Consider the following 137,681-nt stretch of genomic DNA (forward strand, 5'->3'; position numbering starts at 1 on the left):
CAAGAACCCATAGTGAAAACATTCTACAAACTGATCTTCTAGACCACTGTTTCCAATTTGATTGTCCCAGTCTATATGCAGATTAAAGTCCCCCACAATTAATAGATTAACTTTTTTTTTTACATGTGCCAATAATTTCCTGTTTAATGTTCTGTCCAATCATATAACCACTGTTAGGGAGCCTGTAGACTACTCTTACCAGTGTTTTCTGAATTCTGCTATTCCTAATTTCCACCCAAACTGATTCTACTTCATGATCTTCTGAGGCCAGATCCCTTATTAATGTCCTATGTCATCCTTTATTATTAGGACTACCCCCTCCTCATTTGCCATTATGTGTCTCTCCGAAATATTGTACATCCTGGAATATTAATTTCCCAACCTTGATCTCCTTGTAACCATGTCTCGGTAATGGCAATTAGATCTAGATCATTTACCTCTATTCGTGCCAGTAGTTCATCTATCTTATTAGAGATGCTTTGTGCATTCAGGTAAAGGAACTTTAATTTCATCTGTTTACCTCTATTCCCTGCAATGACCTTATTTGCCAATGCACAATTTTTGTTAAACTCTGTCCCTTCCTGTCCCATTCTGTTGGCATTTACCCACATCACTATCCTGCTCTTGTGCCCTGACCTCTCTTGGGATTTCTAAATTTCCCTTTACCCAAACCCTCCCCACTTAGTTTAAAGCCCTGTACACAACCCTAGTTATGCATTTGGTCAGGACACTGGTTCAAGTGAAGCCCATCCCAACGGAATATCTCCCTCTTCCCCAAGTACTGATGCCAGTGCCCCAAGAATTGAAACCCCTTCTTCCCACACCACTGAGCCACATGTTTAGTTCTCTAATCTGCTTGACCCTGTGCCAATTTGCACGTGGCTCAGGTAACAATCTGGAGATGATTACCTTTGATGTTCTGCATTCTGGTTTGGACCCTAACTCCTCAAAGTCTCTAAGCAGATCATTCCTGGTTCTACCTATGCTATTGGTTCCCACATGGACCACAACAACTGGATCCTCCCCCTCCAGATCCCTCTCCAGCCATGAGGAGATGTCCTTAACCCTGGCACCGGGCAGGCAACACAGCCAGAGTTCCTGGTCGCAGCTGCAGAGAGTAGTATCTATCCCCCTGACTCTACTCTATTGTTAGAGAAACTTCCAAGCCTGTTCGTGAAGACACTGAGACTAGGATGCTTTGGTGGAAATTGTTTATTGCTTGCCACAGAGCTTACTTCTGCTCCCTAAACACACACAAAGCCAGTGCTAACTGGCTCTTCTTTATATATACACACACTTGAATACAATTAATTAATTGACACCCAACACCTGTTCACCCTATTATCTTGAACTACCAGGTAATTATCATCCTTTAACAGAACTTCAGACCCAAACAGATTCCCCTTTTTTTCTTTAAATTATTTTATTTTTCTTATGTATTTAATGATAAATAAGATACAGAAAAAGTATCAACTTCAACAGCACTAGATATCAACAAGCTGTATATTCACTTTAAAAAATGCTTAGAGATAAAGCGATCTTATAAAAAATTTCCACATTTTCCTCACTTATCATAACACAAAACAGCCCTCTTAAAGGACATCCAACATGTTTTTTCGAAGAAGCACCTCTCTTCATAAAACAATCCGACAATTGATGACTTGCCACATTTTATTTTGGAAATTTTTCTTTCCAAGATTTCTTTTATACTTGAGATCAATCCTCAACCTCTTTTCCGTGAGAGTTTGTCAAACGGACATTGTCCCAGAGAGAATGGTTATCTATGTAGCATTTATTATTAGGAAAACCTTTCTCCAATTGCCCCTTATATAAAAGTTCCATTAAAATACTCGAAAAATACATTCCCATATTATTCGCTTCTATCAGTGCGAGTGTCTCAGCAGCAAAGGTGCTTTTAACTATCCTCTATTTTCTTCGATTCCCAGGCTAACGGCCAACATTTATGATTTCTTCCCACCAAAAATATAATGAACCCTGCTGCGCTCAAATAACCATCGGGAAGATTTAGAGTGAGGCGTCACTAAAAATGACTAATTTCATTTCTTCTGGCTCACCCAATGCTGGAAACTTGAGTACATTTGTCAAAACTCAATCTCAATGTCTTATTTGCTTTCAGCAACAGTAGCATGTTTCAGCATGATGCTCAATTCTAACACATCATAGCAAACATCTGGCCTAGTTTGTGTGCATAACCAGTTCAACTGCCTGATTAAGCTCCTTAACCGGTCTACTACTTCCTTGATTCCTTTTGTGAGGATCTAGCCCGATTTATTGGGATCCTACAAACATTCTCTGTTGATTTAGGGTCACTCCCAACTTAGTCTGCTCAATATTCAACCCTATATATTTAAAAGCTTCCTGCAGAACTTTATCTACCACAAATTTCTCAAATGCCTCAGATCCTCCGCGCAGAAAATTGTCCAAATGCATCAAGAAAATGCCCGCTAGTTTTCTTCACAGTACCAATAAAACATTGCCAGATATACTTTTAGTTGACTACAACCAGCTTATAAGCAGGACGGACCTCAGTGAAAAATACCACAGCCTGGATGCATCATTTAGCCCATAAACACACTTGTTTAGCTTCCATAATTTCCTTCCTTTCCATCTCTAGCTTCTTTTGGTCGCTCTAAAAATACTTCCCTTTGAAATTTCTCCCCTTGCAAAAATGCTGCTTTGATATCAATGGACTTACATTCCCATGAATGTGTCACTAAAAGGGCAAGGAAAATCCTCAAACTTGCTTTCCCTGCTGTTGGGAGCCCACTCTAACTTCCTGGTCGCCTGCTCATTTCTCAAATCCCTGAGCTACAAGTCTGGCCTTCGCTTTATACGTACCATCGGGAAGTATTTGCTCTGTACAGATCCATCTTTGGGAAAATGCTGGTTGTCTCTATCTAGCACCTCCATGCATATACAAAACTCTCTCCAACTGTCAATCTCTTTTTGCTTGGCATCCTTTATCAATTTCCCATCCAACTTGGTAGTTGCCACGAGAGCTTCTCTATCGTAATGGCTCCTACTTCTTGTGGCACCAGGTAATTACAGACCAGTGAGTCTAACATCAGTGGTAGGGAAAATGTTGGGAAAAAAACTGAGGGACAGGATTAATCTAGGATAGTCAGCATGGCTGTCCGGGGGTGGAGGGGGGGGGGGGGGGGGGGAAAAAGAGATCATTTGATTGAATTTTGCGAGGAAGTGACTAGGTATGAAGATGAGGGTAAAGCAGTTGAGGTAGTCTACATGGACTTCAGTGAGGCTTTTGATAAGGTCGCACATGGGAGATTGGTCAAGAAGGTAAGAGTCCATGGGATCCAGGGCAATGTGGCAAATTGGATCCAAAATTGGCTCAGTGGCAGGAGGCAGAGGGTAATGGTCGAGGGTTGTTTTTGTGATTGGAAACCTGTGACCAGTAGTGTACCACAGGGATCAGAGCTGGGACCCTTGCTGTTTGCCGTGTACATTAATGATTTAGACGAGAATATAGGAAGTATGATCAGTAAGTTCACAGATGACATGAAAATTGGTGGTGTCATAAATCGAGGAGGAGGAAAGCCTTAGATTACAGGACAATATAGATAGGCTGGTAAGATGGGCAGAGCAATGGCAAATGGAATTTAATCCTGAAAAGTGTGAGGTGATGCATTTTGGGAGGACTAACAAGGCAAGGGAATATACAATGGATGGTAGGACCAGAGGAAATACAGAGGGTCAAAGGGACCTTAGTATACTTGCCCATAGATCACTGAAGGCAGCAGCACAAGTAGATAAAGTGGTTAGGAAGGCATATGGGATACTTACCTTTATTAGCAGAGGCACAGAATATAAGAGCAGGGAGGTTATGATGGAGCTGTATAAAACGCTAGTTAGGCCCCAGCTGGAGTACTGTGTACAGTTCTGGTCGCCACCCTATAGGAAGGATGTGATTGCGCTGGAGAGGGTGCACAGGAGATTCACCAGGATGTTGCCTGGGCTGGAGCATTTCAGCTATGAAGAGAGACTGGATAGGTTAGGGTTGTTTACCTTAGAGCAGAGAAGGCTGAGGGGGGGACCTGATTGAGGTATACAAAATTATGAGGGGCATAGATAGGGGAAAAAGTTTCCCCTATCTACCCTTAGTAGAGGTGTCAATAACCAGGCAGCATAGATTTAAGGTAAGGGGCAGGAGGTTTAGAGGGGATTTGAGGAAAAAGTTTTTAACCCAGAGGGTGGTTGGAATCTGGAACACACTGCTTGAAGGGGTGGTAGAGGCAGAAACCCTCAAAACATTTAAGTAGTATTTAGGTGAACACTTGAAACGCCATAGTATACAAGGCTATGGGCCAAGTGCTGGAAAATGGGATTAGAATAGATAGGCTTGATGGCTGGCACAGACACAGTGGGCCAAAGGGCCTGTTTCTATGCTGTATAACTACGACTCACCTGCTCTTGTGAAACCACATTCCCTACTAGAGTTCCTCTCCCTTTTTGGACTACTACTACTTGACCTGTCCCTTCATCAACCAGACTTTTCACAAGTTTGTGACCTTTTCCTTGGACTATGATCATCTTCAGGCTCACTGTCTGAACTTACACTATGTTTTCTGGCCTTCCACATTTTCACTTCCTTCTGCCAATCTACAGGTCTGATATCCTGTCCCTTATCTTGCACATTCAGCCAATGTTTGTATTTCCCAGTGGCCTTTCCTACCCTTCTTATAAAGGTGGCTTCCCTCCATTCAATAGTCCCTTCTGGCATATCTGTCACTCTAGTCCCAACTTTTGTTAGTAGACCTTTGGGATAAATGGCCTTATGTGGATCTTCACTATCATTTAGTCCACTCTCAGTCAGCTCTTTGAATCTAACTCCAGTCAATACCAAGAACCTATCCATGTTCGATATCCTTGCACAATTTAAAGGCAAGTACTGACCTAGGAATTTCCAAGCAAAATTGCTGCAACCTTGCATATAGTCAGCTAAACTCCACAATATATTCTTCAATGGAAGAACCATCCATTTGTCTAACCACACCTCATAGGCACTCAATAAGTCATCTTTCATATAAATTTTATCCATAAGTTTCAAGAGATTGTCCAAACCTTCCTCATCATCCAAATGATGACCCGCTAGCTCTAAGAACACTTTGTCCCTGATCCTGCTTCTGGCAGGAAGCGAAAGTGCAAGGGCTATTCCTTGCTTCCTTTTAGGCAAAGATGCAACACACGTCCATAGATCAACTTCATTCTTCCATTGATCGTAAGGTTCGGCTTCACAAAACAGCAGTGGAAAATCATAACCCAACATCTTACACTTGATTTCAGTCATCTTTTTTCAAAAAAGAAACTCCAATCACAGTCTTCTTAAAGAAAAAAAATTTAACTCCAATTTTGATCACCTGTCTGAAAACAAATCCTAGTCTCCAATCTTCACTTTCAGGCAACCATCCTCTGCTACCAAGGTTAGAGAAACTGCCAAGCCTGTATGTGAAGAAGACATTGCAACTAGGTTGCTTTATTTATTGCTTACTTCTACTCTCCAAACAACAGTACTGCCTGGCTCTTCTTTATATATACACTTGAATACAATTAATTAATTGACACCCAACACCTGTTCACCCTATTACCTTGAACTACCAGGTATTTATCATCCATTAACAGAACTTCAGATCTTAACACCTATCACTACCGCATTCCTCTTCACACCCCCCACTGAAATAGCATCTTTCACCATGGTGCTATGGTCAGTCTGCTTATCCACCTTGCAGTCCTTCTCTTCATCCACACAGGTAGCAAGGACCTCATACCTGTTGGACAAGGTCAGGGGCCGAGAATCCTCCATCTGGGCGGCACAGTGGCGCAGTGGTTAGCACCGCAGCCTCACAGCTCCAGTGACCCGGGTTTGGTTCTGGGTACTGCCTGTGTGGAGTTTGCAAGTTCTCCCTGTGACTGCATGGGTTTCCACCGGGTGCTCCGGTTTCCTCCCACAGCCAAAGACCTGCAAGGTGATAGGTAAATTGGCTATTGTAAATTGCCCCTAGTGTAGGTAGGTGGTAGGGAATATGGGATTAATGTAGGATTAGTATAAATGGGTGGTTGATGGTCGGCACAGACTCGGTGGGCCAAAGGGCCTGTTTCAGTGCTGTATCTCTCTATGACACTACATGCCGATTCCCCCTACCTGCCTCACTTGCAGTCACACCCTCCTGTCCCTGACCATTGGCCATCTCTAGTGGTCTCCCTACTCTAAGGGGTGTGACTGCCTTCTGGAACAAAGTGTCCAGGTAACTCTCCTCCTCCCTGATGCTCCATAACGTCTGCAACTCAATCTCCAGCTTAGCATTTCTGAGCTGAAGTTACTCAAGCTGCAGACACTTACTGTTCCTCAGGGAAGTTTCCTAGACCCAACCATTTTCAATTGCTTTATCATTGATCTTCCCTCCATCATATGATCATAAATGGAATGATTGCAGCATTGAGTACCATTCACAACTCATATTTTTAAAGCAGTCCATGCCCACATGCGGCAAGTTCTGGACAACATTCAGGCTTAAGTAATAAGAAGCAAGTAACATTTGTACCACAAAAGTTGAGAAACAAAACTGAGATTGATAGATTTTTGGACGCTAAGGGAATCAAGGGATATGGAGATCAGGCGGGAAAGTGGAGTTGAGGTAGAAGATCAGCCTTGATCTTATTGAATGGAGGAGCAGACTAAGGGGTTGGATGGCCTACTCCTGTTCTTACTTGCTTAATCTGAGTTTGGCAATCCTGTGTTTATCCTGCTTGTTCAGCATAATGTCATAGACCTTCTGGCCCATCGAGTTAATAGAATGATTCCAATAAAAGGGTTCAATTAGGACAAGTTACATAGACTAGGCTTGTAGTCCCTTCAGTATAGGAAATATAGTGGTGACCTAATTAAGGTACTTAAGATGATTTAAAAACTCATTAAAGTAGATAAACTATTTCCTTTGGTGGGATGAATTCAGAACAAAGTTGCATATGCTCAAAATTAAAGCTAGACCATTCAGGGGTAATGTCAAGAGCATTTCTGCACACAAAGGGTAGTGGAAAGCTGGAACTATCCACCCTCCGCACCCCAAAAAAGCTGTTGTGGCTTTCAGTCGATTCAAGATTTCAAAACGGAGTTTGATAACATTTTGTTGGGCAAGGGTATTATGGGTTATGGAACCAAAGTGAGTAGATGGAGCTAAGGTACCGATCAGCCATGAACTAACTGAATGATGGGAAAGATTCGAGGAGCTGACTGGATTCCTCCTGTTCCTATACAATTTCAAAGAAACGTTTGAAGAGGTTAGGGAGGGCAGAATGATGGAATGCATCATGACAACTTGCAACATATCTATCATTGACATGTTGCATGTTGATGCACCCAGTCCCTACATTCAGGGAGCAGAAACCTTTCCTGCTATGGAGGTTGTCTATCGGAGGTCACAGAGCAACATAGGTAACATCAACCATGCAACATGGGCCTTGAGAAAGCCAACAATGAATAACACTGAACATCCTACTGCTGCTTTCCAGTGATTTTGATGAATTCCCCAATCTCCTGAAAAGCCCTTCAGACTGAATGCATTCCCATACTGCACCCTGGCTGGTATTAGAGTTTGCCTGTATCCAATTTGTACCAAATCCCGTTCATCTATCACCTGTGCCCTCACTGACCTACATTGGTTCCCATTCCAGCAAAGCTTCGATTATAAAATTCTCCTTATGGAGCTCAGTGACAATTTGCTTTGACTGACGACGCTCTTGAGAAGCGCCTGGAGTAGTTTTACGAAGTCAAAGACTCTATATACATGCTGACTGTTGCTGTTATTGAGTTCCAGTGGATCACAGTGATGGCTGGGTACATTCCCAACATCGTGCTGTTCCAAACAGTAATTCCCAATTATCCTATTTACTCCCCTGCTGCCCTCCAGAACTTTAGGCTTCAGGCTGAGCCTAGGGCCTACCAATAAAAACACCCACAGCAGGAAGGCACACACTGTATTCTCACCTGCTCCCATTCACTACAAGGCACAGCCCAATGAACCAGTTCTTCATCCTAAAGAGAAAAGTGTTAAGAATATTAATTATTAGGCAATTTGGCTTTTGGCCTTAAAACAAGCTCCAAGTTCATCCTGTCACTGCCTTCAAATGCAAGTTGTTGTTGTAGGAAGGAAGCATTTTCATTGGAAAAAATACATCTAGTCAAACTCAAAGTGAAGGTTTGGTGATTAATGGTGTCCTAGTGTTCATGTGATATCCCATAACTCCAATCGGGACAGGATGGGGACTCAGAATTCTGCACCACACTTCCCACTCCAACAGTGGAATTTGTTGCTCAATTTAGATTATTAGGGCATTCAAGGTTTTTAAAAAAGGATTCCTACAGCAAAGGTACTTCAGAGACTTGGGCCCATGATCCAGGCCGACAGTCCCAGTGACAGCACTGAGGGAGTTGGAGATGCCATCTTTCAGATGAAACATTAAACCTAGGCTGTGCCTGACCTTTCACGTAGATACAAAAGAGCCCACAGCCACTATTTCAAGAACAGCAAAGAAGCTCTCTCCATTTCTAACATCACAACGGTGATTATACTTCAAAAGTACCTTCAATGGTTGTAAAGCGCTTTGAGACATCCAGTGGTCATGAGCAGCACTATTTAAATGCAAGTCTTTCTTTCCAGTGTCCAGGGGTCAATATTTATCTGTCCTCCAACATCAGTTAACATCGTCTGGTCATTGTCACAATGCTGTTTGTGGGAGCTTGCTGTGCGCGAATTGGTTGCCGTGACTACATTTGAAAAGTACTTATTGGCTGTGAAGTGCTTTGGGATGACCTGAGGTCATGAAAGGCGCTACAGAAATGCAAGTCTTTTTCATTCTCCAGAGGGCAACCAGGGAAGGGCAATAAATACCAACCTTCCCAGCAACTGCTGTGCATATTAGCGGCAGCATTTCTTACAACAGTAGCTACACTTCAAAAGTACTTAATTGGCTGTGAAGTATTTTAGGGCATCCTCTGCTGGCATTATATAAATGCAGCTTTCCTTTCGTGATTCCAGGTGGCCTGCCACAACTTGTCCTATACAAGCTTAGTTTATGTGATCTTGCCTCATAATCTAACTTTTGGAGCCCTGCTAATATTCTGGTGAATTTGCACTGCACTCCGTCCAAGGTAAATATATCCTAAGGTGTGGTGTCCTGAACTGTAGCAAAACTTTCTCCCTTTCTCCCGGCCCTCATACTATAAACATTAACAATCCATTTGCCATTTTGATTTTTTTTGTAACTGAATACTACATTTTAGTGATTTGTATAGACGAACCCCTAAATCTCCTAGGATTTCCATTGTTCCTAGCTTTTTACCATTTAAATAATACTCAGATTTATCCTTTTTTGGTCCAAAATGGATGACCTCAGACATACCTGCATTTAAATCTTGCTCCACATCTTTGCCCACTCGCTAAACATATCAATGTCTCTGTAATTTTATTCTCCTTTCTATCCTGTTTACTATCCCAGCAATCTTTTCGAGTCAAAGGCAAACTTGGATATATGGCTCTCTATTTTGTTATCTAAGTCATTAATATAGTGAATAGTGGGGCCCAGCTCAGATGCAAGTCCTTCTTTCTTTAATGTGGGAATGATTTTTAAGTGATGGGAGAAACCAAAGTGGAATTTATCTTTGAGTTATATTAGAACATTGGATGGTTAACTCTCCTTGTTGCTATGATTTGGGACATGTTTGACCATCACTGGGCCTCAAGACACACTACTTTTGATTACACCCCTGCTTCAGAACAAACTAGACCTTCATCGTTGTGATTGAGTTTAATTCAGTACTGAGCACACATTGAACACTGGTTGTGGTTGGGTTTGTTTCAGTATCCAAGCCACAGTGAACCTCCTCATGGCTGTGGCTAGGCTGGCTTGGGTGCTTCTTGGGGTTTAGTGTTTTAACCAGACACTCTTTGTTATGTCAGCATTCACGATCCCCACCTGTTACTCCATGTGGTGAAGGTACTCTTGTGGTGCTGTTAGGGAGGGAGTCCTGGGATTTTGAACCAGCGATGATGAAAGAACGGATAATATATCTCCAAGTCGGGACAGTGGGAGTGATTCGGAACCTGGGAGCTTGGAAGTGATGGTGAACCCATGCTCCTGCTGCCCTTGTCCATCTAGGGAGGCTGGAGTTTGTGGGTTCGGAAGGTTTTGTTGAAGAACATGGTGTGGTGGATCCATGTGTGCAGACTGCTATCTGAACAGTGATCTGTTGAATGTACTGCTAGGTGCACTGACTTTGGATTCAAAGCTTGTAATTTTTCTGAGACCGTCCTTTACTGGAAAAGGAAACTGAAAGCTTCAGAAGTCAGACTGGATGGAACCAGGTAAAACAAACAGTCATATGATCAGAGGAGTGACTAGAGACATGTAAACTGAAACCTAAGTTCCAGTTGCAAGATTACAGACTGCAGTGTTGAAGCAAACAGCAAGCTGTTGTTTTTTAAAAAAAAGACAAGCTGCTGTAATTGGAAACTGTTTTCTGGGAGCTGGCCCTTGGCAAATACAAGTTCCTACAGCTGTTTTCAGTGCCTAAAGAGTTACTTGTGGAACCACGCCATCAAGACTGTCGTGAGCAGGACCAAGGACATTCAAGAGGCAACAAGACCAAAATGGTGCAAGGAAGACTGCAACACTCGCGATCTTTTTTAAAAAATTATTTCATGGGATGTGGGCATCGCTGGCATGGCCAGCATTTCTTGCCCATCCCTAATTGCCCTTGATGTGGTGGTGAGCTGCCTTCTTGAACTGCTGCAGTCCATCTCGTGCGGGTACTCCCACAGTGTTGTTAGGGAACTCCAGGATTTTGATCCAGCAACTGTGAAGCAACAGCGATATATTTCCAAGTCACAATGGTGTACGGCTTGAAGGGGAACTTGCAGGTGGTGATATTCCCATGCATTAGCTGCCCTTGTCCTTCTAGGCGGTAGAGGTCATGGATTTGGAAGGTGCTGTCCAAAGATGAGTTGCTGCAGTGCGTCTTGTATATGCTGCCACTGTGCATCGGTAGTGGAGAGAGTGAATGTTGAAGGTGGTGGATGGGGTCCTGGATGGTGTCAAGCTTCTTGTTGGAGCTGCGCTCATCCAGGCAAGTGGAGAGTATTCCATCGCACTCCTGACTTGTGCCTTGTAGATGGTGGACAGGCTTTGGGGAGTCAGGAGGGATGGCATCACCTCTGTGTCTGCATCTTGGAAGACGGGATCTGGAGGACTGTAACTGGTGCCATCTTTGCTGAGAGGTCTGCCCAGAAGAGTTGTGAGATCTATCGTTGTTGCATCTGATACTTAACGAGTAATCTTTAAGCTATATATAAGTAAAGAAGTACTGTTGCAATAAAGATACTGATTTCACTGAAAATATTTTGCGCGTCTCTGTTAGTGCAACAGTAATGCTGAGAGAATAAACATAACAACATAGTATAAGAAATAGGAGCAGAAGCAGGTCATGCTGCCCTTCGAGCCTGATCCGCCATTCAATAAGATGGTCCACCTCAACTCCACTTTCCCATCCTAGCTCCATATCCCTAGATTCCCTTAGTCCCCTAAAACCTATCGATCTCAGTCTTGAATATACACAAAGACTGAGCATTCACAACCTTCTGGGGCAGAGAATTCCAAAGATTCACAACCCTGAGTGAAGAAATTTCTCATCTCAGTCCGTAAATAGGCGATCTATTATCCTGAGACCGTGATCACTAGTTGTAGGCTCTCCAACCAGGAAAAACAGTATCTCAGCATCTACCCTGTCAAGCTCTCTCAGAATCCTTCTAAACCAGTGTTGTCTAATACACTTAACACTTGCCACATATAGCGAATCGGCCACAGACATTTGGTGAATTGATGCTCTTCATTTTTAGAGTCACACAATACTGAGCTGTGTTAAAGTTGCATCGGTGGGAGGTTTGCTAGTGCTGTTGGTGGGGGGGCAAACTAATTTGGCAGAGGGGGTGGGATACAGTGTGGAGGTACAGTAGGGGGTGATGCACAGTCAAATATAGAAGAGAAACTGAGTCAGTCTGGAAGGCACAAGCGAATAATACAAGGCTGGATTGCATCTATTTTAATGCAAGGAGTCTTCCTAGTAAGGCAGATGAATTGAGGGTGTTGATTGAGACGTGGGAATATGATATTATTACTATCACAGTGACATGGTTGAGGGAAGGGCAGGACTGGCAGCTCAATATTCCACGCTCTAGAATATTCAGGCGAGACAGGGGAGGGCGTAAAAGAGGAGGTGGCATTGTACTGTTGATCAAGGAGTCAATTACTGCAGTAAGGAGGGATGACATCTTAGAAGGTTCTTCAAATGAGGCCTTATAGGTAGAACTTAAAAACAAAAAGGGGGCAATCACTTGGCTGGGAGTGTACTACAGGCCTCCAAACAGTCAGGGAGAGATAGAGGAGCAGATATGTAGGCAAATCTCAGAGAGGTGTAAAAATAGTAGGGGATTTCAAATTCCCCAATATCAACTGGAATAGTCTTTGTGCATACAGCAGTGAAAGCTGAGCTGGGACCTGATTGAGGTATACAAAATTATGAGGGGCATTGATAGGATAGATGGGAAGAAACTTTTTCCCTTAGCAGAGGGGTCAATAACCAGGGGGCATAGATTTAAGGTAAGGGGCAGGAGGTTTAGAGGGTATTTGAGGGAAAATGTTTTCACCCAGAGGGTGGTTAGAATCTGGAACACGCTGCCTGAAGGGCTGGTAGAGGCAGGAACCCTCACAACATTTAATAAGTATTTAAATGAGCACTTGAAACGCCACAGCATACAAGGCTACGAACCAAGTGCTGGAAAATGGGATTAGAATGGACAGGTGCTTGATGGCCGGCACAATAATCAGAGACAAAGACAGAGTAAAAAAAGACACAATACAAATAAAGACATTCACAAATTGGATGAAGGTACATGTGGTAGTGAGAGAATTATGGTACAGATGAATATTCCTATATATGTTGAAGTTGTATGGTGATTCGTGCCCCACCAAAATCACGGCTGTAACATGCATCACAGACCATGAAAGCTCAGGTCATTTTGTGAAGTTCGTGTATTTTATTCATTGACACATGGCTCACCTTGCTGATGGCTGGGCATGTTGCAAACTTCGCACATTTAAGTGATTGACACAAGGCTCACTTTGCTGATTGGTAGATGAGGGAGGGTTTCCAGTGCAGTTTTGAGAGAGGCAGTCTCAAGCATTAGCAGACAAGTGAGAATGCCAGAATGAGCAAATTAAAAAACAGCCACAATCATTACTGCAACACAACGAGTGAAAGAATTTGGAAGTCAAATTCTGCATGCCGATGGTGGAATACTGGTTAGTACAAGCTGCAATCTTTTATTGGATCACACACGGCAAGCAAGGGATTAGCGCCACTTAGAGGCCGAAAGGCGTCGCAGCGGAAAGAGAGCATCCGACACTGCGCTGCTGGAAAACAAACACGCCAAAAAAAAAGCAACGATTTCATCTCTTTTTAAGAGGTTGACAGAGAGCTCAGGAAATTGTCAGGTGGTTACAACGGAATTTGTGGATGCTTTTGCAAACACCAACATACCATTGGAAAAACTTGGATCATTCTAAGCTGCGGGTACTCATTCAACGTAAAATGTGCAAAATGGTGGTTGCCTGCCAAGTACAAATAAACAACAGGACTACCTACCAAAGGTTCTTTCTACATATTGTGAGGCGATGAAGTCTCAGATTAATGCATGCAAATCTTTTGCAATTATCTGTGATGAGTCCACCAATGAGCAAGACAACCATGTGCTGCATGTTTTGTTTGATTTTGTCTGGTAAGGCCAAAGATACACAGTCAGGAATGCTAACAACAGTGCTTGCAAACTGCGTCCACTTAATTACACCAGTTTCCCAAGCAATAATCAAAACAATTTCAAAATACAGTGCAGATTTCAACAAAGTGTCTACTTCCATTTGTGACAATGCAACTTACATGACAAAATCTTTCAAATCTGTGCTCCAAGATGTTTTGGCTAATGCTGTCCATATTACATGTAATGCGCATATAATTTACCTTGTCAGTGATCTGTGGAAGAGCGAGTTTAGTAAAGTCAACAAACTGGTCAGCTACATTAAAAAGATCTTCAAACACTGCCCTAACCGCAAGCTTCGATACAGGCAACACACTGAAAATGTGACTGAGATCGCTGACATTGGGGAACAAAAGATCACCAATTCCTCCAGAGTCAGTAATTACACATTGGAGTTCTCGGTTTTGGGCAATACAGTATCATGCCGCTCACCTGAAATAGTACTCATACTTCATCTCAGAAGAGTGCACACTGACATTAAAAACACAGGTTTTAACAAACATAGTAATGCTTCCAAATGATGCTCAGCTCAATGAGGAGGTTCCGTTTGTTGCCAAGAATGCTACATGATTGATAGATTTAATCACTTTGTTTGAATCTCGACACATCACAATCCACAAAGTTTACAATAAAGTAACAGATGTACTGTTCTGGGCTGAAGACAGTCAAACAATCAACACTCTGATGACGCTGAATTAAATGCCTGGCCTGTGCTCAGATATTTTCTTGCATGGCAAAGAAGCTCAAACAATATTATTGCTACAGCAAAGAGTCAAACAGCGAAGATAAAGCGACTCAGAGGTTTCAACAACCTTCTGCGGCATTCCTGAAAGCTGTGCATATCTTTGACCCTGCACAAATGCACCTGTTGATGGTGATGGTTTAAACTCATTTGATGCAATTCCTGGCTTTGACAAGAACTATAGGCTGGAGGTTCCTGCTTATAAAAGCATTGCAAAAGCAGATTGTACTTTACCTGTGCTGCTGTTTTGGAACTCTGTGGAATGCAGAATCCCCCCACCTTACAAGGCGAGCACGGCACTGTCTGACAATTCCAACAAACTGTGGATGCGGAGAGAGTTGTGTCTACAGCTGTTCATGGTGCAGAGACGGCGAATGAAGAGACAGTTGCAGGTTGCTCCATGCTCACTTTCAACCACTGACTTCAGTGAGTAAAGAATGCTCTGTTTAGAGTCAGCTTTTTACAATAGTTTTTGAGTATACAATAAATTCCATCTGAAATCAGAAACCGCCTTTGTCTTTTTTTAAAAAAATAGACCATTTTCATGGTTTGTTGCAACACCGTGAAATTTACAATTTGAATACATGAAATTGTGATATTCACGATTTTTAAAATGCTGTGACTGTGAAATTTGTAAAACTTGACCGTGAATTTGGTAGGGCCCTAATGATGATCTAAGTTTTCACAAAGAGGCAATAGTAGTTTCAATAGAGATAGAGGGTTGGGTTGTTATCATGGAAGTTGATACAGGGTCCAGCGTAACAATGGGACCTTTGGCCTTCTATGCAGCCAGCTTAGCTCATTTACCTATGTTGGAGGCAGAAAAGTAATTTTCAGCTTCACAGAGGAAAGTATCAAGCCCACTGGAAAGGTGAAGGTTAGATATGCTAACTTCAAAGATGAGCTGAGTTTGTATGCTGTAGTGTGTACAAACAATACTACTGAGCTGCCAGCCCTCTGATTGGCCTTCGGAAGGCTGCAGGCATATACCCTACAGTGTGAGTGGAGCCGGCTACTGGCACTGTTTAAATATCTATATAGGTCCAGCGATGTATGGAAAAGATATGTCGCTAACATATTCTGTGTTGCCTCTTACATTGAGTTGTTGCTGAAAATGGGTCACTTTCAGAGGGACCCTATGGTTTTGGCCCTTGTCTCAGCTCATCTGCTGCTGAAATCCGGAACTGACAATTCCACACACTCCTGGCTGACCTCCCACATTCCACTCTTAAACTTAAATTAGTTTGCTTCTGTCTTCACTATAGAGGATACATCAAACATTCCAGTTATAGCTGTAAATAAGGAGGTGGAAGGAAGAGAGGAACTTGCTGAAATTACAATCACCAGCGAAGCGGTACTGAGCAAACTGATGGAGCTACAGGCTGACAAGTCCCCAGGTCCTGATGGTCTTCATCCTAGGGTCTTAAAAGAGGTGGCCAATGAGGTAGTAGATGCGTTGGTGTTAATTTTTCAAAATTCCCTAGATTCTGGAAAGGTTCCATCAGACTGGAAAGTAGCAAATATAACTCCTCTGTTCAAGGAGGGAGAAAACGGGTAACTATAGGCCAGTGAGCTTGACGTCTGTTCTGGGGAAGGTGTTAGAATCGATCATTAGGGAGGCTATAGCTGGGCACTTAGAAAAACTCAAGGTAATCAGGAATAGTCAGCATGGTTTTGTGAAAGGGAAATTATGTTTAACCAATTTATTGGAGTTCTTTGAAGGCGTAACATGTGCTGTGGTTAAAGGGGAGCCCGTTGACATACTGTACTTGGATTTCCAGAAGGCATTTGACAAGGTGCCACATAAAAGGTAATTGCGCAAAGTAGGAGCTCATGGTGTAGGAGTAACATATTAGCATGGATAGAATGGGCGGCGCAATGGCTGGCACCGCAGCCTCACAGCTCCAGCGACCCGGGTTTGGTACAGGTATTTTGAGTGAGTGAGCAAAAATCTGGCACATGGAAAATGTGAAGTTGTTCACTTTGGCAGGAAGAATAAAAAAGCAGAATATTACTTAAACGGAGAACGACTGCAGAATTCCGAGGTGCAGAGGGATCTAGGTGTTCTAGTGCATGAGTCACAAAACGTTACTGTGCAGGTACAGCAATTAATAAAGAAGGCGAATGGAATGCTATCCTTTATTAAGAGAGGAATTGAAAATAAAAGTAAGGATGTTATGCTTCAGTTATACAGGGCATTGGTGAGACGACATCTTGAATACTGTTTTGGTCTCCTTATTTAAGGAAGGATGTAAATGTGTTGGTTCAGAAGAGGTTTACTAGATTGATACCTGGAATGAGCGGGTTGTCTTATGAGGAAAGGTTGGACAGACTGGGCTTGTTTTCACTGGAGTTTAGAAGAGTGAGGGGAGACTTGATTGAAGTTTATAAGATCCTGAACGGTCTTGACAAGGTGGGTGTGGAAAGGATGTTTCCTCTTGTGGGTGAGTCCAGAACTAGGGGGCACTGTTCTAAAATTAGGGGTCACCCTTTTAGGACTAAGATGAGGAAATTTTTTTTCTCTGAGGGTTGTGCAACTTTGGAATTCTCTGCCTCAGAAGGTGGTGGAGACGGGGTTAATGAATATTTTTAAGGCGGAGGTAGATAAATTCTTGTTAGGCAAGGGAATCAAAGGTTATCAGGGGTAGATGGGAGTGTGAAATTCAGGACACAAACAGATCAGCCATGATCTTATTGAATGGCAGAGCAGACTAGAGGGGCCAAATGGCCTACTTCTGCTCCTAATTCGTACGTTCATATGTAAGTTTCAGTAAGCATAGCGGGAGCTTTACTTGGTAGCTAACCTGTGCTGTACCTGTCATGTTGAAGTGCAGTAGAGGGAGATTTATCCTCTATCTCATCCGTGGTGTATCTGACCTCAGTGTTTGATAGGAGAGTGCAGAAGGAGCTTTACTGTGTCTCTAACCTGTACATTAGCTGCCCTTTGACCTGAAACCTTAAATATGTTTACTTCTCCAGATTCTGCCTGACCAGCTGAGTATCTCCAGGATTCTCTGTATTTATTTCACATTTCCAGCTTCCGCAGTAGTTGGGCCTTGTAGAGGGAGTTTTACTTTGTATCTGACCTGCGCTGTGCCTGCCCTGGGATTCTGACCACATCAATCTCCCATTCACCACACCCATTTCTCTCCCATTTACTAGCCCCATCCAAAACCCCCATCCATCACCTCATCTCTCTCCCATTCACCACCCCATCTCTGTCCCATTCACCACCCTCAATCACCACCAGCATCTCTCACTCCTTTGCCATCCCATCCATCACCTCATCTCTCTCCCATTCACCACCCCATTTCTCTCCCATTCCACCCTCATTCACCGCCCCCATTTCTCCCTCATTCACTACTCCTCTTTCACCATCCTCCTCTCCCCCATTCACCACCCCGATCTACCCATTCACCACACCCATCTCTCCTCTATTTACCACCTCCATTTCTCCCCCTTTCACCACCCTCATTCACCACCACCATCTCTCTCCCATTCACCACCCCAAACACCACCCTTATCGCTCTCTCCCATTCACAACCCCCATCTCTCTCCCGTTCACCATCCCCATCTCTGTTCCCCCATTCAACACCCCATCTTTCTCCCGTTCTTCAGCCCCATCTCTCTCCCATTCACCATCCCCATCTCTCTTCCTCCATTCACCACCCCATCTTTCTCCCGTTCATCAGCCCCATCTCTCTGCCATTCACCACTGACCTGATATAATTTACTCTTCTGCCAGTAAGGATTCATTTCCCCACCCCATTTCAGCTGTGCTCTCCAAAGAGCAATTAATCCTGGCTGACTCTTCAGTGCACTACTGAGGGAGTGCTTCACTGTCAGAGTGTTGTCTTTCAGATGAGACATTAAAGTGAGGCCCTGTCTGCTCTCTCGTGTGGATGTAAATGATGCCATAGCTCTATTCGAAGAAGAGCACCAGTCTCTCTGGTGTCGTAGCCAATATTTATCCCTCAATCCACATCACTGAAATAAATTATATTTTTCATTACCTCATTGTGAATTGTGAGACCGTGTTGTATGCCAATTTGATGCTGTGTTTCCTACATTACAACAGGGTGATTACACTTCAGAAAGTTACTTCATCGCCTGTAAACCACTTTAAGATGTCTTGAGGTTGTGAGAGGCACTATAGAAATCTAAGTCTTTCTTTCAATCGACCTTACAACCACCAATGAAACTAACACTCAAAACAAACATGAATTTCTCAATATGTGTATTCCATGATTGTTCATCAAAATAGTTCATACAAATTACATTCAACAATTTATACCCATAAGCTAAGAATATTCTACACATCCCTCTTGTTATCAAAGAGCACTTGTAGTTTTTCGTTAGTCATTAAACAATTCTAATTAACATAATTTTTTATTTTGAATCATCATGGAATCTTATGGCACAGAAAGATGCCATTCAGCTCATTGTGCCTGTGCCGGCTGTTTGGAAGAACTATCCAATTAGTTCCACTCCCCTGTTCTTTACCCATAGCCCTGAAAATTTTCCTTTTCAAATATTTATCCAATTCCCTTTTGAAAGTAACTATTAAATCTGCTTCCACTATCCTTTCATGCAGTGCATTCCAGATCATAACAACTTGCAGTGTATAAAAATGTCTCTGTAATGATGAGATAACACATTTGTAATAGTTAACTTTCAATGCCAGAGAGGTTGGCTGGCAGTAATTAACAACTATCACGTTATTAAAAGGTAACCGAGACTGGAATGAACAAGACAACTTTCTGTGGCTAGTTTAGTTTGTATCTACTGCGCAAACACAGCAACTTCACGTCACGCAATGCATTTTGATGGTGATCCAGAGAGAAAGATGCCATTTTCATAAAGCTAAAGGCGGAGTGGCACAATTCAGACAGCAGCTTTTGGATACCTGCATTTAACCACGCATCTACCCCTCGCCAGAAGTTACTATATCATTTACGCATCAATATTAACAAGTGCCATTAGCCTTATTGATACTTTGACAAGAAATTCAGAGCCAATGCTTCCACCTGTGGAGGAGTCCAAAACCAGGTGTAAAAATAAGATAGTCATTAATCAAGCCAATAAGGAATTCAGGAGAAACTTCTTTACCCAGAGAGTGGTTGGAATGTGGAACTTGCTCCAACATGGAGTAGTTGAGGCATGTAGCATAGGTGTATTTAAGGGGAAGCTAGATAAGACACAAAGGAAAAGGAGGATATGTTGATAGGCTGCAATGAAGTAGGATGGGAGGAGGCTTGTGCAAAACATAAACACCAGCATAGACCATTTGGGCTAAATAGACTGTGTCTGTGCTGTAAAATTCTATATAACTTTGAAGACCCTCCATCAGGTTACTCATGCCCTATTGGATTTATAATTCTTCAAATACAATAAATCTTTTAATGAGTTACTAAGACTGTTGCTCCTCCCTGACTCGAGTGATGTGCATTAACTGGACAGTAGATTTTTCTGTCTCTCTCTCTCCATGGCCAGCACCTCTCCAGCTCTCGGGCCCTTCAGAGTCAATTTGTACAGATTGATATCGGCACCCCAGTTTCTGTGGACGATGTGGGAGTTAAAATATTGCGGCACCAGCTCCTCGTGGAACTTATGGGTTGCACAGCACCCCCTCATTTCTGTTGCTATGTAGATGGTTGTTCTCTGGTTGCTGAGATGTCGCAGTGTCTGCAGGAGTAAGGGGTAATCCAATGGGTAGTACACAATATCTGAACCCAGGATTATGTCATAGTCGTTGGGGAAGTGCATGTGGTCAAAACCCCAAGAAAGGGCTTTGATTGTTGGGGAGTGTCCACAGGAAGCAGGGATGTTGTCGGAAACGTTGCGTTCGATTTGCTTCAAAACATGGGACTGGTCAGTCAGGGTTACCTGTCCACCTGAATGAGAAGAAATAACATGAGTGATCTCACTGCTAGTTATCCCATCACAGCAACCCATTCCCAATTACAGTAACAGGAGATGGGGTAGAACAGAAAAGGACAAAAGAATTTATATGTAGCCTTTCACGACCTCAGGACATCCCAAAGTGCTTTACAGGAAATTAAGTACTTTTCTTTGGAGTGTGTTACTGTTGTAATGTAGGAAACAGGACAGCCAATTTGCAAACTACAAACTTCTATAAACAAAAATGAAAGAAATTTCCAGATAATCTGTTTTATTGATGTTGGTTGAAAAATAAATATTAACCAGGACACAGGGAGAAAATCCTCTACTCTTGTTCGAATAATGCCATAGGATCTTTTGCATCCAACTAAAAGAGCAGATAGGGCTTGGTTTACTGTCTCATCTGAAAGACAGCATATCCGACAGTGTAGCACTCCCTCAGTACTTCATTAAATCCCCAGGCCTATCAGCCAGCAAACCTGCTCCATATAACCTAAGTGCAATGGAAGTTTACAGTGGAACTGAGGGAAAGGAAACAACAAATTGCATTTATATAGCACCTTCAACATAGTAAACATCGCAAGGTGCTTCACAAGTGCATAATCGAACAAAATTTGCCACATAAGGAGATATTAGGACAGGTGACCAAAAGCTTGGTCAAAGAGATAGGTCTAACGAGAGTTTTAGGGGTCACAGAGATGGGCGGAAAGAGCGAAGCCATGGAGGACTTGAACACAAAGATGAGAATTTTAAAATCAGGACATTAACAGACCGGGAGCCAATGTAGGTCAGCAAGCACAGGGGTGATAGGTGAACAGGATTTGGTGCAAGTTAGGCAGCAGAGTTTTAGATGAGCTGAAGCTTACTGTAGATGGGAGGCCAGCCAAGGGAGGATGGGAATAGTCATATTACATTAAGGATATTGCTGAGACACATTGTTAATCTAAGAAACTAGACTCTAACATCCTGTGGCTCTTTCCCAATCCTCAATTATTTCACCTTTTGTATCTTCGATCCGAACTCCATTGCGGGGGGGGGGGGGGGGTGGGGGGGGAGCGATTTTGCCCACTGGAACCAGATTTGCCCGCTGGTCTCCTGTTCCCTTTCAATTTCTGCCATTTGTCTAATGTTACATGCTCTTAAGCAGAAGACGAGGTCACCTGCCGGAAACTAGCAAGTCAAAAAGTTCTCGGTTCAAATCCCACTCCGGGAGCTCAAGCACAAATTGAGGCTGATATTTCAGTGCAGTACTGAGAGAGTGCTGCACTGTTACAGGTGCCATCTTTCAGATGAGATATTAAACCAAGGCTCCGTCTGCCTTCTCAGGTCGATGTAAAAGATCGAATGGTGCTATTTCGAAGAAGAGCAGGGGAGTTATCCCCTGTATCCTTGCCAATATTTATCCCTCAATCAACATCACTAAAACAGATTATCTGGTCATTATCACATTGCTGTTTGTGGGAGCTTGCTGTATGCAAATTGGCTGCCGCAATTCCAACATTAGAACAGCAACAACACTTCAAAAGTACTTCATTGGCTGTCGTGGGACTGTGAGGGCAGGGCGGTTGGAGGAAGTAGGTCATGTGACAAAATTTACAGGATTACATTTAGTCAGAGTTGGCAACACTAGCTCCCAGCCATATCAGGCAGGCAACTGACTGGGCGACATGGAGATGAGGCCAGGGAATTAAAATCACCCAGGCCTCACTCTGCTAAGGTTAGCAGGAGTTTAGTTCTTGCCACAAAACTTCCTGGTCCCAGGTTCCCTGGATTCTGCCAACAGGAGCCTGATCATCCAGAGGAAGATTTCACTGTTGCAATTCCTAAAACATGGAGAGCAGGGTCTTTGATCACACCAGTCAGCAGTGGTTGCCTTCCTGTAATGCGTGGGCCTTTTCCCATTATTGGCCAGTTCCCTTTTCCACATCAACAAAACGATTGCATTAGGTTGACATTGACCCTTTAACTCACCCAGCAATGCTACCAGAATCCCCACGATCCCAGTGCCTGATCCTAGCTCAATCACCTTCATCCGAGAGAAATTCATCCTCTCCCGCTGAAAGAACTGGCAGAGCGTGATTCCCTGAGGAAACAAAAACATGCTAAGCATTCGAGTCAGAATTAGTTCAGGCACTTGGTTGTCACAAAGCACCAGAGCAACTATAGGTGACGGTAGTGAGGTGCGAAGACCAAGGGACCCCCACAGCGCACAGCAGAGAAGGACAGGTCTCCAGCCGCTCTCACCCACCTCCCCATGGAGACCCAGCAAACACATCACCTATTTACCTTCTTGCAGGTGCAGCATAAAACAGGGAAAATTAAAATAGAACCTTACAGCACAGAAGGGGCCATTCAGCCTATAGTGCCTATGTCAGCTCTCTAATCATCTGCACCCCCCTCACTCTATCCCAGAGTTCAGGTATGGTTGTGGGTTTTGTAGTTAAGGCATTGAGGTGAATAGCATAGATGCATTTTAGGAGAAGCTAGATAAGCACATGAGGGAGCAAGGGATAGAAAGTCATGCTGATAGAATTAGATAAGGAGAGCTGGGAGGAGAGCATAAACATCATGTAGAGCATAAACATTGGCACAGACAATTTGGGCCAGAAGGCCTGTTTCTGTGATGTACATTCTGTGTAAAGACTAAGCAGCCTAATATGTCATGGCTTATCCCTTCCCCCAGTCTTACATAAGGATACACCCTACAGGTTTTTTGGCTCATTCCCCATGTCCAAAGATTCCCACCAAAACTCCAGCTACAGTGTACCCTGTCTCCTTAACAACTTCCTTCAATATTCGCGGATGGATAACACCTGGGGTTGCCAACTCTGGTTGGACATATTCCTGCCTTATTCATCACATGTTCTCCCGCCTCCAATCACCTTGCCCAGTCAAACTGCCTCTTTTCTCACAACTGATATTTTCGGAACTAAAAACAAAATTCTGTAGTTATTTTTCTCCCAGGTAACTGGCAGCTGTGTCTGGGAGATTAAGTTTTTAATTCCTGGAGACAAGGACAATCTTAGAGGGGTAGTTTGCTGGTGCTGATGGGGAGGGTTTAAACTAACTTATTGTTGGGGGTGGGGGGGGGGGTTGTGGTATGAGAACCAGGATGCAGCATTAATGTTCAAGGTGAAGATGACCATGTCCATCATCTGGGGTGTTCGGTAGAGTTCTGGTGGTTATGTAGCTGACTGCTAAGACCGATCTGCGCCCGGATGGCTCTGCTACAAATAGGGCAAGTTACCACAGACGACTGAGTTTTGGATGAGCTGCTGGCTCAGGATTTCCTCTCCTTGCATTTTCTCTCTGCCTCCGATGTGTGCTTGCTTTCGAAGGAGGCCCGTACCCTTTTTTATTTGGTTGTACCAGGTACAGGGATCCTTGGCAAGCTTCTCCCAGGACCCAGGGTCGATATCATAACTCCTAAGCGAAGCCTTCAGAGTGTCCTTGTAGTGATTCCTTTGACCACCTTGAAAGCGCACCTCAGTCTTAAGCTTTCCATAGGAGATTCGCTTTGGTGAGCCAGTGTCAGGAATTCTGGGTACACGACCATCCCAACTCAGTTGTGACTGTCTCAATATGGTGTGGATGCTTGGCATACCAGCTCGGGTGAGCACCTCAGTGTCTGGTATTTTGTCCTGCCATCTGATCTTTAGCAGCTTCCAAAGGCAACTCAAGTGAAAGAGGTTGAGCTTCTTGGCATGATGCTGGTACACAGTCCCAAGTCTTCCATGTGTATAGCAGAGTTGGCAGGACTATTGCTCTATAGACTTTCAGTTTGGTAGGCAGACTTACTCCTCTTTGTTCCCGGGCTAATGTTTGAATTCTGCCAAAGGCTACATTTGCCTTGACAATTCTTGCTTGTGCCTCATCATCGATATAGACAGCCCGAGAGAGTGTGCTGCCAAGATATGTGAACTTATTCAGTGCTGACAGTTTCTGGTCATGGACTGAAACCTTGGGCTTGAGATGGGGCTTTCCTGGAGCAGGCTGGTACATTACTTCAGATTTCATGGTGGTGATTATGAGGCCGAAGTTGTCACATGCATTGCATGTCCAGCTCTGAACCGGCAACTAGTGCACAGTCATTGGCAAACAGGAAATCACGAAGTATGTCCTTGGAGACCTTGGATTTTGCCCGGAGTCATCTCAGATTGAGTAGCTTCCCATCCATACGATATACGATTTTGATGCCAGGATCACCATCATGAAAGGCATCGGAGTGCATGGCAGAGAAAAACATGCTGAAGAGGGTTGGTGCTAGCATGCAGCCCTGCTAAGCTCTATTAATGACTGGGAATGGGTCAGGAGACTCACCATCATGCAGGACACATGCGAGCATACCGTCATGGAACTGTGTCAAACCATTGAGGTGAATTTCTCAGGGAAGCTGTATTTTTCCATTACCTTCCAAAGGCCCTCACAACTGACTGTGTTGAAGGTCTTGGTCAGATCAACAAATGCGGTATAAAGGTCCATGTTCTGTTTTTGGCATTTCTCCTGGAGCTGTCTAACTACAAACACCATATCAGTGGTTCCTCAGCCTGTTCTGAATCTGACTCTCTGGAAGCAGATCCTGGTTGAGATGTTGCACTAAGCAGTTCAGGAGGATTCTGGTGAAGATTTTGCCGGTGATGAAAAGGAGTGAGATCCCTCTGTGATTGTCACAAGATTGGTGAGCTCCTTTCCGCTGGTACAGGTGAACAATGGGGGCATCTTTGTTTTCTTGCAGGATGGTTCCTTGCTCCCACATAGACTGAAGGAGTTCAGTGAGCTTCTTGACCAGGCATTGACCTCCAGCCTTGTAGACCTCACCTGGGATAGGATCAGATCCTGGAGCTTTGCCAATAGACAGGAGTTTCATAGCTTTTATTGTTTCTAACAGTGTGGGAGGGTGATCAAGAGAACAGTTGATGGCAACCTGTGGCAGCCTGTTGATTGCTTCTTCATCGATGGATGAAGGCCGACCGAGGATTAGGGCTTTTTCTGTGAGTAGTGTTGACCCATTGGCGATGAGGATTGGTGATGAACCAGTAGACAGATTTCAGAGCATCGTAGAATCTCTTCCAGCCTTTGTGATCGGGATATGACGTGAGCTCGTCTGCTTTCTGATTCAGCCAAGTGTCTTGCATCTCTCTGAGCTTACATTGGACAGTACTGCAGATGTAACAGTGGACATAGTACTTGGATAGTGATGATTTGAGGTAAGCCTTGCTAAGGTGATGTTTCTCCTCCATTAGTTTCTGTATCACCTCATTATTTTCATTAAACCAATCTTGATGCTTACCAAAGATAGGGCCATGGACCTCTAGAGCAGTGGAGTACATTATATCCCTAAAGGTCGCCCAGTCATTCTTGCTGCAGTGTGTCTATTTTTGCTGTACACAGGCAACTCTCGAGTTTCCTTCACAACTGCCTGTTTAAGCCTTGAGACATTGAGACGCTTCTGGTCCTTCATGCCCTGGAAGCATCTAGGGTCATGGATCTTGATGTTTAGCTTTGAGATGATAAGACGGTGGTCAGTCCAGCCGTCAGCGCCGCACATGGCTTTCATTACACGCACATCCTGCTGATCCCTCTGCCTGGTAATGACATAGTTCATTCGATGCCAATGCATGGAACGGGGGTGTATCCAAGACATCTTGTTGCAGTTAGGGAGGCAGAAAACTGTGTTTGTGATTAAGAGCTCATGCTTAGCACACATCTTCAGCAAGATGAGACCATTGCTGTTACAACTGCCAACCCCATTTTTTCCGATGATCCCTTCCCACACCTGGTGATCTACACCAGCTCTTGTTTTGAAGTCATCAAAAATGATTAAGTTGTCTGATTTTGGCACAGCAGCAATCATGGAGTGGAGGTCGCCATAAAAAGGATGTAGCAGTAGAAAGGATGAACAAGGTGCACAAAGGATTGGGAGAGACAGATAGCACTAGTGTAAGAAATAGTAAGATATTAGATGGGGTCAGAGTAGGAGGGAGTATAATAAGGTGTAAATTAAGTTTACAGTGCATGTATGTAAGTGCACAAAGCATGGTAAATAAGATTGGTGAGCTGCAGGCGCAGAAAACCACATGGGAAAGAAAGGAGGAAGGGTAGGAGTATTGATTAAGGATAACATTACACTGTTTGAGAAAAAGAATATCCTAGAGGAGTCGAGGACAGAATCTACTTATTTAGAGTTAAGAAACAATAGAAGTACCATTACACTACTTGGTGTATTCCATAAGCCACCAATTAGTGGGAAAGATATAGAGGAGCAAATTTGCAGGAAAATTACAGAGAGAAGCAAAAACTATACAGTAATGATAATGGGTGACTTTAATTATCTTAATATAGACTGGAATAGTAATAGTGTAAAGAGCAGAGAGGGGAAGAGTTTCTGAGTGTATGAGAGAATTTTCTTGATCGGTATGTTTCCAGTCCAAGGAGGCATTGCTGGATCTGGTTCTAGGGAATGAGTTGGATCAAGTGTCAGTAGGGGAACATTTAGGGATCAGTGATCATAGTACCATAAGGTTTAGATTAGCTATACAAAAAGGTAAGGAGCAATCAAGAGTAAAAATACTCAATTGGAGGAGGGCCAATTTCAGTGGGGTGAGAATGGATGTGGTCCAGGTAAATTGGAATCAGAGACTGGCTGGCAAAACCATAATGGAACAGTGGGTTTCCTTTAAAGATGTGATAGTTCGGGTACAGTCAAGGTACATTCCCACGACGAGGAAAGGTAGAGCAAACAAAGCCAGAGATCCCTGGATGATGAAAGAGATAGAGAGTAAGATGAAGTGTTATGAAGATACTTCTATATTTTTTGTTAAGTATTAAGTATTTTTGAGGACTCATATTTAAATTGTGGAGATTGATTTACTGGAAGGCTGAAGATTTCATAAATGCTGGACTTTGCTTTGTTGTTGACAGATCACTGAAAGGACACTGATCTTGTTTGAAAACAAACTTTGCTGGAAATCATGTGCTTTGGGCTCAGTAAACAACAGAAACCTTCATGACCTGGGGAGGATGTTTACAGAGAAGCCACATGTCAAGGTTTATGGAGGTCAAGACCTTCTGTTTGTGGTTTGGATATTGTTTTCAGTTCAGTTGGGGTGTGAACTGTTTTGAAGACAATTGGTGTTTTGCCTGTTAAGGAAAAAGAAACCACCCAACTCACGTTTTTCTCTACCTCTTTGAAGAAACCCTGCAAAGATCCAGTGTAGGAGAGCTAAAATCCCTGGTGCTGCATCTCTTCTGGGAAGCTAGAAAAACCTGCCGGATTAATTCTCAGTACCATCTGAAAAGAACTGCTTTAGAGCAGATTCCAGTGACCCGTCCCCGTATACCTGGATGCCAGACCAAAAGGGACAACTGACTTCCTTCCATATATTCTCTTTTTTTCTTTAACAATTAGCAAGTATTTGGCCAAAGTATTCTTTCTTTGCCTTTTTTTTTGTAACAGACTTCTGCAATGAGAATTTATGTATTTTTTTTGCAGTGTGTGTGAGTGTATGTGTGGGGAATTTAAAAAGGGAACTTTCATATTTCAATCTGTGTCTTAATGCTTTGCTTTGTTACTGGATCAGTCTTGTTTGATAACAAACTGATAATTTTATTGTTTATTAATGAAACCTGGTTGGTGTATTTTATTCTGGGATAAAGAGTAGAATATACGATTGACCGCATCGGTAAATGGGTAAACATTTAAATGTATGTTGTGACCCGTGCAGAAGTGGAACTAGAAATAACAGTGTACTCCTCCCACCCCGGTCATAACAGAAGCAATAATAGGGTGTGTCTGTTAGATGTCAGGTTGATGATACAAGTGAGAACCAGGCTGAATATAGGAAGTTCAGAGGGTAAGCGAAAAAGTAAATGAGAGGCATAGAGAAAAAGTATGAGAAGAGATTGCCAACTAACCTAAAAGGGAATCCAATGTCTTCTCTAGGCATAGAAATAGTAAAACAAAGTAGCAAGATGAGGTGTTGAGCTGATTAAGGACCAAAAAGAGGATCAACAAGTGGAAGCTGAGGGAATGGCTAAGGTGCTAAGTGAGTACTTTGCATCTGTTTTACCAAGGATGAAGATGCAGCCAAAGTCATAGTGAAAGAGAAAGTAGTTGAGATACTGGATGGGTTTAACAATTGATAAAGAGGAGGTATTAGAAAGATTGGCTGTACTTAAAGGTGGTAAGTCACCAGGACTAGATGGGATGTATCCGAGGATACTGAGGGAAATAAGGGAGGAAATTGCACAGGCACTGGCCATAATCTTCCAATCCTCCTTAGATACAGGGATGGTGCCAGAGGACTGGAGAATTGCAAATGTTACAATCCTTGATCAAGAAAGGGTGTAAGGATAAACCCAGCAACTACAGCCAGACAGTTTAATCTCAGTGGTGGGAAAACTTTTAGAAATGCCAGCATGGATTTGTTAAAGGCAAATCGTGTTTAACTAACTTGATTCAGCTTTTTGATGAGGTAACAGAGAGGGTTGATGAGTCTGATGAGGTTGATGTGGTGTACATGGACTTCCAAAAGGCATTTGATAAAGTACGACATAGTAGGCTTGCCAGCAAAGTTGAAGCCCATAGAATAAAAGGGACAGTGGCAGCGTGGATACGAAGTTGGCTGAGTGACAGGAAACAGAGAGTAGTGGTGAACAATTGTTTTTCGGGCCGGTGGAAGGGAGACAGTGGGGTTTCCCAGAGGTTGGTATTAGGACCACTACTTTTCTTGATATATATTAATGACCTAGATATGGTGTACAGGGCACAATTTTAAAATTTGCAGATGACAAAAGCTTGGACGTATTGTGAACTGTGAGGAGGATAGCGCTAGACTTCAAGAGGACATAGACAGGCTGGTGGAATGGGCGGACACATGGCAGATGAAATTTAATGCAGAGAAGTTGAAGTGATACATTTTGGTACGAAAAATGAGGAGAGGCAATATAAATGAAAGGTACAGGAACAAAGAGACCTGAGGTTATATATGCACAAATTATTGAAGGTGGCAAGGCAAGTTGAGAAAGTGGTTACAAAGGCATATGAGATCCTGCAATAAAAACAGAAAGTGCTGGAAATACTCAGCAGGTCTGGCAGCATCTGTGGAGAGAGAAGCAGAGTTAACGTTTCAGGTCAGTGACCCTTCTTCAGAACTGGCAGATATAAGAAATGTAAAAGATTTTAAGCAAGTAAAGCAGGGGTGGGGCAAGAGATAACAAAAGAGAGAGTGTTGATAGGACAAGGTCACAGAATAGCTGACCAGAAGGTCATGGAGCAAAGGCAAACAATATGTTAATGGTGTGCTGAAAGACAAAGCATTAGTACAGATAGGGTGTTAATGGACTGAAAACTGAACAGCCACAAGCACAAACATGAAAAAAACAGTGGGTAGGCACAGTAGAAACAAACTGAACAAACTAAAATAAAATGAACAGGAAAAAAAAAACTAAAGATAAAAGTAAAATTGGGGGCCTGTCATGCTCTGAAATTATTGAACTCAATGTTCAGTCCAGCAGGCTGTAGCATGCCTAATGGGTAAATAAGATGCTGTTCCTCGAGTTTGAGTTGATGTTCACTGGAACACTGCAGCAATCCCAAGACAGAGATGTGAGCATGAGAGGAGGGGGGAGTGTTGAAATGGCCAGCAACCGGAAGCTCGGGGTCATGCTTTCAGACGGCAAAGTGGTCACCCAGTCTCCGTTTGGTCTCCCCAATGTAGAAGAGACCACATTGTGAGCAGCGAATACAGTATACTAAATTGAAAGAAGTACAAGTAAATCGCTGCTTCACCTGAAAGGAGTGTTTGGGGCCTTGGATAGTGAGGAGAGAGGAGGTAAATGGGCAAGTATTACCCCTCCTGCACTTGCAGGGGAAGGTGCCTTGGGAAGGGGATGAGGTGGTGGGGGTAATGGAGAAGTGGAACAGGTTGTCGCAGAGGGAACAATCCCTTTGGAATGCTGTCAGGGGAAGGAAGGGGAAGATGCCTTTGGTAGAGGCATCACGCTGGAGGTGGCAGAAATAGCGGAGGATGATCCTTTGGATATGGAGGCTGATGGGGTGGAACGTGAGGACAAGGGGAACCCTGTTGTGGTTCTGGGAGGGAGGGGAAGGGGTGAGGGTAGAGGTGCAGGAAATGGGCCGGACACGGTTGAGGGCCCTGTCAACCACAGTGGGGGGGAATCCTCGGTTGAGGAAAAAGGAAGACATATCAGAAGCGCTGTCATGGAAGGTAGCATCATCAGAGCAGATGCGTCGGAGATGGAGAAACTGGGAGAATGGAATGGAGTCCTTACAGGAGGCAGGGTGTGAAGAAGTGTAGTCGTGGTAGCTGTGGGAGTCAGTGGGCTTATAATTAATATTAGTAGACAGCCTATCCCCAGAGATGGAGACAGAGAAGTCGAGGAAGGGAAGGGAAGTGTCGGAGATGGACCATGTGAAGGTGAGAGAAGGGTGGAAATTAGAAGCAAAGCTGATAATGTTTTCCAGTTCGGGATGGGAGCAGGAAACGGCACTGATACAGTCATCAATGTACCAGAAAAAGAGTTGGGGGAGGGGGCCTGATTAGGACTGGAACAAAGAATGTTCTGCATATCCCACAAAAAGACAGGCATAACTAGGACCCATGCGGGTACCCATAGCAACAGCTTTTACTTGAAGGAAGTGAGTGGAGTTGAAGGAGAAGTTGTTCAATGTGAGAACAAGTTCAGCCAGGCAGAGAAGGGTGGCAGTGGATAGGGACTGGTTGGGCCTCTACTCAAGGAAGAAACAGAGAGCCCTCAGACTGTCCTGTGCTTTATAGAGGCATAGAGTAAAGAGCAAGGACGTTATGATATAAAACACTGGTTTGGTCTCAACTGGAATATTGTGTCCAATTCTGTGCAAGGAAGTAAAGGCTTTAGAGAAGGTGGTTCTGGGGATGAGGGGCTTCAGTTATGAGGATAGATTGGAGAAGCTGTGGTTGTTCTCTTTAGAGAAGATTGAGAGGAGATTTGATAGAAGTGTTCAAAATTATGAGGGGTCTAGACAGAGTAGATATAGCATTGGCAGAAGGGTCAAGAACCAGAGGACATCTATTTAAGGTGAATGGCCAAAGAACCAACAACAACGTGAGGAAAAACTTTTTTACGCAACAAGTACTTAGGATCTGGAATGCACTGAGGTGGTGGAGACAGATTCAATCGTGGCTTTCAAAAGGGAATTGGATAATTATCTGAAAAAGATTGCAGGGCTACGGGAAAAGGCTGGGGGAGTGGGACTAGCTGAGTTGCTCTTTCAGGGAGCCAGCAAAGACTCAGCAGGCCAAATGGCCTCCTCTGTGTCGTAACTGTTCTATGATTCTAATTCTAAAGGTATCTGGGCCTGGACAATTTTCTACATTTAGTTGCATTCATCAGTAGCTTCTGTGTATGTGGGCGAGGGGGTTCTTCTCATCTCCAACTGGAATTCCCCTCCGGATCACAGATTATCTTGACTTAGACATATATAGCCATTCCTTTATTGTCACTGGATCAAGATCCTGGAACCTCCTACCTAACAACGCTTTGGGGGTACCTACACCACAAGGACTGCAGTGGTTCAAGAAGGCGGCTTACCACCACTTTCTCATGGCAAATAGGGATGGGCAATAAATGCTTAACTTGCCAGTGACGCCCACATCCTGAGAAAGAATAAACTTTTAAAAATGAAAGAAAATAAAAATTATGACAGTTGATCAGGGCCAAGTTCTATCCCATTAACTTTGGTGTCAATGTACCTGAGACTAGACATTGTAGCTCTGGAAACACCCTTGTTGGAGCTGGAAGCATAGGCTTTGTGATTGCTGGCTGAGCTGCCAGTTACAAGCCGGCGAGGATTTGTTTCTCATTGAAACAACACCGCCAACTCACATTTATATAGCACCTTTAATGTAGTAAAACATCCCAAGGCAATTCACAGGAGCATTATCAAACAAAATTTGACACCAAACCACTTAAGCCATATTAGGGAAGGTGACCAAAGAGATAGGCTTTAAGGAACATCTTAAAAGAGGTAAGAGAGACAAAGAGATTTAAGGAGGGAATTCCAGAGCTAAGGGCCAGGAAAGCCAAATGCATGGCTGCTAAAGGTGTAGTTATTAAAATTGGGAATGTGCAAGAGGCCAGAATTGGAGGACCACAGAGATCTCTGAGGATTGGAGGGCTGGAGGAGATTGCAGAGTTAGGGACCACAGATGGATTTGGAAACAACGGTGACAAATTTAAAATCGAGGTGTTGCGGATTGAGATAAATCAATTGAGCCTCTGCAAACACAGCAAGAGGCTTCTTCCTTGAATGGAGGTTCAACCAGTCCGCATCCACCATCACTCTGCTCCACCTGGCTGAACTTGTTCCCACATCATTCAACTCCACTCACTTCCTCAAAATTAAAGGTGTTGCTAAGGGAACCTGTATGGATCCTAGCTAAGCCTGCCTTTTTGTGGGGTATGTGGAACATTTTTTGTTCCACTCCTACTCAGGCCCCTACCCCCACATCTTGTTTGGAACATTGATGACTATATTGATGCAGTTTCCTGCTCACGCTCCAAACTGAAAAATTTAATAAACTTTGCGTCCAATTTCCTCCCTTCTCTGACCTTCCATGTGATCAATCTCTGACTCTTCCTTCCCTTCCTCTACTTCTCTGTCTCCATTTCTGGGGATAGGCTATTACCAATATCGACTATATCGCCTCCCATAGCTACCTTGACAACCTTTCCTTCCATCCCACTTCCTTTAAGGACTCCATTCCATTCTCCCATTTTCTCCATCATATCTGTCTTAACAATGCCATCTCCCATACCAGTATTTCCAGTATGTCATCATTTTCCCTCAACTGATTTCCTTCCACCATGGTTGACAGGGTACTTGACAGTGTCCATCCCATTTCTCACATTTCCGTTGGAATTCCCAGAACCTTGTCCTCACCTTCCACCCCACCAGCCTCCACATTCAACAGATCATCCTCTGTCATTTCCGTGATGCCCCCACCTCCCATTTCTACATTCCAAAGGGTCCGTTCCCTCTGCAATACCACTCCTCAATTACCCCCAACAAACCCTCCCCACAGCACCATCCCACGGAAAAGCAGGAGATGCAACACCCATTTACTTCCTCCCTTCCCACCATCCAGGGCCCCAAACACTCCTTCCAGGTGAAACAGCAATTTACCTAAACTTCCTTCAATTTAGTATACTGTACTCGCTGCTCACCATGTGGTCTCCTCTACACTGAGGAAATCCAATTGCAGATTGGGTAACCACTTTGCAGAACACCCATTTTTAGTCTGCAAGCATGACCCAGAGCTTCCGGTCACCAGTCATTTTAATTCTCCACCTCAGTCCCACTCGGCTTCCTACACTATTCCAATGAAATTCAATGGAATTGAATGGTTTACACCCCACAAGACTCATCCCTTGTTTCTTTACATGTCCCATTACCATCTCCTTTTGCCTTGCACCATCATCCCTTTTATCATTTAAACTCTCCTGTCTTCTACCCTATCGCACATCTTCCCTTTTGTTCTTTCCTCCCCTCCTGCCTTTCCCTGTCTCTGTACTTATGTAACACTTGCTACAGCTCTAACTTTTTCAAGTTCTGATGAAATGTAAACTTTGATGCTTTCTCCACAGATGCTGCCTGACCTGCTGAGTATTTCCAATATTTTCTGCTTTTATTACAGAAAGAGGGCGCATAAATGAGATGAGTAAATACTTGAAGTTTCGACCAGTTGCCCTGAGCTATGTTAACACAAGAGTTCTTTAGACTTACACAATCCCAGACAAAAGCTGAGACACCCAGATTTTCACACATGTACCGATTGATCTGTAAGTCATAGCCACAAAACTGAAAGTGCTTCACCAGAATGAAAGGGGAATAATCCTTAGGATCTTCCTTGGACAGAACATCACAGGATTTCTCCTTATGCTGGGCTGTCATCCTGCTCCCAGAGCTTCCTCTGGAAGTCTGAATATCCAATAGATTCTCTGCAACTTCGAATAGTTCCTGTTCTGACATTGATCACGTTTGACCAGCTCACGTGTCCAGTCCTTCTGTCACCTTTAACACAAAGAGTAAAACAGTTCAAATCTACATCTGGGAAGGCGATAAACTATTGATTTAACTTATCTTAACAAAGTCTGTACAAACTCTGGGTCAAGACTGTCAACATAACAGGTTAGAGCTTCCTTCTTGTTAGTGTTTGTTACATGGGTTCATAGACAAATCTTCTATTTTACAAAAGATTCGCAACATCTTAAAGTTGCAGTGAGGACAAAGAAACCTTTATATGAGGAATAAAGGGGTTCACTCTTTAGGGTCATTGACTTGGTTGCCAGCAGTAATGGATCCATCAACACCAAAATATAGTTGAGGGGTCAAGGAGAGGCCACAGATACAAGATTCAATGTAAGACATTTAGAACCAAGAGTAGGAGAAACCTCTTTACAGAGTTGAGAGGGCACTTCCAGGTCTAGTGATTAAGGCAAAAATTAGGTCAAGATTCAAGATTAGATTGGATAGGTGGATGAAAGGATATGGGAAAGGATGGATAGATGTGATCAGAAAGATTTTCATGAAGCATTTGATCAGATGCCAAATAAGGTCAGCAATTTCATGGGAATACCATCAGCCCCAAGTCACACACCATCCTGACTTGGACATGTCACACCGTTCCTTCATCATCGCTGTTCACTTATCACCCCTGTGCTAGCTGACCTACATTGGCTCCTGGTACGAGAAGGCGTCGATTTTAAAATTCTCATCATTGTTTTAAATCCCTCCATGGTCTCACCCCTCCCTATCTCTTTAGCTGCTACCCGCCTCTGACATCTCTGTGCTCCTCCAGTTCCAGACTTTTACACATCTCCGATGTTAATTGTCCACCACTGGTGGTCATGCTTTCAACTGCCTGGGCCCTAAGCTCTGACATTTCCTCTGTAAACCTCTCCACTTCTCACCCTCTCTCTCTTCTTTGAGACAGTCCTTTAAAATCTACCTCTTTGATCGAGCTTTTGGTCATCTGTTGTAATATCTTCTCATGGGGCTCAGTGTCAAATTTTGTTGGGACATTTTACTAGGTTAAAGGTGCTATATAAATGCAAGTTGTTGTTATCACTGGGTCAAACTCCTGGAGCTCCCTACCTAACAGCACTGTGGAGGAGCTTGCACCAGATGAACCTCAGGGGTTCAATAAGGCAGTTCAAGAAGAAGGTTCACTGTTACTTTCTCAAGTGGTAACTTGGGATGGACAATAAATGCTAGCCTGGCCAGCAAAGCCCACAAACAGAGAAACTGAGAAGCCTTGACAAGATTTTAGTTAACACCCAGTTGTGCCAGGGTATAAAAGCAATGGGTTGAAAGGTTCCAATTATGACGAGACACTTGAAGTTGGGATAATTTGGAATAGAACTGGAAAGACGAACCTGCGACCAGATAGATGTCTTCAAGATCATAAAGGGTTTTGTTAAGGTAAATTCAACTGGTCAGCGAGACAGTAACAAGAGGCACAGATTGAAGAGAAAGTCAAAAAATTAATGGCGAGATTAGAAAAATGTTTACACTGAAGCTTGTTAGAATGTGTCAGTCTGTCACAAACCGCTGGTGAAGCAAAGTTTATCAAAGCTTTTTACAAAGAGCTTTCGATAGTTGCTCGCGAAAGACAATATTAAACAGTATGACTGCCATTCACAGAGCAAATGCAAAGATACTTATGATGGAAAACTCACTTAAAAGTCCCGCAGTGATCTTTAACTCCTTTCAGTACAGTCTAGCTCATGACACACTCACAAGATCTCACCAATGCTGCAAAGTAAATCTCCAGTTTTAAATGGTCATAACCTGGCAAGGTGCCAACCAATCACTGGAGACTGATTGGGCAGAACCAGCAATGACAAACTACAGCAGTATTTTTTTAATTTGTTCATGACATGTGGGTGTCACTGGCGAGGCCAGCATTTGTTGCCCATCCCTAATTGCCCTTGAGAAGGTGATGGTGAGCTGCCTTGTTGAACTGCTGCAGTCCATGTGGTGTAGGTACACCCACAGTGCTGTTAAGGGGGGAGTTCCAGGATTTTGGGCATTTACTTCTCCGTAAATGTCAACTTTCAAAACAGGTTCAATTCTTCGCAGCCTTTTGCTGTATCAGGCTTCCGACAGCAGGTGTTCCCTCCCTCTCTCTCTCTCTCTCTCTCTCTCGAGACTGGTTGTCTTCCTTTCTTACAGCCTGCCCTGAGGCTCCCACCACTGGTCACCTGTACAGCCTGTCTGCCTTCAGAAAATCTGTTAAATTTATCTGGAATCAAATGTCACTAGCTTGCTTCCTTTTGCACTATGCAAAGTCCAGAAGTCTGGTCTCAGCCGAACCGCCTCGGCCTTCCATTGTGCTCGGATGTTAACAGCTGCTGGGTACATTTGCGGCCTCAGAATTACTGACTCCTTGGGGGGAATTTTATGCTCTCCCATGTGGCGGGTTTGGAGACAGGGAGAGCATAAATTCAGGTGGGATGGTGGTTGGGGCGACCCCGCCACCTTCCCGCCTCCGCCAAAATTAAGTCCAGGATGGGAAGGCCTGTGTATGTCGCAATTAATGCCCAATTAAGGGCCTCATCCCACTACCACAATTAGCCATGTGGCAAGCAGCCCTGACACCGCATGGGAAGCATGGCATGAATAACCGTGCGGTTTGCTTCCCGACTCCGGGGGTGGTGGGGGCAGGGTGGCTCTTGTTAAAAGGCACTTTACTGCCTGAACGAGAGACCCAGCATCGGGAAGGGGAGGCCTGATGAGAGACACCCCCCCTCCCCATGCTAATGACCCTCCTCCCCCGTGACCCCCATACTACAAGACCCCTCCCTCCCTGACTTGCCTGTGGTCTTGGTCCAGCAATGTTCCTGGGCCTCTGGTAGTTGCTCCACCAGCAGAAGCCACCGCCTAATTGGCACTAGATTCGGCGGGCCTTCTACAGAATAGGCAACGCAGGGTTCTCAACGTCGAGACCCCCGTCACCATAATAAAATCCCGGCCCTTGTTTACGATTCGAGGGTGAAACTCATTGTTCTTCAGGTGTTACCCCTGCAGTCTCTGTTTTTTTGAACAAAGTCTATGATCCGTGTTCTCTGTTGTCTTGGCAACCAAGATTTTCTGTCTTGTCCATAAGCGGAGTGAATGTGAGGTCACCTGACTTCTCCAATTCCATCTTAAACGCTTAAAAATCTCAGTTTTTAAAACATAATCACATTACAAAGTCCAGCGTTCATAACATGAAGGCATCGTCAATAGTGCTATCAAGTGGCACTTGCTTAGCAACAACCTGCTCAGTGATGCTCAGTTTAGGTTCTGCCAGAGCCACAGCTCCAGACCTCATTACAGCCTTTGTTCAAACATGGACAAAAGAGCTGAACTCAAGAGGTGAGGTGAGAGTGACTGCCCTTGACATCAAGGCAGCATTTGACCAAGTATGGCATCAAGGAGCCCTGGCAAAACTGAAGTCAATGGGAATAAGGGGCAAAACTCTCCATTGGCTGGAGTCATAGTTAGCACAAAGGAAGATGGTTGTGGTTAATAAAAGCATAACACTGCGGATGCTGGAAATCTGAAATAAAAACAAGAAATGCTGTAACCACTCAGCAGGTCTGGCAGCATCTGTGGAAAGAGAAGCAGAGTTAACGTTTCGGGTCAGTGACCCTTCTTCGGAACTCTTCGGAAGATGGTTGTGGTTGTTGGAGGTCAATCATCTGAGCTCCAGGACATCACTGCAGGAGTTCCTCAGGGTAGTGTCCTAGGCCCAACCATCTTCAGCTGCTTCATCAATGACCTTCCTTCAATCATAAGGTCAGAAGTGGGGATGTTCGCTAATGATTGCACAATGTTCAGCACCATTCATGACTCCTCAGATACCGAAGCAGTCCATGTAAAAATGCAGCAAGACCTGGACAATATCCAGGCTTGGGCTGATAAGTGGCAAGTAACATTCGCGCCACACAAGTACCAGGCAATAACCATCTCCAACAAGAGAGAATCTAACCATCTCCCCTTGACATTCAACGGCATTACAATCGCTGAATCCCCCACTATCAACATCCTGGGGGCTACCATTGAGCAGAAACTGAACTGGAGTAGCAAAATAAATACCGTGGCTACAAGAGCAGGTCAGAGGCTGGGAATCCTGAGGCGAGTAACTCACCTCCTGACTCCCCAAAGCCTGTCCATCATCTACAAGGCACAAGTCAGGAGTGTGATGGAATACTCTCCACTTGCCTGGATGGGTGCAGCTCCAACAACACTCAAGAAGTTCAATACCATCCAGGACAAAGCAGCCCACTTGATTGACACCCCATCCACAAACATTCACTCCCTCCACCACCGACACACAGTGGGAGCAGTGTGTACCATCTACAAGATGCATTGCAGCAACTCACCAAGGCTCCATAGACAACACCTTCCAAACCCGCAACCTCTATCACCCAGAAGGACAAGGGCAGTAGATGCATGGGAACATCACCACCTGCAAGTTCCCCTCCAAGCCACACACCATCCCGACTTGGAACTATATCGCCATTCCTTCACTGTCACTGGGTCAAAATTCTGGAACTCCCTTCCTAACAGCATGGTAGGTGTACCTACCCCACATGGACTGCAGCATGGTGAGTCCAGAACCAAGGGTCACAGTCTCAGGATGTGGGGTATGCCATTTAGAACTGAGATGAGGAGAAATCTCTTCACTCAGAGGGTGGTGAACCTGTGGAATTCTCTACTGCAGAAGGCAGGGGAGGCCAAATCATTAAATATATTCAAGAAGGAGATAGATATATTTCTTAATGCCAAAGGGATCAAGGGATATAGGGAAAAAGCAGGAACAGGGTACTGAATTAGACGATCAGCCATGATTTTTTTTGAATGGCAGAGCAGGCCCGAAGGGCCGGATGGTCCATTCCTGCTCATATTTTCTATGTTTCTATGTTCAAGGAGGCAGCTCACCACTACCTTCTCAAGGGCAATTAGGGATGGGCAACAAATCCTGGCCTAGCCAGTGACGTCCACATCCCAGGAACAAATACAAAAAAGTTGGTAATGCTGTTGAATGTCAAGGGAAGATGGTTAGATTCTCTCTTGTTGGAAAAGGTCATTGCCTGGTACTTGTGTGGCACAAATGTACTTGCAACTTATCAGCCCAAGCCTAAATGTTGTCCAGGTCTTGCTGCATGTGGGCACAGACTGTTTCAGTAGCTGAGGAGTGACAAATGGGACTGACCATTGCAATCACCAGTGAATATTCCCACTTCTGACCTTATGATGGAGGCTAGTTTATTGATGAAGGAGCTGAAGATAGTTGGACCTAGGACATTACCCCGAGGAAGTCTTGCAGTGATGTCCAGGGGCTGAGATGATTGGTTTCCAACAACCACAATAATCTTTCTTTGTGCTCGGTATGACTCCAACCAATGGAGGGTTTTCCACCTGATGCCCATTGATTCCAGTTTTGCTAGGGCTCCTTGATGCCATACTCAGTCGAATGCTGCCTTGATGTCAAGGGCAGTCACTCTCACTTCACCTCTGGAATTCAGCTCTTTTATCCATGTTTGGACCAAGGCTGTAATGAGGTCAGGAGCCGAGTGGCCCTGGCGGAACTCAAACTGAGCGTCACTGAGCAGGTTATCATGGACTAAATGCCGCTTGATAGCATCGTTAACGATACCTTCCGTCACTCTGCTGGTGATTGAGAGGAAACTGATAGGGTGATAATTTGCCAAATTGGATTTGTCCTGCTTTTTGTGGACAGGACATAACTGGCCTGTTTTCCACATTGTTGGGTAGGTGCCAGCGTTGTAGCTGAACTGGAACAGTTTGGCTAGGGGCACGGTTAGTTTTGGAGCACAAATCTTCAGTGCTACAGCTGGGATGCTGTCAGGCCCATAGCCTTTTCTGTATTCAGTGCTTTCAGCCATTTCTCAATTTCACATGGAGTGAAATGAATTGCCTGAAGACTGCCAACTGTGATGCTGGGAACCTCAGGAAGAGGCCGAGATGGATCTTATACTCGGTACTTCTGGCTGAAGATGGTTGCAAATGCTTCAGCCTTGACTTTTGCACTGATGTGCTGGGCTCCCCCATCACTGAGGAAAGGAATGTTTGCAGAACCGCCTCCTCCTGTTTGTTGTTTAATTATCCACCACCATTCATGACAGGATGTTGCAGAACTACACAGCTTTTATCTGATCTCTTGGTTGTGGGATTGCTTAGCTCTGTCTATAGAATGCTGTTACAGTTCTGAGGCTGATTCACTCCTCTCAATAGGATCACTTCAAAAAAATATTATTATTAAGCAGGAGACCCTTTAGGGCCACAGGGAATTGATGATGATTGGCTCTTGTCTGGGTTTACTCAGTAGATAATGACCTCAGAATGGGGATGGTATCCTTCCAGCCACTTTAACACCAGCAATTCACCCACCACCATTTTAAAAGAACCTCCCTCGGGTGTCCAAATCACCTGACCTTTTGAGGCGATGGCCCCTTTAATACAGGAATCAGGGTCCAAGGATGGAATTAGGACCCAATTGCCATTTGAGGTTGGAACAGGACAGAGCCTGAATCGTGTTCACTCCGACCACTCTCGTGGGAATGGGAGAGTCGAGGCCCAGCAAATGGGAGCACCATTGTGCTGGTTTCTAAATCCTAACAGTGCTCCCTGTCCCAGCAGTGTGCTGGTGTGTGGTGCTGACAGCCCTCCCTGTCCCAGCAGTGTGCTGATGTCTGGTGCTGACAGCTCTCCCAGTCCCAGCAGTGTGCTGGTGTGTGGTGCTGACAGCTCTCCCTGTCCCAGCAGTGTGCTGGTGTGTGGTGCTGACAGCTCTCCCTGTCCCAGCAGTGTGCTGGTGTCTGGTGCTGACAGCTCTCCCTGTCCCAGCAGTGTGCTGGTGTCTGGTGCTGACAGCTCTCCCTGTCCCAGCAGTGTGCTGGTGTGTGGTGCTGACAGCTCTCCCTGTCCCAGCAGTGTGCTGGTGTGTGGTGCTGACAGCTCTCCCTGTCCCAGCAGTGTGCTGGTGTCTGGTGCTGACAGCTCTCCCTGTCCCAGCAGTGTGCTGGTGTGTGGTGCTGACAGCTCTCCCTGTCCTAGCTGGTCCTTGCCTTTGGGTGCCAATGATTTTCATTGACCTGTCTCTGTCTTCTGATAATGGGAATGGACTGCTTGCTATTCTTTCGATGTCATTACCCATCCTGCTCTGATTGTTTTATCTGTAACCTTGTTCTGAAAATATTCAGAGACGTCCTGGCCCCAATGTAACCCCTTTCCTTTCTAGTTATTCAGTTTTATCACTGGCAATGAATAGGAATGACCTCACTGAGCACACAATGAAACTGCTCCCTGTACGCTTGATTTGGAGAGGGCTGACATCAGGATAGAAAGCCCTTGTAACTATGTTGCAGCTCAGCACGCCCTCAGAATGAGTGCGTGCAATGGATCAATGCTCAAGTGCAGTAACAGCTGTTACATTGGGAACTCACAGAATGATCCTCAAAGAAAAAGGTTATTTTATTGTGGGTGATAGTTTAAAATGGGCAATATCAAATTGAAGCATAGAGAACAGAAAATTTATGGCACAGAAGGCCTGTGCTGGCCAAAGAAAAGCTGACAAGCCAAATCCCACTTTCCAGCTCTTGGTCCATAGCCCTATAGTTTACGTCACTTCAAGTGCATATCCAAGTATTTCTTAAATGCAATGAGGGTTTCTGCCTCTACCACCCTTTCAGGCAGTGAATTCCAGACCCACAACCACCCTCTGGCTGAAAATATTTCTCCTCAACTTCCCTCTAATCCTCCTGCCAATTTATTTTAAATCTATCACTCCTGGTTATTGACTTCTCTGGTAAAAGAAATAAGCCCTTCCTATCCATTATATCAAGGCCCCTCATAATTTTATACACCTCAATCTCCCCCTAAATCACCTCTGCTCCAGAGAAAACACCCCCAGCCTATACAACTTTCCTCAAAGCTAAAATCTCCATTCCTGACAAAATCCTCGTAAATCTGCTTTGTACCTTCCTCTCTAGTGCGATCATGTCCTTCCTGTAATGTGGTGACCAGAACTGTACACAGTTTTGATCTAATTACTGTTTTATACAGTTCTAGCATAAACTCCCTGCTCCTATAATCTATGCCTTGTCAATAAAGGAAAGTATCCCATGTGCATTCTCAACCACCTTATCTACCTATCTTGCTACCTTCAGAAATCTGTGGACATGCACTCCTAGGTCCCTCTCTTCCTCTACACTTCTCAGTATCCTACCATTTACTGTGTATTCCTTTGCCTTGTTAGCCTTCCCCAAATGCATCACCTCACACTTCTCCGGACTGAATTCCATTTGCCACTTTTCTGCCCACCTGACCAGTCCATTGCTATCTCCCTGCAGTCTACAGCTTTCTTCCTCACTATCAACCACACTGCAAACTTCTTAAACATGCCCTCTACATTTAAGTCTAAAACAGTAATATATACCACAAAAAACAAGGAATCTTGTACGGAGCCCTACGAAACCCTACTAGAAACAGCCTGCCTGTCACAAAAACAACCGTCAACCATTACACTTTGCTTCCTACCACTGAGTCAATTTTGGATCCAACTTGCCACTTTCCCTTGGATCCCATGGGCTTTTACATTTCTGATCAGTCTGCCATGTGGGACCTTGTCAAAAGCCTTGCTAAAATTCATGCCACTACATCAAATGCATCGTCTTCATCGACCCTTCTTGTTGCCTTCTCGAAAAATTCAATCAAGTTAGTCAGACATGACTTTCCTTTAATAAATCCATTTAATTAATTAATTGATTGGTTGATTGATTAAGTCTAAATGACGATTTAAACAGTCAGAATTTTTTTCAATAAAAGTGCCTACCACCAAGGTTAGGCTAACTGGCCTGTAATTACTTGGTCTATCCCTCCCGCCCTTTTTAAAAAATGTTACAATGATAAAATGTTAGCAGTCTTCTAGTCCCCCAGCATCACACCGTTAGCCAGAGTGGATTGGAAAATGATGGTTATTTCTTCCCTTTGCAGCTTGGAATCCATTTTTTTTTTTAGAGATACAGCACTGAAACAGGCCCTTCGGCCCACCAAGTCTGTGCCGACCATCAACCACCCATTTATACTAATCCTACATTAATCCCATATTCCTACCACATCCCCACCTTCCCACAATTCTCCAACCACCTACCTATACTAGGGGCAATTTACAATGGCCAATTTACCTGTCAACCTGCAAGTCTTTGGCTGTGGGGGGAAACCAGAGCACCCGGCGAAAACCCACACGGTCACAGGGAGAATTTTCAAACTCCGCACAGGCAGTACCCAGAATTGAACCCGGGTCGGTGGAGCTGTGAGGCTGCGGTGCTAACCACTGCACCACTGTGCCGCATTTCATCTGGGCCTGGTGGTTTATCTACTTTCAAAAATGCTAAACCCCTTAATGTTTGTTCCCTCACTATGTTTACCCCATCCAATATTCCACACTTCTACTCCTTAACTACGATGTCTGCATTTTCCCTCTCTTGTGAAGACAGCTATGAAGTATTCATCAAGAACTGTTTTCACACTCAAGTTACCTTTTTGGTCTCTAATTGACCCTACTCTTTCTTTAGTTATCCCCTTGCTCTTTATGTATTCATAAAACGTCTTAGAGTTTTCCTTGATTTTACTGCCAATATCTTTTCATGCTCTCTCTTTGCTTTGTTAATTTCCTTTTTAATTTTACCCCTGCACCTTCTATACTCCTCCAGGCTTTCTGCAGTATTGAGCTCTCAGTACCTGACATAAGCTTCCCTTTTTTAGCCTTATCCCACTCTGTATGCTCTTTGACATCCACTGGGGTCTAGATTTGAGAGTCCCACTCTTTTTCTTTGTGGGGACATATTTGTTCTGAACCTTATACCTCCTGCTCAAATGCCTCCCACTGCTTTGACATTTACCTTCAAGTAACTGTTTTCAGTCTGCTTTTGCCAAATCACCTCAACTTAGAAAAATTGGCTTTACTCCCAGCAGTGTAATTGCCCCTTTTCTCCCCTCAGTTCAACCCATATGGCCTCATTTGATGATCCGTCTAGCATATCATCCCTCTTCAGAGCTGTGATTGTTTCTTTACCCAATATTTTAGGCTGCGTTTGCTGACAACGCAACCACTAGGTAGCGCAGTATTGGCACATGTACAAATGCAGCCTCATCAACTGAGACGTCACTGTCTGCGACGTCTCAGACAGCTGCCAGTAACAAAGATGGCACTGCTCAATTTGTCACAAAAAACTAATTAAACCCAAACCTTCTCAATGGCTGCGATCACTGCCTCCATCCCATCCTCAACACAATCCCGCTCCCTCCTGTGCCTGTCTGCTCGCCGGTCGCTCCCCACTTCACTGCTTCCTGCTCTCAGCCACTCGCTCCCCAGCTCGCTGCTTCCCCCCCTTTAGCCACTCGCTCCCCACCTCACTGCTTCCCCCCCTTTAGCCACTCGCTCCCCACCTCACTGCTTCCTCCTCTCAGTCACTCGCTCCCCAAGTCGCTGCTTCCTCCCCTTCAGCCACTCACTCCCCGCGTCACCCCATTACCCTCAGTGGCTCCTTCTCTGCCGCTTCTCCGGGTGGCAGTTGGCTGGGGGGGTGGGGGGGGAGGGGGGCTAGCGGTGAAGCAGCTGAAGCGGCGATGCGGGGAGCAAGTGGCTGGGGGGTGGTTAGGTGAGGGGAGGTGCAGAAGTGGCAAGGCCGGGAGCGAGTACCCAAAGCAGCAAGGCCAGGAACAAGCGGCCAGTGGGGGGGGGGGGCGTAAGCGGCGAGGCCTGGCGCTTGCAGCCATTGAGGGGTGAAGCATGCTCGGACGTCATTATGTCTGGCATCATTGTGTGGTGATATTGGTGCGTGCATGCGCAGATTCATATTGGCAAGCTGACAAACGTTTCGGCGCACTGATGACATTGGCGATCGCTCTGCGCATGCTTTGCGTCCCACTCTATCCCATTTGAAACCCTATAACCAGGAACATTGAGCTGCCATTCGTGTCCTTCTTTAAGCCATGTTTCAATAATAACTATCTGTACTCTCAGCTCATCTGCCTTATTCACTAGACTCCTTACATTGAAGTATTTACTACCAATCACTGAACAACTCCCTCATTGTCTATTTCTAGCCTTTGTTTCCTCTTTCTTCCATACTTGCTTACTAATTTTGGTGCTAATTGGGGTGCCAATCAAGCAGGCTGCTTTGTCCTGGATGCACCCATCCAGGCAAGTGGAGAGTATTACATCACACTCCTGACTTGTGCTTTGTAGATGGTAGACAGGTTTTGGGGAGTCAGGAGGTGAGTTACTCGCCGCAGGATTCCTAGCCTCTGACCTGCTGTTGTTGCCACGGTATTTATATGGCTACTCCAGTTTAGTTTCTGGTCAATGATAGGCCCTAGGATGTTGATAGTGGGGGATTCAGCGATGGTAATGCCATTGAATGTCAAGGGGAGATGGTTAGATTCTCTCTTGGTGTAAATGTTCATTGCCTGGCACTTGTGTGGTGCAAATGTTACTTGCCACTTATCAGCCCAAGCCTGGATATTGTCCAGGCCTTGCTGCATTTCTACACGGACTGCTTCAGTATCTGAGGAGTCACGAATGGTGCTGAACATTGTGCAATCATCAGCGAACATCCCCACTTCTGACCTTATGATTGAAGGAAGGTCATTGATGCGGCAGCTGAAGATGGTTGGGCCTAGGACACTACCCTGAGGAACTCCTGCAGTGATGTCCTGGAGCTCAGATGATTGACCTACAACAACCACAACCATCGTTCTTTGTGCTCGGTATGACTCCAACTAGAGGAGAGTTTTCCCCCTGATTCCCATTGACCTCAGTTTTGCTAGGGCTCCTTGATGCCATACTCGGTCAAATGCTGCCTTGATGTCAAGGGCAGTCACTCTCACCTCACCTCTTGAGTTCAGCTCTTTTGTCCATGTTTGAACCAAGGCTGTAATGAAGTGAGGAGCTGAGTAGCCCTGGCCGAACCCAAACTGAGCGTCACTGAGTGGGTTGTTGCTAAGCAAGTGCCGCTAAACAAAATTAAAGCGCATGGGATTGGGGGTAATATACTAGCATGGATTGAGGATTGCGTAACAGTCAGAAAACAGAGAGTAGGAATAAATGGATCATTCTCAGGTTGGCAGGCTGTGATTAATGCCACAAGGATCAGTGCTTGGGCCCCAGCTGTTCATAATCTATATCAATGATTTGGATGTGGGGACCAATTGTAATATTTCCAAGTTTGCAGATGGGAAACTTGGTGGGAATGTGAGTTGTGAGGATGATGCAAAGAGGCTTCAAGGGGATTTGGACAGGCTGAGTGAGTGGGCAGGAACATGGCAGATGGAATATAATGTGGATAAGTGTGAGTTTATCCACTTTGGTAGGAGGAACGGAGGGGCAGAGTATTCCTTAAATGGTGAGAGATTGGAAAGTGTTGGTGTCCAAAGGGACTGGGTGTCCTTGTTCATAAGTCACTGAAAGCTAGCAAGCAGGTGCAGCAAGTAATTAGAAACGCAAACGGTATGTTAGCCTTTATCGCAAGAGGATTTGAGTACAGGAGCAGAGAAATCTTTCTTCAATTGTATAGAGCATTGATGAGGCCGCACCTGGAATACTGTGTGCAGTTCTGGTCCCCTTGCCTGACGAAGGATATACTTACCATAGAGCGAGTGCAGCAGAGGTTCACCAGACTGATTCCTGGGAACCAAGAACCACTGCATTAATGTACCCAATAACCACTACGCCATTGTATCCATTAACCATTGCACCAATGTACCCAATAACCACTACACCAACATACCCATTAAGGACTACACCACCATATCCAATAACACTACTCCACTGTATCCAATGACAGCTACATCAATGTGCTCAATAACCACTACTCCACCGTACCCAATAAACACAACACCAGTGCACCAAATGACTACTACACAACTGTACCCAATGACTACATCACCATAACCATTAACCATTACACCCCGTACCTGTTAACCACTACAACCCGTACCCATTAACTATTACACCACTGTACCCATTAACCATTGTACCACAGTACCGATTAGCCACTACACTGCGGCACCCATTAACCACTGCACCCCCGTATGCATTAACCACAACATCAGGATACCAATTAACCACTACAACAGTATAGGTATAGTAGTTTGCCAATTATCCATAAGTGCACTGTACCCATTAACCACAAGACCAGCATACCCATTAACCACTACATCACCATTACCAATAAGCACTAGACCACCATACCCAATGACCGCAATACCACAGTCCCCGTTATCCACTCCACCACCGTATCCACTAACCACGACACCACCGTACCTATAACCACTATATCAGTGTCCCAATAACCACTATATCACTGTACCCATTAACTGCTACACCGCCGTACCCATTATCCACTACACCACTGTATCCATTAGCCACTACACTACTGTCCCCTTTAACCATTACATCACAGTACCCGTTAACCACTACACATCTGCACCTATTAACCACCAGATCACCAATTATCCATAAATGCTCTGTACTCAATAACCACAAGACCACAATACCTACTAACCGCTACATCACCATATCCAACAGCCATTGCATCAATGTACCCAATATCCACTCCGTCATCGTACCAAGTAGCCAACACACTACTGTACCGATTAAGCTCCACATAACTATATCCAGTAACCGCTATATTACTGTACCCAATAAGCACTACAAAACCGTACCCAAAAAGCACTCCACCACTGTACGCATTTACCACTACATCACTGTACCCAAAATCACTACACCACCACACCTATAACCACTACACCACCACACCTATAACCACTACACCATGTACCCATTAACCCTACACCACAGTACCCATTTAGTATTACACCACCGTACCCAATAACCACTACACCACCATATACAATAACCACTACATCACCGTACCCATGTTGGACTACACCACCATACCCAATAACCACTACATCCTGTACCCATTAACCACCACACCACCGTACCCAGTAACCACAGCAGCACTGTATCCATTAACCACTACACCACTGAACTCATTAATCACTAAATAGGCATACCAATTAACCACTACAGCAGCATACATATTAACCATTATAGTCGCTTGCCAATTATCCAAAAATGCTTGTATCCAACAACCACAAGACCAGCATATCCATTAACCACTACATAACCAAACCCATTAACCACTACACCATCATGAACCGGACGGACCACCCGGCATCGAACAGCACTGTGGGTGTACCTACCCCAAATGGACTGCAGCGGTATAAGAAGGCAGCTCACCACCACCTTCTCAAGGGCAATTAGGGATGGGCAATAAATGCTGGCAAAGCCAGTGACGCCCACATCCCATGAATGAATAAAAAAAAATATCCATTAAGCACTACAACTCAGCATACATTAACTGCTACAACACCATGAACATTAAGTACTACAATTCTGTATGAATTAACCACTACACAACCTTTCCCATTAGCCATAACTCTTCTCTACCCATTAACTATTACACCACCATACCTATTAACCACTACACCAACCTAAAGCCTGGCTCGGGTATAAAATTAAAACCCAACCTGGGCACGCCCCAACCACAGCCAACCCGAACCTGAACCCGACCCAAGCCCGAATCCTTTAATTATTTTTCGTGCCCGATCCGACCCGACACAAATATCCTTCATCCGTTTCGGCAGCAGGCTATTCCTGCAGATGGAGTTGTGGGGAATTTTGGTAAGCCTGATACTGTGACTTCCCGGAAGCAGCACTGTCCAGCCCGAATGCTGGACTCGGAATATAGACCCGACCCCGACACATGTAGTTGGGCTCGGGTTGGGTAGCCAGGCTATACACCAACCTACCCATTAAGCATTACGCCGCTCTACCCATTAATCGCTACACAACCATATCTATTAGCCACTACACCATGTACCCATTGGCCACTCGCTCACCATACCCATTAAACAGTGCACCGGCATACCGCTTAGCCACACCACTGTGCTCATTATCCAAGGCACCACTGTACCCATTAACCAACACACCAAAGTACCCCTTAACGCATAGACCAGCGTACCATTTAACCATTTAAACTCATCACTATCATAACCATTAACCATTACACCAGTGTACCATTTAAGCACACCAGCATACCCATTAAGCACTGCAAGTGGAGCTGGAGGAAAGGCAAGAAAGGGATTAGAGAGGAGACCTGCAGTAAAGGGTTAGCAGCGATCCCAGATGATGGGCCCAATGGACTCCTCCCCCCCCCGGCTATGATTTGCAGGAATCAGTTCACCTGAGGCTGCGCAGCACGCGGAGAGGAGGCGGGAAGCCCAGCAGGGAGCCGCTGATCACATGACCTCAACGACATGACATCAAACGTTCGTCTCCGCCCTGTTTGTGCCGGACGTGACGCAGGGAGGTGGTCTTGGCAGCGTACCGGCCCGTGGGTGGGAGAAGGCGGTGCCCGTGCAGCGGCCGGAAGCCTGATCCAGTGGTATTGGCCGCCGCGCCTCCCGATTCCATGAGCACCAGTTGCAGCTTCGGGTGAGTCCGCTTTAGTGTCAGCCCGGCCCGGGGGAACGGGACCCACCTGCATCCCTGCTATGGTCTGGGTCGAAGATCGGGTTTCCTGGGGGTGCCATCGTAATAGATGGGGGTGACTGGGGCCTCCCCCCCCCGAACTAGGGTCTACTTCCACCCTTCATAGGAACAGGTGAAGCTAGTTTAACTCCTTGAACCTGTTCTGTCATTCGGTGGGATCATGGTTAATCTGTGCCTTAACGCCTTCTACCCACCATGGTTTTGTGTCCCTTAATACCCTTATCTAAAAATCTTATCAATCTCACTTTTGAAAGTTGCAGCTAACCTCAAGTGTCACTTGGGCGAGAGTTCTTGGTTTCCACTAACCTTTGTATGAAGAAGGTTTTCCTGACCACACCCCACTGCCCGGATTGGCTTGGCTTGGCTCGGCTCTAATTTTAAGGTTATGTCCCCTTGTTCATCCATGGAATTGGTCACCCCCTTCAAAGAAAAGGTTGCAAGTTTGTCGAGCACTACTTGCATTGAAAAAATCTGTACTAACTCTCCACTGTTATCCCATATTTACTAATTGGATATTGAGTTATAGATTGTAAGAATTTGGCCATGACAAGTTAAACAAACTGAAGAACAATTTTTTATTTATTTATTTTATTTAGAGATACAGCACTGAAACGGGCCCTTCGGCCCACCGAGTCTGTGCCGACCAACAACCACCCATTTTTAAACTAGCCCTACAGTAATCCCATATTCCCTACCTACACTAGGGGCAATTTACAACGGCCAATTTATCCATCACCTGCAAGTCTTTTGGTTGTGGGAGGAAACCGGAGCACCCGGCGAAAACCCATGCGGTCACAGGGAGAACTTGCAAACTCCGCACAGGCAGTACCCAGAATCGAACCCGGGTCCCTGGAGCTGTGAGGCTGCGGTGCTAACCACTGTGCCATCCAGTGAGAATGAGAAGGATGTTTGAGGTGTGGTAATCCACAGAACCCGAACAACTGGGTGGATATTTAAAGCATAACATTCAATCATACAGATTATGATAATGCATATTGGATTTTAGCCATTATTTCACAAGATGAATTTTCGTACATCATTCTGTCATAGGCCTCACCTATGTCAACATTACATGTCATTAGGCATATGAGCATGTGTTGAGAGGAGACAATGTCTTTGCTTCAGACACCATGGGATGTTTTGCAACATTAAAGATCGTGTATAAATACAGGTTGACCTGGCCATTTGGGCTGATCCAGGCAGCACTTCTTCACAAAGGGTAGTGGAAATCTGGAGCTCACTTCCCCCAAAAAGATGTTGAATTGCAGGAACAATTGAAAATTTCAAACATGAGTGATACATTTTTGTTAGATAAGGGTATTAAGGTTTATGGGAACAAGGTGCATAAATGGAGTTAAGGTACAGATCAGCCACGGCAGAACAGGCTCGAGGGGCTGCTTCCTGTTCCGATGCCAGAGTGTCCCTGAACTCAGTCAATTTTTTTTATATTGGATTTTCAGGCAACAACTTCACCAATATTCAAAGACTGTAGGCCACCAAATGGTTTATGAGTCATAATGCAATGAGGTAGTACATGGTTTGTATTTGCAAGAACGTTAGTCATTGGCATGAGGCTAAGTGAAGATTTTAGACTGACTGTCCTTCACCAGTTTTGAAAATGATGGAGAAGCTTCCAGTTATGATATCGTCAGTTGATTCCTGCTTGCCAGTCTGTAGGGTTGGGTATGATTGTATGATTTTATGATTCTTGGGGCATCTGTCTACACCAACAGCTTGATAAGTAAATATCAAAGAAATCGGGAAAGGTTGCCCACATTGTGTTAGAATTCAGAAAACTAGTTGAAGGATAGCACTGGAGCAAATTTTTACTCAGTCCTATATATATTTAGAGAGTAAAACATTCCAAACACACATTGCTGTATCAATAGTGCCTCTTATGTGCTCAAGTGAAACCTCTGTTAATACCCACCACCTGTGTAAAATTAAATACAATTAATATACAATGAACAGATTGGGGGTCTTGATAGTGGGTAGATAAAGGAACATGGGGGGATCATTTTAACCAGGAGTGATTTTTTTTTTCCCACTTGTGTGCCTTACAGTGAGAAGGTGCTGTGTCTGCATTGACGAGGGCGACAGTTTGATTTGCTCCGTGGGACCTTCCCAATGTCGGAACTATCTGCCCAGGTTGTGCCCGTATTTCAGGGTGGGCAGCCGAGAGAAAGTGCCTCAGAAAACCATCAGACCAACTCGGTGAGACCTCACATTTCTCATTTAGATCTCCTACTTCAAAATTGCAAAGATTTTGTTGAGAAGTAAGGAGAAACTGTTTTTGTTGGCAGAAAGGTCAGTAGCAGGGCGGCACCAATTTAAGATAATTGGCACAAAACAAAACTGACGGGGTAATGAGCAGACCCTTTCTTTACATTGTGAGTTATGATGATCTGGGATGCACTGTCTGAAAGGCTGGTGGAAACAGATTCAATGGTAACTTTCAAAAGGGAATTGGATAAATACTTAAAGGAAAAAATTACAGGACTGTGTGCAGAGAGCAAAGGCGTGAGACGAAATGGATAGTTCTTTTAAAGAGCCGAATGACCACCTAAGCTATCTGATTCTATGATGTTTTGGTTTCTGATGAAAAAGTATAGATGATCACAATACGTCTGATTGATCAAGAACAATTTCTTGTTGATTTTAAATAGGGCTAGAGTTGTCAAACACATGCGAGTGTGTCCTGTTTTCAGGCGCAACTGTTAACTTGATTTTGGTCAGTGTTTGACAACTGGTAGAAATTCCAATGGATGCTGCTCTTTCTCTTCAATTACTTGTGTGTGCCAGTAATAGTCTGTTTTGGTAGTATCGATAAATTGCTTTGGTATTTGGACAATTGGTTTTTGCATTTCAAGATGTTGCATGTTGAATTTTTTAAAAAGCTTAACTTTTCAACATTCTTCTGATTTTCTGTTCTCGTTTCCAGTACAGGATGCTTGCTCCAAATATATAATTCCCCATAATGTTCTAGGAAATTACATCTTTAATTTTCTGAGAATTTTTTCCGACATGCCCTTTCTTTGTTGATGCACCTGGAATCTGAGCGCAACTGTGAATAGTTAGTGCAGTTGTGAAGCATTTTTATTTAGTGAATTAAAAAGGTAGGTCATTCTTGTCACATTGTTAGCATGGCAGGTGTGTTGAAAATGTTTTCTATTCGTTCATAGGATGTGTGCATCGCTGGCTAGGCCAGCATTTGTTGCCCAACACTAATTGCCCTTGAGAAGTTGTTGGTGAGCTACCTTGTTGAACCGCTGCAGTCCGTGTGGTGTAGGTACACCCACAGTGCTGTTAGGGGGGGGGAGTTCCAGGTTTTTGACCCAGTGACAGTGAAGGAACGGCAATATAGTTCCAAGTGGGGATGATGTGTGACTTGGAGGGAACTTGCAGGTGGTGGTGTTCCCATGTGTCTGCTGCCCTTGTCCTTCTAGGTGGTAGAGGTCGCGGGTTTGGAAGATGCTGTCAAAGGCGCCTTGGTGAGTTACCAAGCCCGTATGTTTGTGAAAAAATGTTGAAGATTTTTAAAAAATTCATTCATGGGATGTGGGTGTCGCTGGCTAGGACAGCATTTATTGCCCATCCCTGATTGCCCTTGAGAGGGTGGTGGTGAGCTGCCCTCTTGAACCGCTGCAGTCCATGTGAGGTAGGTACACCCACCGTGCTGTTAGGAAGGGAGTTCCAGGATTTTGACTTAGCAACAGTGAAGGAACAGCAATATAGTTCCCAGTCAGGATGGTGTGTGACTTGGAGGGAACTTGCAGGTAGTGTTCCTATGCATTTGCTGCCCTTGTCCTTATAGTTGGTTGAGGTTGCGGGTTTGGAAGGTGCTGTCTAAGGAGCCTTGGTGCGTTGCTGCAGTGCATCTTGATTATGGTACACACTGCTACCACTGTGCATCAGTGGTGGAGGGAGTGAATGTTTGTGGATGGGGTGCCAATGAAGTGGGCTGCTTTGTCCTGGATGGTGTCGAGCTTCTTGAGTGTTGTTGGAGCTGCACCCATCCAGGCAAGTGGAGGGTATTCCATCACACTCCTGACTTGTGCCTTGTAGATGGTGGACAGGCTTTGGGAGTCAGGAGGTGAGGTACTGTCTGTAGGATTCCTAGCCTCTGACCTGCTCTTGTAGCCACTGTATCTATATGGCTACTCCAGTTTAGTTTCTGGTCAATTGTAGCCCCGAGGATGTTGATAGTGGGGGATTCAGCGATGGTAATGCCATTGAACATCAAGGGGAGATGGTTAGATTCTCTCTTGTTGGAGATGGTCATAGCCTGGCACTTGTGTGGCACGAATGTTACTTGCCACTTATCAGCCCAAGCCTGGATATTGTCCAGGTCTTGCTACGTTTGTGCACGGACTGCTTCAGTATCTGAGGAGTCGTGAATGGTGCTGAACATTGTGCAATCATCAGTGAACATCCCCACTTCTGACCTTACAATTGAAGGAAAGTCATTGATGAAGCAGCTGAAGATGGTTGGGCCTAGGACACTACCCTGAGGAACTCTTGCAGTGATGTCCTGGAGCTCAGATGATTGACCTCCAACAACCACAACCATCTATGTATGTCTAAGATTGAGTATTTGGAAAGTTCATGCTACTTCCATACAATAGGTTCAGTGTTGTAGTTTAATAGCTGTCCAAGTGATTGGACTTTGAATTTTTGGTTCGATGGAGTTTGTAGGATGAATGGGTTTTATTCTTAAAAATTACTTTAGTCACCCACACTCCCGACTGTCTTTTTCGGTTTCTTTTCAATTTCCCAGTCTCTGTTGCTCGGCTTGATTATTTATCATTCTTGGGATTCTCTGTTCTCTGCCTAGCCTTCTCCTCTTATGCTTGGTATAGATTGAGATGCTAGCAGTCCTTATGACTTGTCTGTGGCTATCCTTCATGTACAACAAGACAATGAATGTCCTGAATAGTGACTGAGAATGAGAATAAGGGACATTTTTTTTTAGTTCTCATTTCTTCTTCCTCCTCACACAGCATCTTCACCAATGCATTGCATCTCGACGGTGCTGAGGCCAATTGTAGAGCCTCAATTGCTGCTGGAGCTGATGTCGGGCTAACTCAAGTTGAGAATAGAAACTGGGAGCTTCTGGTCATTACAGCATGGAAGGAGGCCATTCAGCCCATTGAGTCCATGCCAGCTCTTTGTAGAGCAATCCAGTCATTGTGCCCCCTTGTTCTAGATTCCCCCACAAGGGGGAACATCCTCTCAGCATCTACTATCAAGCTGCCTGAGAATCTTGTATGTTTCAATAAGATCACCGTTCGTTCTTCCAAACTCCAATGAATATAGGCCCAACCTGCTCAACCATTCCTCGTAAGACACCTCCTTCATCTTAGGAATCAGCCTAGTGAACCTTCTCTGAACTGCCTCCAATACAAGTATATCCCTCCTTAGATAAGGAGACCAAAACTGTACACAGTACTCTAGGTGTGGTCTCACCAATGCCCTGTACAGTTGTAGCAAGACTTCCCTACTCTTCTACTCCATCCCCCTTGCAATAAAGGCCAACATTCCATTTAAACTGAATTAAGTTGAGTTCAGCTGTGAATTTGCCTTCTTTGGGGCTTGCATTGTTTATCTCCCTTGAAAGATCTAACTGGAACTTTCTTGGTTTGATTATTGTCCTCAACTCGTACACATGTTTGCACTTTGACAATTTAAAAAATATTTTCCCTTTTCTTCATGTAACGCAAGGCTCTCTATTATCTAGCCCCAAGTTGTTGTTTTTTCTTCCGTGAATAAACCCAGATTGTGAATGTTTGTTGCTCCTTTGACAAGAAAGACCACCACAGTCTGATCCAGCTGCATTGTCTTTCTCTTGCCTCAGGTTGCTGAGACCTGTTTTGTGCTATAACTGCCAACCCGACTGAGTGCAGATTTTGAGTTTGGCCTGATCTGTGTTGTTCAGCTCAAGCTGCTTCTACTAACTGAGCTGCGGAGGGTTATGATATTGGATGGATTTAGGTGATGCAACTGCTGTTGATGGAACATCAATATATGGTGCATGATTGAATTGATGTCCTGGTATTTCATTGTTACTTTTCAGGGTTGGGGGTAGGTTTCACAGGCCTTGGTCTGGAAAGATTTATCTTTGCCTTGCCTTATCTGAAAGTTTGTGACTGTTGGGTGAATTGTTGATTTGCGAGGCAATGAATTTGATGAGCTAAGTTGCTTTTTTAAATGTTTAAACATATGAATTTGCAAAAATGAAATTAAAAACTCTATCATGACTCTCCAAGTCCTGTATGCCCATCACCTTTGTGCTTGCTGACTGACATTGACTGGCAATGTCTTGAAAATAAGGATAAAAAATTTTAAAATCAAATCCCTCCAGGCCCTTGCCTCCCTATCTCTGTAACCTCCTCCAATCTCTTGTGCTCCTCCAATTCCGACCTCTTGCACATTCCCAACTTCCCTTCACCTCACCCTTGGTGGCTGTGCGTTCAGCTGCCTAGACCCTAAGCTTTAGAATTCCCTCCCTCAACCTCTTCACCTCTCTACCTCTCTTTCCTCATTTGTCGCTCCTTAAAGCCTACCTCTTTGACCAAGCTTTTGATCACCTGTCCTTGTGTGGCTCAAAATCAAATTTTGTCTGCCCCTGTGAAGCACCGTGAGGTGTTTTATTATATTAAAGGTGCTATATAAATGCACGTTGTTGTAACCAATGTTCAATTTACACAGTGTACAAATTACTGCACTTTGTGTGCTTAGCTTCATTCGTAGTCCTATTCTTTGATCTGGCCATAATGCTGACTCATTAGAACCAAACACCTCACTGCCTAGTTGTGTAGGTTTCCCCTGTGTGTTCAGTTCAGTGGCAAACACCTGTCTTGTTCTCTGACCAGGCTTGCCTTGCCGTAGAAAAGAAAACACCCACAATCTGCCAAGGTTGTGAGCAGGACTGTTTGAAAATGGATAGTGCTGATGAAAATGAGGAGTGTGTTCCTTTGCTGACCCTCAGAGAGGCGATGTCTGGCGAGACTGTCAGAGCTGACCAGGTAGGCCACCAGCTGTGATGGAGACAAAGCATCAGAGTTTGTCTAGGCTCTGTGCCTGGTGTAACGGGTGTTTATTCAGACAGCTTTGTTACTGCTGTTTAGCAAGGAACTTATCTCCTGGCACATTGACAAGCAGGAAAAGTCTGTGTTTATACAGAAGGAGAATTTTCCAAGATGAATTTCTAAGTTTAATGTTGAGCAGGAGCTCAACAGTTCCACATCAGCTGTTGGGTGTGTACATGTGGAAGTTGCTGATAACTTTTCGGTGCACTGGGAGCATAGCTTTGCTGAGGGGATTTGTTGTGTGAATAAAGTCAGAATTGAATACGTTTCGAAAGATCTGGTACTCGTTTGGGCTGATTTACTGACTTTAGCTGAGCTTCACTTGGGTATTGGTGATCAAAAGTATTTTTAAAAGATTAAACCATTAAATCAGTTCTTCTAAATGTGTATTTTAGTGTATTTGTTCTTTCTCTCCCCCCAGCCCCATAATCTTTGAGCCTTTACCCACGACATGGGAACATGAAGGTGCCATTCAACCCCTCAAACCTGTTCACTATTCAGTTAGTTGATCTGTGTCTTGACTCCATCTTCCTACCTTTGTTCCCTTGATACCCATACCTAACAAAAGTCTATTGAGCTCAAACTCTTGAATGGTTCAATTGTCCCAGTATCCACAGCATTTTTGAGTAGAGAGAGTTCCAGATTTCCACTACCCTTTTGTGTGGAAAGTGCTTCCTGATTTCACTCCTGAATGGCCTAGCTGTCATTTCAACATTATGTCCTTTGAGGAAATAGTTTGTCCGTATCTACCCTATCAAATCGTTTTAATCATTTTAAAGACCTTGATCAGATCACCTCCCCCCACAACTGTCTAAACTCAAGGGAATTGCTTCCAGTTCTGGTCACCACATTTCAGGAGGGATGTGAGGTTCCTTGAGAGGGTGCAGAAGAGATTTACCGGAATGGTTCCAGGGATGGAGTATTTTAATTACAAGCCTTAAGTTGGAAAAGCTGAGTTTGTTCTCTTTAGAACAAAGGAGATTGAGGGGAGATTTAATAGAAGTGTACAAGATTATGACAGGCTTAAGTTAGACAAGGAAAAATTGTTTCTATTAACAAATGGTACAAGGACTAGGGAACACAGATTGAAAGATTTGGGCAAAATATGCAGGGGGAATATGAGGAAGCACTTTTTTACGCAACGGTGATAATGACCTGGAACTCGCTGCCCACAAGGGTGGTGGAAGCAGAAACAATCAATGACTTCAAGAGGAAGTTGGACGGCCAGCTGAGAGAAATAGACTTGCAGAGCTATGGGGATCGAGCCGGGGAGTGGGACTAATTGTCTAGCTCCCTGGAGAGCGGCATGGACTCAGTGGGCTGAATGGCCTCCTTCTATGCCATAAATGTGTCTCTAACTCTATGAATGCAAATCAATTTATGTAACCTCTCCTAATTTAACCTGTCTGTTACTTACTTTTCTGGGGATAATAATTCTTACAGGTAGCCACAAATGAAAAACCTTCTGATAATTTAGTGGTTAAACATACTGTGTGCTGAGCTATTAAACTACACAGACCAACGCCTCCCAGTTTTAATGCCTGATCTATACAGAGTAAGTGGATCTCGGCTAGAGAGTAACCATTGGGGCATTACTGATGACTTCTGGGGCTTAGGGCTATGGGAGAGGAAAAAATTGGACAGGTTGCCCCATTGCCATTTGCTGTCTGGTGGCTCTTGCAGGAAAGTAAATTTGTGTGGTCCTCGAGAGGGCAGGATGAGTCTCCTCTGTACATGGGCACCTTGCATGGTCAGGTCTCTGGCCTAATGAAATGGGCACTTGCCTGAGTGCTGCTGACTCCATGGGACTGGACGCCAGTGAAAACCCCTCTGGGTTGGGTGCCCCCATGAGAGAATAAAATATTTTGCAAATTAAGTCTAAGATTTGCCTGATTGAGTAAAGTTGCCAGCATTTAAAATTTTAGTTAATTAGTGCTCTTTAAGTGTATTTAAATGCAGATGCAGCTATGCTTATGGTTTCATAGGAAGAATGTATTTGTATATAGATTCTCTACCTTATTGCCATTTTCAAATCCTCAAGTAATATTAGAGGTGGGGAGAAACGTAACTGGTTGACACCACATACGTGTATAAAGGTGTGACTTGTAAGCTAACTGAGTTAGAAGTTCCTGTAACGTTTCCCTTTGGAACTAAAATGTAACAGATGTCAATGTTCAGTAAACTCAAGGACAAATTGAATTACATTTATAAGGAGACTTTGGAACTTCAAAAGCTTTTATATTGCCACATCTAACTGCATGCTGTTACAATAAAACGCAACATCACATATACTTAGTGGAAAAAACAGAGAAGTATAGACCAATTAGCCTAACATCAGTTGTGGGTAAAATGCTAGAATCTATTATTAGGGACTTGGTTACTGGGCAATTAGGAAATCATATGATTAGGCAGAGTCAACACAGATTTATGAAAGGGAAATCGTGTTTTACAAATCTTAGTTTTTTTGAGGATCTAACTAGTAAGATGGATAATGGGAAACCAATGGATGCCACACAAGTTTATGACACAAAATTAGGACTCATGCAATTGGGGGGAATATATTAGCATGAATTGAGGATTGGTTGATTGACAGAAAACAGTGAGTAGGAATAAACAGGCCATTTTTGAGTTGGCTGGCTGTAACTAGCAGGGTACCGCAAGAATCAGTACTTGGAACGCAGTTATTCACAATCTATATTAATGACTTAAATGAGACTGAGTGTAATGTAACCAAGTTTGTTGACGCTGCAAAGTTAGATGGGAAAGCGAACAGTGAGGGGGATGCAAAGAGGTTGCTGAGGTATATAGACAGGTTGGGTGAGTGGGCAAGAACATTGCCATATTGTATTCCATCTGCCAAGTGTGAACTTAGCCACTTTGGTAGAGATAGTAAGTAATTTTTGAATTTTGAGAGACTGGGAAATGTTTGTATTCAGAGGGATCTGGGTGTCCTTGCACATAAATCACAAAGTTAACATGTAGGTGTAGTAAGTGATTAGAAAGGCAAGTGGTATGTTAGTTTTTGTTACACAGGGATTGAAGTACAAGAATAAAGAAGTCGTACTACAATTACACAGGGCATTGGTGAAGCCACATCTGCAGTACTGTGTGCAGTTTTGGACTTCTTACCTGAGAAAGGACATAGTTGCCCTAGAAGGTTCACTCAACTGATTCCTGGGATGAGGTCATTTTGCGATGAAGACTAGGCCTATATTCTCTTACGTTTAGAAGAATGAGAGGTGATCTGATTGAAACATAGAAAATTCTTAAGGGACTTGACAGGGTAGATAGATGCTGAGAAAATGTTTCCTGGCTGGGGGATCTAGAACACAGGGTACCAGTCTCAGAATAAGGGGTCTGCCATTTAGGACTGAGATGAGAAACATCTTCACCCAAAGGGTGTGGATCTTTAGAATTCTCTGAACCGGAGAGCTGTGTCAGTCATGGAGTATATTAAAGGCAGAGGTCAATAGATTAAGTGTTAAGGGATATGAAATATTGTGGGAAGGTAGAGTTGAGGTAAAAGATCAGCCATGATTGTATTGAAGCAGGATTGAAGAGCCAAAAGGCCACTCCTGCTCCTATTTCTTATGTTCTTATGGAGTTCTATTTTACCAATAAACTGTAAAAGGAAATGCTGGTAGCTTGATGGTCTGTCATTTGACTGTTAAACTGTTGGCTAAACAGCCTGACTGACTCAGTAAATTCATCACCTAGTGCAGAACTGAGACATATAGATCAGAATGATTCCGATTCTATCCCTGGCTTCTATTAAGTTAGTCCAGAGAGATGAAAGGAAGAATTTGATAACTGTTCAGCCTCTTTCCTTCATCTACCAAAAGTAGGCAGCGCCGAAAATATTTGAGTTCCAGTGTCACAATGAACAGTAACAGGCAATATGCACTAGACACAATGAGACAGCAATCCTCCTCAGAATTGTCTCCATTGTAAGTTTTTCTCATAAACGGGTGCAAATGTTTTTCTCTTAAAATCGCAACAATGTAGAATAGCCTCCATCTGTGCTGTAATCATTCAGCCTGTAGCATCTGTGCTGGCTTTCTGCATAAGCCTACATAATTTTCTTCAGAGCAGCTCATCGATGGTCAGAACAAACACTATAAAAAGCTAAATTTTCTTGAAGCTTTGCCTTGAAGCAAGATATTTGTTGGAAAATGTTGCCAGCTCATTGGAGAGATCAGTCACGGTGCCCAGGTTAATGTTATTCAATAGGAGACAAGTTTATAGTCAGAAACTGAAGTTGTTCTGCTGGCAGAACAGAGATCTTTCCTGTTTAAACAGTTTTCAAAATGCTGTGTTTGCTACAGACTTATCTTTGCATTAATTCAAATGTCATTTTCTGATCATTCATATCGGTAATAGAACAGCCCAGTTACTTAAAAGGGAAGTGAGTTCTGTTGTCAGATATCTCTGTGCTACAAAGATATTTTGTATGCATTGACTCACACGTGTTTAAATGATTTTTCATAAAGGTTTAGTGAACTTCAGACGCCCGGTGTCACATCAGGCTCTCTTCGGCAGCTTCCACTGAGCAGTGGATTGCGACACAAAGTTAGAAACACATGCAGTATTTGCATACAGATCAAAACTCTTGTTCTGCGCCTTTCTGTTATAATTTCACTGACCTTGTTTGAACAATTTGAAGTGCAAAGTCCAGTTGAAGTGGGAAATAATAATACTCCATGTCCGAGGTTAGAAGTTCATTGTCATGAAGAGTAAGATTACACAACAGTTTTTAGGCTTGAGCAACTTCACTTTGGAATGCTGAGTATTGCAGAACCAGATTCTGGTAAAGAACAAGATGTCAGGAATAAAAGAAGTTTCTGATCTCAGGCTCCCAATTATGATCTTTTAGTGTTCTCATAATTTAGTTACTAAAACCAGTGAATGGTGGTGGTTGCTTTGGTTCCTTTGCACTCTACCTATGGTGAAGTGTATTCTGTCATGGGATAAACAGTAGGTTGATAAACAGTCTGACAGGTTGCGATAGGAAAGCTCCTTCTGTGGCCGTAACCACCTTTATACCGGCCCATTGGGGAGCAGGGGTTGTAGGATACCTAATAGCATTCATAATGTGACCGAGTACAACGTAGTGTTTGAAAGGGAGAAATGCGAAACAGCTACTAAGATAGGCAGAATACGGTGGCTGGATGTCAACCCAGGATTCGGAGCTGAAGCTCTGGTCTCTACTCAGTGGGGCTGCGTGAGCCCTTTTGCCCCTCCCTCTCCTCTTCCATTCCTCCCCCATCATTGTGATTCAGAACTTGTGTCTTGTCTTTTGTTCTCAAGTAGTTTCTTTTCATGGTTACGCTTTTTTTTCCCCCAACCCCAACCCAAAAATCTTTTCACAGTCCGATCTTGGCTGCAGGAGGCTGGGTGATGAGGAACCCTGTCCGGAGAGCAATGGTCCGTCTCAGACTGCAACGAGGCCGGCCCAGGAGGAGGTGGAGGGGGATGATGAAGAGCTGACTCTTAAATATGGGGCCAAACATGTCATCATGCTCTTTGTGCCTGTCACCTTATGCATGGTGGTAGTGGTTGCAACTATCAAATCGGTCACCTTTTACACACGGAAGGATGGCCAGTTGTAAGTATTTCTTTCCTCTTGAGTATCTTTTAATGGGATGATTTGCATGTATCAAAGGCAGAATGGTTTTACGGGGAGGATGTTGTGTTTCATATAGATCGTAGTCAGACTAGCACATGTCAGGTAGTGAATTTGTTGAGTGTGTTTGGGATAGTTTTCTACAGCAATATGTCTTACAGCCAACAAGGCAGCATGCCACATTAAATTTAATAATGAATAATAAATCAGATTCAGTTAGCAGCCTAACAGTGCATGAACACTTATCTAATAGCAATCCTAGTATGATCGAGTTTGACATAGTGTTTGAAAGGGAGGAACGTGAATCAGCTACCAGGATTCTAAATTTAGGTAAGGCTGTCTTCAGTGGGATGCAACAGGCTGTCCACAGCAAACTGGGCTAATCTGTTATTGAGTAAAAACGACAGAAGATCAGTGGGAGTTGTTCAGAAAATAATTTGTGATACAGAACCGGTTTGTACCCCTAAGGGGCAAGAGTTCTACTTGCCAAAAAAGACACCCATGGACAACTGAAGAGGTAAGAGACAACATAAAACTAAAAGAAACAGCATTTAAAAATGCAAAAAAAAGCATAGATCCTGGTGACTAAGAAAGATACAAAGAACAGCAAGGGTGACAAAGCAGATAGTAAGAGCTACAAAAAGGAGTATGAAAAGAAACTTGCAAGGGATATCAATCAACACAAATTTTTACAATTACTTCAGGAAAAAGATGATGGTCAGGAACAATGTGGGCTCCTTGAAAACTGATAATAGTGATGTCAATGAAAATAAGGGAATGCAGACATGCTGACTAATTACCTTGTGTCAGTATTTACAGTAGACTAAGAGGTCAGCATTCCACACATCCCAAGGAAACTAACATTGAATCAGGGACTCCCCTAAATTAATGTAATCAAAGTAACATTCATGAAAATAATGGCACGTTTTAAAAATCATTCCTGGGAATGTGAGCGTCACTAGCAAGGTCAGCATTTGTTGCCCATCCCTAATTGCTCTTGAGAACACTAAAAGTGACAAATCCCCAGGGCTAGATGCTTTCCATCTGGAGTTTTAAAGGAAGTAGATGAAAATATTGCTGGTGCCCTAACTATAATCTTCCAAAGTTATCTCAATTCGGGAGCTCTTCCTTTAGATTGGAAAATTGCACTATTTAAGGAACTTTAACTCTGCTTCTCTCTCCACAGATGCTGCCTGACCTAAGTATTTCCAGCACTTTCTGTTTTTATTTCAGATTTCCAGCATCTGCAGTATTTTGCTTTTATTTTAGGAATTATAGACTAGTTAGCCTAACATCTGTTGTTGGGAAATTTCTACCGTCTATAATTAAGGATAGGGTAAGAGAGCATCTTAAATTTTCTGCTGATCAGAGAGAGCCAGCATGGATTTGTAAGGGGGTCATGACTGATGAACCTGGTTGAATTTTTTGAAGAAGTGACAAAAGTGGTGGACAGAGTCTGTGATATTTATATGGATTCCAGAAAGGATTTGACAAAGTCTCTCTAAAGAGACTGTTAGCTAAAGTTAAAGCTCATGGAATTGAAGGCAAATTATTGACTTGGTTAGGAAATTGGCTGAGCGGCAGGGGATAAAGGATGATGAGCAGGTACCTTAATTGTGACTAAATGTGACTAGTGGTGTCCCACAAGGTTCTGTATTGGGGCTTCAACTATTAACTTTGTTTGTTCTTGACTTAGATAATAGGATAGAAAGCCAGATGTCCAAATTTCCAAAATGAGACAAAGGTAACATTGTAAGCAGTAAAGATGGAAGCATAAAATTACAAAGAGATAATAATAGGTTAAGTGTGGCAAATGGATTTCACTCGAGGCAAATGTGGGGTCATCCACTTAGCACCTAAAAAGGATAAAACTGGGTACTTTCTAAATGGTGCAAAGCTAGAAACAGTAGAGGTCCAAGGAGACTTGGGGGTTAGGTCTCTAGGTCATTAACATGTCATGAAGAGATACAGAAAATAATCACAAAGGCTAATGGAATGCTGGCCTTTATATTTAGAGGAATAGAATACAAGGGGGTAGAAGTTACACTTTTTTTCTTCTTCTTTGGGCCTCCTTATCTCGAGAGACAATGGATACGCGCCTGGAGGTGGTCAGTGGTTTGTGAAGCAGCGCCTGGAGTGGCTATAAAGGCCAATTCTGGAGTGACAGGCTCTTCCACAGGTGCTGCAGAGAAATTTGTTTGTTGGGGCTGTTGCACAGTTGGCTCTCCCCTTTCGCCTCTGTCTTTTTTCCTGCCAACTACTTACACTACAGCTATACAAAGCCCTGGTTAGATCACATCTGGAGTACTGCGAGCAGTTCTGAGCACCACAACTTAGGAAGGATATATTGGCCTTGGAAGGAGTGCAGTGTAGATTCACCAGACTGATACCTGGACTCCAAGGGTTAAATTGCGAGGAGAAATAACACGTTAAGCTTGTATTCCCTGGAATTTGGAAAGTTAAGTGATGATTTGACTGACGTTTTCAAGATATTAAAGTGAACAGGTAGGGTAAATGGAAACTATTTTTGCTAGTTGGGGAGTCTAAGACTAGGGGGCATAGTCTAAAAATTATGACCAGACTTTTCAGGAATTAAATTAGAAAACGCTTTTACACAAAGTGTGGTAGAAATTTGGAACACTTTTCTGCAAACAGCAATTGATAGATCAATTATTAATTTTAAAACTGAGTTGGATAGATTTTAGTTTACCAAATGTATTAAGGGATTTGGGATAATGGTGGAGCAGGATCGAGAGGCTAAATGGCCAACTCCTGTTGCTCCGTTCCTATTTGAGGTTTCTGCAGTCAAGTTGCAGAGGTGGTACCATTCACCTTTTTGATGTATTATAAAATTATACACCATGAAAACAGGCCATTTGGCCTAGCTGGTCTGTGTTGGCTCTTATGGTTCATACGATCCTCCTCTCGCTCTACATCTAACCTTATCAACATATTCTTTTCCTTTCGCCCTCATATTTATCTAGCTTCCCCTTAAAGACATCTATACCATTCACCTCAACTACTCCATGTGTTAGCAAGTTCTACATTGTAACCACCCTCTGGATAAAGATGTTTCTCTTGAATTTCCTATTTATTTATTCATGACTATCTCATATTTAACTCCCCTAGTTTTAGACACCAATATAGACAAAATAGCCATTGTCTTTAGTGGTGTCTCTGAATATCTTTGAGAGTACTATAGTGTGCTTTTATTTTGTGAACCACTCCCTTCTGGCACCAAAGTAAAGGTATTGTCTAACTTCAAAATTCATAGTCTGAGTGTGGGGGACAGTTGAATGAAGCAAAGGCACAGAATGGGAATTAAGCTGCTTTGTGTTTTAATTTCAGTTATTTGCGGTGAAAAATGAAGGGATGAAGTTTTGAAATAGGAATAAGCATGTAAAGCCATCCCAGTTCGTAACAGATATGTTACTTAAGTACAGTGTGTAGTTTATGGCGTTTATGGTAACAGATCATGCCGTGTGACAACTTTTTTTTTAAAAAGCACAATCCTGGAGGTACTGAAAATTTGAAATTAGAGCAGAAAATGCTGAAAAACATCCAGCCGGTCAGGCTGCATCTGTGAAGAGAGTGTTAATCTTTCAGGTCAATGACCTTTCCATCAGAACTGATGGACTGCACATTAGAAATGAGTTCTAATGAAACGTCATTGACCTGAAATGTTAACTCTGTTCTTTTCTCCGCAGATGTTGCCTGACCTGCTGAGTGTTTCCAGCATTTTTTGTTTTTGAGGCAGTTTGCTTTGGTTGGGTTTGCATGTTGTGCTTGACACTGGATTTGTTCCTTCTCTCCCTATGCGTTTCTTCTATTTCTACTGGTGTCAGCTGCAGTTTGATGTCTTTCCTTCTGAGGGAAAGATGTGGGGACCTTAGAGTCACATGCTCGGGGAGGGGGAAGTTCACCACAAGTCATAGCCATAGTGGCACAGAAGAAGGCCATTTGGCCCATTGAGTCTGTGCCAGCTCTCTGTAGAGCAGTCCAGTCAATCCCATTCCTTACTCTATCCCCATAGCCCTGCTGTTTCCTTCAAATACCCATCCAATTTCCTTTTGAAATTATTGATTCGTCCCTGCTTCCACCACCCTCGTAGACAATGAGTTCCAGGTCATTACCACTCGCTGCATTTTTAAAAAAAAAAATTCTTCCATACATCCCCCCACATGTCTCATCCAAACCTCAAAAATATATGCCCTAATCCTTGTAAAATCAGCTAATGAGAAAAGTTTTTCTTTGTCTGCCTTATCTAAGCCTGTCATAATCTTGGACACCTATCAAATCTCTGCTCAATCTCCTTCTCTAACCTAGCCTTGTAGCTGTTCACATCCCAGGAACCATTCTGGTAAATCTCCTCTGCATCCTGTCAAGGACTGCACATCCTTCCTAAAGTGTGGTGACCAGAACTAGACGCAACACTCTAGTTGTGGCCTAACCAGAGCTTTATAAAGATTCAGCATAACTTCCTGCTTTTGTACTCAGTACCTCTTTCTGCGAAGCCAAAGATTCCATATGCTTTACTAACCACACTCTCAATATGTCCTGCCATCTTCAAAGATCTATTCACATGAACACCAGGTCGCTCTGTTCCTGCACTCTCTTTAGAACTCTGCCATTAAGGCTGTATTGCCTCACCCTATCCCTTCCGTCGAAATGCATCACCTCAAACTTATCTATCTCAACAGCTTGCATTTATGTAGCGTCTTTAATGTAATAAAATGTCCCAAGGTGCTTCATGGGAGTGTTATCAAGCAGGCTTTGACACCAAGCCGTGTAAGGAGATATTGGACTTTAAGGAGTGTCTTAAAAGAGGAGAGAGGTGCAAAGGGGAATTCCAAAGAGCTTAGGTCCTTGGCAGCTGAGGGCATGGCCACCAATGATGGAATGAAGGCAGTGGGGGATGCACAAGAGGCCAGAATTGGAAGGGCTTGGAGAGCTCAGAGGGTTATAGAGCGAGAGGAGATTCCAGTCTGATAGGTGAGGCCGTGGAGGGATATTGAGCACTAGGGTGAGAATTTTAAAATTGAGCACCGGCCTGGGAGCCAGTGTTGGTCAGTGAGCACTGGGGTGATGGGTGACCAGGATTTGGTGGAAGTTAGGATCCAGCAGCAGAGGATTAGATGAGCTTAAGTTTACAGAGGGTGCTAGATGGGAGGCTGGCTAGGAGAGCATTAAAACGTTTTTCTAAGCTAAAAAGTAAGATCTTTGAGCACTTTCTCAAATATGCACACAATGCTTTATCTCAGTGTCCACTTTTTACTTTTGTACTTATTCACATACAAACAATTTATTAAATTAAGGTTCTTGTGTTGAAAGTTGAAAATCCTGAAGCTAACCTGGAGCAGGTCAATCAGCATCTGCGAACAGGGAAGATAAGCAAATGTTGCAGGTGTATGAGAAACCAAGGGAGGTGGCGAAAAGGCCAGCATTTTAGTCTCGGTGGCAGTAAACTGGTTGAATGGCCTCCAAGTAGTTTAATAAAAACTTTTAGATAATCTGAAAAATTATCCGTGTGAAGTACTGAAAGGACAGTAAAAGATGAGAGGAACGTACAGATAGTTAAGGGTGATGAAGGTGCACACAAAACAACTGATAATTGGAGGAAGAGGGGAAGAAAAACCAGGCAACTGCAGGAAGTCTGACACAACAGATCATGGGGGGTGAAGAAATACAACATATCTGCCAGTCCTGAAAACAGGCAAATACCACAGGCAGGCAATGCCTCCTTCTCTTCAAACACATTCCTCTACCCTGCCTCCCTTCCATTCTCCAGCATTGTGTTTGGGTAGAGGGTCTATACCTGAACTGTCAAACTCCCTTGCACTCCCTCCCCCCCCCCCCAAGCCCCCACATCACCAGTAATATACCCCTGCTGTAAAGGCAGTGGAGGGCGTTGCTAAGACTCAGAGCAGAATGATAGCAATTGTCCAATGGAAAGATGAGTTACTTTTTCCCAGAGCTTAAGTTGAACCTGGTCGGGTCAGTACAGGAGGTCACTGAAAGAGGTTAGAGTTGAAGGGGGAGTTCAAGTGGTGAACTGCAAAAAGTGGGGAAACTACTTCCTATGGTGAGAGAGGGACATAACCTTAAAATTAGAGCCAAGTTATTCAGGGGTGGTGATTGGAAAAAAATCTTTACACAAAGGATAGTGACATAAACCCCCCCCCCTCCCCCCCCTGCTGAAAATTTCTAAAATGAGTTTGATAGATTTATGTTGGGCAAGAGAATCAAGTGATCCGGGTCAAAGGCAGGTAAACAGAGTTAAAATAAAGATAAGCCATAATATACTTGAGTGGTGAAAAACAGCTCAAAGGGCTGAATGGCCTCCTCCTGTTCTTATGTTCTATGAGATCAGGGTCAAACTTGTGGGCAGAAGTGTTCAGAAAACTCATCAACCAATCAACCTTTGGTTTTATTACCATAGAGGAGATTGCACTATGAGCAATGACTGTATTGTTCAAGATTAGAGGAAGTACAAGTGAATTGGGTCACATGGGAAGTATTTGGGGCTTCGGACAGTGCTATTGGAGGTCAGTGACAGGTGTTACATCTGCTGCAGTTGCAAGGGAAGGAGGTGTTGGGAAAGGGGACCTGGATGAATGGGAATGGTATCTGCAGTAGAAATGAGGGAAGGTGATCTAATGCGGAAGCTGATGAGTTGGATGTTGAAGAATGGAGGATATTATTTAATTATTCATGCCCTCCACGCTATCACAGATCTTCCCCTTTATTCTGCTCCCCTCCTTCTCTTGGCTCTGTACGTGCTTAAAAACTGTTGGATTTAACATCTCTCAGTTCTGATGAAAATGATTAAACTGAATTGTGGCTGAGTGTTTCCAATATTTTCTGTTTTTATTTTGGATTTTCAGCCTCTGCAGTATCTTGCTTTTATTCCACAATCTGTAGATCAGGGAAGAGAGATAAATAAGTGGGAATTAAAATACAAAAATGGCAACAAAAAAAAAAGTGTCGTCCTGTAAATTGTTAGCTTCTTTTGAATGAACTATTTTGTTAGACATCATATGGATGTATTATAATCTCATTCTGATGTCTGCCAGAAGATGGCACACTTGTAACTGTATACTACATTGAGCTTGCAGTTACAAATCTGCAGAACTAACTACCTCTTTTCACACACAAGTTCTGTATCAGTAATATAATAAGGTTTAAAAAGGATTCTTATCTATTGAAGTGTCTCCAAGGATCTATTCTTGGGCCCCTCCTATTTCTCATCCACATGCTGCTCCTCGGCAACATCATAAACACATCAGTTTCCACATGTACATTGATGACACCCAGCTCTACCTCACCAGCGCCTTTCTCTACCCCTCCACTATCTCTAAATTGTCAGACTGCTTATCTGAAAACTCAGCTCCTCACCACTGATTCCATCCTTCTCCCTGGCAACTGTCTGTAACTGAACCAGACTGTTAGTCATATTTGATCCTGAGATGAGCTTTTAACAAAATATTTATGCCATCACTAAGACCTCTTATTTCTACCTCTGTAGCATTGCCCGTCTTCTCCCTGTGCCCCCCCCCCTCCGCCCCCCCAAGCAGCTGCATTAGCTCTTCTACTGCTGAAACCCTCGTCCATGTCTTTGTTGCCTCCAGGCTTGACTGTTCTTTCATACTCCTGACCGGCTTCCCACATTCTACCCTCCGTAAACTTGAGGTCATCCATAGCTCTGCTGCGCGTGTCCTAACTCGAACCAAGCCCTGTTCACCCATCACCCCTGTACTCGCTGACCTACATTGTCTCCCGGTTAAGCAACACTACCCTTTGTGTGAAGTGCTTCCTAACATTACCCCTGGATGGCCCAGCTCTAATATTGAGATTATGTTCCCTTGTTCTGGACTTTCCACCAGAGGAAATAGTTTCTTCACTTTTTGTGGTGTGCCACTTGAACACCCCCTTTTTCTCTGACCAAATTAATTGTTAACAGCACCAAAAACATACATGGTTAGTGCAAAAGCTGTAAAGGACACTTTACACCTCGGGGGTTTTAAGCTATGAATCCACATAATAGAAAAATGTTTTTGGAAGCACAGCTCAAAAAAAGAACCAAGAAGTAAATGAATGCCATAGAACATATTCTCTCACTGAATATTTGTTTAGAAATATTTATTTAAAATCTAGAAACTTGTACAGTGTAGCTTCCAAGTGTGTAAAGCAAGACATTGTCACACCGTTAATCAGAATATTGCAACTGAATAAATATTCAGAATGGGAAACTGAAACCTTGCAGGTTTATATTTAAAATAAAGATTATTCCATTAAGTAATAGGTCCAGAAATAGTTCAATTGAGGATGCAGATTTAGGAATGAATTATGAAGACGTAGAGTGGGTTGAACAGCAAAATACTGCGATGCTGGAAATTGGAAATAAACACAGAAAATGCTGGAAATACTCAGCGGGTCTGACAGCATCTGTGGAAGGCGAAACAGTTAATGTTTCAGGTCGAAGACCTTTCGTCAGAACTGGTGTGAATTTAGTGGATTGAGATAATGCATGAAGGACAGTCACTGGGGTGATAGTTTGTCTACCAGCCCTGTAGTGTCACTGCGATTGATTGTGAAGGACAGTCACTGGGGCAGATATCTGGAATCTTAGCCTAGCATTGTGCCGATGAAAAGGAGAGAATCTCTGGCGACAGGGAAGAGCACAAAGAGACTTCCGGGATGCAGAGGGGCAGCAAGGGGAGACTCACTGGGTGCAGAGGCAAGCGAGGGGCGACTCGTGGCGTGCAGAGGGGCAGCGAGGGGCGACTCATGGCGTGCAGAGGGGCAGCGAGGGGAGACTGGCGGGGTGCAGAGGGGCAGCGAGGGGAGACTGGCGGGGCGCAGAGGAGAGCAAGGGGAAAGTGGCGGGGCACAGGAGGGGCAGCAAGGGGAGACTCGCGGGGCGCAGGAGGGGCAGCAAGGGGAGACTCGCAAGGCGCAGGAGGGGCAGCAAGGGGAGACTCGCAAGGTGCAGGAGGGCAGCAAGGGGAGACTCGCAAGGCGCAGGAGGGCAGCAAGGGGAGTTCATGTTTGGCTTTACTTTTGGTGAACCTTCCTGCTTAGCGCAAAGTGTTGGGGAATGACTTCAGATATTTTTAGTTGGGTCACTGCTCACATGATAATTGCATTGATGACACAAACGACTAACGTTACTTTATCTGAATATGGACACTCACGGGGACTTTAAAAAAGGGGAGACGGAGAGCTTGTGAAATCCTTTAAAATGTGGAGAGAATAGTTAGAAATTGGAAGATGTTTTTAAATGTTTCTATTGTATAATGACTGGGACTTGACTTTAATCTATTGTATTGCAGTTTGAGAAAAGTCTTGAATGTTTGTTAATGATTAATTACGAAGAAAACTGGTACTGGATCAGTTAATTGTTCTGATGAGAATGGTCTGACTATTGTGGGATGTTTGCCTTTAGGTTATACACTCCATTTACAGAAGACACAGACAATGTTGGACAGCGAGCTGTAAACTCCATATTGAATACCCTCATTATGATCAGTGTCATTGTAGTGATGACACTGATTCTCGTACTTCTGTATAAGTACAGGTGCTACAAGGTATGTATGTACAGAAAAGTTCTCGCGGTGCACAAGACACTTGTTTGTAAAATTTGCATGTGCAAACTTTTGACTTCCTATTTCCCAGTGAGCACCTTTAATTGATTCACAGAATAACCAAAAAAAGATTGCAGCACGTTTTGGGAAACAGTCAAAATGGTTCTGTTCGATGTAACTAAGCCCTAATTTAATCATGTTTGCTAAGTTTGTAACACTCCAAATAGCAAAGGGAAAAGTGAATTGTGTAATCTGAAGTAAAGGCCTGCTACCCGATCCGAACCTGATGGGACCCGACGACGTGTGTCGGGTTCGGGTTGGGTCACTCCTCCAGGTCCAACATTTCGGGGTCGGGTCCAAGTCCGGGTCGGACACACACAGGAAGTCTTGCATTTTGCTCTTCTGGAGTGGAAAGTGTAAAAGTTGAAAAACATACCTGAGCTGGAGTCCGGGATGTAAAGGAGGGAAACTCGAGTCTGCGCAGTGAGCGAGTGAGCGTCTCAATGACATCATCACGCTCATACTGCAGCGTCCTTAATCCAAAAGTAGTACAGTGAGTGAATGCACTATGGAATCAAGGTAGGTAACCATTCCGGTGGTCGGGTTGGGCACGGAAAAAAGTAGAGGGACTCTGGCTCAGTTTGGGTCTGGTTTTAATTTCCTGACCTGAGCAGGCCTTTAATCTGAAAGCTGCTTGTTCCTTTAACTGATCTAGGGTGAGATACAGGTTATTCCTTGCAGCATCCCATTAGGGCAGTGCCTCAGGCAGCAATTCTAATTTCTGGCTTGATATTCCGAAATCCAGTTAGCTTTCCTTGCTGCTGCTATGCACTGCTATACACTGAGGGTGTGGTATAAAAGCAACTTGTTAGTTATAGTGAGCTATACCAAACTCCGATTCCTCTCCTGTTGTCCTGTAGCCTGACATTCAGTTTATGTTCCCGAAGTTTATTTTCCTTCTATAGTCATTGCCTTGCATTTGTTCACGTTAACTGCTGCCTACCACTCATCAGTCTGTCTCCCAACCTGTCCGGATCCCTTTATATATGGCCTGTTGCTCATCCCCAGTTTTCATTGCTCCATTATTGGTGGCCATGTCTTCAGCTGTCTAGGCCCTAAGCTGTGGAATTCCCTCCCTAACTCTCTTTCCCCTCTCTCCTGCCATAGGTTGCTCCTTAAAGTCTGCCTCTGACCTACCCTAATATCTCCTTATGTGGTTCAGTGTCAAATTCTTTTGATAACATTCCTATGAAGATCCTTGGGGCATTTTACTACATTAAAGGCACTATATAAATGCAAGTTGTTTCCCTGTTCCATAATGTTTCAATGCTGCCCAGGAAATTTTGACATCAGCCAACGTTTCCAGTTCCCAATAATTTCTATAGACTAAATAAGCAGCCTTAACGCTGGTCCCTGTGGCATTTCCATACTGACCCCTTCCTATGCTGCGTTGCTCTACTCATATCCACCTTTTGCTTTCTCTGGTTTTGCCAACTTTCAATCCACCTCAAAACATGCCCAAGGTGGTGTGTTTACAATGCTTGTAGACTAATTGCTTGTGAGGCAATTGCTGAAATCTTTTTTTTTTTTAAATTGCTTTTAAAGCATTTCCATTGTCGACAGGGTTAGCCATTTCCTCATTGAGCTCCAGCATAAACCCTTTGTCCTGTAAATCCATGCTAATCCTCTCTTATGGACCATATCTGACAAAGTGTTTCAAGAGCCAGGGAGGAAGTTAAAAAGCAGTACTTCAAAGGTAGTAATCTATGCACTGGTGAGTATAGGAATAGTAGGATAAAACAGGTTAATACATGGCTGGAGAAATGGTGCAGGATAGAGGATGTCAGATTTCTGAACCCCCACCCTCCTGGGTGTAGGGACCTATTCGAGGCTCACCACCATTTTCTCAGGGCACTTCGGGATGGGCAACAAATGCTGGCGTTGCCACTGGTGCTTTTATCCCATGAAAGAATTTTTCAAAAGTGTGGGCAGAGGGGTTTCAGTTCATGGTGCACTGGCACCAGTATTGGGGAAAGAGGGAGTTGTTCTGTTGGGATGGGTATGGCTTAAACTGGGCTGGCCCTGGTGAATTGTAAAACAAGGGCTGTGGATAGGGTTTTAAACTAAAAAAGGGTGGGGATTGCTGCAGAGGGGTCAGGTAAAGGGAGATTTAGAAATCTAAAGAGAAAAGTGGAGGCAATAGAGCAGTGTAGCAATTGGACAAAGACAAGTAGAGTGGGATAGGAAGGAACAGAGTGTTCAACGGTAATAGTGCATCAGTGAATAAGGTCCATGCAAAGAATAGTAACAAAAAATAAAATTAAAGGCTCGTTATCTGAATGCGTGAAGCATTCGTGATAAGGTAGATGAACTAGTGGCACAAATAAAGATCTGTGAATTAGATTGAATGTTGAGACACCATTACCGAGACATGGTTGGGAAATAAATATTCTAGGGTACACATTTCAAAAAGACAGGTAGAATGGAAAAGGAGGAGGAGTAGCTCTCAAAGGATGATGGAAGAACAGTGGTAAGAAATTGGCTCAAATGATCAGGAAGTAGCGTCCGTATCGGTGGAGATTAAGAATAAGAGTCAGAAAACGCTAGTGGGAGTAGTTTATAGGCCCCCTAACAGTGGTTATATTGTCGGACAGAGCATTAAGAAAGAAATAATTGGAGCTTGTAACAAAAACAGTGTAATAATCGTGGGGGACTTCAATCAAATTGTAGCCTGGAAGAAATCAAATTGGCAAATGTAGTCTGGAAGATGAGTTTGTAGAGTGCTTTGGTGACCATTTCCTGGAGCAATATGCTGTGGAACCAACTAGGGATAAAGCTATTTTAGATCCAGTATTGTGTAATAAGGCAGTAGTAATAAGTAACTAAAAGAGGTAACTTCAGCGATTGTGGATGTGCTAGTTATAATTTTCCAAAATTCCCCAGATTCTAGAACATTCCCAGCGTATTGGAAGTTAGCAAATGTAACACCACTATTCAAAAAAGGAGGAAGAGAGAAAGCGGGGAACTACAGGCCAGTTAGTCTATCAATCAGGGAAAGTGCTGGAATCCATTATTAAAGAAGTCTTAACAATGCCCTTAAAAAAATTATAGTATGATCAGACACTGCCAATATGGTTTTACCAAAGGTAAATCGTGTTAGGCAAATTTATTAGGTTTTTAATGAGGATGTAACTAGTCGGGTAGGTAAAGGGGAGCCAGTAGATGTGGTATACTTGGATTTCCAAATGGCATTCAGTAAGGTGGCACACAAAAGGTTAATATGCAAGGTAAGGGCTCATGGAATTGAGATTAACATTAGCATGGATGGAGGATTGGTTAATGACAGGAAGCAGAGAAAATGGGACATTTTCAATTTGGCAGGGTGTAAATAGTGGAGTGCTGCAAGGATTGGTGCTGGGGCCTCAGCTATTGACAATCTATACTAAAGACTTTGATGAAGAGACAGAGTAATGTATCCAAGTTTGCTGTTGATAAAAGCTAGGTGGGAATGTAAACTGTGAGGAGGACACAGGCTGCAAAGAATCATAGACAGATTAAGTGAGTGGGCAACAAGGTGGCAGATAGAGAATAATGTGGTGAAGTGTGAGGTAATTCACTGGTAGTAAAAATAGAAATGCAGAATATATTTTTTACAAAGCTTTAAACTTCTAAATGTTGATACTCAGAGGTTCTTGGGTGTACTTGTACAAGGAACTCAAAGTTGGCATTGTCTGCTCCAGGGAGTTGTGGATGCTCCATTGTTGAGTATATTGAAGGCTGAGAGAGACAGATTTTTGGTGTCTTATGGAATCGAGGGATATGGGGAGCTGGCAGGAAAGTGGAGTTGAGGCTGAGGATCAGCCATGATCATATTGAATGGGGGAGCGAGCTCGTTTGGCCTACTTCTCCTATTTCCTATGTTCTTAAGTTGGACAGGTTGCACCTCAGCAGGACTGGGACCAATGTCCTGGTGGAAAGGTTAACTAGGGCTGTGGGTAAGGGTTTAATCAGACCTGGCAAGGGGATTGGCACCAGGATGGAACAATAGAGAATAGAGACAAGGTACACCCTGGGCAGGGAGAGGCAAATAGCATGAGAATAAAGACTAGGTCAGTAATGAGAGGGATCAGGTGGGGCAAATGAGAAGCAGTCTAAGCATGTTTGTCAAAGGATGGAGCGTGGTAAATAAAGTCGGTGAGCTGCGGGCACAGGTCGCCATATGGGTCTATGATATAGTGGTAATAACAGAGACATGGCTCAAAGAAAGGGAGGATTGGGATATTTCTGGCTACAAGGTATTCAATAAAGAGTGGGAAGGACAAAAAGGAAGATGGCACATTATTGATCAATAACTAATATAGCACTTGAAAGGAATGATGTATTTAAGGGGCCAAAGACACACATTTTAATTGGTTAGAACTTAGGAACAATAGAGAAGCTTTACACCTCTGGTTTTGTATTCTAGGGCACCGAATAGTGGGAATGAGATAAAGAAACAAATTTGCAGATGAATTGCAGAAAGTTGCAAGACTTAAAGTATGGTGATAATGCAGGACTTCAATTATCCTCATATAGACTGGGATAGTAACGGTTTAAAGGGCAAAGAGGGAAGGAATTCCTGAAATGTATGCAAGAGAACTTTCTTGATCAGTGTGTTTCCATCCTCATGAAGAAGGCTATGCTGGATCTAGTTCTGGGGAATGAAGTGAGGCAAATGGAGCATGTTTCAGTGGGAGAGCATTTGGGGAACAGTGATCAGATCATAAGGTTTGGAATACTATAGAAAAGGACATGGTACAATTGGGTGTAAAAATAACAACTGGAAGAGGGCTAATTCCAGTGAGTTGAAAAGGGATTTGGCTCAGGTGGATTACAATCATAAATTGGTCGGCAAAACAGTAATTGAACAATGGGAGGCCTTCAAGGAGGGGATGGTTTGGGTACAGAGAGGCACATCCCTATGAGGGGGGAGAGGAAGGACATCCAAAGCTAGAGCTCTCTGACTATAGATATAGAGGTTAAAATGAGGCAGAAAATGGAGGCTTATGACAATTGTAAGTTGCTTAATACAGTAGAGAACCAAGCTGTCTATAGAAAGTACAGCTATCTTAAACAAAAAATAGCATAAGAGGGGCAAATATATGAGAGTAGATTGGCAGCTAATGTAAAAGAGGACTTGGGTCTTCTATAAACACATAGAAAGGTAGTCAAAGGAAGTGTGGGGCCAGTTAGGGACCGAAAAGGAGATGATTTGGAGCCAGAGGACATGGCTGAGGTGCTAAATGAGTACTTCGCATCTGTCTTCATTAAAGAAGAGATTGCTGCCAATGTAACTATGAAGGTGGCGGCAGCAGCAACATTGGATAGGATAAAAATAATGAGGCTGTTACTTAAAAGGTCAGCTGTCCTCATGGTAGAAAAGTCACCTGATCTGGATGGGACACATCCTATGATATTGGAGGAGGCTAAGGTGGAAATTGCGGAGGTTTTGTTCTGTCTTCCAGTCCTCTTGGATATAAGGGTGATACCAGAGTACTGAGTTGCAAATGTTACTTTTTTTTTAAAAAAGGGATAAACCTGGCAACTACAGATTAGTCTGCTTAACATTAGTTGTGGGGAAGCTTTGAGACGATAATTCCGTGACAAAACTAGTAGGCGTTTAGAGAAAAGTATGAGCTAATGAATGAAAGTTAGCATGGATTTGTTACAGGCAAATCCAAGAACACAAGAATTAGGAGCAGGAGTAGACCATGTGGCCCGTCGAGCCTGCTCTGCCATTCAAAATGATCATGGCTGATACTAGGATTCAACTCCACTTTCCTGCCTGCTCATCATATCCCTTGGTTCCCTGACAGACCAAAAATCTCTCTATCCCAGCCTTAAATGTATTTAACAATGGAACATCCACAACACTCTCGGTTAGAGAATTCCAAAAATTCTCAACCCTTTGCAGTAATTTCTCCTCATCTCAGTCCCAAATGATCAGCCGTTATCCTGAGACTGTGCGCCCGTGTTTTAGATTCCCTGATCAGCGGGAATAATCTCTGTGTCTACCCTATCCAGCCCCTTTAGAATCTTATATGCTTCAATGAGATCACCCCTCATTCTTCTAAACTGAGGCCCAGTTTATTTAGCCTCTCATCATAGGACAACTCCCTCGTCTCCTTTCGCTGTGCCGCCTCCAATGAAAGTATATCCTTTCTTAAATGTGCAGACCAAAACTGCACACAGTACTCCAAATGTGATCTCGCCAAAAGCCTGTACAATTGTAGCAATACTTCCTTATTCCTGTACTTGACTCCCCTTGCAATAAAGGCCAACATGCCATTTGCCTTCCTAATTGTTGCTGTACCTGCAAATAGTGCTCGAGTAATTTGATTGTGTTCTTTGTCACAAAGAGGGTTGATGTGTATCTGGACTTTCAAAAGGTGTTTGACAAAGTATCACTTGGCAAAATTAAAGCCATGGGATTAAAAAGACACTGGCAGCGTGGATACAAAATTGGCTAAGGGACAGAAAGTGGAGAGTAGTGGTGAATGGTGTACAGTGATAACCCCCACAGAGGTCAGAGGACCACTGCTCATTTTGATTTATATAAGTGGATATATAAGGCATAATTTCAAAGTTTACAGATGATACAAAGCTCAAACGTTGAGTGTTCAGGAGGACATAGACAGACACATGGCAGATGAAATTTAATACGGAGAAGTGTGAAGTGATACATTTTGGTAGGAAGCATGAGGAGAGGTAATATGAACTAAATGGTACAGTTTTAAAGAAGGTGCAGGACAGAGACACCTGGGGGTGTATGTACACAAATCTTTGAAGGTGGGAAGTGAGAAGGCTGGTAAAACAGCACATGGGACCCTTGGGTTAATTGATATTAGAGTACAAAAGCAAGAAGTTATGCTAAAGCTTTAAAGATCACTGGTTTGGTCTCAGTTGGAATATTGTGTTCAGTTCTGAACACTGCACTTCCAGAAGGATGTCAACGTCTTGGAGAGAGTGCAGATGAGGTATGCAAGGATGAGGGACTTCAGTTATGTGGAAAGATTGGTGAAACTGGGGTTGTTCTCCTTAGATCAGAGACCAGAGGAAATTTGCTAGAGGTGTTCAGAATTGTGAATGGTTTTGGTAGAGTGAATAGGGGGAATCTGTTTCCATTGGCAGGAGGGTCAGTAACTAGAGGACTCCGTTTTCAGATAATTGGCAAAAGAACCAGAAGGAAGATGAGTTTTATTTAGTCAGCGAGTTGTGATCTGGAATGTTTGAAAAGTAACATTCAAAAAATAATTGGATAAATATATTATATATTGGCCATCCCTCACAGGCGAGGATGATTGTCTTCCGTGACTCCGAAGATGACTGAGGCCAATTTGGGATCTATAGACTTTGACATGTAGGGCATTTGTTGTCATGTGGGATGTCTGGTCGTGAATTATTAGTTCGGGTCATAGCTTGTTCTTTCCACCGCTCTCGCTTTTCCTCTACATTTTGTTGTCATTGGGACTCAAAATGCTGGGATCCTTCCCACAGACTCTGCCTCCATCTGGTTCAGTCCAGAGCGAAGGTCTACCAAGAGTTGATGTCAGTGTTGCATTTCTTCATGTTGGCTTTCAGCACATCCTTGAAGCGCTTCTTTTGTCGTCCTCTGGTGCATCTGCCCTCAATGAGCTGGGCTAAGAGGAGCTTTTGGGAGCCTGGTATCTGACATCCAAACTATATGACCAACCCAACGAAGCTGATGGTGGATAACCATAGCCTCGATGCTTGTGAGAGGACACTGATGTTGGTGTGCCTGTCCTCCCGCTTGATGTGTAGGATCTTCTGCAGGCAGCATTGATTAAATGACTCCAGTGCTTTGAGGTGCCTCCCATACGGTATCCATGTTTCAGCCCCACACTGTAAGGTAGGGATCACAACCGCATGGCAGACCATGAGCTTTGATTCAGTTTTGATGTCACTTCAAACACTCGCTTGCTTAGGTGGCCAAAGGCTGCACCAGCAGATTTCAGGCGTTGCTGGATTTCTTTGTCAATGTCCGCCTTCTGTGAAAGATAACTTCCAAGATACTGGAAGTGTTTCACATTTTCCAGGCGCTCATCATGAATCCTAATCAATGGAGCTGGGGCGTGTGCATTTGGAGCTTGCTGATGGAGGACTTTGGTCTTCTGAATGTTGAGTGTAAGTCCCATCTTCTCGTATGCCTCAGTAAAAATGTCGACGATTCTTTGAAGATTCGTTTCCGACGCAGCACTTACTGTAGCATCATCAGTGTATTGGAGCTCAATGACTGAAGTCGGAGTGGTCTTAGGTTTTGATTGGAGTCACCTGAGATTAAATAGTTTACTGTCCATTCGATAAATGAGCTGTACTCCAGCAGGGAGCTCGTCTCTAGTCAGATGGAGCATGGCAGTCAGGAAGATAGGAAGGAGTTGGCGCGATGACACAACCATGTTTAACTCCTGTCTTAACCTCAAAGGAGTCCGGAATGAATCCGTTGCTAAGGATCACCACTCACATATCATCATGAAGCAGGCGAAGGATATTGACAAATTTTGGAGGGCATCCATACTTCAACAGAATCTTCCAGAGTGCCTCATGATTTACAGAGTCGAAGGCCTTTGTCAAGTCAAAAAACACTATGTAGAGAGGTTGATAGCAACATTTTTCTTGTAGTTGGTGAGCTGTGGAAATCATGTCAGCAGTGCCTCTTGATGGCCTAAACCCACATTGAGATTCGGGGAGTAGCTCTTCAGCAAATGTAATGAGTGGTTCAGAAGGGTTCTTGTAATGATCTGACTTGCAATGGAGAGCAGGGAGATGCCTCTGTAATTCCCATAGTTGGATTTACCCCCTTTCTTGAAGAATGTCACAATCATAGCATCCTTGATCATTCGGGGCTTCCTTTACATTCCAGATCTGTAGGATGAGGGTGTGGAGCTGTAATGTTAGTTGCTCTCCTCTGTGCTTAAAGATTTCCGTGGGGATTCCATCATCACCTGCTGCTTTGTTATTGTTCATTTGTTTCATGCCTTTCATCACCTTCAGGCATTGGTGGAATTCCGAGCTCATCTCAAACTGGGTGTTGTGGGATGGGAATTGAAAACACTGGCGTCAACAACGGAATTTTGATTGAAAAGCTCTTCAGAATGCTCCCTCCAATGGGTGTTGACAGCTTCCCTTTCCTTGATCAGGTCTCCCCATCCTTAGGCCTCAAAGGAGCTGGTCCTTGAGTAGCAAATGTAACCCCTCTATTCAAGAAGTGGGGGAGACAGAAAACGGGTAACTATAGGCCAGTTAGCTTGACGTCTGTCATGGGGGAGGTGTTAGAATCGATCACTAAGGAAGCTATAGCTGGGCACTTAAAAAAAAAACTCATGTAATCAGGAATAGTCAGCATGGTTTTGCTAAAGGGAAATCATGTTTAACCAATTTATTGGAGTTCTTTGAAGGAGTAACATGCGCTGTGGATGAAGGGGAGCCTGTTGACATACTGTACTTGGATTTCCAGAAGGCATTTGACAAGGTGCCACCTAAAAGGTTATTTCGCAAAGTAGGAGCTCGTGGTGTAGGGGGTTATTTATTAACAGGGATAGAAGATTGGCTGGCTGACACAAAACAGAGTATGCATAAATGGGTCCTTTTCTGATTGACAGGGTGTGATGAGTGGAGTCCCGTGGGGATCTGTGCTGGGGCCTCAACTTTTTACAATTCATATCAATGACTTAGATGAGGGGAGCAATGGCTTGGTAGCTAAATTTGCAGATAACACAAAGATAGGTAGGAAAGTATGTTGTGAAGAGGACATGAGGTTGCAGACCGATATAGATGGGTTGAGTGAGTGGGCAAAAATCTGGCAGATGTAGTATAATGTGGGAAAATGTGAAGTTGTTCACTTTGGCAGGAAGAATAATAAAGCAGAGTATTACTTAAATGGAGAATGACTGCAGAATTCCGAGGTGCAGAGGGATCTAGGTGTTCTACTGCACGAGTCACAAAAGGTTAGTGTGCAGGTACAGCAAGCAATAAAGGAGGCTAATGGAATGCTATCCTTTATTACGAGAGGAATTGAAAATAAAAGTAAGGATGTTGTGCTTCATTTATACAGGGCATTGGTGAGACTGCATCTCGAATACTATGTACAGTTTTGCTCTCCTTATTTAAGGAAGGATGTAAATGCATTGGAGGAAGTTCAGAGGAGGTTTATTAGATTGGTACGTGGAATGAGCAGGTTGTCTTATGAGGAAAGGTTGGACAGACTGGGTTTGTTTTCACTGGAGTTTAGAAGAGTGAGGGGAGCCTTGATTTAAGTATATAAGATCCTGAACGGTCTTGACAAAGTGGATGTGGAAAGGATGTTTCCTTTTGCGGGTGAGTCCAGAACTAGGGGGCACTGTTAAAATTGGGATCGCCCTTTTAGGACAGAGATGAGAGATTTTTTTGAAGGTTGTGCGACTTTGGAATTCTCTGCCTCAGAAGGTAGTGGAGGTAGATAGATTCTTGTTGGGCAAGGGAATCAAAGGTTATCTGAGCTAGATGGGAGTGTGGAATTCGCGACAAACAGATCTTACTGAATGGCCTACTTCTCCTAACTCGTATGTTCGTATACTTGGGCCATAAATGGTCTTCGTGGCAGTGAAGAAGCCACGGCTATCATTCATGTCAGCCAGATGCTGAATTTCCTTTGCCTGTTCTGCCCACCACTTGTTCATGTTACGGGTGCTCCTTTATACCTCCACCTTTGCTTGTCGGTAAGCCAGTTTCTTTTGCTTTGAGTTTGGGTAATTCCGCCAGGCACAGAAAGTCTTGCGTGATATCCTGATCATTTTCATCAAACCAGTCCTGATGTTTCTTGACAGAAAATCCAAGTGTATCTTTGCAGGCATTGATGATATTGGACTTAAGGACATCCCAAGTGTTGTGGATATTTCTGTTCTTAATTGAAGTTTGAAAGTTTTTCCCTAAGACATTGCTGGAATCGGTCTCTATTGATTGGATCTTTCAGAGCTTCAATGTTGATCTTTCGTCGGCATCTCTACTGTTACATCCGTCGTTTGGGAGCCAGTTTGATGGACATATTTGAACGAATATGTCGATCGGTTCAGTGGTCATCAGCTCCTGTCATTGCTCTGGTGATGCAAACATCTTTGCGATTCTTGACATTAGCGATGATGTAATTGATCAAGTACCAGTGTTTGGACTGTGGGTGTTGCCATGACGTTTTGTATTTGTTCTTCTGGCAGAACAGGATATTGGTGAAGATAAGCCCATGTTCTGCACATTTGGTAAGGAGAAGAATGCTGTTGGGGTCGACGTTTCCAATTCCTTCCCTGCCAATGGTTCCATTCCAGAGATTGGAATCTCTTCCAACTCTGGCATCGAAGTCTCCGAGAAGAATAAGCCTGTCCTCCTTTGGAACCCCACCAAGAGCTTGGTCAAGTTTAGCATAGAAATCTCGGAAAGGAAGACGCCTGTGCATGATATCTTCTAGCTTGGAGAAACTGCTGCACATCAGCTTCCACACGTATCTTGACAGAACGACACTTTGATCCAATGGCAAGAAAACCAAGATGATTGGGGGGTTTCATTCTGCTGTAGCCTTCATCCGCCAGAACAGCCATTGAGATATTTCAGATGGCACATCTTCCTCCGCCTTTTCTACTGTTGAGGACTTGTTTGCCAAAGCCCCGTCTGCTGAATATTTCTCTGGTTCCTAACAAGCCTTCATGGTAACTGAAGCGACCCAGGACATAGAGTCCCATTGTACTTGAAGGGGAAAAAATACAGTGCTGTGGGTAAAGTGCAGGGGAATCAAACTAATTAGATTAATCGAAAGAGCCAGTACAGGCACATTGGGCCAAATGGCCGCCTCCTGTGTCATTTGATAATTATAATATTCCCTCTTTCAGAATGTTTAGTTTAGTTTAGAGATACAGCACTGAAACAGGCCCTTCGGCCCACCGAGTCTGTGCCGACCATCAACCACTTATTTATATACTAATCCTACACTAATTCCATATTCCTACCACATCCCCACCTGTCCCTATATTCCCCTACCACCTACCTATACTAGGGACAATTTATAATGGCCAATTTACCTATCAACCCACAAGTCTTTGGCATGTGGGAGGAAACCGGAGCACCCGGAGGAAACCCACGCAGACACAGGGAGAACTTGCAAACTCCACACAGGCAATACCCAGAATTGAACCCGGGTCGCTGGAGCTGTGAGGCTGCGGTGCTAACCACTGCGCCACTGTGCCGAATGCCTTCTAATACTATATCCATATAAGCACAACACAAGTTCAAAATAAATAGAGTACAGCTCCAGTACATGCTAGTATGTATCTGCAAAAAGAAAAGTTAAATCTGGCATTTATATAGTGCCTTTCACATCCTCAAGACGTCCCTAAGTCCTTTATAGCCAATGAAATGTAGTTACTGTTATAATTTTGGAAACATGGAAACCAATTTGTGCACAGCAACATCCCACGCACAGCAGTTAGATAATGACCAGATAATCTATTTGTAATGTTGATTGAGGGATAAAAAGTGGCCAGGGTGCTGTGGTGAACTCTTCAAATTGTGCCCAAGTCGCATGATCTTTTACATCCAACTGAGGACAGATGGGGCCTCGGTTTAAAGTCTCATCCCAAAAAACAGCACTTCCGACAGTGCAGCAGTCCCTGTGTACTGCACTGGAGTGTCAAGCTAGAATAAGTGCGCAAGTCCCTGGAGTGGGACTTGAACCCTTCTGAGTAAGAGGTAAGAGTGCTACCAACTGAGCCATGGCTGACCAACCCTTAAGTTTCTCAAAGACAAACAATATAAGTCATGAGATATATAAAGAGGAACTCTGGAGCTTCCCTGTCATGATACCATAGAGATGAAAACCACCCAACTTTGTTGCCTCAGGCCTTACAGTTTATCTTGGTCTTTTAAACAGGTCATTCATGGATGGCTAATAATCTCATCACTCTTGCTGCTTTTCTTTTTCTCATTCATCTATTTGGGGTAAGTGCAACTTTTCTAAAATGATGTAACTATGCTGCTGTTTTATTTAATAGTTTGTCTGCCTTAAAAATCCTGATGTGTTTCTCTAATTGGTGGCGATCTAGCTGTTGGATGTTCATTGAGTACCACGGTTCTGATTTTAGTCCTGACTGGCCTGGCCTGGCCTGCACCAGTTGGCAGTGTTAGCAGGATTGGCTGGGCAGGTGCAGAGCCCAGGGGATCCAATCTAAAAATTGATATTGGATGTGGCAATACCATTAGCCTCAAACTGTTCACCAACTGCGGAAAGGGAACATGGATGCCTGGGTGGGTGGTTAGAATGTGGACCTGCAGGAAAAGAATACTTTGTTCCATCTGGCAAACCAGGGTCCTGTCATTTCTCTTCAACAGGGAAGTCTTCAAAACCTACAATGTTGCCATGGATTACTTCACATTGGCGATGGTGATCTGGAACTTTGGAGTGGTCGGAATGATATGTATCCACTGGAAGGGACCACTTCGACTCCAGCAGGCTTACTTGATCATGATCAGTGCTCTGATGGCTCTGGTTTTCATCAAATACCTCCCAGAATGGACTGCCTGGCTAATCCTGGCCGTGATTTCAATATACGGTAAGACCCAATCTTAGGACTTCATGCTTGAATTTTGCCGTGGGCGACTGAGCAGATGTAGTTAAGCCCAGTTTGTTCAGTTGTTGGAGGGGGATGGGTTGTGACAGTGAACTGGTGTGATGCATTTATAACTTGAGTGGAGATTCTGAAATTGGCGACCTAAATCTAAGCTTCAGGTTTTTCAAAAGATTTAATGGAATCTGGAATTTCTGGTGGTTTAGTTCTCAGATTCTATGATAGTTTATGGTGAAGGAGGAATAGAGTAACTTGTGGAAACCTGCCCTTCCGTGGGCTAGTTATTAAATAATCACTTGTACAAGTTAAATCAGCTTGCTGCCTTCTCAACCTTGAATCAAGTTAGCTTCTACCCTGCAAGTGGGTGGGTGTCAGACTGCTTGTCTTTAGCAGTACGCATTGACACAGTTGTCTGTAGTGAGCTAGTTTAAATGCACTGACACCTTTAATCCATTTATTTGAGGGGAAGGAGGTAATCCAGGTCCAATTGTAACATTTTCTGGTACTGCAAGCTGTAGCAAGTTAAGAGTCTTGAAGTCTTAAACTTGCTATAACCGTACTAATTTGGAAATACAGATTTGAACCAAATTCTACATCCCTGTTCACTATAGACTTGATTGCTTTTTTTTTCTGCCTGAAGACTGACTTTTTTTTAAAAGAAATGAGGGAGAGGAAAGATGATCTGTTTATGTTCTTACAACAAATCATTATCGTGTTGCTGTTTGTGGGACCTCGCTGTGTGCAATTTGGCTACTGCGTTTCCTACAACAGTGACTACACTTCAGAGATACTTCGTTGGCACTTTGCAACTTCCTGAGGAGAAAGCTGCTTTTTAAATGCGAGTTAGTTCTTCCCTCCACTAATCTAATGAAATCAGAGCAGTGATGTGTGCATGTATCCCAAGGATTACCTCTTTTTCACTTCTTTCCCTCTTTCCTTCCATACATAAAGAATAGGTTAAAAACGCCCAAACTGTGGAATAAATATTTTTTCCCGATACTATGCTTGGGACTGGGTACATCAGAATAATTCCCCCGAAATGGGAGCAGAAAGCTACAGGTCTGACAGTTAAACCTTCCTATAGTTCTTTTCAGTTCTTGAAGAAACCTTCGAAGCATTCATCTCTCCTGTTAATTTGTCATATTCCTACAAGCTCCAGCTAGGTGGCAAACTTTTACAGTGTGAATTTTGTGGTTTCCTTGCTGCTCCCGATTTAGACCCCTCAGTGATACAGGGATACTTCCCAGCGTTTTGATGTGGAATTTTTAGCAGATCGGTGAAGTGTCTGTGTACACATCCTGATTTTTATTCTCTCATGGAATGTGGGTGTTGTTGGCAAGACAAGCATTTATTGCCCATCCCTAATTGCCCTAGAGAAGGTTGTGGTGAGCCACTGCCTTGAACCGCTGCTGTCCATGTGGTGTATGTACACCCACAGTGCTGTTGGGGAAGAAATTCCAGGATTTTGGAACGGCGATATAGTTCCAAGTCAGGATGGTGTGTGGCTTGGAGGGGAACTTGCAGATGGTGGTGTTCCCATGTATCTGCTGCCTTTGTCCTTCTAGATGGTAGAGGTTGCGGGTTTGGAGAGTGCTGACTAAGAACCCTTGGCAGGTTGCTGAAGTATATCTTTTAGATGTACTTCATCTGTGCGTTGGTGGAGGGAGTGAATGTTGAAGGTGATGAATGGGGTGTCAATCAAGCGGACTGTTTTGTCCTGGTTGGTGTCGAGCTTCCTGAGTGTTGTTGGAGCTGCACTGATCCAAGCAAGTGGAGAGTATTCCATCACGCTCCTGATATGTGCTTTGTAGATGGTGGACAGACTTTGGAGAGTCAGGGGGTGAGTTACTCGCCACTAATTCAGATTGGGTGAGATGGGGGTCTGAATAACAATTCCTACACACAAAATAATGATATTTAATGCTGTAAAAATGTGTATGATCTCTACGTCTGTTAGGAATAGGATCAGGGTTAGGGCCATCTATTTAAGTGTACATAGCCATTTAACACTTAGTTGCTGTTGGGACAATCAACCAAATACTGGGAATTGACTTGTCTAATTGGTTTTTAACCACTCCACAAGTCAGTCACTTAAATCCTACTTAAAATACTAAGATTTTTTCTCTTTTTTTTAATTCACTTTGTCCCAAATTGGCCAAATCAAATTGTAAAAGCGTTGCGTGCTCGTTTATCTTGGTTTAAGGTGCTTTATAAATGCAGCTTGTTGTAATTGACTCTTAACCTAACATGGTTTATCTAGTGAAAATCCGCTTCTTGCTGCTTCTGGCGAAAGTTGTCTATTGGTATTTTATTTCAAGAACACGGGATTGAATGAAGATCTTTGCATCTTTCAGTGGCAGTGTTGTTTCTCTGGAGCAAAATATATTTCAAACTGCCCATGATGAGCAGAAGTGTTATTACTTAAATCCCCTTTGGATAATGTGGATTATAGACAGCTGCCTTTATTACTACCGTTCACTTTTATTACTGGATTTTGGTACAGTCCATACTACTTTATAGCGGGTGTGTTCATGCTAACACAGTTTGAACACTATACGCAATGGATGCCAAATCCATTCAGCCTCTCGGTGCTTAAGGTTTTCAAGAAGTGAAGCTCTAGGATTCCTAATCTAGTTGAGTGTTGGGGACTGGATTGCATGATCCAAAATGGGACAATTTATTTCAGTGGAAACCAACAAATGATCAGTATTTAGCAAAGAGCTGATTGGAGCTGAAGTCTCCATCAGCTGTGTGAGTTGGGCGGTGCTTAAAGGCACTCAGCTCCCTAATAGTTAACAGCACTTAATCACACTTTAAAAGTGCAAAAAGCTGGTGTGCATAATGTTGTCAGTGGTCCCTTCATAATTGAATTCAGTGGAAATGGCAAATGGTTAGCACCATTTGGCTAATATAGACAGCTGCTTGTGAGAAGCATGGATGATGTAAATGTGGGAACTGTATTTACTAGAATGCACTGATTTTTTTTCCCTCTTTAAGGAGGCATTCTTTATAATGTTCTGTACTTCAGAACATGTATCTTCTTCCCAGTCTTAAAGGAGCAGTAGTTCTAAATTGGCACTTGGGTAAATTCATTAATATTGTCAACATTTTGCCAAGTAAAAATATATAAGGATGGAATTCTTGATGAGAGTCTTGGACAGTGAGGATAGGGAGGATATTATACTCTGGAGGACCACCACAGCTGAGCTTGTTTCTGCCCTCAGTTATCTATATGTGCAGTTCAAATAACATTTGTGATCCAGAGCAAGAAGGGCAGGCATTCTTTCCCAATTCTCTCTCCTCTAGCATGGTTGTCCTGAACACAATTGTTATCCATTGGCCATACTGGCTAACTCTGCATTCGAGTCATTGAAAATAATTGGTGATCAAATTGATGTTTTTCTTGCCTGTATGGTACTGTCAGGTGGCACTGTGCATTTGCTGACTGAACCACAGAATATGGGAGGCATGGCAGGTGCCTGGAGTTTTTGTATAGTTAGTACTCTGAGCGGTGGCCCACTTGTAGCCTGGCTCTTGGGTAGTTTATGGCAAGGTAGGGCAGGTGTGTGCTAAACTCACTGTGGTGTCTGTTTTCGTGACATGGAGAGTGAGCTGAAAGGAGGTGGAGTAGCACAGCTATTGTAAAAAGGGAGTGATGAGTGTGCATGATTACTCTTAATTTGTTCTTCAAAAATGAGCAACACTAAGGTAATATTTATTGTCAATGCTCATCAGCAGAAAGAGTTGACTACATAATGTAGGACTGGGTGGACCAAACTGGGCAGGGGTGGCAATTCTCTCCTTAAAAGGCATTAGTGATCCAGTTGGGTTTTTATGACAATCTGGTAACCTTCATGGCCGTTTTATCTAGTGCCAGCCCGCAAAAGACCAGATTTACCAAACGTACATGACTGGAAGTTGTTTAAGGCTGAAAGTTCGGTTTTATGCAAAGTCCATTGCTTTCATTGTACTGAATGAAACAAGCCCAAACTCATCTCAGAATTGTTACAGCACCGAAGGAGGCTATTCAGCCCATCATAATGTCTCTCGACGACTTTTGATTCAATCAACATACTTCTGTAATTTTCTGAAATGTGGCAAATGTTCTGGAGAATACGATGCCTAAATATGCTTTATATTCTGGGCTGAATTACTTAGAACAATTTATATAGAGTTTGTAACGTAATAGCGTCCCAAGACGCTTCACAAGAGCATTATAGCTTGAGGTTCAGCTTTTGACTGTTATTAATTCACACACAATTCTGTGAATTGAAATAGTGCTCAGACAAAAAGATGTGTCTGTATTGCTGACTGCCAAACCAATTCAACTGTTAAATCCATGGCTTCATGTGATGGGTTTACAGAGCGGCAACACCTTGCACAGTGCTCTGTGACTGATCAGTATAGGCTGGAGCCTTCTTTTGGGACCAACCAATGGCAGATCATCATCTTTGGCCTCCTTGTCTCGAGAGACAATGGGTAAGCGCCAAGAGGTGGTCAGTGGTTTGTGAAGCAGCGCCTGAAGTGGCTATAAAGGCCAATTCTGGAGTGACAGACTCTTCCACAGGCGCTGCAGATAAAATTGCTTGTCGGGGCTGTTACACAGTTGACCCTCTCCTTGCGCTTCTGTCTTTTTTTCCTGCCAACTGCTAAGTCTCTTCAACTCGCCACTCTTTAGCCCCACCTTTACGGCTGTCCACCAGCTCTGGCGATCACTGGCAATTGATTCCCACAACTTGTGGTCAATATCACAGTACTTAATGTCGCGTTTGCAGAAGTCTTTAAAGCGGAGACATGGACGGCCGGTGGGTCTGATACCAGTGACGAGCTCACTGTACAATGCATCCTTGGGGATCCTGCCATCTTCCGTGCGGCTCACATGGCCAAGCCATATCAAGCACCACTGGCTCAGTAGGGTGTATATGCTGGGGATGTTGGCTGCCTCAAGGACTTCTGCGTTGGAGATACTGTCCTGCCACCTGATGCCAAGGACTTTCCGGAGGCAGCGAAGACGTCACTCTTGGCTGACGTACGTTGTCCAGGCCTCACTGCCGTAGAGCAAGGTACTGAGGACACAGGCTTGAAACACTCGGACTTTTGTGTTCTGTGTCAGTGTGCCATTTTCCCACACCCTCTTGGCCAGTCTGGACATAACTGGTAACATAACTGCTTTTGGAAAAGATTAGTTTCCCGAGTGGTCAAATGACAATGAAGTGCAAGGTTTATGCTCAGACCGATTTGCATTCTACTTTTGTGCTGTTTTCCAGTGGGGCCAAAGCAAATCTTGTGTACGTCAAACAACATTCAGTGTTGCCACCTTAATCAATCGGAGCATAGCTGATCTGTACCTCAGCTCCATTTGTTCTATTTTTCTTGATACCCTTATGTAGTGACAATCTGTCTATCTCAGTCTAAAAATTTTAATTCAACCAGCATCCACAGTCTTTTGAGGAAGAGTTCCTGATTTCCACATTGTCAGGGTGGATGGTATTGTTAAGTACGTCATCCAGCGACCTCCTTGTTTCTTCACTGTCTGCCACCCCTCCAAATTAGAACACTCCATTCACTCCTAAAGCTGAAGTGTTTCTGTGGTAATGTGACACATTAGAACAGTTTAATGTTTGCAATTTAGAACGGCCTGGATTGTTTTTGCAGAGATCCTCAGAACAGCTGAAATGAACTCTATCTCACAACTCAGCTGTTAAACATTCTCCTGGCTATTAGTCCCTACTGATATTTGAGTTCTCCACCTCACTCATCTATTCAAGGATGAAATAAACATAAAAACATAGAAAATAGGAGCAGGAGTAGACCATTCAGCCCTTCGGGCCTGCTCCACCATTCATTATGATCATGGCTGATCATCCAACTCAGTAACCTGTTCCCACTTTCACCCCATATCCTTTGATCCTTTTAGACCCAAGAGCTATATCTAACTCCTTCTTGAAAACATACAATGTTTTGGCCTCAACTGCTTTCTGTGGTAGCAAATTGCACAGGCTCACCACTCTCTCTGGTGAAGAAGTTTCTCCTCATCTCAGTGCTGGAAGGTTTACCCCGTATCCTTAGACTATGACCCCTGGTTCTGGACTCCCCCACCATCGGGAACATCCTTCCTGCATCTATCCTGTCAACTCCTGTTAGAATTTTATAGGTTTCTATGAGATCCCACCTCACTCTTCTGAACTCCAGTGAATATAATCCTAACCGACTCAATATCTCCTCCTATGTCAGTCCTGCCATCCCAGGAATCAGTCTGGTAAACCTTCGCTGCACTCCCTCTATAGCAAGAACATCCTTCCTCAGATAAGCAGACCAAAACTGCGCACAATATTCCAGGTGTGGCCTCACCAAGGCCCTGTATAATTGCAGCAAGACAGCCCTGTTCCTGTTCTCAAATCCTCTCGCTATGAAGGCCAACATACCATTTGCCTTTTTTACCACCTGTTGCACCTGCATGCTTACATTCAGCGACTGGTGTACGAGAACACCCAGGTCTCGCTGCATATTCCCTCTCTCAGTTTATAGCCGTTCAGATGATAATCTGCCGTCCTGTCTTTGCTACCAAAGTGGCTAACCTCACATTTATCCACATTATAATGCATCTGCCATGCATTTGTCCACTCACTCAACTTGTCCAAATCACCCTGAAGCCTCTCTGCATCCTCCTCACAACTCGCCCTCCCACCCAGTTTTGTGTCATCTGCAAATTTGGAGATATTACATTTAGTTCCCTCATCTAAATCATTAATGTATATTGTGAATAGCTGATATTCACAACATGCCTTTTGTTGTCTGTTATTGGTGGAGGATGTCTTCAGAGCTCCCAAAGGGTCTGTCTGCTCAAAAGCAAACACCAAAACCACACACAGCCATCTGTTCAAAGTAATTAAAGTAGCAGACACAATAATGCCTTCCCTGGGGTGTGCTTTGTTTCCCCAGGTTATTTTATTGCATTATTGCATCTACATGTTCAGGTACATTCATACTGGTATGTTCTTGTGAGGTAGATTAAAACTTGTCTTTGAACTTAAAACATAATAGTTCTTTTAGTGTGGTTTTTTTTGCTCGCAAGCCTCCATCTGCCACCATCAACAGTAAAGGAGGCACTCGGCAGGGGAAAGGATTCAGAGAATGGAGGACTTGGAGGGGTAAGCAACTAATTCGGTTTGTAATATTGAGAAGTCCCTTCACTGTTGCTGGATCAAAATCACGGAACTCCCTCCCTAGCAGTACTGTGGGTGTACCTGCGTCAGCTGGACGACAGCATTTCAAGAAGGCAACTCACCACCACTTTCTCAAGGGCATCCCATGAAAGAATTTTTTAAAAAGTCAAGGTGCAGAGCCCAGGTTCATATTGCAGGAAACTACATGGTAGGAGAGGGGATACGTTAACCTCTAGTGGTTGGGTGGCATCAGGCTTGGGTTTCAAAAGCTTCGAAGCGGGAGCAAGGGAATACTGAAGGATATATTGAGTTTTACAATTGAAATCCTGGCAATGAATGAGCTGGAATCTGAGAGGGTACAATGGGAAGGTAGGAAGTGTACAACAAGAATTTGTAAATCAGACAAAAGGTGACCATGTAGGCAGCTGTACTTGCTGGGCAAGAGCTCTGGTCACAGAAGAATCAATAAAATGAAGATAGGCAAAGATTGTGAAGAAGTGGGAGAGATTGGAGGCTAAAGATGAATGAAGGAACAAATATCAGGCAACAGGATTTGTTCCATCTCCTGTCCATGAGAGTAGGTATTCTCCAAGTGTTCCAACACTTGGGCACTTGCTGCCAGTATCTGCCAATGTTGTTTTCTTATTAGTGATACAGAAGTTGGCTCTTGCTCTGCTCATGCCGAAGATCCTTGCTGTAAGCATTCCTAGCTCAGTGAGGCTGGGAACTTGCAATGTGAAGAGTGGCCTACATCTTTACTGTTGTGCGGTGATTCCATCACAGAATCATTCCTGGACACTGAGCCCCATCTGTCCTCTTGAGGGGTGTAACTGATCCCATGCCACTATTGTAGAAGAGCAGGTGAATTCTCCCCTGTTTCCTGCCAACATTTAGCCCTCAAAAACATCACTAAAAACAGATTGTCCAGTCATTTATCTCATTGCTGTTTGTGGGAGTTTGCTGTGCACAAATTTGTTGCTACATCACAGCGATTATACTTAAAGTACTTTGCCTGCGGTGTGCTTTGGGATGTTTCAAAGTACTGAAAGGTGTAATATAAGCAAATCTTTTCCCTTTTTTTTTCTCGTGTACGACAATCCTTTCTGCTTTCTCCATTCAAGAGCCTCACTGTAAGCTGTATGCTGGTTCTACATGTTTATTGATGCTTGTTAAAATACAGGGACAGCTATTCTTTGCTTGTTCAGCTCCTACCCAACCCTTAAAGGCACTCAGCATTGAACTTTTCTTCCACACAAGACAGTATGCCAGCCAAAGGTTATTTGCGCTGGTGCTACCTTTTTAATAAAAGGATTTAATATCCCATTTAGGTTTGTTTTGTAGTAACCAGGATCAGTGTGATGTATTACTAATTGTCAGACTTAATGGCCCTGCCTTGCCGCAGAATTTCATGCAGACCAGTTAGCATGAGATGAGGTTTACCTCCTGTGTTACTAAACTTTAAAACCATTTTCATCACCATAATCTTCAGAAACCATCCAGGCAAGGAATGTGTTTGTTTACTTATTGTTGAAAGGCTCAGATGTGTAATATGAACCGGATGTGTCAAAACACTGAAACTTACTTAGCAATTCTATTAGCACATTTTAGATGCAACTTGTAATCTTACTCAAAATTTGACAAGCAAATGCTGTCATATCACAGACCCAGTTGCTTTGGCCTCACGTGTTCTTGGGCTAGAGAATGGCCTATGTTTCAGTGGAACCTGCAGGAGGAGTGTGTATATGTGTAACGTGTCCCACCCCTGTAAGCAAATAGATCACTTTCTTCAAGAAAAAGATGTACATTTATATATTGCCTTCCATGGCCTCAGCATGCACTTTAGTCAATGAAGTGTCAACACTGTTGTAATTTAGGGAAATGCAGCAGCCAATTTGTATACAGCAAATTCCCACAAACATCAATGTCTAAGCTCGTGTTCATCTCTGAGGTGTTTTGTTGTCCATTGAATTATGCTGCCCCATTAGTCTAATCTGAATCATCAGCTAAGTGGTGCAAGGAGTCATTGACAGTGCTATTAAGTAACATTTACTCAGCAATAACCTGCTCCTCACTGCTCAGTCTGGGTTCTGCCAGGATCACTCAGCTTCAGACCTCATACAGCCTTGGCCCAAACATGGAAAAAAGAATTCCAGAGGTAAGATGAGATTGACTGTCCTTGACGTCAAGGCAGCATTTGACCAAATGTGACATCAAAGAGCCGTAGCAAAATTGAAGTCAATGGGAATTGGAGGGAAAGAAACTCCACTGGTTGGAGTCTTACTTGGCACAAAAGAAGATGGTTGTCGTTGTTGGAGGCCAATCATCTCAACCCTGGGACATGGCTGCAGAAATTGGTGGAGGTGTCCTAGACCCAGCCATCTTCAGCTGCTTCATCAATGACCTTCCCTCCAACAGTTTTTATTCTTTCATGGAATGTGGGTGTCACTGGCAAAGCCAGTATTTGTTGCCCATCCCTAATTGCCTTTGACAACTGTGTGGCTTGCTAGGCCATTTCTGAGGGCAGTTAAGAGTCAACCATGTTACTGTGGGTCAAGGGCAATTAGGGATGGGCAATAAATGCTGGCCTAGTCAGCGATGCCAACATCCCACAAACTAATTTTAAAAAGGTACCCTCCGGGGTAGAATATTTTTTAGAAGTAAACCAAAGCTGATAAAAGAACAGTCTTGTATAGCTTAAAGCTATCTGCAAAGAGCCTACCAAGTTATCTATTGTCTAACTGACATCCTGACCAACTTGAGCCATTGCTGCTTGTAGCACAGTGTCGGGAAAAACTGAAAGCACTAGGTTCTGCGCCTGCCAGTGTTTTACATGATCTGGCCTTGATCCCATTAGCCTCCCTCACTGTTAACAGGTTAAGACTGAGTGTGAAATCTTGGACTTGGTGTCCTTGGCCCTGAGCTGGACCTTCTTCCCAACATCTGTCCTCGGCCACCAATTGTTCAACATTCGTGTCCTAACCATTTAACAGGAATCTGTGCTTATCCAGTTTCTTGGCTGTAACAGCATAATTAACTAAGGTCAGCTGCAAATGTGTACATATTGTACATAGTTTGTGACAACGGTAATCAGTATCGTTGCCAGTATGCTTCTGCAAGTGGCTAGTCATCCAATCATGGTGACTAGTTTTATGCATACCAAAATATCATGTTACACTGTGCATGGAGCTATTTAACCTAAAGATGTCCTAAATGCTTTGCCTAGCTAATCTTCGGTTAATGAGCTCCAATTATGAACCGGTTTTCATAGAATCCATTTGAAGCAAGTTCTTTAATCGCAATATCCAAAAATAGGAAGGACCCAACTTTCAGCGACAAAATACACAGTAAACATTCTATTCATTCAATCTATTAATATTTCAGCTTTTTTCCCCAAATTTGTGTGTAATATCTCTTCCTGTTGAAGAGGGCAGGACTTATGAATGACAATATAAGGGACGTAAATGCAGGGTTACTGTCCCAGTAATGGCTTTGTTGAATGTTGTAGGAATGCTTGTATAAGAAAAGTCCAAAAATATACTGTTTGAAACCAGAGCCAAAAATCGAGCTTTCATTTCTTAACTGATATCTGGATGCCTGTGTAGAATTCTATACATGGTGTCATCAGTCAATGAATCAGTCCAAGGCAAGTGAGTTACAACATGAACAAACAGAAACACTAATTATAAACTTAATGTTCTAGTTCATATTAATCAAGCAAGTTATAATTATTGGTTACACTTAACGAGTAAGAAATCTAAAATGAGGTAGCACAAAGTCCCGGGGATGACTGCCAAAGATTTTAACATACTGGCTGTGTGTTCAAAGAATGAATGTTTGCACTTGACATTGTTCAGTAACACCGCTGCAAGGCATTCTTTACCTGCAGAAATCAGTTGTAGTGAGTATTTTTGTAATGTTCAGATGGATGCACAATCACTCTGCATACCTGTATTTGTTTCTAGAGGGATAAAATTGAAAAGCAGTAAAGTTATATTAAACTTGTATAGAACCTTAGCCAGACCACGCTTGGAATACTGCACAGTTCTGGTCTCCATATTCTGAACATGGGGAGGCACTGGAGATGATGCAAAAAAAAATTATATGGATTATGCCAGAATTGAGGGGCTATACTTATAAGGAAAGTATGAACAGGCTGAGGGTTATCCTTTTCCTCTAGAAAAAAGACCGGGATGACTTGATATGGGCCTTCAAAATTATGAAAGTGTTTAATGGGATAGATGTATAGAAATGTTTGGATTTGTAGAGAGTCCAAAACTAGGCGCTGTCAATATAAGATGGTCACTAATAAATCTAAAAGGAATTCAATAGGAATTTCTTTACCCAGAGAGAGGTTAGAATGTGGAATTTGCTACAAACTGTAGTAGTTGAGGTGAGTAACATAGATGCATTTATGGGGAAGCTGGATAAGCATATGAGGGAGAAAGGAATCGAAAGATATGCTAATGGGGTTAGATGAAGGGTGGGTGGAAGCTCGTGTGAAGCATAAACCAGTTGGGCTGACTGGCGAATTTCTGTGCTGTTCATTCTATGTAACATGTAATGTCTCTCTGTCTCTAGTAGCACTATATTTTGTAAAATTAAGATTAAGTGGGGACGATCACTGCACAGTGTTCAGTACCATTTACAAATGCTCAGATATTGAAGTCTGAGCCCGCATGCAGCAAGACCTGGACAACATTCAGGCTAGGGCTGATAAGTGGCAAATAACATTCGTGCCACACAAGTGCCAGGCAATGACCATCTCCAACAAGAGAGGATCTAATCATGTTCCCTTTGACATTCAATGGCATTACCATGGCCTCACCCCTCCCTATCTCTGTAATCTCCTCCAGCCCCGCATCCCTCCAAGATATCTGCACTCCTCTAATTCTGGTCCCTTGAGCATCTCTGATTTTAATCTCTCCAACATTGGCGGCCGTGCCTTCAGTTGCCCAGGCCACGAGTTCTGGAACACCCTCTCGACGCCCCTCTACCTCGCTTTCCTCCTTTAAGTCACTCTTTTAAAATCTACCTCTTTGACCAAGCTTTTGGTCATCTGACCTGATATCATCTTATGTGGCTCAGTGTCATTTTTGTTTTATAATGCTCCTGTGAACATTTTATTACATTAAAGGTACTATATAAATGAGTTATTGATGTTGAATTCTGCGACGAGTAACATACTGCACGACTCACCAAAACCTGTCCACCACAAGGAACAAGACTGGAGTGTCATACAGTACTTTGCACTTGCCTGGATGGATGCAGCTCCAATGAGACTCAAGGAGCTCAACATCATCCAAGACAAAGCAGCCTACTTGATCGACACCCCATCCACCACCTTCAACATTTACTCCATCCACCACTGGCTCACTGTGGTTGCTGTGTGTACCATCTACAAGATGCACTGCAGCAAATTACCAAGGCTCCTTTGACAGCACCTTCCAAACCAGTGAGCTGTGCCACCTAGAAGGACAGGGGCAGCAGATGCATGGGAACACCACCACCTGCAAGTTCCCCTCCAAGTCACACACCATCCTGACTTGGAACTATATCGCCGTTCCTTCACTGTTACTGGGTCAAAATCCTGGAACTCCCTTCCTAACAGTACTGTGGGTGTATCTACACCCCAGGGACTGCAGCGGTTCAAGAAGGTGGATCACCACCACCCTCTTAAGGGCAATTAGGGGTGGAGAATAAATGCTGGCCTTGCAAGTGACGCTTGCATCCCAAGAACGAATAAAGAAAAAGATTTGTATAGTCCTGGTCTGTCTTGCCTTTGCTTGGACCAGTAGTTCAGAAGCATCTTGTGTGCGATTGTTAATCTGCCAGGATGGGATGTGTGTTTAACCACTTGGGCGCATCTGACAAAACATTTGCGCTCACAGCGCATCAGAAAAGACTCCATGCAGAATAAGAAGTTTATTTTCTAGTATACATGCTGATATAATTGGCATTGGCAGTTTTGCTCCTCTAGGATTATCCCATGCCCGCAATGTTAGATAGAATACCCTTGTATCCTGCTATGAATGCTGTCAGATGTGAACCAGTTGTTCCCATATCCTAAGATATCTTGATCAATGTAGCCCAATTGATCAATTGCTTTCTCGCTACAGCATGGAGTGTAGCCTTAAAAGTCCAATTACAGATAATTGGTATAAATCTTTACCGCAAGGTTAATTACACTGCGATTTAGGCTTTGATTTAGCAATGCCCCAACTCGAGCCTGTCTTGGATTTGCACATCTCTGTGACATCCTAAACTGATAACATCCAGTTATTGTTACGCTAAATTGCTTTTATATTGGTTTGTGGAATAAGTGCAATATCTTTCTGATTGTGCATCGAGCACCAAAATTGTATTATAAAATGGACTCGTGAAACCTCTGGAGAGATGGTCCCATAACCTGCCTGCTGGGCCACTGCTCATCTCAGACACAGAGCTGAGCTTGTAGCCCCATATCCTCCCACCACAAAGACTGTCTACTTCCAACTCCAGCAAACTCTGTAATTCCAAAACTCTCCTGGACAGCCTTCCATTCTTCATCCTCTGTAAAGTTCAGCTCCTCCAAAGCCCTGCCACCTGTGTCCTCTTGCACCAAGTTCCAGCTCGTCTATCCCCGCTGCTTTTGCTGACCTGGACTGGCTTCTGGCATCCCAGTCCCTCAAATTTAAAATTAACAATCATATGTTTCAAATTAAGGGGTTTGATAGAGGAGATAAAGAAACTGTTTCCATTGAAGGTGGATTGATTACTAGAGGACAGAGAATTAAAGTGATTGCTGATCTTTTGCAAAGGTATGATGAGTTGAATGCCTTCTTCTGTGCAGTATCGTTCTTTGATTTTTCTTTTACGCAGTACACTGCCTGAATGTTGTTGGAAGAAGATTCAATAGGGAATTGGATATATACTACATTAAAAATAGAAGGAAACATTTGCAGGGCTATGGGGAAAAAGCAGAGCAGTGAGACTAATTGGATAACGCTTCAAAAAGCCAGTGTGTGCATAATTCAGTGCTTTACGGATCCTACAGTCTTCAACTCCCTACATGGCCTTACCCCTCCTGACCTCTGTGTAACCCACAACCCCTGCCCTAAACTCTGTTCTTTTAGCTTTGGCCTGTCATACATTTCCCATTCACTCCAGCACTGACGATGTGCCTTCAGCCACCTAGTTCCTGATCATCAGCAAAGTGATGGAAGGCGTTGTCAACAGTGCTATCGAGCAGCACTTACACAGCAATAGTCTGCTCAGTTTGGGTTCCGCCAGGGCCCCTCGGCTCCAGACTTCATTACAGCCTTTGAGCTGAAGTCAAGAGGTGAGTTGCGAGTTGCTGCCCTAGACAAGGCAGCATTTGAGTGTGGCATCAAGGAGTCCTAGCAAAATTGAATTCAGTGGGAATCAGGGGGAAAACTCTCCACTGGTTGGAGTCATACCTAGTACAAAGGAAGATGGTTGTGTTTGTTGGAGGCCAAACATCTAAGCCCCAGGACATTGCTGTAGGTAGTATCCTAGGCCCAACCATCTTCAGCTGCATCATCAATGACCTTCCCTCCATCATAAGGTCAAATGTGGTGATGTTCGCTGATTGTACAATGTTCAGTATCATTTACATCTCCTCAGATACTGAAGCACATGCAGCAAGACCTGGGCATTCTGACTTGGACTGATAAGTGGCAAGTAACATTTGTGCCACAGAAGTGCCAGGCAATGACTACCTCCAACAAGAGAGAATCTAACCATCTCTCCTTGATGGTCAATGGTATTACCATCACTGAATCCCCCACTGTCAACATCCTAGGGGTACCATTGAGCACATAAATGCTGTGGCTACAAGAGCAGGTCAGAGGCTGCGGATTCTGTGGCGAGTAATCCACTTCCTATCTCCCCAATGCCTGTCCACCATCTACAAGTCAGGAGTGTGATGGAATACTCTCCAGACCTGCAACGTCTACCACCTAGAAGGACAAGGTCAGCAGACGCAAGGGAACACCACCACCTGCAAGTTCCCTTCCAAGCCACACACCTGACTTGGAACTATATCACCATTCCTTCACTGTCACTGGGTCAAATCCTGGAGCTTCCTTCCCAACGGCATTGTGCGTGTACCTACAACATATGGACTGCTGCAGTTCAAGAAAGCGGCTCACCACCACCTTAAGGTCAATTAGGGACGGGCAATAAATACTGGCCTTGCCAGTGACACTCACATCCCATGAAAAAAATTTTTTAATCCTCTCCTAAAAGCCTTTTCTGACCAAGCATTTGGTTTCCTAGCCCTCCTGATACCTCCTCCAATGGCTTCAGGTCCATTTTTTGAATTATATTTCAATGAAGTATTTTGGGATGATTTCCTACATTAAAAGTACTACATAAAGATATATTGACTTTGGAATGGGTACTGAACAGATTCATGGGAATCGTACTGAGACTTAAAGGATTAAGTTAGGGCAGTTTGCGTAAATTCCATTTGCATTCCTTCAGGTTAGATGGTTGATGGATGATCTAATCTAAAATAATTAATGGATTCGATAGGGTAGATAGGGAAACTATTTCCTCTGTTTGTGGGGAATCCAGAAAAAGGGGAAATAACCTTAACATTAGAACTAGGGCATTCAAGAGTGAAATCAGGAAGCACGTTTTCACACACACAGCGTAGTGGAAATCTGGAACTCTCTCTTTCCTCCCACTGCCCCCCACCCCCCAATCTCTTTCCTCCCCCCCAATTGCCCCCCATCCCAAAAAAAAAAGCTGTGGATGCCGGGTTCAATTGGAGTTTAGGAATGAGATGAACAGGATTGGCTTAGGTAATGTGATCAAGGGAGAGGGGTCAAATGGAGCTGAGGTACAGATCAGCCATGATTTAATGGAATAGTGGAACATGCTGAAGGGGCTAAATGTTCCATGCTGTTCCTATCAGGGCGTCTCCTCCTCCAACTACTGCATGTGGTGTTCTGCCACCTACAACATACCAGTTACATTGTGACTCACTGCACTGCCAGATACAGAAGTTTGGAGATGCACCCTTCAATGTGATATAAAGGAGGTATTCATGTGTTTATATTTCTCTCTTGTTCTCTGTTCACTTGGCAGGCTAATAAGTTACTGTTCAGTATATTCAATGATTTTAAAGTTCGTGGTCAGATTGCTGTTGAAATGTTAACTATGATTTAGAGTGTGAGAATTGTTTCAGTTCAATTTTTCACTTTTGTAAATTTTCTATCAAACTGCTAACACTTGCTCAATACAAATGTTGTGTTTTTCAGATCTAGTAGCAGTGCTTTGCCCCAAGGGCCCCTTGCGTATTCTAGTCGAAACTGCCCAAGAGAGAAATGAACCAATATTTCCAGCTCTGATCTATTCCTGTAAGTTGAGATTTTTTTTTTTCTTTTTGATTCTTGAACTGAAAGTTTCAATGCACTGGTTTAACTCTCCTGATTTGCTCTTGCATAGCGACAATGATATGGTTGGTTAACATGGCAGATGTTGATCCAGAAGCCAGGCCAAGCCCTCCAAATGACTCTGGTTCTGCACCACAAAGTGAGTACAACAACTTGTTTTTGCTAAACTTTATAGAAAACCTTTAAGTAAAATCAGCAAAGTCACCACTGTACAAGTTGTGTAATAAAACCATGCATCAGAAGCAATGTTTATCATGTGTAAAACTGTCATGCTTCTCTAATTCTGTGCTTGTTAGTGTTGAATTTAATTTATGAACAATGTTTATATAACATTGTTTCAATTATAATGTGCAAATAGACTAACCCAAATAGCAAAGGAAGGTTTTACTTAATCTTTTGCAACAAACTATAATGTAAGTTTGTTTTTAAGTTGCCAAGGTTCAGAAAACATAATTAAAAGGAAATGCTTCAGGTAAATATAAGAAATAATTTATGCTTCTTCTACCATCAACCTTTTGCCATTTATTTGGTATTGCCTTTCATGTTTGAACGTTCATTGGTTTCCTGTACTTTGACCTTCCGTAGCTGTATCTATCTTATCATTCAGTCTGCCTTAACTCATTCAATTACATCATCGACCCGTTTCTTAATAGTTTGAGTTTCACTTCCATTACTTTATCAAGAAGACCTTGATGCCTTCTTCAGTGCGCAAGAACCCCCTGTCTTAATCGTGCCATCCACCGGTTTGAATGTGTTCCTTCGTGTGACTGTTGTAGTTTCGTATGAAGTAATGAATTTGTTTGAATATTTTAAAGTGACTTAAATGGTCAGTGTTTTATCCCAGAATGCTTTGCTTTAGTCTTTTTTTTTAAAGCCAGAGCAGTGGTTAGCACCGCAGCCTCACAGCTCCAGCAACCCGCGTTCAATTCTGGGTACTGCCTGTGTGGAGTTTGCAAGTTCTCCCTGTGTCTGCGTGGGTTTCCTCCGGGTGCTCCGGTTTCCTCCCACATGCCAAAAGACTTGCAGGTTGATAGGTAAATTGGCCATTATAAATTGCCCCTAGTATAGGTAGGTGGTAGGGAACTATAGGGACAGGTGGGGATGTGGTAGGAATATTGGATTAGTGGAGGATTAGTATAAATGGGTGGTTGATGGTCGGCACAGACTCGGTGGGCCGAAGGGCCTGTTTCAGTGCTGTATCTCTAACTAAAAGCACAAATGTGGAATAAAGGGAAAATTGAAGCTTTTCTCTATGCGTGAACAAAGACAGTTTGGAAACTCAAAAGGCAGAGAATGATAAACACCCAGCCCAAGAGATAGTCCTGTATTGAGGTATGGGCTATTTGCTAAGACACCACGTACCACAGTAAAAGATAAAGATTGGCCAATGCATCAGAATGCAATAAGCAATGCTTGAACAACAGAGTTGCAGGCTGAATAGAATGTGAGGTTAAACACCTCAAATGTGCTGTCAGCAATCGTGCTCCTAAGCGTACTGTTAATCTGTTAGGTGCAGCCCAAGGTAGCCAAATAGTATAAGAATGGAACTTGTTCCCTCCAAATGTTAGGGTGCGCTCAGGACAGTCGGAGATCCATTCGCTCTAACTGTAAACTACAGAGCCAGCACTGCTCACTCTGATTCTCAAAACCAGTTTGTTTTAATTGTTTGTATTTAATGTAATCTGTAGACCAGTTGTATAAGAACTATACTGTTACTAGTCGATGTATATTAAAGCTTGTTTAAAACCACATGGGCTTAAATCTTGCAGAAGTTATTGTTGCAGGACAAACAGCCCTTTGTTGTGACTGTGGAAAAGCTTGTCTATACTGCTCGTGATCTAGTATGCTTCTAAAAGATCACAATCACTTCTTATTAGCACTACAGGAATCTTGTTTCTCCAGTCAATCCTCATAAGTCCTCTGACACTAAGGATCAGTCTCATGACTCTCTTCTGCACCAGCTCCAGGGCATTGGATATCTCCCTGTGACCAGAACTGGATCGATTCTGATTAGAGCACAATACAGTTTAAGCGCAACAAAAACCAGCTTGTTTTCTGTGCTCCTCTGATTTTGGTCTCTCATGCAGTCCAAATTTCATCATTCCTTAATTGCCTGTCAAGCCTTAAGCTGTCCAGGCCCTAAGCTCTAGAATTCCCTCCCTAAAACTCTCAGGCTGTCTCTCCTCCTTCAAGATGCTCCTTTAAACCTACTGCTTTGGCTAAGCTTTTGGTCACCTATCCTAATATCTCCTTATGTGGCTTAGTGTCAAATTTTGTCTGGTTACGCTCCTTTGAAGCACCTTGGGATGTTTTACCACATTCTATACATTCTGGAATGGTTCCTGCAGATTGGAAGGTCGCAAATGTTACCCCACTATTTAAGAAGGGAGGGAGAGAGAAAACGGAATTACAGACCTGTTAGTCTTAGAGTCAGAGAGATACAGCACTGAAACAGGCCCTTCGGCCCGCCAAGTCTGTGCTGACCAACAACCACCCAATTATACTAATCCTACATTAATCCCATATTCCCTACCACATCCCCACCATTCTCCTAGCACCTACCTACACTAGGGGTAATTTACAATGGCCAATTTACCTATCAACCTGCAAGTCTTTGGCTGTGGGAGGAAACCGGAGCACCCGGCGGAAACCCACGCGATCACAAGGAGAACTTGCAAACGCCACACAGGCAGTACCCAGAGCCGAACCCGGGTCGCTGGAGCTGTGAGGCTGCTGAGCTAACCACTGCGCCACTGTGCCGCAGTCGTTGGGAAATGCTGGAATCTATTCTAAAGGATGTGATAAATGGACATGTGGATAATAGTGATCTGACTGGGCATAGTCAACATGGATTTATGACTGGAAAATAATGTTTGACAAACCTGTTGGAGTTTTTGAGGATGTTACTAACAGAATTGATAAAGAGGAGTCGGTGCAGGTGGTATACTTGGATTTTCAGAAGGCTTTTGATAAAGTCCCCCACAGGAAGCTGGTTAACAAAATTAAAGCACATGGGATAGGAGGCAATATACTAGCAGGGATTAAGGATCGGTTAACTAGGCTGTGACTAGTAGGGTACGGCAGGGATCAGTGCTTGGGCTCCACCTGTTCACAATATATATAATTGATTTGGATGTGGGGACCAAACTTATTTCCAAGTTTATGGATGACACAAAACTAGGTGGGAATGTGTGTTGTGAGGAAGATGCAAAGCGGCTTCAAGGGGATTTGGACAGACTTAGTGAATGGGCAAGAACATGACAAATGGAATATAATGTGGAAAAATGTGAGGTTATCCACTTTGGTAGGAGGAACAGGTGTGCAGAGTATTTCTTAAATGGTAAGAGATTAGAAAGTGTTGATGTACAAAGGGACCTGGGTGTCCTTGTCAATAAGTCACTGAAAGCTAAAATGCAGGTGCAGCAAGCAATTAGGAAGGCTAATGGTATGTTGGCCTTTATCACAAGAGGATTAGAGTACAGGAGCAGTGAAGTCTTGCTTCAGTTGTGTAGAATCTTGGTTGGACCATACCTGGAGTACTGTGCGCAGTTTCGGTCCCCTTACCTTAGGAAGGATATTATTGCCATAGAGGGAGTGCAACGAAGGTTCACCAGACTTGTTCCTGGGATGGCAGGACTGTCCTATGAAGACAGATTGGGGAAACTGGGCCTGTATTCTCTAGAGTTTTGAAGAATGAGAGGTGATCTCATTGAAACCTACAAAATACTTAAAGGGATAGGGTAGATGCAGCTAAGATGTTACCCTTGGTTGGGGAGTCTAGAACCAGGGGACACCATTTCAAAATAAGGGGGAAGCCACTTAGGACGGAGATGAGGAGAAATTCCTTTACTCAGAGGCGTGTGAATCTTTGGAATTCTCTACCCCAGAGGGCTGTGGAAGCTCAGTCATTGAGTGTGTTTAAAGCAGAGATTGACAGATTTCTAAATACAAATGACATAAGGGGATATGAGGATAGTGTGGAAAAAAGGCATTGAAGTGGATGATCAGCCATCATATTGAAAGACAGGGCAGACTCGATGGGCTGAATGGCCAACTCCTGCTTCTATGTTCCTATATTACAGGCCTCTAAAATCCAAGTTGTTTTGACTATGCATTTCAGTGTTGTCTTTATTATTTAAGTATAGGGTGCACAAATTCAAAAGCAGAGATGCTTGTGTTTAAAGACAAGAGTCTTCAAAGTTGAAGCGATTGTACTGCAAAAAAAAACCCTCGTCCTGTGTTACAACAGCATGTCCACTCCTTCAAATTGGGCGTGGGCTCTCTGTAGTAAGCTGCAGGTTACAGGAATACATGAAGAAAAGGCAGAGGAATTCCTATGCTCATCCCTACTCCACTTGCTCCAGCTGAGTGCTTCCTACTGTGTATTTAGCTTTTATCAAAAATTCCAGTTATATAGCAATATTTTCAAGTGTCCCAGCTGAACTTTGCCTAGGCCTCTATATTTTGTTCAGGAAATGGCAAGGTCACTTTGCCTGTTTCAGTTCCCTCGAAAAGGCATTGAGGGACTGCCTTGACCTGCTGCAGTCTATGTGGTGATAGCACTCCCATGACAATAGGTCAGGAGTTCCAGGCTTTGTACCTAGCAACAACAAAGGAACAGCAACACTTGCTGAAGTGAGAGTGGTATGTTGCTCCTCTTATCCTTTTCAGTGGTAGAGCTCGTGGTCGTGGGAAGTGCCACCAGCTTGCATTTGTATAGCACTTTTAACATAGTAAGACATCCAAGGGGCTTTACAGAAGTGTTGTCAGACAAGGTTCAACACCAAGCCACATAAGATATTAGAAAAAATGACCAAAAGCTTGGTCAGAGCAGTAGATTTTAACGAGTATCTTAAAGGAGGAGTGAGACATGGAGAGAGAGAGAGAGGGGTTTATGGTGGGAATTTCAGGCCTTCGGCAGTTGAAGGCATGGCCGCCAATATCTGGGTGAAGGAAATGGGGAACATGCAAGAGGTCAGAATTGGAGGAGTCCAGGTATCTTGGAGGGTTGAAATAAAACCAAAGTGCTGGAAATACTCAGCAGGTCTGGCAGAATCTGTGGAAAGAGAAGCAGAGTTAATGTTTCAGGTCTGTGACCTTTCATCAAAACTGGCAAAAGGTAGAAATGTAGTAGGTTTTAAGCAAGTGAAGCAGGGGTAGGTGGGGGATGGAAAAGAACAGAAAAGGGAAGGGGTGTGATAGGGTAGAGGGCAGGAGAAATTAAGTGACAAAGATGTCATGGGACAAAGGCAAAGAGAGTGCTAAATGTTGTGGTAAATGACAAAGCATTAGTCCAGAGAGAGTGGTAATGACAAAATAATGAACAGCTTTGTCCAAAAGCACAAGCATGAAAAACCAAGTTTAAGGCAGGCATATGGTTAAAAAATAAAATTATTATTCTCTTTTCTCTACCCCCCCCCCCCCCCCCAACTCCTGCTTCACTTGCTTAAAACCTATTACATTTTTAACCTTTGCCAGTTCTGATGAAAGGTCACAGACCTGAAACGTTAACTCTGCTTCTCTCTCCACAGATGCTGCCTGACCTGTTTTGATTACAGATTTCCAGCATCCGCAGTGTTTTGCTTTTATGTTGGAGTGTTGTACGGTTGGAGGAGGTTAGAGATAGGGAGGGGCGAGACCTCAGAGGGATTTAAACACAATGATGCGTTTTTTAAATGTTAAGGCATTACTGGACTAGGAGCCAGTGCAGATCAGCGAGTACAGGGGCGACAGGTGAATTGTTGACATAAGCTGTGCTCCAAATGTACCTTGAATTTTGGTCCAATATATTTACTAGGCTGTTTGAGTGTACAATACCTGGTGTCTTCATGGAGATTTTTGCCCTTGAACTTGTTGATGAAGGATAAGGTTCAGAATAGTACCTAATACAGAGCTCTTAGTTATTATTTCTGACGCCAAGAGTTATTCTATTTTCTATGGAGAAATGCAGGATTAGTAGGGGTGTACTTGAAGTTGCTATGTAGTTGTGATTGTGATAAGTCACGTGGAGCCAATTCTCCTGGATCTTCTCTTGAGTGTCTTGGGTCGGACAGGAATTTCCCCAGAGTTTTTCCTGAAGTTGTTGCAGCTTTTTCTTTACTCTGAGCTTTGTTTCATCTCCCAGGATGTTATGTGGTACCATCCTGGGCGAGCAGTGTATGAGATTGACTTCCTTTTGTGCTGTATTATTCTTTCAGCTATCCAATTAGTCCCACTCCCCTGCTTTTTCCCCATAGCACGGTAAATATTTCCTTTTCTAATATTTATCTAACTCTCTTTTAAATGTTGCTATTGAATCTACTTCCACTACCATTTCAGGCAGTGCATACCAGGTCGCCTCATTGACTGGATAGAGTTGACCTGTAATGCTCTTCTCTCACCCACATTTGCAATGCATGTTGTTGACCTGAGACTTGCGTCTTTGTTGGTGGCTGTTGAGTTTTGTACTCATCTACAGTGAGACCTTGTAATTCGACTTAGTGGTAATGGTAACTGTCTGTCTGTATTAGTAATGTGGCTTCTCTCCCCTTAACTTCTGCAGACCCTGACCTTAATCAGACCTCAGCAGACGATGGCGCGACCCGGGCAGACGATGGCGCGACCCGGGCAGACGATGGCGCGACCCGGGCAGACGATGGCGGATTCACCCAAGAATGGACAAACACCAGAGACACCAGGTTGGGTCCTATGGAAACAACCCAGGAGAGTCGGGCGGCTGTGCAGTCGCTGCCAAGCCCTCCAGTGGCAGTTGAAGATCCAGAGGAGAGTAAGTAACCGTACTGCTGGAAGGAAAAGGTTTAGAGTCGCACCCAGTCCCATTCAACCATCAGCCCTATGCTTGCTGATGTACACTGGCTCCAGCTCCAGTAATGCCTTGATTTAAAAATAATAAATAAATAAATGTAATTGTTTTGTCGTCTTTCACCTCTCATCTCTCCTCCTTCCCCCATAACCCCTTTCAGTGGCAGCCCCTCTTATTCATCACCATCAGATTCTGTTTTGCTTTTCTTTTAGGGGGTGTGAAACTTGGTTTAGGTGACTTCATATTCTACAGTGTTCTTGTTGGAAAAGCATCAGCGGCAGCAAGTGGAGACTGGAATACAACTCTAGCCTGCTTCGTCGCAATATTAATTGTGAGTATATCGTGGGAGTTCCCCAGCACAGTCTGGGAAATATACACACCCGATTATGTTGCTGTGAAGTAAAAGTATCCAAGAATCCCATCAAATTGTGAAAAGTAAACTGTATAACATTGCAGGATATTAAAGGCACTGACCCTTGCTGGGGTTCAAGCCTCTGGTACCTTGTCTGAGACTCTTTGTGTTGAGCTTATTCAGTGTTGGTCAGCAGTTTGACCTCAGAAGACAGCTCAGCTGAATCTGGTTCTGTCCTTCCCTGACATGCTTTCTGGTAAGGGTCACTGGAGTAGTTATCCTGGCTAATCGGTGCCTACTTTTCTTCAAGCCTCTGTTCTTCCCCCAGCCCCCCTCCATCCCCACCCTGCTCTTTCTGTGGGGCGCAGTGCTGAAATATCAATGGGCTTTATACCTCAATGTTAATAAAATAACTCGAAACCGCTAATTAATCACAATGGAATCAGACTTTGGAGGATGTGTGAGCCAGATTAGCAAGGTGATTGCAGTTTGCTCGCTGCTGTGTAAATTGAGTTTAGTGACGTTCCAGCAGAGCCATTACACAGCCTGCCTTTTAAGAAGCTTACCCTGCAGCACAACTGTGGGATTGATGCAGTGAGTGGCTGGCGTACTAAATATTTCTGTTCTAAGCTGTGACGAGGGTTATGTTCTTTGACTAAATAATTCTCAGATCTATGGTCCTCCTGGTGAGGCACATTTTATAGGGAAGGTTGCAAGATTCCAAAGCCTGGGAGCAGGATATCATGTAGTGATGTTGTTACGGCCAGGTGAGGAGGACATCTCAGGCTCCCCTCTCACCCTTCTGCTTATTTACCTGCAACAAGGTTTATTCCTTTCTAAAAACAGTGGTGGTGCTTACCGTCTCAGTGAGTGTTTTACCATCTTTAATGTGGTTGCAAAAGAACCAATCGGACAGGTTTTCTTGAGTTTAAACAAGTAAGACGTAAGTTTATTATACTTAACACTCTAACCCGATTTAAAAATACTAAAAACACTCTGCACATTTACACAAGAATCTCACACATGCAAATAGATTACAGAGAGATTTGGTGGTTGGATTTAAATCCCGAATAAATGGAACTTAAATACAGTCTGTAAATCCAGTAGTCATAGGAAGATGGGAACTGGAGTAGGCCATTCAGCCCCTCGAGCCCGTCCCGCCATTCAATGAGATCATGGCTGATCCGCGGCCTAACTCCATATACCTGCCTTTGGCCCATATCCCTTAATATCTTTGCTTAATAAAAATCGTAGATTTAAAATTAACAACTGTTCTAGCTTCAACTGCTGTTTGTGGGAGAGAGTTCCAAACCTCTACCATCCTTTGCGTGAAGAAGTGTTTCCTAACCCCTCTCCTGAATGGTCTGGTCCTAATTTTTAGACTATGCCCCCTAGTTATAGAATCTCCAACAAGTGGAAATAGTTTATCTTTATCTAGCCTGTCTTTTCCTGTTAATACCTTGACAACTTCGATCAGATCACCCCTTAGCCTTCTAAATTCTAGCGAAAACGGGCCTAATTTGTGTAATCTCTCCTCGTAACTTAACCCCTGTAGTCCAGGTATCATTCTTGTTAACCTACGTTGCACTCCCTCCAAGGCCAATATATCCTTCTTAAGGTGTGGTTCCCAGAACTGCTCACATTACTCCAACTGCGGTCTAACCAGGGTTTTGTACAGCTGCAGCATAACCTCTGTGTCTTTATACTCCAATCCTCTAGATATAAAGGCTAGCATTCCATTAGCCTTTTTGATTATTTTCTGCACTTGCTCATGGCATTTTAAAGATCTATGCACCTGAACCCCAAAGTCTCTTTGGACATCCACTGTACTTAACCTCTTCCCATTTAGAAAGCACCCTGCTCTATCCGTTTTTGGTCCAAAATGGATAATCTCACACTTGCCCGCATTGAAAGTCATTGGCTGAAGCTGTATTTTTGAAGTCTTTGCTGGTCAAAGTTTTCCTGAAAGCAGAGTTGATAGTTGATTATTTTCCCCTGGTTGCTGACTGTAGCAGACTGTAGGCTTGGAGGGTCCCCAAGTCGCAGACGGTTCTTTTCTTGATATTTTCTGGGGAGAGAGAGAGACAAGGGGAGCTTACTGTAAACTCAGTTACTGCCTTTCTGCTGTCTGTGTCACAAAACCTCTAGTTTCTTCAGAGATGAGCAGGCTGTCATATGGTTCTATCAATCCCCTTTGTTTTTAATGAGGTCCAAAGTCTAAAACCCAAAACTCCTGTTAGGTGGGGTTGGCAGTTGACCCTCTGGAGGGACGTCTCCACTTGTGAATGCCTTAGGATCACTTTGAATAGTTCACTAACGAGAATCATCTGACTAATCTACTCAGTTCGCCAAAGCATTGTTTTGGCTGGGCTTCTTGTTGGACTTTTTGTTTCCAGTTCAATCTTCTGGTGTTTTAGATGTAAATTACATGGCCATTTTGGCTGCTCGTATTTTTTTAAAGTTACTGTAGGGTTTTCCATTTAAAGTCTGATGTAAATTTCCAATTTGGTATATAGGGTTTTCCTGCCAATGAATGTACAGCTAAACTGATTTTATTATCCAGAGAAGGCTGAAGACTAACCTAATAGATAGAGGTCTTTAAGATTGAGTTATATTATGATTATATTCGGGTCGATGTAGAGATGATTCCATTTTTTCTGGAAGACAAAAACTAGAGGCCATAAATATAGGTAGTCAACAATAAATCCATTAAGGAATTCAAGAGAAACTTCTTTACCCAGCAAGTGGTGAGAATGTCAAAGAGCGTAACACTCTCAGTTTAAACAAATATTTAGTGCGTGAGCCATTTGCTGTACCAATCTCTTAGATTTGTCACAATATACTACCATAGAGCAGTTGAGGCAAACAGCATAGATGCATTTAAGTGAAAGCTAGGTTAATAGTGGAAATCTGGAGCTCTCTTCCCAAAAGTGGATGCTGGGGGTCAAGTTGGAACTTTAAAGAGTGAAATTGATAGATTTTATTGGGTAAGGATATGAAGGGATATGGAACAAAGGCAGGAATTGAGGTGCCATTCAGCCATAATCTAATTGAATGGTAGAATCGCTCCAAGGGGCTGAATGGCCGCCTCCTGTTCCTATAACTTCCTATGCTTCTAGCCTTTTTCTTTCATGATCCCTAATTTTCTTCATTTTCTTAAATTCTTACTGAGTATAAGTAGGCAACGTGGCTCTGGACTTCTGCCTGCAGAACGTACCCAGGCTGGGTGTGATCACCTTATTCTATCTGTTGTACTGGATGGGTGCACAACAATTTGTGCAATTGCTGTTTCTACTTTGTGAAATGTTTCTTCGGAAAGTTGTTTCTTGGTGTGGATGTGTTTGGTTGCAGGAGCATTGGGGGAGGAAAATATCTTGTTTCCGGTCACCCATCAATCACGCAACCTGGACCTGAGCCAGCCAAGTAGTGGAATTTACTGCTTTTGTTTATGTCTATAAATTGGAATGCCTTGTCCTCCTTTTTTGTATTTTGCTTTTGGGAAAGGGGTTGTGAGAGAATTAACCAGATTAGTAATTTGCCTCTTCTTTGTGTTTCAGGGTTTGTGCCTTACTCTCCTGCTGCTTGCCATCTTTAAGAAGGCGTTACCAGCACTTCCAATCTCAATTACGTTTGGGCTAGTTTTCTATTTTGCTACAGATAACCTGGTCCGTCCATTCATGGACCAACTTGTTTTACATCAATTTTATATATAGTACCTTTTTTTGTAATGTGTTTCCAAGATATACTGTAAGATAGTCATGCTGAGCACTGGAAAAGGGACTTTTTTGTAATCAGTATAAGTAGAGAAAAGTAAGAGTTAGTAGAACCTGTGTGGATTATAATTACCTGTTCAATTCATCATGTTTCTAATCTGGTCAACGCCAGTGACACACTTCCGAATAAAGTCAACCTTGTGTGTGTCTGCAGGATTGGCTGCTGTTTTAACATTTCAGTGCATTTCTACCAAGGTGTAACAGAGGCAAAGCAGAGAATTGCAGGATGTGTTGGTGAAAGGCCAGCACAGCCTTTTCCTGGATGCAGTGTTTCTGTAAATAGTGTTACAATGCAATGAAAACAAACTGTGTCTTCATTCAATTTCCAAAATGTTCCTTCACTTTGCTAATTTATTACTATGTAAAAGATTTTTGTACTTTCAAGAAGCTTTTCCATGCTGGTGGTGGCCCCCATTAAGTAAACATGTCTTAAATAGACATGCCATAAACTTTACTTTACCCCTAATTGAACTTTTTTCCCCCAAAATTAATGGTTCAACTAAACACCAGCATACTTTTGAAATAAAAACAGGAAATGCTGAAAACACTCAGCAGGTCAGTTAGTATCTGTGGAGAGAGCAAGGTCGGGTTAAAGTTCCAGGTCGATGACTGGGACTCCTGAATGTTTCCCAGCACTTTGTTTCTATTGCAGATTTCCAGCAACTGTGATATTTTGCTTTTTCTACCAATGTCCTTGATTTTTTTTTTATTGTGATATGAATTAGAGGCTGTAGACTTTGATGTTTTGAGAAGATGCACACAAATATATCGAACCATTTTCAAAACCGTTTGGTTCTTTATTGAAACCAATTGAACTTCTTTCTGGTCTTTTGAGTGGTAGCAATTAAAAGTAAGTGATACACTGGAATTTTGCCTCTTGCTGTCTTCTTTCTATTGAACCTTTAGGTCCCAACTGGAGTACTGTGTCCAGTTCTGGTCACTGCACTTCAGGGAGGATGTGCGGGTCCTTGAGAGGGTGCAGAGGAGATTTACCAGAATAGTTCCAGGGATGGAGGATTTTTAGTTACAAGCTTAGGTTGGAAAAGATGAGTTTCTTCTCCGAGCAAAGGAGATTGAGGGGAGATTTGATAGAGGTATACAAGATTATGACGGGCTTAGATAAGTTATACAAGGAAAAACTGTTCCCATTAACTAATAGTACAAGGACTAGGGAATACAGATTGAAAGTTTTGGGCAAAAGATGCAGGGGAATATGAGGAAGAACTTTTCTACACAGCGGGTGGTAATGACCTGAAACACTCTGCCCACAGGGTGGTGGAAGTGGAGAAGATCAATGACTTCAAGAGAAAGTTGGATGGCCACCTACGAGAAATTGACTTGCAGGACTACAGGGATCGAGCAAGGGAGTGAGACTGACTGCATAGCTCCGTGGAGAGCCAACATAGGTTCGATGGACAGAATGGTCTCCTGTGCCATAAAAGACTAATTCTATGATCAAGGGTAAAAATCCCTATTGTCTAATGAGGGGATTGGGAGTCAGCAGGAAACGGAGATAATCTGCCAGATGCTCACTCACCCATGGCACATCTGGCATTTTCCACAGAAAGTGAGGGAGACATGGATTCAAGGATTTGATAAGGTAGATAGAGAGAAACTGTTTCCACTGGTGGGGGGATCCAGAACAAGGCAACATAACCTTAAAATTAGTCAGGTCATTCAGCAGGGAAATCAGGCATAGTCCATACTTAACAGAATCATACCTTCAGCCAATATCTTAGACTCCTCCCTCACCATCCCTGGGTATGTCCTGTCCCATTGGCAAGACACCCACCAGAGGTGACAGCACAGTGGTATAGCAGTTGAGGGAGGGGACATGGGAGTCCTCAACATTGATGTCAGACCCCATGAAGTCTCCCAGCATCAGATCAAACATGGGCAAGGAAATCTGCTGATTACCACCTACTGCCTTCCCCCAGTTGATAAATCAGTGCTCCTCCATGTTGAACACCATTTGAAAGAAGCACTGAGGGTAGCAAGGGCACAGAATGTACTCTGGGTGAGGGACTTTTTGAATAGAATAGAATCAAAGAAAGTTTAAGGCACAGAAAGAGGCCATTTGGCCCATCGTGTCTGTGCCACTCAAAATACAATCCTCCCATTCTAATCCCACCTTCCAGTATTTGGTCCATAGTCGTGCAGATTACGGCATATCCAGACTCCTTTTGAATGAGTTGAGGATTTCTGCTTCAACTACCCTTTCAGGAGGAGTTCCAGACCATCACCACCCTCTGGGTGAAAAGGTGTTTCCTCATCTCCCCTCTAATTTTTCTACCAATCACTTTAAATCTATGCCCACTTGTCACTGACCTCTCTGCTCTATCCAGGCCCCTCAAAATTTTGTACATTTCAATCAGATCTCCCCTCAGCCTTCTCTGTTCCAAGGAGAACAACCCAGCCTATCCGAACTTTCCCCATAGCTGCATTTTTCCTGTCCTGGCAACATTCTCGTAAATCTCCTCTGTACCCTCTCTCGTGCAATTACATCCTTTCTGTTAGGAGGTGACCAGAACTGCACACAGTACTCAAGTTGTGGCCTAACCGATGGGTTATACAGTTCCAGCATAACCTCCCTGCTCTTGTATTCTATACCTCAGCTAATAAAGGAAAGGATTCCATATGCCTTCTTAACCACCTTATCGACCTGTCCTGCAAACTTCAGGGATTTCCATTTCTATCCATTTCCTCTAACGCCTCTCACTTTCTTTTGGGCCTCCTTATCTCGAGAGACAATGGGTACGCGCCTGGAGGTGGTCAGTGGTTTGTGAAGCAGCGCCTGGAGTGGCTATAAAGGCCAATTCTGGAGTGACAGGCTCTTCCACAGGTGCTGCAGAGAAATTTGTTTGTTGGGGCTGTTGCACAGTTGGCTCTCCCCTTGCGCCTCTGTCTTTTTTCCTGCCAACTACTAAGTCTCTTCGACTCGCCACAATTTAGCCCTGTCTTTATGGCTGCCCGCCAGCTCAGGGATTTCCATTTCTATCCATTTCCTCTAACGCCTCTCACTATTTTCCTATTAATCATGTATTCCTTCAATGTCCATTATCAAGTATGCCACGGCAGCACCACTACCCATCAAGCTGACCATGACCTGAAGGACATATCTGTCAGACTGGGCCTGTGGCAGGTGGTGAGAAAACCGAGAGGGAAAGGCCTCGCTTTCACTAGTCTACCTGTTGCATTGCATCTGTCTATGAAAGTATTGGTATGAGTGACCACAGTCCTTGTGGAGACGAAGTCCTGTCTTCACACTGAGGATAGCCTCCATTGTATTGTGTGACATTACCACCATAATAATTGGCATAGATTCAGGACTGATCTATTAGCTCAAAACTGGGCATCCATGAGGTACGGTGGGCCATCAGCAGCAGGAGAATTGCACTTCATCACAATCTTACCTCATGGTCTGGCATATCCCTTAATCTACCATTACCATCAGGGCAGGGGATCAACAATGGTTCAATTAGGAGTGCAGGAGAGTATGCCAGAGCAGTACAAGACATACCTGAAAATGAGGTGCTAACCTGGTGAAGCTACAAGATAGGACTACATGCATTTGTAGACATTTTTAGTCAGAAGTGCTGAGTGGATGATCCACCTTGGCCTTCATCTGAGGTCCCCGCCACCCCAGCTGCCTATCTTCAGACAATTTAATTCACTCCACGTTATCAAGAAATGGCTGAAGACACTGATACTGCAAAGTCGATGGGCCGTGACAACATCCCAGCCGTAGTAGTGAAGACTTGTGCTCCACAACTGGCCGTGTCCCAAGCCAAGCTATTCCAATACAACTACAACACTGGCATCTACCCAACAATGTGGAAAATTGCCCAGGTCTGTCCTTTCCCAAAAAGCAGGACAAATCCAATCTGGCCAATTACTGTTCCATCAGTCTACTCTCAAACATCAGCAAAGTGATGGAAGGTGTCGTTGACAGCGCTATTATGCGGCACTTACTCAGCTCAGTTTGGGTTCTGTCAAGGCCTTGGCTCCTGACTTCATTATAGCCTTGGTCCAAACATGGACAAAATTGCTGAATTCCTAAGGTGAAGTGTAAGTGACTGCTCTTGACATCAAGGCAGCATTTGACTGAGTATGGCATCAAGGAGTCCGAGCAAAACTGAAGTCAATGGAATTCAGGGGTAAAACTCTCCACTGGTTGGAGTCATACCTAGCACAAAGGAAGATGGTTGTTGTTGTTGGAGGCCAATCATCTCAATCCCAAAACATCACTGCAAGCGTTCCTCAGGGTAGTGTCTCAGGCCCAACCATCTTCAGCTGCTTCATCAATGACCTTTCCTCCATCATAACGTCAGAACTAGGGATGTTCACTGATGATTTCACAGTGTTCCATTCCATTGACAACTCCTCAGATACTGAAGCTGCATACAGGCATGGACTGAAAGAGCTGGACAAAATTCAGGCTTCAGCTGATAAGTGGCAAGTAACATTCATACTCCACTAGTGCCAGATAATAACCATCTTCCCTTGATGTTCAGTGGCATTACCATCGCTAAATCCCCCACTATGAACATTCTGGGAAGTCACCATTGACCAGAACCTTAACTGAACCAGCCACATAAATACTTTGGCAACAAGAGCAGGTCAGAGGCTGGGACGTCTGTGGCAAGTAACTTGCCACCTAACTCCCCAAAGCCTGTTTACCATCTACAAGGCACAAGCCAGGAGTGTGATGGAATACTCTCCACTTGCCTGGATGAGTGCAGCTCCAACAACACTCAAGAAGCTTGACATCATCCAGAACAAATCAGCCCACTTGATTGGCACCCCATCAACAAACATTCACTCCCTCCACCACCGATGCACAGTGGCAGCAGTGTGTACCATTTACAAGATGCACTGCAGCAACCCACCAAAGCTCCTTTCACAGCACCTTCCAAACCCGCGACCTCTCCCATCTAGAAGGATAAGGGCAGCAGACGAATGGGAACACCATCACCTGCAAGTTCCCCTCCAAGCTATGGGGGAAACAATAGTGTAGTGGTAATATCACTGAACTAGCAATCCAGTGGCTCAGACCAATGCCCTGGGAATACAGGTTCAAATTCAGCTAATAAGTTCAATTAATGAATAAAAAATTTGGAATTGTAAGCTAGTCTCAGTGATGGTGCCATGAAAAATATTAGCAATTGACGTAAAAACCCGTCTGGTTCATTAATGTCCTTTAGGAAAGGAAACCTGCTGTCCTTATCTGGTCTGGCTCCATGTGACTCCAGACCCACAGCAATGTAGTTGACAATGTAGTCTGACCTCTGAAATGACCTAGCAAGCCATTCAGTTGTCCAGGATAATTAGGGATGGGTAACTAATGCTGGCCTTGACAGTGACACTCACATCCCATGAAAGAATTTTTTTTAAAGCCACACACCATCCTAACTTGGAACTATATCGCCGTTCCTTCACAGTCACTGGGTCAAAATCCTGGAACTCCCTTCCTAACAGCACTGTGGGTGTACCTACCCGCATGGACTGCAGCGGTTCAAGAAGGCAGCTTACCACCACCTTCTCGAGGGCAATTAGGGATGGGCAATAAATGCTGTCCTAGCCAGTGATGCTCACATCCCATAAACAAAAAGAAGATTCAGGAAGTGCTTTATCCACACAAAGTTAGTGGAAATCTGGAAAACCTTTCTCCCAAAAGGCTGTGGTGGCTGGGGGCTACAATTGGAGCTTTCAAAACAAGAAAGAAAGTCGCATTTATATAACGCCTTTCATGACCTCAGGGCATCCCAAAGCACTATATAGCCAATTGAGTACGTTTAAAGTGTAGCCCCTGTTGCAACATAGTTAACAATCAACAGATTTTTGAAGGCTGGGCTATTGGGATATGGAACAAAGATGGGCAAATGGAATTAAGATTCAGTCTGATCTGATTGAATGACTGTGCAGGCTCAAGGGACTGAATAGCCTCCTCTTGTTCCGATGATTGGTCTGCCCAAATATGGTAGGTGTAGTCAAAGGACATGCAAATGATATGTCCAATTCTGTTATTCTGATCTTTGGAGCCCTAAACAGTAGCCAGTGGGATCAGCAGTGTATTCCTTATGCTTAAGATGGAGTGAGCTTCTTTACAATCCAAGGGGTGGGTATGATCTGTTCATCTGATCATAGGATAAAACACTGCATAGCCTAAAGCAGGTTGAGGAATGTTCTACAATTATTTTGGGACCTGCTGACCAAGCTACACTGGCAGCCATTTTTCACCAGCCCCACCACCTCCCAGGCCAAGAGAAGTTCTCCCGACACGAGGAACCCTCCAATCAAACGATGTTAAGCTTAAGGCTCAAGCTTCGTACTGTTTTCCTCTTGCATTGTTGAGGATCATTCCAAACCATTTTAGGTTCTTTCTCTGCATCATTATTTCTTCTTTTGCTGAAAATTCAAGCTTAATCCAACTGTGATGTGCTGCTGTTAAATTTGCTTTAAAAAATAGATTTTGCCACTTCCCGCACCACGTTCAGTTGGACAAAGAGAGGAAAAGAATTGAAGAACTTTGCCACGGGACAGACTGTCTTCTTTACACCTTTCCCCATGGGTGGTACCTGTGGTTGGTCTGAATTCTTTCTGGTTCTGTAACCCCGACAGAGTGCATCTATTGCAGTGTTCGTGCAAAGCGGTTTAGTTCTTGGTGTAAACGTGTCCTAGAAGAGATAGCCCGTGACAAATGGTTCTTGTGGAAAAAAGCAAGAAGTCAATGTGTATAGAGGATGTACAGCACTTAAACTGTTAAGTTTTGCCTAGAACTTCAATGTTAAATTCCAGTTTTTGAATGGGGTATTATGTACCTATACAAAGTACCTATCATTGAGTTATTGACAGACGCCACCAAAAACACACACAACACTGCTTCACACATGATTGTTGGGTTCTCAATATGTAAAATGCAAGTGCAAGACTCTGCATTATACAAACTCCTTAGTATGCCTGTTCTAAGAAGGCAGATTTCCCCCGTCCTCTTCCTTTGTGACTTGGAAGAGTTTAAGCTTATAGTAACTGTGGTTTATAATGATCCATATTTTGGCCAAGAGCCAGTACATCAATCAACTACATCGGGCATCCCTGTCGCAGTCACTGAGAGGATGGGTTTCACAAGTTCAGTCTGAGAGGCTCCAACAACATCTGTATGGATAATTGGGTTCAACATCCAAATAAACAATATGGTAGATTTATTTTTTTTTGATTTAGAGATACAGCACTGAAACAGGCCCTTCGGCCCACCGAGTCTGTGCTGACCATTAACCACCCATTTATACTAATCCTACACTAATCCCATATTCCTACCACATCCTCACCTGTCCCTATATTCCCCTACCACCTACCTATACGAAGGGCAATTTATAATGGCCAATTTACCTACCTTTTGGCTGTGGGAGGAAACCGGAGCACCCGGAGGAAACCCACACAGACACAGGGAGAACTTGCAAACTCCACACAGGCAGTACCCAGAATTGAACCCGGGTCGCTGGAGCTGTGAGGCTGCAGTGCTAACCACTGCGCCACTGTGCCGCCCAACCTTTAGAAAGGTTGTGGGTGGCAGTGACTGTTGAAAAATGATTTTCATTTTATCTAATATTTTCAATTGTCTTCTATTTCCATTCCCTCCTTTAACAAGGGGCAGGCTGGCTTTATAGTAGATTTTCTCCCAGTACCCATGTGATTAAAAGGGAAGTGGCAATGTGAATATGAAAATAGAACAGAAAACAGTGTAATGGAGAATGGTTGTTTTTCAGATTGGAGGGAGATACACAGTGATGTACTCCCAAGTACTGGTATTAGGACCACCAGTTGTTTGGATATATATTAATGACCTGCACTTGGGGTATAGGGCATAATTTCAAAGTTTGCAGAGCTTTGAAATGTAAACAGTGAGCTGGATAGTAACAGACTTTAGGAGGACGTAGACTGGTGAAATGGGCAGACACATGGCAAATGCAATTTAATAAGGTTAAGTGATGCATTTTGGTAGGAAGTATGAAGAGAGGCAATATAAACCAAATGGTACAGTTTGAAAGGGGGTGCAGGAACAGAGGCACATGGGGGGGGGGAGGGGGTGTGGTGAGTACACAAATCTTTGGAGGTGGGAGGGCAAGTTGAGAAGGCTTTTTTTTTTAAAAAGCATATGAGATCCTTGGCTTTATAAACAGAGTACAAAAGCACGGAAGTTACACTGAACCTTTATAAAACACTGGTTAGGGCCCCAGCTGTGTGAATAGTGTGCAATTTTGGTCACCACGCTTTAGGTCAGATGTCAAGGCCTTGGAGAGGGTGCAGATGACATTTACTACCTAACCTTCCTGATTTATATTAATGACCTAGACCTTGGTGTACAGGGCACAATTTCAAAGTTTGCAGATGATACAAAACTTGACAGCATTGTGAACTGTGAGGAGGATAGTGGAATGCACTGCCGAAAAGGGCAGTGGAAGCAGTTTCAACAGTAACTTTCAAAAGGGAATTGGATACATTCTTGAAGGGGAAAAAGTTTTTCAAAACTATGAGGAAGGAGTAGGGGGTGTGGCAATAAATGGATAGCTCTTTCAAAGAGCTGCCACAGGCAGGATGGGCTGAATGGCCTCCTGTACTGTGAGATTCTGAGTCTGTGATGTCGTGTGAATGGTTCCAAAGCTCTGTCTTATCAATGCACCCCGCCCCCCAACAACACAACCTTTTGCCACATAATTCCTGCAACCTCTCAGGGCAGCCAGACTCACCCCTGTCTTTATCCCTTTATATTTCATTGTAGCAAGCCAGCCAAGGTCATGGGCGATCTTCCTCGAAAGAGGATTAAAGCCTTATCTCCACACATTGGTAAACAGAACTGTGTCAACAACATTGAAAATGAGTAACCCGTGATAAATTCTCACGTGTTAGGCATGTGTTTAACTGACTGTAATCTTAGATTACAAACTTGGAAAAGCTAATTGTGAGTTGATAAGGCTTTGCCCCATAATGAAGGCCATCAAAAGAGGAACTAAAAGCAATAAGATGTGAAGGATGCTTTTGAAATAACCCGTTGTTTAAAACTAAAGGGCCCCATTTGAAATTTGACACCACATAAACTAAAGCATAGTTTTAGTACAAGAGGCACAGGGACAAGTCCCAATCTTGGATATACAGTTAGTGTAATTTGATAGGGGAAATTTTGTGTTTGAATCCAAATCAGCAGATGAAAACAAATTTGCAATCTCAAGGGCAAATGCTGGCCACGAAAGTATTTTTAAAAAGTGGCACTTGTGTCTTTAAGGTTGCGCAGTGTACATCATCCTTTTTGCAACCTTTAGCCCAGGTGTCATGTGTAATTTGTTCAAGCATAGACATCCACTTTGAATACTGTAAGCTGATTAAACAGAAAAGAAGATTGATTTTGCTTGATTGTTTTATAAAGACTGATATCGGTTGGAGATATTACCAGATCCATTGACATCTGGTTGCCTTGGCCACCCTTATTTATTTTGTTGCTGGAATTGTTTGGAAATCTGCCATCATGTCCAAGGAGAAACTGGAAGTATTAGTGAAGAACATGGAGATTATGTTGGCTGAATTGGAACAACTGAAAGTTCACTGCACCAAACAAACGCAGGAACTCCAACAAGTGGTTCAGGAACTGCGGCGAGAGAACAAAGATCTAGGTGAAAAATACGTTCGACTCTCTCTGGAGCTTAATATGGCCAAAGATGTCATAAGTCAGCTGCAAGATACCAAGTTTGCTTTTGAAGCCAAGGAACGACAGGCTCAGAAACTCAACAGGCAATTGTAGGAAAAAGGAAGGTGGGAACCGCCAGACTGCACTTGATTTGTGATTGTTGTACGATGTTGTCAGTTCAGCATTGCAGATGTTTAGACAATTTCTATCAACAAAACATCTGATTTAGAACTGAAGATGGGGACAACCATTGGAAGTTACAGAGAATGCTTGAGAGTCATGCTTAAGAGAATGCTTATGAACTCTGCCCTCCCACCGATTTGGTGCTGAATGATGATTCTCGTAGCTTCAGCTGTAAGGTTAGCGCATGGTCTCAAACTGGTGACTTCCTGTTCACACTTTCGCCATGTACTGAGTCAGTTGTATGTGTGTAGCCTTGATGTGTGTCCAACTACGCTCTTTGAAGTCTTTGTCCATTGCAGTCTACTGGTCAATGGAAACACAGTGTGAGTTGCCTAGACTTGTACAAGACCTGTCTGATTGTTGAGTATGCAACCATCATGTTCTGAGTACTTAGACCTAATAAATGTATACTTAAATCCACCACTTCAAATGTGGAAACTTTATATGGACTTGCTGTACTGCATCATGAAATCCTGCATGCAATTTAAAAGATACTAAACCTAGCCAATTAGTTATATTACCAATACTGCTGCTTTTCAAACAGTGTCACAGTTTATCATGATATTTATAAAGTATTCTTTTTGGTTAACCTTAGAAAATAATTTAAATCTATTTGTTTCCTTGTGTTTGCACACCGCTGCTCCAGACAGCAGATGGAGCCATACATTCCCACAAAGACGTGCTTTGTACAACAGGAATGTGTCATCTCTCAATGGGAATCCCTTTAATCAGGTTCTATCCCATTGCACTAGGATTGCCCTGACCAAAGTCACAAATGACCTCTTCTAATTGAATGATGTGCATTACACCTCCTTGGCCTGCACAACATCCTGTATACATCCACAACTTCCTCCATTGCCTTGTCTCTGAGCTACATCTGCAGGATTACGCTTTCCTGGTTCTACCCCTACTTGTCAAAATGTAGCCACTTTACCTCCAGCAGTGCTTCTTTGCCACCACACCTCTTCTCTGGGTTCCCCAAGAAGTTACCTTTGACCTCGCCTTCTTCCTCAACTGCATGCTACCCCTAGGCACAGGGTTAGTATCCATGGTGGGTATCAGGTGTGGCTTAGATGATGGCACTGTCACCTCTGCGTCATAAGGTTGTGGGTTTAAGTCACACTCCAGACAGGCTCATTCTCCAGTGCAGTACTGAGGGAGTGTTGCACTGTCAGAGATGATGTCTTTCGGATGAGACGTTAAACTGAGGTTCCGTCTTCCCTCTCAGAAGAATGTGAAAAACTCACGGGCACTATTTGAAGATCAGCAGGGGAGTTCTGCTCAGTGCCCTGACCAATACCTTTCCCTCAACCAAAACCACTAAATCAGATTATCTGGTCAATACCTCATTGCTGTTTGTGGGATCCTGCTATGCACAAATTGTCTGTCACGTTCATTCCAACAGTGGCTACACTTTGGGATGCCCTGAGCAAGACACTATCTAAATGCAAGTTATTCCTTTATTTATCTGTGCACTACCACTCCTCTGCAACACTTCCTTAAACTTATGGCCCTCAATTGAATAGCTGGAAGACTGAAACTACTGTTCCTCTCCCAAACATTCCATTAGTTCACACTGAAGCCCATCATAAGAAACCTTGGTGTCCTGTTCAACCCAGAGCTAAGCTTCAAGGTCCACATTCTGTCCATGGCCAAGAGCTCTTAATTTCACCTCTGCAGCATTGTCTTCCTTTGCCCCTCCCTTATCTCCTTGATGCTGAAGCCTAATCCAAGCTTCTCGCTTGAACATCCTTCTTGTTGGCTTCCCAAACTCCACCTTTTACAAACAGTTCCAAACTCTGCTGTCCGTATCCTGTCCTGCACCGTCCCACTTGGCCATCACTCCTGCCATCACTGTCCCACATTGGCTTCCAATTCCCCCAGGGCATTGAATTTAAAATGCTCGTCCTTCTCTACAAATCCTTCCACAACCTCCTCTCACCCTATCTCTGCATGCTTCTTTTCAGCTGTGGTTGACTCTTAACTGCCCTCTGAAATGGTCGAGCAAATCCCTCAATTGAATCAAACCACTATGAAAAAGTAAAATAAGAATAAAGTAGACGGACCACCCGCCATTGACCTTGGCATCAGATACAACAGCACACCCTGCCCCGTCCACCTGGCAAAGTCCTCCTCACTAACATCTGGGGACTTGTGCCAAAATTGGGAAAGCTGTAGTCACACAACACTCTGACGTAATCATACTCACTGAATTATACCTTACATACAATGTCCCAGACACCACCATCACCATCCCTGGGTATGTCCTGTCCCACTGGTAGGACAGGCCCACCAGTGGTGGCGGCACGGTGGTATACAGTTGGGAGGGAGTGATCCTGGGAGTCCTCAACATTGGCTCCAGACCCCATGATGCCTCATGACATCTGGTCAAACGCGGGCAAGGAAACCTCCTGCTGATTACCTCCTACGACCCCCCCTCCCACCTCGGCTGATAAACCAGTACTCCTCCATGTTGAACACCATTTCGAAGAAGCACTAAGGGTGGCAAGGACACAGAATGTACTCTGGGTGAGGGACTGCACAAGAGTGGTTTTGTAGCACCACTACTGACCGAGCTGGCCAAGTCCTAAAGGACATAACTGCTATACTGGGCCTGCGGCAGGTAGTGAGAGAACCAACAAGAGGGAAAAACCTATTTGACCTCGTCCTCACCAACCTACCTGTCGCAGATGCATCTGTCCATGACAGTATTGGTAGGAGTGACCACAGTAGTCCTTGTGGAGACGAAGTCCCATTTTCACATTGATCATACCCACCATCGTGTTGTGTGCCACTTACCACTGTACTAAATGGGATAGATTTCAAACAGATCTAGCAGCTCAAACCCAGGCATTCATGAGGCGCTGTGGGCCATCAACAGCAGAGGAATTGAATTCAAACACAATTTATAACCTCATGGCCCAGCATATCCCCCACTCTACCATTACCATCAAGCCGGAGGACCAACACTGGTTCAATGAGGTGTGTAGGACAGCATGTAGGAGCAACACCAGGCGTATAGGTGTATATCTGGTGAAGCTACAACATAGGACTACATGCATGCCTAGCATCGGGAACAGCATGCAATAGACAGAGCTAAGTAATCCCACAACTAACAGCTCAAGTCAAAGCTCTGCGGTCCTGCCACATCCAGTTGTGAATGGTGATGGACAGTTAAACAACTAACAGGAGGAGGCTGCACAAATATCCCCATCCTCAATGATGGGGGAGCCCAGCACATCAGCGTGAAAGACAAGGCTGAAGCATTTGCAACAATCTTCAGCCAGAAGTGCCGAGTTGATGATCCAGCTCAGCCTCCTCCTGAGGTCCCCAGCATCACAGATGCCAGACTTCAGCCAACTCGATTCACTCCATTTGATATCACGAAACAGCTGAAGGCACTGGATACTGCAAAGGCTATGGGACCTGACAATATTCCGGCAATAGCACTGAAGACCTGTGCTCCGGAACTAGCTGCATCCTAGCCAAGCTGTTCCAGTACAGCTACAACACTGGCATCTACCCTGCAATGTGGAAAGTTGCCCAGGTGTGTCCTGTGCACAAAAAGCAGGACAAGTCCAACCTGGCCAATTACCACCTTATCAGTCTACTGTTAATCATCAGCAAAGTGGTGGAAGGTGTCATCAACAGTGTGATCAAGTAATACTTACTCAGCAACAATCTGCTCACCGATGCTCAGTTTGGGTTCCAGCAGGGCCACTTGGCTCCAGACCTCATTACAACCTTGGTCCAAACATGAATGGAAGAGCTGAATACCAGAGGTGAGGTGAGAGTGATTGCTATTGATATCAAGGCAGCATTTGACTGAGTACGACATCAAGGAGCCCGAGCAAAATTGAGGTCAATGGCAATCAGGTGGAAAACTCTCCACTGGTTGGAGTTATAACTAGCACAAAGGACAGGGGGGGACAGTGGTGTCGTGGCAATCTCACTGAACTAGTAATCAGAAGCCCAGGCTAATGCGGGTGGAATTTAAGTTCAAATAATTAATAAATTAAATTAATTAATTAAAAAATATGGAATTGAACGCTAGTCTCAGTAATGGTGCCATGAAAACTATCATCCATTGTCATAAAACCCCATCTGTTTCACTAATATCCATTAGGGAAGGAAATCTGCTGTCCTTACCTGGTCTGGCCTACATGTGACTCCAGACCCACAGCAATGTGGTTGACTTTTAACTGCCCTCTGAAATGGCCTAGCAAGCCGCTCAGTTGTCAAGGGCAATTGGGGATGGGCAACAAATGCTGGCCTTGTCAGCGATGCCCATATCCCATAAAAGAATAAAAAACGGAAGATGGTTATGGTTGTTGGAGGCCAATCATCTTAACCAGATTTTCTCATGACAGTGTCCGAGACCAACCATCTTCAGGTGCTTCGTCAACGATCTTCCCTCCAACATAAGGTCAGAAGTGGGGATGTTTGCTGATAATTGCACAGTGTTCAGTTCCATTCACAACTCCCCAGATACTGAGGCAGTCCGTGCCTGCATGCAGCGAGAGCTGGACAACGCTCAGGCTTGGGCTGATAAGTGACTAGTCATATTTGTGCCACACAGTTGCCACATAATGACCATCTCTAATAAGAGAGAATCTAACTATCTCCCCTTGACATTCAATGGTATTGCCATCTCTCAAACCCCCACTAACAACATCCTCGGGGTTACCATAGAAAAGAAACGTAACTGGACCAACCATGTAAATACTGTGGCTACAAGAGTAGGTCAGAGGCTGGGAATTCTGTGGCGAGTAATTCACCTCTTGACTCCTCAAAGCTTGTCCACCATCTATAAGGCACAAGTCAGGAGTGTGATGGAATACTCTCCACTTGCCTGGATGGGTGCAGCTCCAACAACACTCAAGAAGCTCGACACCATCCAGGACAAAGCAGCCCGCTTGATTGGCACGCTCTGTTACCAGGACTTGGTCAGTCCCAGCTGGACATCTTTTGTAGACCCTACTTGATGTGCTGCAGAAGAGCAATAAAGGAAAGGTACAACTTCCCCTTCTTGTGCTTTCCACTATTTTTTCCTGAATGTACTTCCCCTTAAAGTTTATTTTTTCTCAATCAATCATGAACTTCTTGAGGGTTGTTGGAGCTGCATTCATCCAGGTATTGCATCACACACACAAGTTGGCAGAATATGTACTTTTGTTTATTTAGTAGATACTTCGAAAATCTGATCCTCATTACTATCATTATCGGCAGAAACATCAACACACGTGTATACTTGTGTTTACTTACTATATTCTTCACTAAACAATTTCCCAGTAATACAACAAATTATTGTTCAACACACTTGTGCTACCACTGTGAATCCTGCAATGTGAGCTACTTCACGCTGCAACAATTTTCAGTTTGCTGTGATAGAGAGGGGATGAGAATGAGACCAGGGTTGGAAGAGTGGGGCCCATGTGCTGGGATGTAGGACTGGAGGAGGTTGCAAGTGGCAGAGCAAAGGAGGAATTTATAGACTAGAGCAAGGATTTTGAATTCAGTACTTTAAGGGTTGGGGAGTCAATGGGTTTGGCTGGAATATAGGGTAAGTGGAGAGCAGAGCTTCGTGTGAGATAGGATGCTGAGAGTGAAGCTTTGGCTATGTGGTGCAGTTCAGGAGGCTGGTGAAATGAGTGTGGAGATGATGACAGTTTCAAGTATGGGGGGAAAGAGTCAGAGGCCGAGATAGTGTACAGGAAGGAGGATCTGGCATTGCAGAAAACGTGGTCACATTGGGATCAAATGTGGTCACATTGGAACTAAGTAAATCAGGAAATGGAAGGGAGGGAGTAACTCAAGAAAATTACAATTCCCAGGGAACTGGTACTGAGCAAATTGTTGGAGCTGAGGGCGGACAAGTCCTGATGGACTTCCTAGAGTCCTAAAAAAAGTGGCTAGTGAGATTGTTGATGCTTTGGTTTTAATTTTCCAAAATTCCCTAGATTCGGAGAAGGTTCCATTAGATTGGAAAATATTGAATGTAACTCCTTTATTCAAAAAAGGAGGGAGACAGAAAGCAGGAAACTAAAGGCCAGTTAGCTTAACATCTGTCTTAGGGAATATGTTAGAAGTTATTATTAAAGACATTACAGCAGGGCATTGAGAAAAAATCAAGGTAATCAGGCAGAGTCAACATGGTTTTGTGAAAGGGAAATCATGTTTAACCAATTTATTGGAGTTCTTTGAAGAAGTAACATATGCTTTGGATAAAGGGGAACCGGTGGATGTACTGCACTTAGATTTCCAGGAGGCATTTGATAAGGTGTCACATCAAAGGTTATTGTGGAAAATAAAAGCTCATGGTGTAGGGAGTAACATATTGGCGTGGATAGAAGATTGGCTAGCTAACAGGAAACAGAGAGTAGGCATAAATTCATAATTTTCTGGTTGGCAAGATGTAACAAGTGCTGTGCCACAGGGATCAGTGCTGGGACCACAACTTTTTACAATTTATATAAATGACTTGATAATTGCTGAAAACAGAGACATGTTGTCAAAGCTTTTCATCTTGCACTCATCAGGACAATCCACAAGAATAACTAATGTGAAGGAAAACAACAACTTATACTGCATGAGAAGACAGTGCTGATTGGTTGGCAAGTAAACTCTGATTGGTAGAGGTATAGCCATAGAGAATGCACCAGTGAATGGCTGTCACTTATTTTGTTCAGCTGAAACAGGCACAATGTTTGTACATATTCTTTCTGTCTGCAAAGAACAGGGCCCTGTATTAATATATATAGCTTCCAGTACATGCAAATGTGATAGGTAGGAAAGTAAGCTGTGAAGAGGACATAGGAGGTTACAAAAAGGATATAGATGGGTTAAGTGAGTGGACAAAAATCTGGCAAATGGAGTATAATGTGGGAAAATGTGAAATAGTCCATTTTGGCAGGAAGAATAAAAGAGAAGCATATTATCTAAATGGTTCCGATGAAGGGTCACTGACCCGAAACGGTAACTCTGCTTCTCTTTCCACAGATGCTGCCAGATCTGCTGAGTGGTTCCAGCATTTCTTGTTTTTATTTCAGATTTCCAGCATCCGCAGTATTTTGTTTTTATCTAAATGGTTGCTGAGCTCTGAGATGCAGAGGGATCTGGGTGTCCTAGTGCATGAACTGCAAAAGGTTACTATGCAGATACAGTATGTAATTAAGAAAGCTAATAGAATGTTATTGTTTATTGCAAGGGGAATTGAATACAAAAGTAGGGAGGTTATGCTTCAGTTATACAGGGAATTGGTGAGACCACATCTGGAGTACTGTGTGCAGTATTGGTCTCCTTATTTAAGGAAGGATGTAAATGCGTTGGTAGCAGTTCAGAGAAGGTTTACTAGACTAATACCTGGAATAGGCAGGTTGTCTTACGTGGAAAGGTTGGACAGGCTAGGCTTGTATTGCTGGAGTTTAGGAGAGTAAGAGGCAATTTGATTGATAAGATCCTGAGGGGGCTTGACAGGGTGGATGTGGAAAGGATGTTTCGCCTTGTGGGAGAATCTAGAACTGGGGGTCACTATTTAAAAATAAGGGGTCACCCATTTAAGACAGAGCTGAGGAGAATTTTTTTTCTGTCAGAGGGTCGTGAGTCTTTGGAACTCAAAAGGCAGTGGAAGCAGAATCTTTCAATATTTTTAAGGCAGAGGTAGATAGATTCTTGATAAGTAAGGGGGTGGATGGTTATCAGGGGTAGGCGGGAATGTGGAGTTGAGGTTACAATCAGAACAGCCATAATCTTATTGAATGGTGGAGCAGGCTCGAGAGGCCAAGTGGCCTACTCCTGCTCCTAATTTGTATTTTAGTATGTATTGGCAGTGTTGCAGAGGTGATGTCAGAAGAATGGCGTTGTTGACCTGTGTTGGATGCAGTGGAGTGCAGGATGTGGACAAGGAGGCAGAGCACACCATATTTCTGCCATTGCTGACCTTGGCCAGGGTGGCCTCAGTGCAGGGTGGAAAGGTGGCTGTGGCTGTTCAAACAGGATGTGACAAGAGGAGGTAATGACTGTTGTATGATTGCCTTTAAGCGTGATGTCCCTTTAATATTTTAGTATGCTAATAAGCTAAGTGCCAGGATGCAGTTATGTGACTCAGTGCCAGAGTCACTCTGTAACTGTAACATCTAGAGGAAGGTTCTGTAAATAGGTAGCTCTGTACTGTATCTATTTGTTAGCTGTTAATAAACCTGTTTTGAGATCTTCAATCAACTGGACTCCACGCATCTCATTTATGTTGCATCAGACAACATAAAAAGGAACTCATTACATGGTGGCAGCTGTGGTGAGAAAACAAAGTCTAAGATTGAAGACCACAGGGAAAACAGCTTTAAAAACTATCTTCCTACAGCTAAAAGAGTGAAAGTTTAAAAAAAAAACTTGCCCAAACAGGGAAAGAAGAAAACCCTTACCTCAAACTGTAGAAGATAGAACAGAAGGACAGGCTGCAAATCAATCCCTGCGATCGGGTGAATCATTGTCCCGATGGTCCAGGAATTCCCGTTGATAAAAAAGCTTTGAGGTGCTTGCAAAGTTGATATTTTTAAAAGCTTAGCAAAAGAAAAAAAAGGGAAAACCTATACCTATCTCAGGCTGATCAATTGTTTTCAAAGGCTCCCCCAGGCTGATTGAGGCAGTGCCATTAGAGGAGGTACCCAACAGCAAAAAGCATGGGAATCCTTCATTCACGCAGTCTGCAGATAAAGCTTTAAAAAATCATCAAACTTCTCTAATGTGAAGACCTTTCATTCACTCAATCAAAGTTTTTTTAAAAACTCATAAACCACCCAAGCGTGAAGAATTGCCTGTTGTTTTATAGGGCTGTGTAAACAAACTCTAGCAGAGAGAAAAAAAAGCACTTGAAATCCTATCGCCCAACTGTGTAACCAAACAGACTAGAGTGCTGAAAGCTAGATAAACGGACAAGCACTGCTAAACACCTACTCCTGTCAATCAAAGCAGCCAAGAGAGTTTTTTTTAAAAAGAGAAAGCTGTACAGAGTTATAGAACAAGTCTTAAAGCAAGTTTTAACGAAAAAAGAACAGCAGGAAGATGGATACCAAATTTCCCAGCATGAACTGGAAAGCCTTGGATATCCTAACCGAGTTCCAACTGTTCAAACAAAGAAGGCAGTTATGCTTTACAGACCAAGTAATTGAAGAACCAGAAAAACAGGCAGTAAAAATACTAATAGCAATTGTAAATGAGGAGCTGCACAGAATCAATACCTCCAGCTTATCTGACGAGGACCAGAAAGATCCTGCAAAGATATGGTCTTATCCCAGATTAAGAGTAAATTTTAGAATTGATGTCCTACAGGCAACAGCCACAGGAATCAATTAGACCAGTTTGTCAGTAGATGCAGCAGCAAGGGCAATGGGTGTAACTTCTCAGAAACTGAGCTGTCAGACCAAATAATGGAGCTGGTGATAGTATCAAAACTCATTGAAGTGTTTCAGCAAGACCTCTTGGGGAAAAAGAAAGGTCAAAACATTGATGCACTGCTGGAGGATTGCAGGAAATACAAAGCCATTGTAGCTTGAAAACAGCATCTGCAAGCACTAGGTGCAGCCAACACACATCAGGGTTAAGATTGACACCAGCGCGAGTGCAAATATCCTACCAGTCCGAATCCTCAAAGATATGTACCGGAGTCATTGGAAATCAATGATACAACTGATGCCTATCAAGTTATCTGCATACAACGGGTCACCCATCCCATGTAGTGGACATTAACAATGCAATGCAGCTATGGCAAGTCAGCATGGAAACCACAAACGTTCTACCTAGTAGACACAAGCGGACTAGCAGTGACAGGACTACCAGTGTGTAAGGACCTTGAAATCATAACTATCTACGAGAGCATTGCCAGAGGGAAATCGCCAAGGACTGGAACCCATTCGCAGGCTCTTACCAGCATCACACAGTGCAGTCTGGAAACCCAGCAACAGCGCAACTATGCCGCATCTTCACTTCTGCTCTATAGAGAACTGCCAGCACAACGACGAGTCAGAACGGACAGCTATCTCCATGAGACCAAGTACTCCTCCCCCAACAAGTCCTCGACCTGGAGCTCCAAGCTTCAGCGGCAGAGGATGAGGAGAGGCAAAGGACACGCAATGCCCTGAAGAGGCACTTGAGGAATGAGTTGAAGCATTGTCTGTTAGATCTTCAAGATGAGGTGCTAGAAATTTCCAAGAATGAAAGGCCCCACAAATGGTCATCTTGAGAAAAGCAACAGAGTACGTTAGCAAGCTGAAGGCAGAGCAACAGAAACTGATTGCAGAGAGGAAGAAACTTCAGAAAGAACAGCAACAGATGAGACACAAATTCCCTGAGCAAGAGGTGTCAAACTACTGAGACGATATATGGGCTTTTGAGCCTCCATACTTGTAAAATTCATAAACTCTATCCATGTGTAAATTATTTTGATGTTATCTAATTTTATATATTTTTACTTTTAGCATACAAGACTTATCTTTGGAAAGTAGGGGGATGTTGTATGATTGTCTTTAAGAGTGATGTCCCTTTAAGATCTTAGTATGCTAATGAGCTAAGTACCAGGATGCAGTCATGTGACACAGTGCCAGGGTCACTCTGTAACTGTAACATCTAGAGGAAGGTTCTGTAAATAGGTAGCTCTGTACTGTATCTACTTGTTAGCTGTTAATAAACCTGTTCTGAGATCTTTAACCAACAGGATTCCATGCATCTCAGTTATTTGCATCAGACAACATAAAAAGGAACTCAATACAATGACATGAAGAAGTGCAGGGGCCTTGTGGAGGAAAGGTAGGTTAGACGTTAGGTGCTATTTAGAAAAGATGGACTTTTTGAGAAGCAAGGTGAATGGTGTTTTGAATGGTGGAGAAACAGAACCTAAGGAAAGGGGGCTATTTATGGTGTCAGTGAGCATTGGCAGAAACAGTGTTAGTTATACGGTTAGGAGAGGATTGCAAGCACAGGGGATCGATCTCATGGAGAAGATGAGTTTGATCAGGGCAAAGTGGAACTAGCTGAGATGCTACAGTATGTTCATGCGTCATCAATGAAGGGGGCAACTAAATGGACAGTTTTAATCTTCGAGACAAAAAAGTCCATGTTCTTTTCATGCCAGGTGTCGGCAGTGAGGACTGAAAGAGCAGAAGAAGAGAGTCAAAGTTGGTGGTTTGCTACTGAGAAAGTGTCAGCTCTGACTCCAATGGTAGTACTCTCACCTCTGAGTTAGAAAGTTGTGGGTGCAAGTCCCACTCCAGGACTTAAACACAAAAATCAAGGCTGACAGTCTAGTGCAGTACTGAGGGAGTGCTGCACTCCTGGAGGTGCTGTCTCTCAGATGACCCATTAAACCCAGTTGGATGTAAAAGGTTCCATGTGTTATTTTGAAGAAGAATAGGGAGTTATCTCTCAATCAACATTACAGAAATAGATTCTCCGTTCCGAAGAAGGGTCACTGACCCGAAACGTTAACTCTGCTTCTCTTTCCACAGATGCTGCCAGACCTGCTGAGTGATTCCAGCATTTCTTGTTTTTGTTACAGAAATAGATTGTCTGGTTAATATGACATTGCTGTTTGTGGGAGTTTGCTGTCACAAATTGGATGCTGTGTTTCCTACATTACAACAGTGACGACACTCCAAAAGTACTTAATTGGCTGTAAGGCACTTTGAGACGTCTGGTGGTTGTGAAAGTTGCTATATGAATGCAACATTCACTTTCTTCACCATTGACGCACAGTGGCAGCAGTGTGTAGCATCTCCAAGATGCACTGCAGCAACGTACCAAGGATCCTTCAACAGCACCTTCCAAACCCGCTACCTCTACCAACTAGAAGGACAAGGACAGCAGATGCATGGGAACACCACCACCTGCAGGTTCCCCTCCAAACCACACACCATCCTGACTTGGAACTATATCGCCGTACCTTCACTGTCGCTGGGTCAAAATTAGATTAGATTAGATATACAGCACTGAAACAGGCCCTTCGGCCCACCGAGTCTGTGCCGACCATCAACCACCCATTTATACTAATCCTACATTAATTCCATATTCCTACCACATCCCCACCTATCTATATTTCCCTACCACCTACCTATACTAGGGGCAATTGCTAATGGCCAATTTACCTATCAACCTGCAAGTTTTTGGCTTGTGGGAGGAAACCGGAGCACCCGGAGGAAACCCACGCAGACACAGGGAGAACTTGCAAACTCCACACAGGCAGTACCCAGAATTGAACCCGGGTCGCTGGAGCTGTGAGGCTGCGGTGCTAACCACTGCGCCACTGTGCTATAGAAATGCACACCTTTCATAATCCAGCAAGATGCTGGAACTCAGCCTTTGCACAGATATATTTTGGTTCATGTTCCAATTTTCAAATTTGAAGAAAAAGGGACCAAGCAGAATTTAAATAATTTTGCGATAATGTTTGCATTTGAATTGAATGGTTTGGCCCCTCTCAGACATGTCGTCAGATGAAAGACAACATATCAAAAATAAGCAGGAATATTCCCTGAGCAATGCTAGTTTTAAACACGTGTACAATGTCAGAAATACAGGTCAAGTACAATCACAGATGAAATTTGGTCACATCCCTTTCTTAGTTCAATGCTGCCGAGTTAATTTGCATCACCGCTGCCCAGCTAAGGTCTGCTAACTCTGCAGAGGCCGGAAATCAACCTGGAGCTTTCCAGTTATCAGTAACTCAAGATTTGACTGTGCACTGAGCCACTGTAGGAGCTACTATGTGACAGTGCTTGTTACCACAGAATGGAGTCTAACTAGCATCTCCAAACAAGACTCATTTACTCTCACCTTGGGGGCTATTTCAACAGGTCGGAAAGACCATGAGAAAACACAAAGCAACATTTATGCGACAAGATTTCTAAGTAACCTGGATAATGCAGAATTGATCCATTAAACAAAGGTTAAGGAATGAGTATTTGAGTATTTGAATTCTAAAATCCTGGAACTCCCTACATAACAGCGCTGTGGGTGTACCTACACCCCAAGGACTGCAGCGATTCAAGAAGGCAGCTCACCACCACCTTCTCAAGGGCAATTAGGGATGGGCAATAAATGCTGGCGTTGCCAACGATGCCTGTATCCCATGAATGAATAAAAAATATTCCTTCCACAGCCTCATCTTGCCCGGTCTCTCCATCCTTCTGAAGCTTTATGTCCCCTCACACATCCTTCAGTCATCCAGCTCTGGTCTTATGTTCACTGCCTCCCTTTGTACCACAATTGGTGGCATAACCTTCAGCCCACAGTGACCCTACCTTTTGGTGATCTCTCCCTTAACTATCCTCTGACTCTCTGCACCTTTAAAAATCATCTAAGAATCCTTCTTTTCAACCAAACTTTATGTTACGTCTAACTCTCACACCATGGCTTGGCATTGCTAAATCAGCTCTTTTCCCTCTTCTTATTGTCCCCACTCCTCAAAAAACACTTTCCTAAGTTAAGATGTGTGTTATGAATGCAAGTTGTAGTTACTGACTCCAGTGTTCTTTGTCCTATGAGTTTCACTATGTAAATACTATGCAGGCTTGACAGTACAGTTTTTGCAAAAGGCCATTTATCATTTGCCAGTGAAGAATCTGAAATGAGCATTCGAGATTTCACACTGTTATACTAAGACTTTTTTTTGCTTTAACCTCTGGAATTCGCACCCCCACCCACCACTAAACCTCTCTGTCTGTCTCTCTCTCTCGCTCTCTCTGTCTCTCTCTCTCTCTTTCCCTCTCTTTCTGTCTCTCTCTCTCTCTGTCTGTCTCTCTCTCTCTCCCTGTCACTCTCTCTCCCTGTCACTCTCTCTCTCTCTGTCTCTCTCTCTCTCTTTCTCTCTCTTTCCCTCTCTTTCTGTCTCTCTCTCTCTCTGTCTGTCTCTCTCTCTCTCCCTGTCACTCTCTCTCTCTGTCTCTCTCTCTCTGTGTCTCTCTCTCTGTGTCTCTCTCTCTGTGTCTCTCTCTCTTTCTCTCTCTCTCCTTTCAGATGCTCCTTGAAACCTATCACTTTGACCAAGCTTTTAATCACCTGACCTAATATCTCCTTAAGAGGCTCGCTGTCAAATTTTGGCTGATTACGATCCTGCGAAGCACTGTGGGACATTTTCCTATGTTATAGATGCTATATAA

At 43.6% G+C, this 137,681-nt stretch overlaps 2 protein-coding genes across 3 annotated transcripts; one reads left to right on the top strand and one right to left on the bottom strand.

Annotated features, from left to right (window-relative positions):
• Positions 1–20,091: 20,091 nt before the first annotated feature.
• LOC137373400 (EEF1A lysine methyltransferase 3-like) lies at positions 20,092–34,576 on the bottom strand. The gene is made up of 3 exons (XM_068038217.1): positions 34,331–34,576; positions 22,516–22,627; positions 20,092–20,537 (listed from the first exon to the last, which is right to left on the bottom strand). The coding sequence occupies exons 1-3, from the start codon at positions 34,574–34,576 to the stop codon at positions 20,092–20,094; spliced, it is 804 nt and encodes a 267-aa protein (XP_067894318.1).
• Positions 34,577–50,045: 15,469 nt separating this feature from the next.
• Positions 50,046–114,540, top strand: psen1 (presenilin 1). 2 transcript variants are annotated; one of them, XM_068039734.1, is made up of 12 exons: positions 50,046–50,183; positions 52,304–52,454; positions 57,113–57,265; positions 62,698–62,933; positions 72,397–72,538; positions 85,485–85,552; positions 85,943–86,163; positions 102,611–102,709; positions 102,798–102,884; positions 109,287–109,511; positions 109,760–109,878; positions 113,457–114,540. In XM_068039734.1, the coding sequence occupies exons 2-12, from the start codon at positions 52,368–52,370 to the stop codon at positions 113,610–113,612; spliced, it is 1,593 nt and encodes a 530-aa protein (XP_067895835.1). In that variant the 5' UTR covers positions 50,046–50,183; positions 52,304–52,367; the 3' UTR covers positions 113,613–114,540. The 2 variants fall into 2 exon arrangements, with proteins under 2 accessions (XP_067895835.1, XP_067895836.1); XM_068039735.1 differs by lacking the exon at positions 57,113–57,265 and having other exon boundaries at positions 50,048–50,183.
• The last annotated feature ends 23,141 nt before the right edge of the window (positions 114,541–137,681 follow it).

The sequence above is a fragment of the Heterodontus francisci genome, chromosome 9, assembly GCF_036365525.1.
Source record: "Heterodontus francisci isolate sHetFra1 chromosome 9, sHetFra1.hap1, whole genome shotgun sequence".
In the NCBI taxonomy this organism is placed as follows: domain Eukaryota; kingdom Metazoa; phylum Chordata; class Chondrichthyes; order Heterodontiformes; family Heterodontidae; genus Heterodontus; species Heterodontus francisci.

Coding starts and splice junctions, on each gene's coding strand:
- LOC137373400 (XM_068038217.1), bottom strand. CDS start 34,576: ATGTCAGAACAGGAACTATTCGAAGTTGCAGAGAATCTATTGGATATT. Junction 22,628..34,330: donor CAGCTTTTGTCTGGGATTGT/GTAAGTCTAAAG, acceptor TTGTTTCCTCAG/GGAATCACGCTCTGCCAGTT. Junction 20,538..22,515: donor GATTCTGGTAGCATTGCTGG/GTGAGTTAAAGG, acceptor CTTCTCATTCAG/GTGGACAGGTAACCCTGACT.
- psen1 (XM_068039734.1), top strand. CDS start 52,368: ATGTCGGAACTATCTGCCCAGGTTGTGCCCGTATTTCAGGGTGGGCAG. Junction 62,934..72,396: donor ACACGGAAGGATGGCCAGTT/GTAAGTATTTCT, acceptor GTTTGCCTTTAG/GTTATACACTCCATTTACAG. Junction 102,710..102,797: donor TCCAGCTCTGATCTATTCCT/GTAAGTTGAGAT, acceptor GCTCTTGCATAG/CGACAATGATATGGTTGGTT.